This window comes from Cetorhinus maximus, chromosome 34, assembly GCF_964194155.1.
Source record: "Cetorhinus maximus chromosome 34, sCetMax3.hap1.1, whole genome shotgun sequence".
NCBI lineage: Eukaryota > Metazoa > Chordata > Chondrichthyes > Lamniformes > Cetorhinidae > Cetorhinus > Cetorhinus maximus.
The window spans coordinates 4,670,153-4,788,471 of NC_135912.1; the positions used below are offsets into that span (position 1 = coordinate 4,670,153).

General features: G+C 46.3%; 2 protein-coding genes across 2 annotated transcripts; both read left to right on the forward strand.

Moving 5' to 3' along the window:
• The first annotated feature begins 19,753 nt into the window (after positions 1-19,753).
• alox12 (arachidonate 12-lipoxygenase) lies at positions 19,754-54,844 on the forward strand. The gene is made up of 14 exons (XM_078533853.1): positions 19,754-22,438; positions 30,697-30,895; positions 32,423-32,504; positions 32,858-32,980; positions 34,994-35,100; positions 36,338-36,507; positions 37,871-38,014; positions 38,909-39,112; positions 41,862-41,948; positions 44,808-44,977; positions 47,739-47,860; positions 49,482-49,582; positions 51,231-51,401; positions 53,020-54,844. Exons 1-14 carry the CDS (start codon positions 22,289-22,291, stop codon positions 53,197-53,199), a joined length of 2,010 nt encoding a protein of 669 aa, XP_078389979.1. The 5' UTR covers positions 19,754-22,288; the 3' UTR covers positions 53,200-54,844.
• Positions 54,845-60,222: 5,378 nt separating this feature from the next.
• On the forward strand, positions 60,223-102,187 carry LOC144671809 (polyunsaturated fatty acid 5-lipoxygenase-like). The gene is made up of 14 exons (XM_078533855.1): positions 60,223-60,441; positions 62,693-62,888; positions 67,393-67,474; positions 73,174-73,296; positions 75,596-75,702; positions 86,971-87,140; positions 87,868-88,011; positions 89,368-89,571; positions 92,776-92,862; positions 93,765-93,934; positions 97,747-97,877; positions 99,695-99,795; positions 101,020-101,196; positions 102,008-102,187. Exons 1-14 carry the CDS (start codon positions 60,292-60,294, stop codon positions 102,185-102,187), a joined length of 2,022 nt encoding a protein of 673 aa, XP_078389981.1. The 5' UTR covers positions 60,223-60,291.
• Positions 102,188-118,319: the final 16,132 nt, after the last annotated feature.

Genomic DNA, 118,319 nt, shown 5'->3' on the forward strand with positions numbered 1-118,319 from the left:
GCTGTGCACAAATTAGCTGCTGTGTTCCCGACATTGCAACAGTGACTACACTTCAGAAAGTACTTCATTGACAGGAAAGCACTTTGAGACCTGCAATGATTGTGAAAAAAGCAATCTAAACTTTCTTTGATAGCTCCATGAGCTCCAGGATTTTGACCCGGCGACAGTGATGGAACGGCCGATATATTTCCAAGTCAGGATGGTGAGTGGGCATCGGGGTGGGGGTGCGGTGTGGAAGGATGATGCTGGGATCATAAGAAATAGGAGCAATTGAGCCATCTCCTTATCAGATCTCCATCAGTACATGCCTGAGCTCAGAGACGCTCCAGCAGTTCCACAGATTCCTGCGAGTTTGGACAGGAGGGGAGCTTTTCAGTTGAATCTAAAGCACACGTGACTGCAGCCAGCGCTTTCGTTCAATCACACTCCCCATACATTCCCTGGTATTCTTTAAAAAATATACATTGCATGAAAGCGGGAGAGCTGTGGTCTCTGTAATCTGTCACGCACAGTTCTACCTATTCACCCATGCTCTCGCCCCTCCCTATCTCTCTAACCATCGCCAACCTCCCAGATCTCTGCGCTCCTCCAGTTCTGGCCTTTAACACATCCCTGATCTGAATCACTTCACCACTGGCGGCCGTGCCTTCAGCTGCCTGGGCCCTGAGCTCTGGAATTCCCTCCCTAAACCTCTCCGCCTCTCTCTCCTCCATTAAGATGCTCCTTATAGTCTACCTCCTCGACTAAGCCTTGGGCTGCCTGCCATCATGTCTCCTCATGGGGCTCAGCGTCATGTTTTGCCTGTTCCTGTCCCTGTTAAAGGCCTCGGGAGGCTTCACTGGGGTGAATACGAGCGAGTGGTTCCTCTTGAGAAACACAGGCCAAATCCTGTGAGCTCCCCTCGCTGTAGGTGCCTCCTCTTAACCTGACTCTGCTCCCCAGAGACAACATGGCAATCTCTTCATATTCCAGAAGCACATTCACTTGGCCAGTTCCTACCCCATCGCTTCCTGGTGTGTGTCCCGAGGGGGGGCACGGAATGGGGTTTGGAGTTTACTGAGAGCTTCGTTGAAGAGGAAAGGAGGAAGATCTCCAACAATAATTCCTCAAACAACGTCACGAAGAACAGGTTATGTTTCCGAATGAAATCTTTACTTTCACCTTTCCTCTCTCCACTGATGCTGTCTGACCTGCTGAACGTGTCCCTGGCAGTTTCTGCCTTTCACCGGTTACACACTTCGTGGCCGTTTGTGGGAGCTTGCTGTGCACAAATTGGCTGTGGCGCTGGCTGTGAAAAGCCTCGGGACATCCCGAGGATGTGAAAGGCGTCAGATGAATGCAAGGTCCTTCTTTCTTCATTCCTCTTTCGCTCCTTTGGGACTCCTCCAAGCCTCTCACTTTCCAAGCTCAAGGGTCTTCAAGAGAACTTTCTACAACGTGTCCCCCATGAATGAACCTATTTAGACTTGGTATCGTTCTGGTGAACTTGCACTGCACCCCGCTCCAAGGCCAGCATATATTGCCTGAGGCGCAGGGCCCAGAGCTGAACCCAGTTACTCCAGGTGGTTTCCTGACCAAGACTCTGGACAACTGGAGGCATCATGTCCTCCCATTTGCAGTCTGCAAGCACCCCACACACCCCTCACTTTGAGACAAAGGCCATAATGCCAACCAAAGGGGCTTTTCGGAGCTGCAGTCAAGTGCAGGTGGCCTGACAAGATGCCAGTCTCCAGTTATCCTGTGCTGAGTAGGCTTCAGGCTTTCCTCTAGACTCCCTCCAAAGTTGTAGGTGATAAAGTTTGAAACCAGAGTGCACTTTGTGTAAAATGATTAATCGTTATTCCTCACTTAAAGCTCCCTTCAGGGGTTGCATTTGTCATATTTCATTTATAGGGCATAGGTCAGAATTTGATAGAAATGCCTAGAGAAAATTGGTCTCAACAATGGTGACCATGAAACTGTCATCGATCGTTGTCAAAACCCATCTGGTTCACCAATGCCCTTTAGGGAAGGAAATCGGCCACTCTTACCTGGTCTGGGCTACATGTGAATCCAGACCCACAGCAGTGTGGTTGACTCTTAACTGCCCTGTGAAATGGCCGAGGAAGACACTCAGTTCAAGGTGGGCAACTGTTGTTGTGAGAAAATGAGCACTCTCGAGTCTGTAAGCTTCAAGTAAGCAAGGACTTTATTTACAAGCCTATGCTGGGAGCACACAGCCTAATTTTACAGAGTTTCTCTCCAATACAAATGCTGTGGAATGTATTTATATCTGTCAGCTATCACGTTCTGCCCATTGTGTGCGTGTGAGCATGCGTGTGTCTTTGTTTGTGTGCATGTGTGCACGTGTGAGTGTGTCATTGTGTGTGTGTGTGTGTGTGTGTGTGTGTGTGTGTGCGCTCCAGGGCAGGTACAGCACAAGGTTGCAAATCGAGTTAAGCTCCCTCTACACAGTCATTGTCAAACACTCCCAGGGCTGGTACATTCTCACTCACACACACTCACATACTCACTCAATCTCACACTACCCAAATGTCACACATACTCTATCTCTCACACACACACACCCTTACGCACACACTCACACTTACTATCTCTCACACACACACCCACTTCCTCACACACCCATACATTCACACTCAAACACTCACACACATTTGCGCTCTCACAAATTCGTTCACACACTCAAGACAGCCACACACGTACCAACAAATATACACACACACTACCATAGACTCTCAATCTCTCACAATGACACACTTTCTCACACACTCACAGTCTCAGACACTCACACACCATCACACAAATGCTCTGAGACGCTCACACTCCCACATGCTTGTACACTTTCACACACACACAAATTCTCACACTCACTCTCAAACTCTCACAGGCAAGCACTCAAATGCACTAACAGACACACACATTCACATGCTCGCACACTCTCACACATACACTCTGAAACACTCTACCACTCATTTTCACGCACACTCACACACTCACTCTCTCACACACATTCACACATTCTCTCTCACACTCTCACACACATTCAGACACTCATGCTCACAATCTCGCTCATGGACACACTCACACAACCATGTCACCACTCCCAATTTCACACTTATACACACTATCACACTCACTCACACACACTCACTCACACACACAAACACTCATTCACACACACACACACTTACAGACAGTCGCTTGCACAGACACAGTTACGCACATGACACACACTCTCACGCACACACACCCACACCCACTCAATCACAATCACACTCACATATATACACATAGACACTCTCACACTCTCTCACATGCTCGCATACGTCTCTGTCACATTTGAAGCACTAAGATTGCATTAGTGAGCAGTCTGTCTCTGTAATAAGATTCTCAGTGCTGTGGTAACATAAAATGGCCAACCTGAACAAACCTAAAATGGTCGACTGATGCTTGTGTCTTTTTACAAATGTGCAGAAGGAGGGGGAGAAAAGGGCAGAAAGAGAGACAAATAGAGACACTGGTGACAGAGGGTGACAGAGAGAGAAAGGAGGATATTTGTCAGGGAACAAGGAAAAGAAGGAGGCCATTTAGCCCCTCAACCCTGTTGCGCCATTCAATGAGGTCATGGCTGATCTGTAAACTCGCTCCACATCACCACCTTTGCCCCATATCCCTTCATACCTTTGGAGACCAGCTTGAAATGGTGAAATGATGTATGTGGAGGCTTACAGAGGGTCGAAGAGAGCAACAGGGACACACGCACACACACACCCGCGCACACACAGACACACAGAGACAGGCATACACACAGACACACACTTGCATGCACACACACACACAGGCACAAACACTGACACACACAGACACACACTTGCATACACACACACAGGCACAAACACTGACACACACAGACACACACTTGCATGCACACACACACACAGGCACAAACACTGACACACACAGACACACACTTGCATGCACACACACACAGAGGCACAAACACTGACACACACAGACACACACTTGCATGCACACACACACAGGCACAAACACTGACACACACAGACACACACTTGCATGCACACACACAGGCACAAACACTGACACACACAGACACACACTTGCATGCACACACACACAGGCACAAACACTGACACACACACACACACACACAGGCACACACACACACATTCACACACAGGCACAAACACTGACACACACAGACACACACACACTGAGCAAAGGACAGAAGAATATTTGGATCTTCGAAAGGCATCAGATCAGGCCTATCTTAAATTTAAAAACTAAAAATTGACTCAGCATCAATTACAATTTGTGAAGACAGTTCCAAACTTCTACAACCCTTTACGTGTAGAAGTGTTTCCTAACTTCACTTCTGAGATCTCTAAATTTTTAGACTATGTCGCCATAGTCCAAGATTGCTCAACCTGGGGAAATAGTTTCTCCGAATCTACCCCATATATTCCATTTAATATTTTGACAACTTGGATCAAATCACCCTGATCCTATTAAATTCTAACCCTTGGAATCCAGGTATCAATCTGGTAAAGCTACTCTGCACTCAAACCGATGGATCCTCTTTGGATCTGTTTGAGGCTTTGCGACATTTAAGGAAGTGATCTGTTCAATCCTTTCTCAGTTCAAAGTGGGTGACTTCACATTTGCCTACATTGAATTCCATCTTAACACAGTTTTGCCCATTCACTTCAGATATGAATATCCCTTTGCAATTCAATGTTACACTGCTTGCAATGCTGCCTATGTGGCATTCTATCATGTCATTTTAAAGCATTAGTAAATAGAGTGAATCTGAGGCACACACACACACACACAGACACACACACACATACACAGGGACAAAGACATGGGTTATGCAGTAGCAGACGGGAGTGAGTCATTCTATCCAGTGGATTTTTTTAAATTGCAGATTCATTTTTTTATTCTCAGAGAAAACAGTATTTTAATTCACAACAACCCAATGGGGCATTTGTTAAATTCCTGCTTTCGGGATCCGCCCAGGTTTCCAGGTTTAAAAATGTGCGACACTTTCCAAACAAGCCCCACACCTTCAATTAAATGATTAGCTGCCATCTCACCTTTTGTATTTTACAATCTCTTTGCTTCCTTCACGTGTCTGAAGAATTGGTGTTTAGCCAGACAGTGTGGAAGGTTTTCATTGTCTCGGAGCACTTACCGTAATCAGCTTATCCGAAAGGGATACCGATTAACTTACAGTTTAATCAACCAAAGACCGGCATGTCCATTCAAACCCGCCCATCTCCTCTTTCTACAAAGGTAACTCGCTTTTCCACAATGCCAGAATTTCTGAAGGGAAAATGTTTTTGACAAATTCCCCCAATGAAATTGCCAACATTTTTCAGGATGAAACTTTCAAGTCTACAGCCCAAAATTGAATCTTGAAGAGATGGAAAACAACACAGAAATGGTTGCAAAACCACAGAAATAACTCGAAACGTCAACTCTTTTCTTCTCCGCCGATGCTGCCAGACCTGCTGAGTTTTTGCAGGTAATTCTGTTTTTGTTACAGAAATGGAACTGCTGCTTTCTCTGTTCTATGCACCCACTTTAACATTAGACAATTGAATTTATATCGCCCCCTCCTCGGTCTAACATTCAAAATGGATCACTACACATATCACAATATTGAAGTTATCCTGCTATAATTCTGTCCGTTTCCCCTGACTGACTATAATCTCCTGAAGCCTACTACTATTCTCTCCCCTCTTCACTACATTGTCACATTGAGAGACGTTTACAAACTGTGAAGTGATGCCGCGTGAACCCAAGTCCAGTTTATTCTTATATAACAGAAAAAGCAGTGGCCCTGATATGAACCACTGGGGAAAAGGACTCTGTACCTCCCTCCAGTCTGAAACAACCATTATCGATTACACTGTGTTCTGTCTCTTAGCCAATGTTGTACACATTCTGCCACTGCCCCTTTAGTCACATGCGCATCAATTTTGCTCACTATTCAAATATGAGACATTATCTCCTCCGCATGAAGATATTGGTCCCAGACCTCTCAGTTTCCACACACACATCAAAATTCCCAGCACAGGTACAGCAGGTCTAAGATACAGAGGGGAATGGCACCAAGTCATAATGCTCATTTGGAGAGGCGGTTTAGACATGATGGGCTGAATGGCCTCCTTCTGCACCATAATAATTCTGTGATTCTGTCACATGCAGAGCCTAATTGCCTCTACACTGTCCACATCAAACACATCCAGTGCAGGTACAGCATAGGGTCAGGTACAGAGAAAAACACTTGTAAAATCTCACCAACAAACACTCACAAGACAGTTGCAGTACAGGTTTTGATATAGGATAAATCTCCCTGTACAATCTCTCCATCAAACACTCTCAGGAGAGGTACAGCAGAGCACTAGATACCGAGGATAGCTCCCTCAACCACCATCAAACACTTCCAGGGCAGGAACAGCACAGGGTTAGTTGCAGTGTAAATTTCCCTTTACAATCTCCTCTCAAACACTCCCAGCACAGGTACAGTACAGAGTAAAGCTCCCACTACAATCTCCCCATCAAACACAGCCAGGACAGGTACAGTACAGAATAAAGCTCTCTCTACAATCTCTCCGTCAAACATGCCCAGGACAGGTACAGAACAGAGTAAAGCTCTCTCTACAATCTCCCCGTCAAACACGCCCAGGACAGGTACAGTACAGAATAAAGCTCTCTCTACAATCTCCTCATCAAACATGCCCAGGAGGTACAGTACAGAATAAAGCCCTCTCTATCATCTCCTCATCAAACATGCCCAGGACATGTACAGTACAGAATAAAGCTCTCTCTACAATCTCCCCATCAAACATGCCCAGGACAGGTACAAAGCAGGATTATTTTGAGGGTCAAGTTCCCTCTACACTGTCCCATCAACTGGTGTCCAAAATGAAGCAAGTCTTGCTGTGATGAAACAGAACTTTGGTGTCAAAATGGACACCGTGAACCAATTTAAAATGGTGAAATGATGTATGTGGAGGCTTACAGTGGGTCGGAGAGAGCAACCAACACACACAGACACACTCTCGTGGTATTGTTGCTGGACTAGTAATCCAGAGATTCAGGGTAATGCTCTGCATATGCTGGAACCTGCAATTAACAATCTAATGATTGAAGCCATTTGCCGATTGTTGTCAAAACCCATATGCTTCATTAATGCCCTTCGACCTTACCCGGTCTGGCCTACACGTGACTTCAGACCCACAGCAATGTGGTTGACTCTTAAATGCCCTCTGAAATGGCCGAGCCACTCAATTGTATCAAACCGCTACAAAGTCACAAAAAAGGAATGAAACCAGACGGACCACCCGGCATCGACCTAGGCACCAGAAACGACAACAGTAAACTCAGCCCTCTCGATCCTGCAAACTAACAGCTGGGGGCTAGTGCCAGAATTGGGAGAGCTGTCTCACAGCCTGACATAGTCATCCTCACGGAATCATACCTTACAGATCATGTCCCAGGCACCACCATCACCATCCCTGGGTACGTCCTATCCCATCAGCAGGACAGACCCAGCAGAGGTGGTGGCACAGTGGAATACAGTCGGGAGGGAGTTGCCCTGGGAGCGCTCAACATCGACTCCGGACCCCGTGAAGTCTCATGGCATCAGGTCAAGCGCAAGGAAACCTCCTGTTGATGAATCAGTGCTCCACCATGATGAACATCACTTGGAGGAAGCACTGAGGGTGGCAAGGGCACAGAATGTACTCTGGGTGGGGGGCTTCAATGTCCATCACCAAGAGTGTCTCGGTAGCAACACTACTGACCGAGTCCTAAATGACATAGCTGCTAGACTGGGTCTGCGGCAGGTGGTGAGGGAACTAACAAGAGGGAAAAACATGCTTGACCTCATCCTCACCAACCTGCCTGCCGCAGATGCATCTGTCCATGACAGTATCGGTAGGAGTGACTACCACACAAAGTTCCACCTTCACATTGAGGATGCCCTCCATCGTGTTGTGTGGCACTACTACCGTGCTAAATTGGATAGATTTCAAACAGATCTAGCAACTCAAGACTGGGCATCCATGAGGCACTGTGGGCCATCAGCAGCAGCAGAATTGTACTTGAACACAATCTGTAACCTCATGGCCCGGCATAGCCCCCACTCTACCATTACCAACGCACCAGGGGACCAACCCTGGTTCAATGAAGAGTGCAGGAGGGCATGCCAGGAGTAGCACCATACCTAAAAATGAGGTGTCAACGTGCTGAGGCTACAACACAGGGCTACTTGCATGCCAAATAGCATAAGCAGCAAGTGATAGACAGAGCTAAGCGATCCCACGGATCAGATCTAAGCTCTGTAGTCCTGCCACATCCAATCATGAATGGTGGTGGAAAATTAAAGAACTCACTGGAGGAGGAGGCTCCACAAATATCCCCATCCTCAATGATGGAGGAGCCCAGCACATCAGTGCAAAAGATAAGGCTGAAGCATTTGCTACAATCTTCAGCAGAAGTGCCGACTGGGTGACCCATCTCGGCCTCCTCCGGAGGACCCCAGCATCACAGATGCCAGTCTTCAGCCAATTCGATTCACTCCGCGTGATATCAAGAAACAGCTGAAGGCAGTGCACAGTGTAAAGGCTATGGGCCCTGACAATATCCCGGAATTAATACTGAAGGCTTGTACTGTAGAACATGCCGCAACCCTAACCAAAACAAAAACAGAATTACCTGGAAAAACTCAGCAGGTCTGGCAGCATCGGTGGAGAGGAAAAGAGTCGACGTTTCGGGTCCACATGACCCTTCAACAGAACTGAAGTATAGTTAGGAGAGGGGTGAAATATAAGCTGGTTTAAGGTGGGGGGCGGGGGGAGAGAAGTTGAGGGTGGGGTGGTTGTAGGGACAAGCAAGCAGTGATAGGAGCAGATAATCAAAAGATGTCACAGCCAAAAGGATCAAAGAGGTGTTGAAGGTGGTGATATTATCTAAGAAAAGTGCTAATTAAGAATGGATGGCAGGACACTCAGGTACAGCTCTAGTGGGGGTGGGGTGGAAAGACTAACAAGGTATTAGTTGTAGATTTAAAAATAATGGAAATAGGTGGAAAAAGAAAAATCTATATAAATTATTGAAAAAAAAACAAAAGGGAGGGGGAGGAAATGGGGTGGGGATGGGGGGAGGGGGAGTTTAAGATCTAAAGCTGTTGAATTCAATATTCAGCCCGGAAGGCTGTAAAGTGCCTAGTCGGAAGATGAGGTGCTGTTCCTCCAGTTTGCGTTGGGCTTCACTGGAACAATGCAGCAAATCCAGGTACGGCACGGGGTTAGATACAGAGTAAAGCTCCCTCTACACTGTCCCCTTCAAACACTCCCAGGACAGGTACAGCACGGGGTTAGATACAGAGTAAAGCTCCCTCTACACTGTCCCCATCAAACACTCCCAGGACAGGTACAGCACGGAGTTAGATACAGAGTAAAGCTCCCTCTACACTGTCCACAACAAACACTTCCTTACTCCTCTACTCCAATTCTTTGGCAATAAGGATATCCAGTCCATTTACCCTCCTGATGATTGGCTGCATCATCATGTGAGAGTGAGTATGTGTGTGTGTGTGTTTTGTGTCTGTTTTTATCTGTGTGTATGTGAGCTCTCACTGTCTGATATAAGCTTCCCTTTTTTACCTTCTCCTGTCCTGTCTGCTCCTTGACATCCAAGGGTCTCTAGATTTGGGAGGTTCCCCCCCCTCATTACTGCTCCCTCTGCCCTCGCCTCCATTTAGAACCTTTAATTGTTAAATCTGGAAAATCACTGAGAGACTGAACTCTATTCCCCTGCCTGTCAGTGGAAAAATAGCAAAATTTACAGATAATTCACAGCTGGATTCAGACAATACAAACTCCAAGGAGTAGTATATTTTGGAAAGCTGCAAATGTTGTTACACTCAGTATGCAGGGAACCTTAATGTTACAAGAAGATGTTCTAATATATATCCTGATAATAGGGACAAAATTTCACTGGGTCAAGATTCCCAACAAATGCTAAAGCATTCCACAAAGCAAGGCTCACAAATTCAACATGAGTTTCCTTGTTTGATTCTCTCTGCTCTGTTCGGATTCTCTGATAGATTCCTGGTGCTTATCCTCCACGTGAGCAGTTGTGCTAATCCCGTGTGCCTATCCTGCCCCCAAACACGGCATCTGATTACAATAAGGTATGTGATACAGGAGCCCCTGAGTGACTGCGGAAGGTGAGTCTTGATCCTGACCCGGTTGTGTGAGTGACCCGGGCTAATCCAACTCTTCGGGGACAGTTTAGACCGAGCTTCCGTATTTGGAAATCCAAATATTCATCAGTCACTCCCTGTCCCTTGGTCAGTGTGCATGTGTGTGTGTGTCCCTCTACACAGTCACTGTCAAACACTCCCAGCGCTGGTACATTCTCACTCACACTCTCACACAATCACATACTCACTCAATCTCTCACCATCCAAATGTTACACACGCTCTATCTCTCACACACACTCACTCACACTCATACCCTTACGCACACTCACTCACACCCTTACGCACACTCACTCACACACGTGCACTCACTCACACTTACTCTTTCTCAAACACACCCACTTCCTCATGCCCATACGTGCACACACACATTCACACTCAAACACTCACAGGGTGAGGTTTCCTGAAGCTTTTATTAAATAAATAAATAAATTTACACAAATATAAAAACATGTCCGCAGTCATGTGAGACAGCCACATGAGGGGACATGTTTAAATAAATTCTTCAATCATTTCTTTCATTATTTTAATATAAATTCAATCTCCCCGAGGCAGTTCTGTGCCTCAGGGAGATTGAAGCGCTCTTTCATGCGCATGCTGGGCAGGCCTTAATTGGCCCGCCCGCGTAAAATGGCGGCGCACAGCCGATCGTGAGCAGTGATCTGCTCCGCGCCCACCCCACCCGCTCCCGCCCAGCCTGCCCACCATAGGAAAAGCCCTGCCCATGGATACAGAATTGGCTGAGCAATAGGAAACAGAGAGTAATGGTTAATGGATAATTTTCGGGCTGGAGGAAGGTTTGTAGTGGAGTTCCCCAGGTGTGGTACAGCACAGGGTTAGATACGGAGTAAAGGTCCCCCTACACTGTCCCCATCAAACACTCCCAGGACAGGCACACCACACACTGTCCCATCAAACAGTCCCAGCAACGGAACAGCAAGGGATTAGATACAGAATTAATCCCCCTTGACACTGTTCCCATCAAACACTTGCAGGGTAGGTACAGCACATGGTTAGATACAGAGTAATGCACCTTGTAAAATCTCACCTACAAACAATCACAAGATAATTACAGTACAGAGTTAAATATAGAGTAAATCTCCCTCTACAATCTCTCCATCAAACACTCAGGAGAGATGCAGCAGAGCATTAGATAGAGTAAAGCTCCCGCTACACCCATCAAACGCTCCCAGGATAGGTACAGCACAGGGTTATATAGAGGGTCAAGTTCCCTCTACATTGTCCATCAATTGGTGTATAAAATTAAGGAAGACTTGCTCTGATGAAACAGAACTTTGGTGTGAAAATGGCCACCATGAACCAACTTAAAATGAGCAAATGATGTAAGTGGAGGCTTACAGAGGGTCAGAGTGAGCAACAGGGGCACACATACACGTACAGACACACGTACACGCACACACACACCAGACACATGCGCATACACACACATGCGCGTGCACACACACACACAGGCACTGAGCAAGGGACAGACAGGGAGAGAATAATATTTGGATTTCTGAAAGGCATCAGATCAGGTCTATCTTCGATTTAACAATTAAAAATTGACTCGCCATCAATTGCCACTTGGGGAAGGCACTTCCAAGCTTCTACGACTCTTTGGGAGGGATTTTACGCCAGCGGGATTTTACGGTCCAGCCGAAGTCAATGGGGTTTTGAACGGCTCGCCACATTTTACAGCCCTCTGCCCCCTACCCCCCCACACCACCACCACCACCCCTACCCAACAGCCCCCACGATGGAGCTGTAAAATTCCAGTCTTTGTGTGTAGAACTATCCACATCAAACACTCACAGGGCAGTGACAGCACGGGGTTAGATACAGAGTCAAATTCCATTTACACAGCCCCTTCAAACAATCCCTGGACTGATTCAGCACAGGCTGATACAGAGTGAAGCTCCCTTTACACTTTTTCCCCTCAAACACTCCCAGGAAAGCTCTCTTCACAATCTTTTTTTTTTATTTGGGTGCCATATTTATTACCCATCCCTAAGTGCCATGTTCAGATGGCATTTAAGAACCAACCACATTGCTGTGTGTCTGGAGTCACATGTAGACCAGACCAGACCTTCCCTATAGGACATTAGTGAACCAGATGGGTTTTTATGACAATCAACAATGATTTCGTGGTCATCATCAGACTTTTAATTCCAGATTTTTATTGAATTCACATTTCATCATCTGCCGTGGTGGGATTCGAACCCCAGGTCCCCAGAGAATTATGCTGGGTCTTCTGGAATATTAGTCCAGTGACAATATCACTATGCCACCACCTCCCCATGATCTCTGCATCAAAAACTCCCAAGGCAGCTACAGCACAGGGTTAGAAACAGAGTAAAGCTCCCTCTACACTGTCCCCATCAAACACTCCCAGGGCAGCTACAGCACGGGGTTAGATACAGAGTAAAGCTCCCCCTACGCTGTCCCCATCAAACACTCCCAGGACAGGTACAGCGCGGAGTTAGATACAGAGTAAAGCTCCCTCTACACTGTCCCCATCAAACACTCCCAGGACAGGTACAGCGCGGAGTTAGATACAGAGTAAAGCTCCCTCTACACTGTCCCCATCAAACACTCCCAGGACAGGTACAGCACGGGGTTAGATACAGAGTAAAGCTCCCTCTACACTGTCCCCATCAAACTTTCCCAGGACAAGTACAGCACGGGATTAGATACAGATTAAAGCTCCCTCTACACCATCCCCATCAAACACTCCCAGGACAGGTACAGCACGGGGTTAGATACAGAGTAAAGCTTCCTCTACACTGTCCCCACCAAACACTTTCAGAAATCCAATTGCTCGGTTTCCTTATCCGCTCTCCGCTCCCTCCTTTAGGTAGATGCATCTATTGTCCTGAGTGCAGCCATGTGGCTTTATTGATGTTCACAGCGGGCGCCTCCCATGTCGATATTAAGAGGGTGATTACTGCTGCTCTCCTCCAGATGGCTGTTGCTCTGAGGATTTGTCTGAAAGTGAGTTGCTGGTTGCTCTCCTGCTGACAGAAACAGACTGTGAGATACAAGGTTACACCTGGGACCAATGCTCCCAAACATACACATGCGTCACTAGTCAACATTATCCAGTAAGGTCCTTGCCATCATGAGGTAGATCCTGGTCGTTCTGGTGCCCCCTTAACCATTATCTTATCCCTCACCTCTGGCATGTCTTGTGGGGAGCTGCTCCCCCTCACTTCTTTCCTGCTCCGCTACCTCCTGCTGCTGTCTCACCTTGGACCTCAATTCCTTAAGCTGTCTACACAACTCTACAGTGCACCTTCTCATCCTATCTTTCAATGGCTCAATATCTTCACTTCCAGTGTCGGTCCTCTCTGGAAGCTGTATAACTCTGCCTGTCATCTATCCTGTGGTCTTACTTTTTTTTTAAAATATACTTTATTCATAAAATACCTGGAAGAACATTACAAAACATTTCTAAATGGCCATCACAAAAAGTGTAAACAGATTCAACTTTTACACATGGATGACGAGGTGTTCAATACAATCAATGAATATTACAGTCATTTCAATATGGTCATTACAGACAGTCAGACAGTGCAATGGGATTGGAGTTATCAACATACATCATGTTGAACTCTGAGGTGCTTCAATACAATTAGTATTCAATGCATACATTCATTGTGAGCCGTACAGCCCGAGGGGTCTATATAATTCCCAGCCCCTCAGTGCACTATGGCAGGAAGGTCTTAGACAGCGACCTTTCCCCATTGCACCTTTGCAGCAGCTGCCCCAAGCTTTAGTGCGTTCCTCAGCACGTAGTCCTGGACTTTGGAATGTGCCAGTCTGCAACACTCGGTCGGGGACAACTCTTTGCACTGGAAGACCAACAAGTTTCGGGCAGACCAAAGAGCATCTTTCACCGAGTTGATGATCCTCCAGCTGCAGGAGAACAGATTTTTTTTTTGAAAAATATACTTTATTCATAAAATACTTGGAAGAACATTACAAAACATTTCTAAATCGCCATCACAAAAAGTGCAAACAGATTCAACTTTTACACATGGATCACGAGGTGCTTCAATACAACCAATGAATATTACAGTCATTTCAATATGGTCATTACAGACAGTCAGACAGTGCAATGGGATTGGAGTTATCAACATACATCATGGAGTTAGACTGGAGTCTTAGGTTGAAAAACAACTAAGATTGAGCCTGTTTACACCCCACCGCCCATTGATACTGGCCAGGTATCCAGTTTTGGCACATAAAGGGTACGGGTACTGGTCAAACCATCTGTATCATCTGGTTCTTTAATCTGAACCTCTGGCTTACCAGATTCCTACTCCACCTACTAAAACTCCCCCAACGCTACCATTTTTGTGACCTCCGGGTGTGGTATACCAAGTACGTTAGATACATAACCAATGTTAACTGTAGTATGACTGGGACATGGGAGATAATCTGAATCCAGAGATGTATCTGTATGTTCGAGCCCCAATTCCACAGATCCTCCCACCAGGTGGAAGCATCTATTTGTTCAATATCCGTCTTTAAGGCTCTAACTTGTTGCTGCAGTGTACAGTAAGTTCTGTATATCTGCTGAGCCTGTCCCCGAATCGTGGTGAGATGCTCTGGTAATAGGGGAATTTCGTAGGAGAACTGGTTCAAATACTGTATCAGGTTATCCTTAAGGCTTTCCTTGACCTGAATAGTAGTTGTTCCTCTCTTGTATATTTCAACCAGTTCCACCTACCCCACCCTTGCCTTCATCTCCGGGTGTAGGCACACTGAATGATTGTGGATGGGGCATATCTGGTTACCCCAATACTGGATTCTTTTCTGCCATGTGGTGATACAATATCTCCCATTCCCTGTATATGCAACATGGATCGGTTCTTTTGCAGCCCATATAGTTTCCATTGTACAGTTTGCTTTTTTATTTGAAAAATATACTTTATTCATAAAATATCTGGAAGAACATTCCAAACCATTTCAAAATCACCATCACATAAGTCCAATCAGATTCAACTTTTACAACATGTATCACAAGGTGCATCAATACTATCAATGAATATTACAATCATTTCAATCTGGTCAATGCAGACAATCAGACAAAGGTATTGGAGTTATCAACATACATCATGTTGCACTCTGAGGTGCTTCAATACATTTATAATACAATTAGTATTCAATGCATACATTCATTTTGAGCTGTACAGCCCAAGGGGCTCTCAACAGTTCCCAGTCCCTCGGTGCACTGTGGCAGAAAGGTCTTAGACAGTGAGCCTTCCCCATTGCGCCTTCGCGGTGGCTCAACTGGCTGGTCAGAGCCGTTTACGGTGCTTGGGTGTGGGTTGGGCACCACTGGGACAGGGCGACACCGGATACATTCAAGACTACGGGAAACAGCTCATGGTGTACATTATCATATAAAACTTTATTTTGGTTGATCAATACGAGACCATTTGTTGGCCCTGGATACATGACCGGACAAGGTGGGTCAATTGGCGTAGGGGTAACCGTGGAGGGAGCGGCACTAGTATCGGTATCCTCCCTTGGATGGATCTCCCACGTCCATCTTTTGGCACCGTTTCCATGAGCCGGTATAATATTACCGTTTGAAGCTACAGATGTTCCATCTAGAATCTCCGACATGAGAATGAGTAATAGTCTTGTATACGGGTAAACACGCTACATAAACACGGCTTTCTACCACACAGTCGAAGCTGAACTGCGCTTCCCATTCCTTATACTTAAGACATACAGTAGTTAGATTTGGGAATTCAACATAAGCACAGCTTTCGCATACATGAACCACTGACTTCTCATCAAATCGTCCCCGACATGAAGCATACCCTTACTACAATTCAAGAGCACTTGTTCTCCGACTGTTACAGTTATCATTCCCTGTGGTGAATCACATTCGGCCCTGTCCGTGCTGTGCCAAAGTCCCTCCGGTGGTGCAGTTGTTGTCATCATCGCCATGCTCATGAGGGTTGACACTATAATTAACATTCTGTGAACTCAAGCAGATAACCGTCCCAGGCCGGTTGTCGAGGTTAGTTCTGTGGGTAAAAATCAGTTAGTAAAACACTTCAATTGCGACCTTTCTCTCAAGTCCACGCATGCACACATATCATTGGTCATGATTACCTCACATGGTCCCACCCATCTGGGTGCAAACCCAGGCTTCTCAGGGGGAAATCTTGACCATAACTGACAGTGTGAGGGGGTCCTTTAAAATCTATTTGTATCTGTTCCCAGGGACCCCCTCGGTCGGGGTTGGTGTGACATGCGAATTTTGATGGGCCTACCTGAAATATGTTGGGCACATATCCCCCTCGCCAGGCACCTTAGCTTGATCTGATCTGACCTCCCCTTCCAAGTCCCGTATAACCTGCTGATCCCTGGCTTCCTGCCTTAGTCCGGGAAGCAGTCGACACAGCTCCCGGACGAATTGCCTCATTCTCTCCCTTACCGGACCCACTTCCTCGCTGCCAGTTATGACATCTCCCGGCAATCTCATTGCTCTCCCTGTCATCAACTCGTATGGGGTTAACCCCGTTGCTCTGTTCGGTGTCGCCTGAAGCCCCATTAGGATGCTGGGCAATAAGTCTGCCCAGCCTTGCCCTGTATCTTGGATGACCTTTGCCAATGCTCGCTTTAGGGTCCTATTCATTCGTTCAACCATGCCTGAGGTCTGTGGATGGTAAGGGACATGGAACTTCTGCTTAATTCCTAGCCACTTACATATTTCTTTTAGTACACGTCCTGTAAAATGCGTACCTTGGTCTGAATCCATCTGCAAGGGTATTCCCCAGCGCGGAATCACTTCTTCTGACATTACCCGGGCCACAGTTGTGGCTGAGCAATCCCGTGTGGGGAAAGCCTCTACCCATCTTGTGAATTGATCGATAATAACTAAGCAGTAGGTTTTTCCTCGACTCGGTGTGAGGGGGTCCTGTAAAATCTATTTGTATCTGTTCCCAGGGACCCCCAAAATCCCAAGAGTTTCCTAACCCCTTGCACATCTATGGGTCTCGGCATTCTTTCTATAGCTTCCTTCCGACTACGGGGAATTTCCCATTTTCCCCTGTGCTATTACATAACCCAAATACTGCAGCTCCTGTTTTCCAACTGAGCTTTCTTTACACTGACTTTAAACCCGGCCTTTTCCAATAATTCTGGAATGTGCAACAGCGCCCCTATGTGTCCTTTTGCCGTGTCTGAGGCAATCAAAAGGTCATCCACGTATTGGATCACTACGCTGCCCTTATCTAGTTCTGCGCGGCTCAGCGTATTGCACATCGCCCGGTGGAAGATGGCTGGGCCACTGTGGAAGCCCTGAGGCAATCGAGTCCAAGTGTATTGTCGTGAAAGCAAATTTGTCCTGAGACTCCTCGCCCAAAATCCGTTTGCTATATCTAGGGCTGAAAAGATTGTGTGACTGGGTCCTAGGTTGTTGAATATAGAGGCAGGGCTTGCTACGATTGGGTGTTCCCTCGGTATCACCTTATTTAAAGCTGTATAGTCAATTGTTAATCGATAGGACACGTCCGGTATCTGAACGGGTCAAATAGGGGAATTGGTGGTAGACTGAGTCCTCCTCACTATCCCATCCTGCGTTAGGCTCCGTATGATGCCCCTCACTGCATCCTGAGCCTCTGGTTTAATGGGGTATTGTTTGCTCGAGGAGGGGGGTTGTTCTGGCCCAGGAATATGTATGGGGATCATTTTAACCTTACCGCAGTTTGTGGCACGCCCAAACCCTGGCAACTTGCCAACACAGGACACCCCATTCCCCATGTTGTCTCCATTGATCTTGGTTTAACTCTGTCACTGCGGCTACACTGCATAGGAGAATCGGTGTTCGAGTGGACCTCGCATAATAATCTTACCATCCTGTGGGCTAATTACTGCCCCTAATCTTTTTAGAATATCCATCCCCATAATGCTCCCCTCATTGGTTTGTTCTGCCCAAATCCAGATAGGGACTATTTCTAAGGGGGGTGACCTCACTTTGTCTCGACCGCGTGTGTACCCCGCTTATTCCTGTCATTGTGCTGGTAACGCTTGTAGTTGGTAGGTCCAGGTCTGTAATTGAAATGGACGCCCCAGTGTCTATTAACATTCTGCACTACTGGCCCCCTAACAGCGCGTCAACAAACATCCGCGGGTCCCCGGTCCTGGATATCCCGAGGGCCGGCGCTACCTATGCCTGACTTGGCAGGTCCCGGAATAGCCTCCGGGCCTCGTCCACGGTCAACAACTTTTGACCTGGAGTAGCGGCATTTCCTCAGGACTGTCCAGGACCCTGGCCTTCTCGCCCCCCCACCCCTCCCGGAGACAACAATCATTCCGGAGGTGCCCAGCCTTCCTACAATTAGTACATCGCAGCCCCATTTCTACCGGCCCCCTCCGTCCACTCCTACAGTCCCTGGCCATATGCCCCTCCCTTCCACAATTATAACACTCTAGCCTCGGACTAACCGCAGCCACAGGGGCCACCACTTTACGCCCCTGTGTCTCCAATTCCGCGGCCCAGCGCATGATATCCACATAATTCCCTCCTACTGAGAGGCCCATTCTAATAACCTTCTGGTGTTCGATTCCGAACCCTTCCTTCAACATGTTCAAGAAGGTCTGGTCATCCCGCATAGGGTGCAGTGGTCCTGAAAATTGCACACATGTTTCCCACTTCCGCTCTGCCTAGTGCATTACGGACTCACCCTTCCTTTGTACCACGGATAATACACCCGCAATTTGTCTCTCCCTCCCCCAAGGCTTCCCTAACTGCCCTCTCAAACTCCCTGTGCAGGACTGCAGCCTTCTTCCGGTCCGGGACGTCCCCAGGTTTCGCCCAGTCTCCACTCCTAAACTGTAGGGGTAATCGTCCCCAAATATCGCCTGGACACTTCGCCTTCACCAGTACGTGGGTATCAAGGGGGTGCATTGCGTGGAAATCTTGCATTTCCCGCAATTTGGTCCAAAAATCTGGGTTGTGATGCTGAGTTTTAAGTCTCGGCAGTTCTTTAAGTAAAACCTGCTTCTCCCCCGGGCTGAATGGTACGTGCTTAACCTTCTCTCTATAACCCTCTCAAATTCCTCATCCCCTTCCCATCCCTCAGCCCCCTTTCCCCCTTCGGGTTTCAATTCGCCTTTCCGAACTTTACTTTTCCTAACTGTTATTGCCATAGGGGCCGTGGGATCCAATGGGCACAGTGGGGCGGTTGGTTCATATGAGGGCAGAACTGCCTCAGCTCTTTTCATGGGTTTCTCCTTCCAAGCTTTCCCCCTCTTGATCAGTGTCACTGCAGGCTGCTGCTGCTACTGTTCTGATCTGTCCTGGATCTGACTTTGTTTCTCTCTCTCTCTCTAATCGACTGGAATTTAGTGTTAACCTGTCTGCACGACTGTATGTACAGTGTGATAATAACCATCATCCCTTTCCTTTCCTTATCCTTTTTCTGCTCTATCCACCACTGTTTTTGTTCTCCGGGGGTTCCCTGTGGGTTCCACCCCTCCTTCTGCATTTTAGTGATTATCTTTGACTGTTGTTCCGCTATGAACCTCGTAATGGAGTCCACGGTTCCCCAGTCAAGTTCCATAGCGCTATTCTGTTTCCCTGAAGACATTCTGTTCTATCTCCACACAGTACGGTCTGAACAACTTAATTTTCTGAGGTATGTGCGGTTTCACTGGGGTCTGGCCTCCCTGCACGGCTTCGGCTAAGGCTATATCTCAAACCGTAGCCTGCAGCACAGCTCTGCCTCTTATCCCCGGCACCTCCTATCTCCTGTTCTGACTCCTCCTCTTGATTCTTTGATACTTGACCGGACCGTTCTCGGGTAGGCCTGACTGCACTAACTACGGGCTGTAAACGAATATATTCAACCACCTTGCAGTGCCATCCCGAGGATCCGATCCAAGTATCCTGCCGACTATGCCAAATTGTTGTGGTGACTTTGATGAACGGACCACAGGAGTCTCAGGTACAGGTTTCAATCGTTTATTCAAGCAATTGCAAGGAGAGCACCATCTCAATGCAGCTTGAGACAGTACTCTGCTAAACTACAAGTGTTCATCATATTTATACATTATTGGTCACGTACAAGAACAGCTTCCAGATTCCGATCTTGTCAACATATAGGTTTACATTAAACAAACAAGTCTGGTGACAAGTACATGCACCGTATGTCCCTATTTGTTTCTCACCCAGGCAGAGACCTTCCCTCCTACCTAACCTAAGACCATCTGTTCTTTCCCTATCTGCTGTAAACAGGCTCAATCTTGGTAGTTTTTCAACCTAAGGCTCCAGTCTGACTCTCAAAACACCCAATCTATCATATTTACATTCTTCTTCATCTTCTATGGCCTTGCTGATACTCACAAGCCCCGAGAATGTGCAAGGTTCAGGTTTCTCTCTGTCCAGCCTGGCCTCTCACTGTTAACTGCTTACGCAGACAGGTTTTTTTTGCATGCTTGGCTATTTTAAGTATTGATTTCCCTTCAATAAGTTCTTACTGCATCCCTACATTTCCCCCTAACAGTAACCCACTGGATTGGCTCTGACCCTTTTTTTAGCAGTTTTGCTGAGCTGCCTTCCTTAACTACCGCGGGGGGGAGGCGGTGCCCCAGCCAGAAGTCCATTGACTTGAGGTGGGACTGGAAGGTCCCGACGGCGGGTGGGTGCAGAAAATCCCGCCCAAGGACTTTTATTTACAAGCATATCCTCGGGGGAGGCGCACAGCTTGGTTCTACAGGGTGTCTGGTTCAAAGGCTGCAGAACGTATGTCTATCTTTCAGTTATCACATTTCATTATACAGCCTAGTACAACCTCCTGTTACGAATTATTCGGGTTGCAGATGTCTCTGGGAGTCTAGGAGCTGCTTTGGTTCCATCGCCTGCCAGTTTGTACTCTTATTGCTCTCACATTTATTTACCCATCCTGTGAGGGTCATTAAGTTTTATGACTTCTGGTTGTTAGTCGAGTTTCCACAGTACCATGCCCCTCATGTCTATGTGTTGGCTATATTTCCCATCATGCTTAGAAAGAGCCCTCATACCTACATTTGTCTATTCTAAAGCTGTTAATAGACGTCCTAATCAGTCACCCCACTCCAGATACAAATGCCGGTGACACCCACATCCCATCAAAGAGCAAATTTAAGAGAAGTGTTCTCACTACAATTCTGACTTCATCGCATGAACAGCTGTTATCTTTTAAGCGTGTGTAACACAGGCTAGTTTCGATCCGAATTCACCTCGGGGTTGTTACCAGCTTCCCAAACAGATTTTTTCCACGTATCGCCGCGTATTTAAAAGTAAAAGGATTCAACTCCCAAACGAGAAGTCACTTTCTAAATCGCGTTATGAAATCAGAGGCCTGGGGCGATCCAGGGGATCGTGTTTCTGTTAAAACATAACTGCTTCCTAACAGCCCCTGTGAAGTAGCCGAGCAAGACATTCCACTTTGTCGGACGGCTACACTGCAGCCTTTCACTGCACTGCAGCCACCACCTACTCAAGGGATGGGCCAGAAAGGAGGGCCTGGCCACTGATGCCCTTGTGTCAGGAATGAAGTTTTCTATAAAAACAAGCAAACACCAATGCACTTAAGCATTCGTCCCATAGCTTCTGGGGCTGGATCTGACAGTGAGGAATGCAAAGTTGATTATTCATCCCTGACTTACTTCACTGCCGTTCAGAGGGAGACATTCGGTTGAACGGCAGGAGATGGCATTTTAAGCCAGGAAGGTTAATTCAACAATCCCAACAATTCCAGTGATCACCTGACATCACTGAACAAAGCAAACACTTGTACCAACAAGTATTCAGCTGGTGTTTGTTCAATGTTCAGTGGGCCTGCCTTTTTGAAAACCTGTGCTGTCATATTATCCAGTGCTGATTGCGTGTGAACTGGACCTGCCCTCCCATTGATTCACTCAGAAGCTGCCTCTCCTGCAGTCAGCAATACTTCTTTACCGCTCTCCACAGCTTTGTAGGAATGTTCACCTACAGGGTCACGGTGGCTACAGGCACAACGTACTACTCTGGAACAAACAATTACATCTATGTCACGCTGATAGGAGAGAAAGGAGCAAGCCAGAAAACCAAACTGGATAAGTGGCTGCAGAATGACCTGGAGCGTGGAAGTGTAAGTGTTTATCAGGATTTTGTGTGTTTATGTTTGTGAGAAAGTGGGTGTGTGCTGAGTATGATGTGGGAGCATATTGAGTGTGTGTGTGTGTGTGTATGCATATGAGTGTGTGTGATAAGTGTAATGGTGTAATGTGAGAGTGGATCATGTGTGCCTCTGTGGAGTGTGTGAGTGGAAGTTTGTGTGTGTGTGTGAGAGAGAGAGAGAGAAAGTGAGTGTGTGCTATGATGTGTGAGTTTTGAGTGCTATGTGAGTGTATTGAGTGTGTGTGTATGTTGTGAGTGTGTGTATACATGTTGTGAGTGTGTGTAGCATGTTGTGAGTGTGTGTATGTTGAGTGTGTGTATGCATGTTGTGAGTGTGTGTATGTTGTGAGTGTGAGAGAGAGAGCAAGTGGGTGTGTGCTGAGTATGATGTGTGAGTTTTGAGTGCTGTGTGAGTGTATTGAGTGTGTGTTTGTATGTTATGCATCTGTGTGTGTGTCTGTGTTGTGTGTGTGCGTGTTTTGTGTGTGTATGGGTGTGTGTGTGTGTGTGTGTATATGGGTGTGTATGTTGTGTGTCTGTGTCTGTGTCTCTGTGTGTGTGTGTGTGTGTATACAGTATGAGTGTTGTGGTAATGTGGATTAACAATGAACTTTCAGCCACAGGGCTGCATTCTGTGATCTTGCTCGAGCTCAGTTCAGGAGAGGCGGTAACTCCTGTTTGGGACAAGTTTGGTGAATCAAAGTTTTATTTTAACAAAGGCCCTGTAAAGATGGGATGGATTCCCTCGTTAATGAATTATCTTTTGCCCTGTAAACACAGAGCTGAGAAAGCTAGCAGTTTGCTCGTTGATTGTTGGTAAGGAGAAATTCTGCAACCTCTATTTGTTTGGGAAGGGTGATGTGTTTCTCCAGATTTTATTTGCTAAGCTCTTGGTAGCCAGGGCACTGTTGTAAAGTATTTCACAGGTAAAAGTTGTTTCCAAAATCAGACATGTGCCAATTTGGCACAGCACACTGGCACATTTCCTGACTCCAAGCCATGCCCAGGCACCAAAGACTTACTCCCCAGAGCCTGTCCACCATCTATAAGGCACAAGTCAGGAGAAATACTCTCCACTTGCCTGGATGAGTGCAGCTCCCGCAACACTCAAGAAGCTCAACACCATCTAGGACAAAGCAGCCCACTTGATTGACACCCCATCCACAAACATCCACTCCCTCCACCACCAAGGCACAGTGGCAGCAGTGTGTACCATCTACAAGATGAACTGAGAAGACTCATCTAGGGTCCTTAGACAGCACATTCCAAACCCACGACCACAACCATCTAGAAGGGCAAGGGCAGCTGACACATGGGGAACACCACCACCTGGAAGTTCCCCTCCAAGTCACTCACCATCCTGACTTGGAGAGATAGCGGCCGTTCCTTCACTGTCGCTGGGTCAAAACCCTGGGACTCCCTCCCTAACAGCGCTGTGGGTGTACCTACACCGCATGGACTGCAGCAGTTCAAGAAGGCGGCTCACCACCACCTTCTGAAGGGCAACTAGGGATGGACAATAGATGCTGGCCCAGCCAGCGAAGCCAACATCCCATGAACAAATAATTTTTAAAAACTGCTTGTTTTTTTCCCTCACCCATCAAGAACGCAGAGCAGCCATATCCATCCCCTCTCACCCACCTCGATTTGGCAACTTGTTTGACCACCCGCTCTTGACTGGTGCCTTCCACCCCCCCTCGCCCACCACCCTCACCTTGATTGGCATGGGGGAACTTTATCCAAACCAGAGTTGGTCATGGGGCGAGTTGAGATATGGGGGTCGCAGATTACAAAGCAGAGGCAGTGATGCTTCACTTGTACAGAGTCTTGATCAGGGCCCATATGTTTAGCTCACCTCAAGGCAGATCTCATGGACACAGAAGGGGTAACACGCTGCAGGGATATGGGGCAGGAGTGGGGGAGCGGGGCTAACCCGACTGCTCTTCGAGAAAGCTAGCGCAAGCCGGATGGGCTGAATGGCCTTCTCCTGTGCTGTACTATTCTTTCATCCCAATCGCTCGTGGCCTTGGCAAGGGGTGGGAGCAGCACCAGATTGACCAGAATGACACCAGGTTTAAATTATGACAAGATGTTACACTAACTTGGCTTTTATCCCCTTGAGTTTAGAAGATTGAGAGCGCTGATCGCATGAAGGTGTCAAAAATGATTGAATGATGCGATAGGGTTGATAGAGAGAAATTATTTCTTCTGGTGGGGTGTTGGGGGGTGCTGCAGGGAGTTGGGGGAAGTCTAGGACAAAAGGCAAGAACATTAAAATAAGAGCCAGAGCCCGGCCATTCAGGAGTGATGTCAGGGAGCACTTCACACAAAGAGGAGTGGAAATCTGGAACATTCCCACATTCCCATCTACTCCTGATAACCTTTGATTCCCTTGCCTAACAAGAATCTATCTACCTCCACCTTAAAAATATTCAGTGACCCCACCCCCACCGCCTTCTGAGGCAAAGCGTTCCAAAGTCGCATATTCCTCTGAGAGAAAAATATTTCTCCTCATCTCTGTCCTAAGAGGGTGAACCCTCAGTTTAAAACTGTGCCCCCTAGTTTTGGACTCACCCACAAGAGGAAACATCTTTTCCACGTCCACCTTGCCAAGGCCATTCAAGATCTTGTATAATTCAATCAAATCACCCCTCACTCTTCTAAACTCCACTGGGAACAAGCCCAGTCTGTCCAACCTTTCCTCACAAGACATTCCAGGATCCTAAGATCTGGAATTTCGTCCATAAACCTCTCACCTTTTAAGACTCGCCTTAAAATGTCCCTCTTTGACCAAGGTTCTGGACATCTGTCCTCACATACCTTTATATGGCTCGATGTTAAATTTGGTTTGATAATTGCCTATGAATTGCCGTGGGATATTTACTGTGTTAAAGGTCGCATGTAAATGTAATTATTGTTATTGCTGGGGCAAAGAGGAGATTCTGTCTTAAAGAGTTCCAAGACCATAAGACCACAAGACAGTAGGAGCAGAAGTAGGCCATTCGGCCCATCGAGTCTGCTCCGCCATTCAATGAGATCATGGCTGATCTGATAATCCTCAACTCCACTTTCCTGCCTTTTCCCCATAACCCTTGATTCCCTTACTGATTAAAAATCTGTCCATCTCAGCCTTGAATATACTTAATGACCCAGCCTCTACAGCCCTCTGTGGTAAAGAATTCCACAGATTCACTACTCTCTGAGAGAAGAAATTCCTCCTCATCTCTGTTTTAAATGGGCGACCCCTTACTCTGAGATTAGGCCCTCTGGTCCTAGACTCTCCCACAAGGGGAAACAACCTCTCAGCATCTACCCTGTCAAGCCACCTAAGAATCTTATATGTTTCAATAAGGTCGCCTCTCATTCTTCTAAACTCCAATGGGTACGGGCCCAACTGACTCAACCCTGGAGCTCTCCTTGGAATATTTGCTCAATATTTATCCCTCGAGCAACAAGCAATTGGTTGTTATCTCACTGCTGCACAACTTACTTCTTTATCTTGGGGAGCACTTCGGGATATCCTGAGATTGTGAAAGGCGATACAGAATTGACAGTTTATTCTTTTTGCAAAATCCCACAAATCAATGATGCAGTTAACACACTTACAGTGATGTGACAAATGAGCCCTTGAATGACCCTAGCAGCTTTATGAATGGCACAGAACCAGAGCGTCAGACCCTGCAAACACAATGAGGCTCACTTATCACAAGCTGTTTGACTTGGCCTATCAGCCAAGTGCTGAACAGACGGAACAGAGAGATAGCATGCACAGAGAGAGAAAAACCAACCCCCCCCCTCCCCACCTCTCCCTTCCAGTTTCTAGAACGTTCTTCAGAAACCATTGAAAGATAAGAAGCACAGTGCGTGGCACCAGCCAAGAACAAATTCGTGGAATTTTCTACCCTGTGTCTATCACTTTTAGTTTCATGTTTAGTTAAGCAGCTTCCAAGCAAACAAGAAGTGGTTTTGTCCATTTGGAAATCCCCAAGATTATCTGGGCTGCTCATACATTGCAGCCGGAAGCATTTGCAAATGAACTTGCATTTTTAATTGAGGCCTGTGTTTCAAAAGCATCTTTTATTGCCTTGGAAGTATTTTTGATTCAAACTGCTTCACATTTATCCACAATATGTACAAAAGCCCTTCAGCTTGAATGGACCGCACTCCAGTTGACACAGTCCAGGGTTTTTTTTATTCATTCATGGGACGTGGACACCACAGGCTAGGCCAACATTTATTGCCCATCCCTAACTGCCGTTGAGAAGGTGAGCTACCTTCTTGAACTGCTGCAGTCTGTGTAGTGCAGTGTAGTGCTGTTAGAGGGGGGAGTTCCAGGATTTTGACCCAGCGGCAGTGAAGGAACGGTGATATGTTTCCAAGTCAGGATGGTGAATGACTTGGAGAGGAACTTGTAGGTGGTGGCGTTCCCATCTAACTGCTGCCCTTGTCCTTCTAGGTGGCAGAGGTCATGAGTTTGGGAGTTGTTGTCGAAGAAGCCTTAGTGAATTTATAAGCTTGTGAATGGCCAACACCTGCAGCCACTGTGCACTGGTGGTGGAGGGATTGAATGCTTCAGATGGTGGATGAGGTGCTGATCAAGCAGGCTGCTTTGTCCTGGACGGTGTCGAGCTTCTTGAGTGTTGTTGGAGCTGCACTCATCCAGGCAAGTGGAGAGTATTCCATCACACTCCTGACTTGTCTCTTATAGATGGTGGTCTGGCTTTGGGGAGTCAGGAGGTGAGTTACTCTCCACAGAATTCCCAGCCTCTGACCTACTCTTGTAGCCACACCATTTATGTGGCTGGACCAGTTCAGTTACTGGTCAATAACGACTCCCAGGATGGTGATAGTGGGGGATACAGCGATGGTAATGCCATTGAATGTCAAGGGGTGATGATTAGATTGTCTCGTGTTGGAGATGGTCATTGCCTGGCACTTGTGCGGCATGAACGTTACTTGCCACTTAGGGAAGTGTTGTTGCAACTGTACAAGGCATTGGTGAGACCGTACTTGGAGTACTGTGCACAGTTTTGGTCCCCTTACTTGAGGAAGGATGTAGTTGCATTGGAGGTGGTTCAGAGGAGGTTCACTAGATTGATTCCAGAGATTGAGCAGTTTAGGCCTATACTCGCTAGACTTTAGGAGGATGAGAGGAGATCTAATTGAGGTATATAAGATGCTAAAGGGGAGAGACAAAGTAGACGTGGAGCGGATGTTTCCCCTTGTGGGGCATTCTAGAATGAGAGGCCATAGTTTTAGGCTAAGGGGTGGTAGATTTAAATCAGAGATGAGGAGGAATTACTTTTCTCAAAGAGTCGTGAATCTGTGGATTTCACTACCTCAGAGCGCAGTGGATGCCGGGATGCTGGATAAATTTAAGGAGAAGATAGACAGATTTTTAATTAGTAACAGGTTGAAAGGTTATGGGGAGAGGGCGGGAAATTGGGGTTGAGGACGAAATGAGGTCAGCCATGATCGTATTGAATGGCCGGGCAGGCTCGAGGGGCTGAATTGCCTACTCCTGCTCCTAGTTCTTATGTTCTTATGTCCCAAGCATGGATTTTGTTCCAGGTGTTGCTGCATGTGGACACGGCCTGGTGAGGAGAGCTGAACACTCTGCAATCCTCAGTGAACATCCTCATTTCTAATTTCATGTTGGAGGGGCAGTCTCACACTCTGAGGTGTCCTGGTCCTGACAGAAGCTTCCACTATCTTGCTTCAGTTGGTTTGCACCCAAATCTTGCACCTAGTTGCAGGTACAAAATGATCTGCGACAAGAAAAGGCAAAGATGGCTTTTTTTGCTGCTGGGTTCTCCTGAGCACAGCAGCTGATAGACTTCTGACTGGGCCAAGATGTTGAATAAGCCCTTCCAATCTTGCAGGCTTGCCTAGTCGTGCCACCCGCCTCTCCACAAGGAGCGGTTCAGTGGTGGCCTTAACGGGAGATAGGCACGCTCCGGAGACCACGAGCAACACCACGGAAGAGCTGCTCATGAATCGGAAAGAAGATGCGTGTGATGCTGTTACACAAAGAAATGCACTGATCTCTTAAGTAGATATTCTTAGCTGCAGGGCAAGTGTGGTGCATTGGACATTCCTTTATCAAGTGAGTGCCATAACTTAGACTTAGAGGCTTCCCACACCTAGACAGCCACGCGTGGGGAGAAGAAGCATACGAATTATAACTGGTTCCATAGCTTGTTGTTCCTGGAACAGGTCACTAGACAGAGGCTATAGCCAGAAGAGCACCACTCTGCATCAAGTATGGCTGACCAGGTGTCCCTCTCACTCTTACTGCCTGCCACTGGGGTGTTGAAGGAATTTGCAGGTTGATGATCAACCTGTTCAGCCACATTATGAACATGCCATCCTTGGCGATAAGCCCTGGCATAGGACTTGAACCCAGGGCTTCTCGAGGTAGGGATACTACCCACTGCACCTCGTGACCCGCCACTGCCATAACTAGAGGCAAGAAATATCCATCCTGTCTAAACACCTGCCCCCTCGTACATTGGTTGTGTACTGATCTCCTCACCCCGGGGGCCGTGGTACCAGGTATAGCTACTGATTCTCCGAGGTCGGGGCAGCAGTGAGACACTCGCTTTGGACCGGGAAAGCCGGACCTGGCCAGTGAGTGCCCTGAGCCGGCTTCAGTTGGCATTCCCGGGATGCAGCTGTGCCTCAGGTCTGTGCAAATGGCCCGAAGGGACTCACGGTGAGAAAGGCTGTATCCAAATGCCAGATCTTTCTGTAAAGTGCCCGGGCCAACACTCCTCCCTCCATCGAAGCCGCTGCGAACTGATTACCTGCTCATTGATCTCCTTGCTGTGTGGTTGGCCTTGCCATCTGTGCATTGGAGAGAATTCAAGGGGAGGTGATGGTGTAGTGGTATTGTCGCTGGACTAATGATCCAGAGGCTCAGGATAATGCTCTGGGGACCATGGGTTCGAATCCTGCCATGGCAGATGATAAAACTTTGAAATTAAAAAGTCTAATCATGACTGTGAAAGCATTGCCAATTGTTGTAAAAATCACTAATACCCTTTAGGGAAGGAAATCTGCTGTCCTTACCTGGTCCAGACCCACAGCACTGTGGTTAATTCTTAAAATGGGCAATTAGGGAATGGCAATAAATGCTGGCCTAGCCAGTGACATCCACATCCATACCCCATGAACAAATAAAATAAAAAGATTCACAGCACTGAAACAGACCATACAATAGAAACAAAATACTCCAGATGCTGGAGATTGAAAACAAAAAGTGTGGGAAAAAGACAACAGGTTTGCCAGTGTATGTGGAGTGAGAGAGAAACAAGAGTTAACATTTCAAGCCCAACATGACTCTTCTTCGGAACAGAGACAAGCTATTTGGCCCATCTTGTCGATGCTAGAACATAATGGATGCAGAAAATGCTGGAAAATCTCAGCAGGTTTGGCAGCATCTGTGGAGAATACACAGGGGTGGTGACTGAATGGAATTAGGTGTGAGTTCGGACACAGGCTTTGGGTCAAGTGCACGGACACGGAGGGAGGAAAGAGGGGAGTGGCAGCATAACTTTGGTGTTGGCTTCACTCTTCAAAGCTCTGGGCTCGAAACGCTAACTCTGTTCCTCTCTCCACAGATGCTGCCAGATCTGCTGCGTTTTTCTAGAATTTTCTGCTCTTATTGTCGATGCTAGTGCGTATTCTTCTCTCACCTTACCTCACCTCACCCTATCAACATATCCTTCTCTTCCTTTCTCCCTCTTGTACATAACATATCCTTCTCTTCCTTTCTCGCTCTTGTACATAACATATCCTTCTCTTCCTTTCTCCCTCTTGTACATAACATATCCTTCTATTCCTTTCTTGCTCTTTTACATATCTAACTCCTCCTCAAACGCATCCTTTGCCTCAGCCACTCTCTGTGGTTGCATATTCCACTTCCTAACCGTTCTCTGGATAAAGAAGTTTCTCAGGAATTCCCTGCTGGATCTTACATTCATGGCTCTTGGTTTTGGACTCCTCGCATCTTCTCAGCACCGAGGCTAGCAAAGGATTCCTTGATTTTGAAAACTTGTATCAGGTCACCCCCCCTCGGTCTTCACTAAGAGGAACGAGCCCCAGCCTTATGGACTCTTCCCCCCACCCACAACCCAACTCCATTCTGGTCAGTGGTTTTTCATTAAACTTTCCCCGTGCCTCGATATCCTTGCTATGTAACACGCTCCCCTGTTTCGATTTGGCCAGGTGGACGAATACGAGGTCAAAAGTGAGAGGGAGCTGGGCTCCATCTGGTGGCTGCAGTTGCAGAAGGTGAAGTTTCTGGTGGAGGATGATTGGTTCTGCTGTTATGTGATCGTGCAGACCCCCTCAGGCGAAATACTGCACTTCCCCTGCTACAGGTGGCTGAGCGAGGATGATGTCATCCGCATTCGAGAAGGGACAGGTATGGCTGGGACTGGCGCAGGGCTGCGGAATTCGACCAACAACAACAACAACTTGCATTCGCATAGTTGTCTGCCTCACACACATTCTCATTTATGCTGTGCCTCGCACACACTCAGGACTTCACAGTGAAATACCTTTGAAGCTTTATCACTGTTATCCTGCCGGGTTATCCCAATTTGTGCACAGCAAGATCCCACAAACAGCAAATGAGTTGAATAACCAGGCATGAATAACCGCTTTTGACGGGACGTGCTTGAAGGGGATGGCGTTGGCTCAGGGCATTGGGAGAACTCCCCGTAGCGCATTAAAATGAACCAACCATGCTCCCCCAAGTTATCAAACAAAACTTGACACCCGGTCACAGACGTCCGAGAACTTGGTCAAAGAGATAGGCCCGAGGGAGAAGAGAGGGGTTGGGGGAGGGATTTCGGGAAGAGATTCCAGATTTTAGGGCCCAGGCAGCTGAAGGCACGGCCGCCAATGCTGGAGTGATATTAAAATCGGAGGGGGAGGGCGCTCAGGAGGCCAGAATTGGAGAAGTGCAGAGATGTATAGCAGGGTTGTCGGGCTGGAGGGGGTTTTAGAGATGGGGGAGGGGTGCGGACACGGGGGTGGGGGGGTGGGTTTTGAAAACAAGGATGAGAATTTTAAAATTGAGGGGTTGCCGGTTCCATTAGCGAGCACGAGGATGGGGGCTGAATGGAATTAGGTGTGAGTTAGGCCACAGGCTTTGGGTCAAGTGCTTAGAGGGAGGAAAGAAGGGAGGCTACCCAGGGGTATAATTTATAATTCATAAGGTCAGCATAATTTTGGTGTTGAGTTCACTACTTGATGCAGAGGCTGATGAGGAAAATGAGAGGGAGGGAGAAGTGAAGAGCGTTGAATTTTAGGGCTACAGCCAAATGGTCCTATACACACCTCGTGCTCCGACAGTTACATTCCCTTTATTTGGACTAGTGTCAATTTGCACAACTTCCATCTCTGAGGCAGACAATTGTGGATTCAAGCCCGCACTTTGAGCACATGCCCCAGGCCAGCACTGAGGGAGTGCCACACCGTCCGAGATCCTGTCTTTCAGCCGGAACGTTGATGTGCATCTACATAGCACCTTTAAAACAGCGACATGTCCCAAGGCTATCAAACAAGACATGATGCAAAACCAAGGGTCTCACCTTCCTACTCAGAGATCCCATTAGAAGAAGCGATGGGGAGTTCTCCCAATGCCCTGGGCCAACGCCATCCCCTTCAAGCACGCCCCGTCAAAAGCGGTTATTCATACCTGGTTATTCAATTCATTTGCTGTTTGTGGGATCTTGCTGTGCACAAATTGGGATAACCCTGCGGGACAACAGTGACAACGCTTCAGACATATTTCACTGTGAAGTCCTGAGTGTGTGCGAGGCACAGCATAAATGAGAATGTGTGTACATTATTAAGAGGCCCTGTCCCTATGAATAATAGTCCCAGTGTGTTAATAGCAGTTCCTGTTCACAATGTAGCCTGAACAATCATTTCTCTTCCACAGCAAAGCGACCCTATGATGACAAGTTGCCTGCACTGCAGTCTCATCGTCAGATGGAACTGAAGGACAGACAGAAGCAGTACAGGTAATGCCGATCAGTGTGCTACATGGGCCCATGGGGATGTCAGTGCATTAAGAACCAAAGGAAAGATATTCTCCTTCATTGGTCACGGCGAATCGAATCACTTTACAATTGGCCAAGAAGAGCAGTGCATCGCGAGGTTGGACATGTCGGCAACCAATGGTGGGAGCATGTGGGGGCGGGGAGTGGTGAGGGATGGCTGGAGGGTCAAACCTCCAGGCCCAATCAGGATTGGTAACCCAACAGTGGAAGGAAACCATGACGACCTTTCCACACTCCAGTCCTTCAGCCTCGCTGGTAACAGGGGTGTAAATGTGCACGAATTGTGTTGATACGGCTTCCTTCGTGTACCGTAGGTGGAAGTTGTGGAAACCCGGTGTAACCAAATGCATTGATGCTGAAACAGAAAAGGACCTTCACCCAGATGTCAGATTTGATAATGACAAGCGCAGTGACTTCGAACACTCCTTGCGCGTAGCGTGAGTATCACAGGATGTTGCCCATGGTTTGGAAGGTAGCAAACTTAGCCCTGCTAGTCAAGAAAGGAGGAAGAGAGAAAACAGGGAATTCTAGGCCAGTGAGCATGACATCAGTCGTAGAGATGATGCGAGGATCTAGTATTATGGCTGTGGTAACTGGGCACGGAGAATATGATTGGGCCGAGTCAACAGTGATTTATAAAAGGGAAACTTTCCTTGACAATTCTGTTAGTGATTTTTTTTGAGGTTACAACTCGCAGGGTAACCAGGGGACATTAATGGTTGCACTGCATTTGGATTTCCAGAAAGTATTTGGTAAAGTGCCACACAAGAGGCTGTTACACAAAATTAGGGCTCATGGCATTGGGGCTTGGTGAACAGGAAGTAGGAATTAACGGGTCATTTTTGGGTTGGCAGGCTGCAACAAATGGACTCCCGCATAGATCAGTGCTGGGGCCTCAACTATGTACAATCTATATCAATGACTTGGATGAGAGACATGATTGAGTGTAATGTATCCAGGTTTGCTGATGATACAAAGTTAGGGAAGTAAGCTGTGAGGAAGATACTTAGAAGCTACAAAGGGATATGGACCAGGCTAAATGAATGGGGAAGAATGTAGCAGATGGAAAATATAATGTATGGAAGTGTGAAATCATCCATTTTCATGAGAAAAATAGAAAAGCAGGACATTTTGTAAAAGTTGAGACTGGTAAATGTCATTCAGAAGGTCTTGGAGATCATGGTACATGATTCGCAGCAAGTTAACATGCAGATAGAGCAAGCAAGTAGGAAAGCAAAAGATCTGTTAGCCTTCATTACAAAGGGAATGGAATACAAGAGTAAAGAAGTCTTTCTGCAATTATACTGGCCTTGTTGAGACCACATCTAGGGCACTGTGTATAGTTTTGGTCTCCTTACCTGAAGAAGGATATAAATGCCTTTTTTGGAGGGGGGGTGGGGGTCACAGTCTCAGAATAAGGGGTCGGCCATTTAGGACTGAGCTGAGGAGAAATTTCTTCAAGCAAAGGGTGATGATTCTTTGAAATTCCCTGCTGTGAATTCTCAGTCATTGACTATATGAAAAACTGAGATCGATTGATTTTTGTATACTGAGGGAATCAGGGATATGGGTACAGCCCAGGAGTTCAGGTAGAAAATCAGGCATGATCTTTTTGAATGGTGGACAGGCTCGAGGGGCCGAATGGCCCACTCGTGCTCCCATTTATGTCATTCATTAGTCCCCCTGCAGGGGCCAATACAAATAAGGAACAATAAGGAAGTGGGGAATTGCAGGCGGGAAGTGATAAAGAAAGGAAGAGTTGCATTTATATAGTGCTTTCACAACCTCATGACGTCCCAAAACACTTTGCAGCCAATGTTTGAAGTGTAGTCGCTGTTGTAGCATCACGGCAGCCAATTTGTGCACAGCAAGTTCCCACAAACAGTTATGTGATTAAGAGCAAATAATCTGGGGTTTTTTTAGTGATAGTGATTAAGGGATAAATATTGACCAGGAGACTAAGGAGAATTCCCCTGCCCTGGGGATTTGGGGCCATGGGGATCTTTTATAGCCACCAAAGAAGGCATCTGGTTTGACATCTCATCCAAAAGGCAGTACCTCTGAGAGTGCAGCACCCCCTGAGTACCGTGCTGGGAGTATCAGTCTGGATTACACCAAGAGAGTGGGATGTGAACCCCCAATCTTTCTGATTCAGAGGTGAGAGTGCTACCCACTGAGTTCAAGCTGCTCGCTCAAGGTCCTAATTGTCCCACCAGGAACCCCACCAGGGCAAGGTGTCTGGACGCTGATCTCAGCCTGGCTCCCCAATGATCAAAAAACCTGATGACTACACAGCCACACACTTGAAGCACAGTTACTCGCGGTGAGATATTAGAGGGAGGCAGGCAGGGCGATGAGATGGAGGAAGGGCCGAGTGAAGCAATGGTCCTCAGGACAGGCAGAGTGTAAGATGCGGTACTGAAGAAGTTAATCATTGTCTGTTTGCTCAGTTTAGGGGAACTTTTCCTGAAGAAGTTTGTGAACATGTTCGGAAACTCTTGGGATAGCCTGGAAAGCTTTCAGAGGATCTTCTGGAGAGTTAAGAGTCCTATAGGAAGTAAGAGATTGGAAATTGTATGTATTGAGGCAATAGCCTGGAAATTGGGAATTCTATAGACCAACACAACAGCCTCAAATGGGAATAGTGTTGACAACGTTGAGATTGGGAATTCTATAGACCAACACAACAACCCTCAAATGGGAATTTTATTAACAATGTTGAGATCGGGAATTCTATAGACCAACACAACAATCCTCAAATGGGAACTTTATTAACAATGTTGAGATTGGGAATTCTATAGACCAACACAACAATCCTCAAATGGGAATTTTATTAACAATGTTGAGATTGGGCATTCTATAGGCCAACATTTTATGGGGAAGTGATGGAGTAGTATTGTCACTGGACTAATAATCCAGAGACCCAGGGTAATGGTCTGGGAACCCGGGTTCAAATCCCACCACAGCAGATGGTGGAATTCTTATTCAATAAAAACCTGGAATTAAAAGTTTGATGATGACCATGGATCGATTTTTGTAAAAACTCATCTGCTTCACTAACATCCTAACATCCTTTAGGGAAGGAAATCTGCCATCCTTACCTGGTCTGACCTACGTGTGACTCCAGACCCACAGCAATGTGGCTGACTCTTAAAGGCCCAGACCCTACACCAGCACCTTCTCAAGGGCAATTAGGGATGGGCAATAAATGCTGGCCCAGCCAGCGACACCCACATCCCATGAATGAATAAAAAAAACCCCTCAAATGGGAATTGTTGAGATGAGAATTCTATAGACTAACATAATGACCTTACTTTTCCCTGTGGATTCCATGTGTATTCCATCCTAACTGTAACGGGAGATCTGGGAAAACCCTTTTGGAATTTCAGGTGTCTTTTCATGGATCGTTACTCAGTCAAAATCAAGACTTATTCTCAGTATCTCCTCCATATTCTTCCTCAGAGCCTGAAAACTGTGGAATTCCTTCCTTCCCTCAGTTTTGCCTTTCATCATTTAGGATAGGGAAACCTACCCACAATATCTGCAACTTCATGTGGTTACAGGAAGAGAGGCTGTACACCAGAGCTCAAACGTATGCCAAGAAGAGAGAGATATCGCACTCAATGTATAATTTGACCTCATCGTAGGAGTTATGGGACAAGTCAGTAGAGTGTACTTCAACTTTAAGAAATGCTGCTCCTTTAATAATTTCTTTTTATACCCTGTACCACCACCACATCCCCCCACCACCCCCTTCCCCACACCCCACCCACCCCACCTCTCTTCCTGTCCAGACTTTGTGTTGAGTCACTGGAAGGAGGACTGGTTTTTTGGATACCAATTCAAGAACGGCTGTAACCCGTGCTTGATCAGGAAGTGCACGGAGGTCCCAGAGAAGTTTCCTGTAACAAACGATATGGTCTACAAGTCCCTCGGGGGATCCACACTGGAGGAGGAGATTAAGGTGTGTGCTTGTGCGTGACATCACGTTTTTTTACAATGCAGCAGTGAATACACTTCATAAAGCACTTCATTGGCTATTAAGTCAATGAGACATTTTGAGATTGTGGAAGGCGCTTTGGAAATGCAAGTCTTTATTTTCCTTTTCAACTTTAGGGTGAGTAGGGTCTGTTCTGAGGAGGGGAGCGAAATGGACCAGCATATATTTAAAATCTGCAAAGTAGACAGGCCGGAAAAGGCTAGTTTGTCAATCATTCCTGCCCCACACCTTTATTTCGAGCAATTCCCAAACCCCTTCATTGCCAATAAATTGTAGTATTAGGGTTTGTAAGGGTTAATGTGTGGGACTGTGTAAATAGCGCCTCCCATAATGATGATGTAAGAGATCATGTGACGAGGAGGGAGAATGCTAACGGCTTCAGCAGTGTAATGACCTAGTGGCTGTACATAGTTGAGTTATATATAATAAACCAGTTATTGTTTGGACATACCTAACATCCCAGGAATCATTCCTCAGCTAGACTAATCAATGTAAAATATAAATTAGAACATTTTCCTGGTTCCATTACACATTGATAAGTTCTAAGTCAAAGCCTTAGTATTTTGCTCCCTCCACAATATCCCCATAAAACACTCCCAGGACAGGTACAGCACAGGGTTAGATACAGAGTAAGTCTCCCTATACACTGTCCCCATCAAACACTCCCAGGGCAGTTTCAGTACGGGGTTAGATACAAAGTAAAGCTCCGTCTACACTGTCCCCATCAAACACTCCCAGGGCAGGTACAGCACGGAGTTAGATACAGAGTAAAGCTCCTTCTACACTGTCCCCATCAAACTCTCCCAGGGCAGGTACAGCATGGGGTTAGATACAGAGTAAAGCTCCCTCTACACTGTCCCCATCAAACTCTCCCAGGGCAGGTACAGCATGGGGTTAGATACAGAGTAAAGCTCCCTCTACACTGTCCCCATCAAACACTCTCAGGGCAGGTACAGCACGGGGTTAGATACAGAGTAAACCTCCCTCTGCACTGTCCCCATCAAACACTCCCAGGACAGGGACAGCACGGGGTTAGATACAGAGTAAACCTCCCTCTACACTGTCCCCATCAAACACTCCCAGGACAGGTACAGCACGGGGTTAGATACAGAGTAAAGCTCCCTCTACACTGTCCCCATCAAACACTCCCAGGAAAGGTACAGCACAGGGTTAGATACAGAGTAAAGCTCCCTCTACACTGTCCCCATCAAACACTCCCAGGGCAGGTACAGCATGGACTTTGACAAGTTTTCCCTTGAATTCCTGACGTGTGTTGTTGCGATGTTCTAAGCCAGGGTCACTGAGGACTTCCCTTTGTTTGTTTCAGAAAGGAAACATTTACATCATTGATTACAAGCTCTTGGATAGAGTTCCTGCCAACGTAATCAAGGGCAATCAGCAGTACATTGCAGCTCCGATCTGTCTGCTGTACCAGGATCCTGGGAACAGGCTGATGCCCATCGCTATTCAGGTGGGTCGTAGGAAATTCCGTCAGCCTCTGCACCAGGTCCTGCACAGGTGGGCACGGCCACCCCTTACAGTGTAGAACTTAAGGTGAAGGGATAGACAGAAAGAAACAAACATATGAAAAAGAGAGAGAGAAAGTCAGTGAGAGAGCAGAGAGAGAGAGAGAGACAAATGGACAAAATGAGACCGAGAAATAGATAGAAAGACAGGGACAGCAGAACGAGAGAGAAACAGACAGATAGAAAGAGAGAGAGAGACAGAGTCAGAGAAGAGGTGAGGGTGGGTGGGAGGAGGGTGGTGGAAGAGAGGTCGAAAGGCTGAGAGAGTGGGGAGCGGGGAGAGATGGTCAAACAAGGAGAGAGTGAGACCTGAATTAAAAGACGGAAGAGGACAAAGAGAGACATACACAGAGGGGGAAAAATGCAAAAAGAGAGATTGACAGATAGAAAAACACCAAAGGAGAGGATCTGAGAAAGATAGAGCAACACAAGAATAGGGGGCGGGGAGGGTGGCAGAAAGAGGGGCGAAAGAGAGAGAGAGAGATAGAGGTGAGAGAGACAGATACATACAAGGAGACACAGAGTCGCAGTGAAGAATGAGACAAAAAGAGATGGGGAGAGAGAGAAACAATTAAGTGATGGAGAGAACGAAAGCAAACGAGAAGAAAAAGACAGTAATAGAGACAGAAGGAGGTAAAGAGAGACGTGTATGGATGGACAGATAGGGAGATAGAGAGAATGAATCGGCAACATCAGGAGGAGCCAAAAGTGGTTGTGGTGGTCATGAGGGTGGGGGTGGGGGAATGGGGGGGAGGTTTGGTGGGGGGGAGGAGGGGTGGGGAAATCTTTCCAGCGCAGCCTCCCAAATTTGCTTATTTCTTAACCCTTCTATATAACAGCTCAGCCAAGTCCCAGGACCGGATAATCCCATTTTCCTGCCCTCGGACAGGGAAAACGCCTGGCTTCTGGCAAAGACCTGGGTGCGGAGTTCCGATTTCCAGTTGCATCAGATTGTCTACCACCTGTGCGGAACCCACTTGTTGGGGGAGGCGTTCTGCGTCGCGATCCTGAGACAGCTGCCTGCAGTGCACCCTATCTTCAAGGTAAGGGAGATGGGCGAGGCCGATGTAGCGCTCGAGCCCTCAGGACGTTGCAAAGCGTTTCGTAATTGCTGATGTACATGGGGCTCACTGTTGAAATATAGTGAATGCAGCAGGCAATGTATAAACAGCAAACAGAGTGAAATAAGTTGCAAAGTAATCGGGGGAGGCGGTGGCTTAGTCACTGGACTGGGAGTAATCTCTGGGGACCTGGGTTCGAATCCTACCACAGAAGATGGTGAAATTTGGTTTTTTTTCAATGAAAACCCTGGAATTAAAAGTCTGATCACGACCATGAAACTGTTGTTGTAAAAACCCACCTGGTTCGCTACTGCCCCTTTAGGGAAGGAAATCTGCCATCCTTACCTGGTCTGGCCCTACATCTGGCTCCAGACCCCACAGCGACGTGGTTGACTCTTAAATGGATTGGATGATCCCATTTTCCTGCCCTCGGATACGAAAAAACGTCTGGCTTCTGGCAAAGGTCCGGGTGCGGAGTTCCGACCTCCAGTTGCATCAGACTTCTCTACCATCTGTGTGGAACCCACTCGTTGGGCTGGGCAATAAATGCTGGCCTAGCTAGCGACGCCCACATCCCATGAACGAATTTTTGAAAAGTGATAAGGGTTTGATACCGCCCTGCTTTTCTGTGAAGTCGGGCCTTTGGATGTGATACATTAACCTGAGAGGCTTGGTTTTATTTAATAACATTTTTATTCCTTCATGGGACGTGGGTGATTTCTAATAAGGCCAGCATTTATTGCCCAATTGCCTTTGAGAAGGCGGCGGTGAGCTGTCCTCTTGGACTAATAGAAGCAAATATATTTACAGGAAGAAGGCCATTCAGCCCATCGTGCCTGTGCCAGCCAACAATGAGCCATCCAGCCTAACCCCACGTTCCAGCTCTTGCTCTGTAGCCCTGTAGGTTAGAGCCCTCCCAGTGCAGATCCAAATACTTTTTTAAGTGTTATGAGGGTCTCTGCCTTTGCCACTCTCTCAGACAGTGAGTTCCAGATCCCCCCAACCCTCTGGGTGGAAGGATTTCCCTTCAAATCCACTCTCAACCTCCCACCTCTTACCCTAAATCTAGGACTCCTGGTGATGGACCCCTCAACCAAGGGGAAGAGGTCCACCCTATCCACTCTATCTCGGCCCCTAGTGGTTTAATGAACCTCCATTACATTTCCCATCAGCCTCCCCTGTTCCAAAGAAAACAACCCCACGCTATCCGATTGTTCCCCATCGCCAGAATTCCTTGTAAATCACCCCTCTGGTTTAATCACAGCTTTCCGATAGTGTGGTCTCAACCAAAAGACAGCACCTCTGACAATGCAGCGTTCCCTCGGTTCCCCCGGTGGTGTCAGCCTCGATTTTGTGCTCAAGTCTCTGGAGTAGGGCTTGAACCCATGACCATCTGACTCAGAAAACCAAGAGCAGCCCCACCCCCCAGCCCCACCCACCACCCACTCATAAAATGCAGCACTTGGCCTTTCTGGCTCCTTCCCGCCTGTCCCCGACCTGTCTTTCATTTTATGGGGGAGGCGTCAGGCAGTACGCCCTCTCTTGGGCCTGTTGAGGCCTGTAAGAGGCCAATTAAGGGCCAGTTAAAGCGCTTCACTTTACCCACAGCAGGGCGAGGCCCACTCCAGGATGAGAGCCTGGCCGTTTTGTACTATGCAAGCTGGAGTCAGGCAAGAAAGGGAGGGGCCTCCTTTGGGGTTCCCCTGTGACCATCGGAGGCACCCCTCCCGGAGGTCATACCGCACCCCCATAAGCCTCCTCCCCCAGCCTCTCAAACCTTGCCAACTGCGACCCCCCCACGCCTGTCGCTGGTGTCTGCCAACCAGGCCCCGCCGATACCCGGGGCTTACCTTGAAGGCTGGCTTCATAAACCCCCCCTGCCCCTTCTTCAGGCACAGCCTGCAGTCCCAGCAGTAGCCACCACTCAAACCTGGCATTGTTGGGACTACACTATACCAGCCTATCAGATTGGCTCTCGAAGACAGGACTTACTCCCCACAACCGGGCGGAATACTCAACCTTGGGCTGCTTCCAATGTAAAATGGCGGCGGGGCAGGCGGCTTTTTGGTGGGCAGGCTCTCAGCCCGGGGTCGGGGGGGTGCTGTGGTAGAATATGGCACCTTGTACAATCCGGCCCCAAGAACGCTACCTACCGAGCCAAGATTGGTTTGGTTGGGCTGAGAGAGAGAGAGAGAGAGACAGGCAATGGAGGTTTGGAAATGGGTCTTTCTTTCCATTAGGATGCCCTTCAGTTGGAAATTGCCAATTGCCACCCTGGAAGGTACACGAATAGGTGGGGTGGGGGGAGGAGGGGGGTGGAACAGAGATAGCTCCAGGTGGCCTTTCGTGGGTGAGGCCTTCCTGGGCCCCTCTCACCCCCATCTGGGGCCCAGTCCTGGTGCTACCCCAGGCCTAGCTTCATACTTGTGGCAGAGACGGGCGAGAGAGGGCAAACGGTGAGGAGGTAGATGGGAACTACTTGGCCCTTCCTTCTGCGGGCGGGGGAAGCAGCAGGCAATTGGGGTCCCGCCCGGGCCAACAGGGGCAAAATTCAGGTCAGGACAAGTTTCACTCCTCTCTCCGGCAATTTTGGGGAGAAATATTCTATCCCCCCCGCCAATGCCAGAGGGAGACTTGAGTTGGGGGAAACGAGTGCAGTCATGAACATGGTGTGCAAAGCTGGTCTGGATTCCATTCATCCCATAACATTTTCTTCCCCTCACTGTTTCAGCTCCTCACCCCACACACGAGGTATACGCTAGAGATAAACACCAGGGCCAGAAGTGACCTCTTGGGAAAGGATGGCGTCATTGCCAGAGTAAGTGTCTCCTTCTCTCTTCTCATCTTTAGAATGTGTGGGGGTGGCCCTTAAATATCCTTCAACTATTGTCAACAAATTTGAATATGACACCAAAAATGCCCGCAACATAAACCTTTCACTGAGCTCCACCCAGAACATACGATCATAAGAATTAGGAGCAGGAGTAGGCCACTCGGCCCCTCAAGCCTGCTCTGCCATTCGATAAGATCATGGTTGATCTGATTGTAACCTCAAACCCACGTAGCCCCGATAACTTTTCACGCCCTTGCTTATCAAGAATCCATCTAGCTCTGTCTTCAAAATGTTTTGCTTCCATTGCCTTTTAAGGAAGAGAGTTCCAAAGGCTCATGACCATCCAAGAGGAAAAAAATTCTCCTCATCTCTATCTAAATGGGTGACCCCTTATTTTTAAATAGTGACCCCTAGTTCTAGATTCTCCCACGAGGAAACATCCTCTCCACATCCACCCTGTCAAGACCCCTCAGGATCTTATATGCCTCAATCAATTCTCCTCTTATTCTTCTAAACTCCAGCGGATACAAGCCTAGTCTGTCCAACCTTTCCTCATAAGGCAACCTGCCCATTCCAGGTATTAGTTTAGTAAACCTTCCCTGAACTGCTTCTAACGCATCTACATCCTTTCTTAAATAAAGAGACCAGTACTCCAGATGTGGTCTCAAGACTTGACACACTCAGTATAATGATCCCAACTTTAACTCACTTAACCCATTCACTTAAATCAGGCCCAATGTCTCTAGTAGACAGAGAAATAAAACCCAATTTTCCTCCTGGGTAATGGCATAACCTTCCATGAACTTTTCGCTCGTCGTTCTCTCTAAGTTGCGAAGGAGAGCTCAAGGTCTTTATAGACCTCTAGTCAAACACACTGCTTTTATGACGTTGACAATTTATTATGCCTCAGAATTGAGGTAGTTGCTACACAAAACACCAGCTGCTAACTTATTTACCATTATGCATGTAACTAGTCCTCTTAGGCCCATTGTCTCACTTCCTATCATGTTCCCAATGTATTAACAAACACACCCTAACCCTAAAATATTCTTGGAATGAACCTTTTAACCATTACAAAAACAATAAGTGGTGGAAAAACTCAGCAGGTCTTACAGCATCTGTGGAGAGAAAAACAGAGTTAACGTTTCGAGTCCGTATGACTCTTCTTCAGAGGAGTACAAGGACATTACCTAAACATTAGCGTTAGATCTTTCAGGAGCAAAATTAGGAAACATGGGTACTGAAGAAGAGTCATATGGACTCAAAACGTTAACTCTGTTTTTAACTCTGTCCACAGATGCTGTTAGACCTGCTGAATTTTTCCAGCATTTTCTGTTTCTGTTTCAGATTTCCAGCATCCGCAGTATTTTGCTTTTATCTTAGTGTTTAACCATTACGTTGGTCAGGATTTTGTGATCAGCAGCGAAGCAGTGTTCACTGTTCACCATGCCAAGAGCTGCCAACATTCTGAAGGAATGCACCTCCACACTTGTAAAATTAAATTTTCAACACCAGAGAGGTTTCATGGGCTTTTGGGAAGCAACTTAGGGTTATTGGAGAGCCTTTACAGCATGGCGCCTGCTGCAGGGAATCTGTGGTGTGAGTGAGAGGGTAAGCACAGTGTGTCAGTGTCTGTGTAAAGAAGCCTCAATGACCTATAACATGGCCGGCACTTACGAGGTACCTGGGGGTTGGGACCATTTCCTGTCCTGACCCCATTAGTGTCACCGGGTAGATCTTCCTGGAGACGGCCAATGAAAAAGCCGCCTCTGGGAGCCCAGTCCAATCAGGAAGGGCAGCTGGGTTCCGGAGTCGGAAGGTGCATTCACTGCAGCCCAGGGACATGGGCAGTAGTGGCCTTTGCAGTGTGGATGCTGCAGAGGTGCCAGCTACAGGAGTGGCTGTGTCACAATGGAGGTGACTTCCATAGGAAGGGAGTGATGACATTGCATCAGGTACAGCAGTAGCAGAGACACTGGTCTCCCTGACCTGGCTGCAAGTCCATGCCTTCTGTTTCAGCAAACATAAGCATTACCGCTGGCGACTGATTAAAAGGCCTTCATTGTTTTGCAGCCTGCAAACTTCCACTGTGAAGCCCCCTCAAAAACATCACTGGGCTCCTGATACAGTGGAGCAATGCCAGGAAAATTGCCTCTCCCCTTCAAAAGGGCCATCAACCAAGGCCTTTAAGCCTCCTAATTCTTCCCGTTCCCTTCCAATTCCACTCACAGACCGCCCTGGGAAATTCAGGCCGGAGGTGGGAACACGCCAGGGAGCCATCCTGACAGCGTTCCCCTATTTTCCCAGCACTCCCATCTCCAAATTCACCTCCAAGAGATCTGGAAAGTTCTGGCCAGAGAGTCTAAACCAGGAGAGTCTAAACAATTAGAATATTTAATCCAATATAAAATTGTGTCAGTAAAGGAAATGAAGGCAAGGAAAAAAAAAGGTAGGATTTAAGAGAGAGGGAGAGAGGGAAAAGAGACAGGAAGAAATTTTTTTTTAATTTTAAGTTTTTTTCAAAATCTCCAACAACCATTACATTCTGAAGGAATGAATCTCCACATTTGTAAAATTAGATTTTCAGAACTAAAGAGGTTGTTTGACAGCGATTAAAACAATAAAGCCATTAAAAGCTCACTTATACTTAATGCACCAGCCCCGCCTCTCTGTCTGGCATATTTAGTGGGTAGAGGGTATAGTGTAAATTTGTAAACCATCCACAAGTTAAAAGAAAGCTACCACCTCACTCACAGTACATCAAGCCAATAGCTATTTAGTCTATCTGCATACACAAATAGGGTATCTTATACTGTTCCTTTACTCTTCACTTATGTTCTCAAGGTGGTTGCCTCAGGAGGAGCTGGCCAGGATGTGATTGCACAGAAAGCATTTCAATCTTTCACCTACCAAGCCATGTGTCTGCCAGATAACCTGAAGGAGCGTGGGCTTGAGGGATTAAAAGAATATTATTACCAAGAGGATGGCCTCCAGCTCTGGTCCGCAATCAACAAGTAAAGCTCCTGCTAAAACTCGGTCAGCTTATTCATTCATGGAATGCAGCCATCACTGACAAGGCCGGCGTTTATTGCCAATCCCTAGATGCCCTTGAGAAGGTGGTAGTGAGCCGCCTTCTTGAACCACTGCAGTCCCTGTGGTGTAGGTACACCCACAGTGCCGTTAGGGAGGGGGGTTCAGGATTTTGACCCAGCGACAGTGAAGGAATGAACGGTGATATATTTCCGGGTCAGGATGGTGAGCTGCTTGGAGGGGAACTTGCCGGTGGTAATGTTCCCATGCGTCTGCTGTCCCTTGTGGTGGTAGAGGTCGGGGATTAAGGAGGTGCCGTCTAAGGAGCCTTGGTGAGTTGCTGCAGTGCATCTTGTAGATGGTACACACTGCAGCCACTGTGCATCGGTGGTGGGGGGAGTGAATGTTTAAGGCGGTTGATGTCTGCTATGTCCTGGGTTACAAGAACCTTGCATTTATCCAGTGACTTTAACACTGGAACGTGACCCTTGACAAAAAGGCATCATTGAGAGGCAATCTCACCTCCTTGATTTTCTTAACTTTTCAAAATATTAAGGGGAACTGATAGCGAAAATAGAGAGAAACTGTTTCTATTGGTTGGGGAGTGTAGGACTAAAGGACATTAGCTAAACATTAGAGTTAGATTTCTCAGGAGCAAAATTAGGAAACATTTCCACACTCAACAGAGGGTAGATATTCATAATTCTCGCCAGCAAATGACAATTGAAGGTAGGTCCATTGTCAATCTTAAACCTGAGATTGATAGATTTGTGTCAACCAAAGGTGTTCAGGGATTTGGGGTAAAGGTGGGCATGTGGAATAAGTCACATTTCACCCAGGATCTCCGAGGATGGCGGACCAAGCTCGATGGGCTGAATGGCCTTCTCCTGTTCCAATGGCAAACTGGTTGTACCAGGACAGGACAAGGTGCTGAAGGATGGTGAGGTGGAAAGTGGGGGGGTTGTCGTGGCGGCGGTGGGGGGGGGAGCGGGGGAGGGTGGGGTAGCAGGGCCGGAGTCCCTTTGATTCATGCGGTGAGAGTGGAGAAAGGACGGAAAGGCCTGCATTTCCGTGGCGCCTTCCGCGACCCCGCGGGGCCTCCCACGGGCCAACGAGGTACGTCCTGAAGTGTAGACGCCCTGGAAGTAGAGAGAACGCGGCAGGCAACCTGCGCACAGCAAGATCCCACAAACAGCAGTGCGATAATGACAAAATGATCTGTTGTAGCGATGCTGGGCGAGGGAGAGAAGCTGGTCCAAGGTACTGGGGGGTGGGTGGTTGGGGGGGTGGAGGGGAAGAGTGACCCTTCTCTAATGCACAGCAATATAACAATAGGTGTGCTGGAACCGATAAGGCTGACTTTGAAATAGACCGTTAGAATTGTGTCATTTCCCTGTCCACCACCGACTCTCCTGATGGTTCAGTGCCCTTCTGTCAAACGCATTGGAGAGAGTGCAAGGACAGGTTTACAAGAATGGTTCCAGGGATGAGACACTTCAGTTATGAGGAAAGATTGGAGAGGTTGGGACTGTTCTCCTCGGAGAGGAGAAGGCTGAGAGGAGATTTGATAGAAGTTTGCAAAATCATGAGGGGCCTGGATAGAGTAGATAGGGAGAAGATGTTCCTGCGCGTAAACGGATCGAGAACCAGAGGGCAGAGTTTTAAAGTGTTTTGCAAAAGAAGCAAACGCGAGGTGAGAAAAATACTTTTTCACACAGCGAGTGGGTTCGGGTCTGGAATGCGCTGCCTGGGAGTGTGGTGGAGGCAGGTTCAATCGAGGCATTCAAGAGGGCATTGGATGATTATTTAAATAGAAACAATGTGCAGGGGTATGGGGAATGGGCAGAAGATTGGCACTAAGTTAAAATGCTCAGAGAGCTGGCGTAGACATGATGGGCCAAATGGCCTCCCTCTGCACTGTAACAATTCTGTGATTCTGTGAGCTGTGCAGATTAGGGTGAGACCCATGGCCTGTGGTGAGGGAAGATGTTCCTGCCAGGTACTCTGCAGGTCCCTGTAACTGGTCTCCACCACCCATCTCTTCCAACCCACCCCCGCGCCCCACCTGAAGGGGGAACGAAGCAGCTGGCATTGTGCTGCTCGTGCCAGGACAAGTAGAGGGGGTTGGGGACGTGCCATCCTTGACTTCATACAGAGGCACAGGGTACCGGTCCGGACTTTCAATGCGGGATTGGGAATCTGACTCCCAGGCGTTTGGGTAGAGGTGTTCAAAATAACAAAGGGTTTCGATAAAGTAAATAAGGAGAAACTGCTTCCAGTGATGAAGGGTCGCTAACCAGACTGAAGATAATTGACAAAAGAAGCAGTGGGGAGATGAGGAGATTTTTCTTTTTAAACACATTGAACTATTCTAAGTTGGAGTGCGGTGCCTGAAAACATGGGACTGATTGGAGAGTTCTTTCAACCAGACAGCAGAGGCACAATGGGCCAAAGAGCCTCCCTGTGTGCTGTCTCATTCAATGGCTGTGTGATGTCTATTCACTATCCATTGGGACATCCTGTATAGTGCATGGGTAAAGTTGTCAAGTGAAATCCAGATCCACGGGTTAAATGCCTTGGCCAAACTTGGTATCAGGTCCACGGGGGTGAGCTCACCGAGGTCTGTCAGTGCCCATGGAGGACCTGGCCCCCTCGAGCCCCAGAAGAGTGAGCCGCTGGGCAAAGGGGAGAGAACTGGAAGGGGCAAAAACATCCAACAACTGTCTTGTTTCCGCCCCCCTCTAGGTACGTCAAAGGCATTACAGGCCTCTACTACAACAGTGACCAGGAAGTACTCGAGGACACTGAACTACAGGCTTGGCTTAAAGACCTGGTGCAGGAGGGATTTCAGGAACTTCCAGGAGTCGGTAACTGAAAGCAATTGTTTGTGGAGTAATTGGGAAGAGGATGAAGAGCGTGGAGGTAGAAAAGCATCATGAATATAAGTGGATAGCAAGATCAGTGTGATTTGAATGGTTAATGTGTGGGTTCAAATTCCATCCTCGTTGCCAATTTTGTTGTGTATTTGCCGGTTTGTTACATATTTTATATATCTGACTTAACTTGGAGCAGTGCAGAGATGACACTAGTTTAAGTCTACAACAGGTTTATTTATAGTGCTTTAAAATATCTCAGCAATCACACGATTTCTACACACACGTACATAGCTCTGGCACCTCTGGAAGCTTCTGTTTACTTTGGCTCTCAGAGGCTACGCCCAGGCTTAATCAATCAAGTACAGTGAACATGGGTCAGTCAACAGGCTAATACAATCAAACACAGATCCATTAAACCATTGAACACTACATCTTTGCCAGTGCCCCAATAGATAGGGGTGCCCATTTAGAGCAGGAAGATCTCCAATGGAGCTCAACCGGGACAATTGTAGGAACATTTGAACAAAGTTCATTTGGCCAAAGTATCTCAGATGATAGCGCGGGAGAAGCATCAGCCCGGGCTGCTGCTCCTGATGACCCCAGCCCGGTTGTGCCGCCGATTATGCTTGCACGGTTTGTGGGTGCTCAGCCTTCAGGCTCCTGCCTGAAGAATGACCATGTGGATGAGGATGGAGGATGGGCAATGCAGGTGCCAGCACTGGCAAAGGCAAAACATTTCTCTCGCTCTGGAGGCACAGGGGACATGAGTTTGCCAGACCAGACAAAACAACCTCAAAAGATACAAACAGAAGTTTCGCAATTTCGCAATTAAATTTGATAAGGGTTCAACTTCTGTTAATTTAACAATTCAAATAATCAGGCATAACTTACAATTATATAGCGCCTTTAGTATGGTCAACCACCTTAAGATGCTTCACAGGAGTGTTATTAAACAAAATTTGACACCAAGGCAGATAAGGAGATATCAGAATGGATGACCAAAAGCTTGGTCAAAGGTACATCTTAAGGGGCATCTTAAATAAGGAGAGAAAGGCGCAGAGGATTAAGGAGGGAACTCCAGAGCTTAGGGTCCAGGCAGCTGAAGGCACGACCTTAAATGGCGGAGTGATTAAAATCAGGGGCGGACAAGAGGCCGGAATTGGAGGAGCGCAGAGATCTTGGAGGCATTGACGGAAGGGACGATATCGGTGAGGGGTGACCATTGGGTGGGGGGTTTCCTGTTTGAGCTCCTGTGTCCCATCCAGTGCCCCCCCAGTCACCCCCACCCCGTGTCAAAAAAAAAAATTCAGCAGAAACTCCTAACCCCAGAGATTGGGAATTGATACAACAAAGGGTGGCTGAGGAGAATGGCAGAGATGAATTTATGGGGAAGTTGGATGAGGGAGAAAGGAATAGAAGGAGATGTTGATGGGGGTTGGGGGGTGGGAAGGACCTGCATAGACCAGTTAGGCCAAATGGTTTCCGTGCTGTACATTAAACGTGATAGAAAAAGCCAAGCAACAAAGGATTTGCGAAGTTGGGGGGGTGTTTCTTAGGAGGCACCCTCATGTCCCCCCTGATCTGATTGTCGGACTAACCTAATTTCCTTCAGAACTCCCAGCGGCCTTCCAAACCAGAGAGGAGCTGTTCAAATTCCTAACCATGGTGATCTTCACGTGCTCCGTACAGCATGCTGCAGTCAACAACGGTCAGGTAAGGACCTTAGGCCCTCTTGCTTCACTCAGCGCTCAGGGTCAGGTGGGTTAGGGTGAGGGGTGGGTGGGGGAGGAGCGGGTGAGGTAGGAGGGTTTGATAAGGGGCGGCTGGGTGAGGGGCCGGGTCAAAGTGAGGACCAGCGGGGCAGCTTTGGTCGCGCGCTCTCTCACCTCCAAGTTCCGGGTTCGAGCACCACCCCAGGGGCCACAGAAATCAAGGCTGACACTCCAGTGCGGTACTGAGGGAGTGCGGCACTGTCAGGAGTGCAGCCTTTCAGATGAGATGTTAAGCTGAGGCCCCATCTGCCTGCTCAGGTGACAACGTTTCAAAGAGGCTCCCCAAAGCCTGTCCACCACCTCCACGGCACAAGTCAGGAGTGTGATGGAATACTCCCCACTTGCCTGGATGAGTGCAGCTCCCACAACACTCAAGAAGCTCGACACCATCCAGGACAAAGCAGCCCCGCTTGGTTGGCACCCCATCCACAAACATTCACTCCCTCCACCACCGAAGCACAGTAGCAGCAGTGTGTACCATCTACAAGATGCACTGCAGCAACTCACCAAACCTCTTTTGACAGCACCTTCCAAACCCACGACCATACCATCTAGAAGGAAAAGGGCAGCAGATAGATGGGAACACCACCACATGGAAGTTCCCCTCCAAGCCACTCACCCATCCTGACTTGGAAATATATCGGCCGTTCCTTCACTGTCGCTGGGTCAAAATCCTGGCACTCCCTCCCTAACAGCGCTGTGGGTGTACCTACACCACATGGACTGCAACAGTTGATGAAGGCAGCTCACAACCACCTTCTCAGGGGCAATTAGGGATGGGCAATAAATGCTGGGCCCAGCCAGCAACGCCCACACCCTGTAAGTGAATTAAAAATAAGGAGCGGGGGAATTAACCACCGGTGTCCTGGCCGATATTTATCCCTCAATCTACATCACATAAACAGATGATCAGGTCACGATCACATTGCTGTTTGTGGGAGCTTGCTGTGCACATTCTGGCTTTGGTGTTTCCTACATTACAACAGTGACTGCATTTTTAAAAAAAACATATTTCAGGCTGGCCTTAAAGCTGTTTGAAACATCCAGTCCTTGTGAAAAGTGATATATAAATGCAAGTTTGGGGGACGATGGGGGCGCGGGTGAGGTCAGGTGGGATGGGGAAGAAGTGAGTGGAATTTTGTAGTTAAAAGCTGTGGTACTGAACCCCAATTGCCATGCTCGTTGTTGGCGTTGGCTCAGACGATGTTACAGCACAGAAGGAGACCCTTGGGGCCAAACTGCCTGTGCTAGCTTTCTCTAGGTGGTCCACCACTCTCCTCAACTTTCCCCATCCCCATTTAAAAAGAATCCTTTTCAAACATTTCTCAACTCCCCTTTTAAAAGTTACCCAGGAATCCTTTCCCACACCAGCTGGGAACTCCGTATCCTAATATTTCTCCGTGTCCAAGAATTCTTCCCTTTCCTGTTGATCTTAGAGATGTTGATGGGAAACTCTCTTGTTACCATTTCAACTACCGTCTTTCACCCTAATTCCAAAACCCCTCAGAATTTTGGGCACCCAGTCAGATGGCTTTAACGTGCTCGTTCGACCCCGTGACCCCTAACCTTTGACCTCTTTCTCTTGGCAGTATGACTGGTCCTGCTGGGTACCAAACAGCCCCTGTACAATGAGACAGCCTCCACCAACCAGAAAGGATGACATCTCAGTGGAGGATCTCATGGAGACCTTGCCGGACATGAGTCAGTCCTCTGTGCAGATGGCCTTCACGTGGCACCTGGGCCGACCACTTCCCAACAAGGTGAGCCAATCAGAAGTGACATCTCTTAACGTAAACACTTGCAGATGTGTCAAATGAGTGCGTGGACACGGATACACGCACACACACACACACTCACACACACACTCACGTGCACACACACATGCACACGCACACACACGTGCGCACACACACGCACGCACGCACACACGCACGCACACAAGCACGCATGCACACACACACATGTGCACCACACACACATGCATGCACACACACACCACATGCAAGAACACACACATGCACACAGACGCACACGCGAGCGCACACACACATGCAAACACACGTGCACACAGACACTCATGCGCACACACATGCATACCCATGCACACACACCCACACACACACAGACGCGTGCGTACACACCCACACACGCACACACACACACACGCGCACACGCATGCACATTGACTTCTCAACACAGTTGAAAGCTGAACTCCACCCTCTCAGCAGTGATGTATTCTCGCATATAAAGTCCCAGGCTCCTCCCAACTTTAACAGGGTCTCTTCTCCTGGCCCCACCAAGGTGAATGTTCCAGTGTCCTTTTAAAAACAGTCTCTTCACTTAATCGTCTGAACATAATCGAATGGACTTTCAGTATCAAGGCACCCTCTGGCCATTCCTAGGTCTTTAAATCCCCAAAATCCTCATCTCTTCAAACAGGGATTCTGTCCTCACCAGCACTCTGCTTGGTGGTTAACACAAAAACCATCCTCCTCTGCTTGGCACAGTAACACCAGTTTTTGATCTTCCTCCCCCACATCTCTCTGACTGACTCCGAGAATCCATGCAGAGCAGGACTGGCTGCTTCCTCCTTTGTGTCCAAGTGTTAAAACTTGCACCTGACATTCAATAAGTTTTGACCTGGGCCTCTGTTCCATAACAACCAGGTCACATGGGCTTGTCTCCGGGCAGATTTTGCGAGAGGTCACATTCCCCTTTCCAAACCAGCCATTTTTACCATGAATTTAAGGAGGCCGTTTAAAACTTAACCATCTTACAATGTCCAGCGGTCATAACACAATACTTTCCACTTGCCCGGATTAGGGTAGCTCCAACACTCACCATCCAGGACAAATCAGCCCACTTGATTGGCATCTCATCCAGCATCATAAACATACACACCCTCTGCCACTGATGCCCAATGGCAACAGAGTACGCCATCGACAAAGATGCACTGCAGCAATTCGCTAAGGATCCTTTGACAGCACCTCCACACCCTTACCATCTAGAAGGACAGGGGCAGCAGATGCATGGGAACACCACCACCTGGAAGTTCCCCCCCCCCAAGTCACTCACCATCCTGACTTGGAAATATATCGGCCATTCCTTCACTGTCGCTGGGTCAAAATCCTGGAACTCCCTCCCTAACAGCACTGTGGGTGTAGCTACACCACAGGGACTGCAGCAGTTCAAGAAGGCAGCTCACCACCCCCTTCTCAAGGGGAAATTGGGGATGGGCAATAAATGCTGGGCCTAGCCAGTGACACCCACATCCTGTAAATGAATTTTAAAAAACTACCCAGTGAAGCTTCATATTTGGGTGGAGAAGATCTATAATAAGATGTGGTTTTTTTTCTAAATATAATACTATTTGTTCAGATATTGCTGGGCTGTTTTAAGGAGGAATACTTCACAGAGGAAAGAGCCAAGAAAATCATCGCAGAGTTTCAGGAAGAGCTGAAGCAGATTGAGAAGCGGATCAAGGAGCGAAACAATGAGTTGCCTCTGAAATACAAGGACCTGAAACCGTCAAACATTGAGAATAGCATCAGCATCTGAGCCTTGCTCACTGCAGACTTCACTGCAGCCCTATGTAGTCCAATGACAACTGATCAGACCCACAACAATGGCAGAAGGACTATTGTACACCCCCAGGGCCCCAGTACTACAGAGAACATACAAACATATCCATTAGGAGCATGGGTCAGGCACAACAGGAACGGGCGGGTTGTCTTATGAGGAAAGGTTGAACACATTAGGCTTGTATCCACTAGAGTTCCTCAGGGTTAGTGTCCTCGGCCCAACCACCTTCAGCTGCTTCATCAATGACCTTCCTTTCATCATCAGGTCAGAAGTGGGGATGTTCGCTGATGATTGCACAATGTTCAGCACCATTCGCGACTCCTCAGATACTGAAGCAGTCCATGTCCAAATGCAGCAAGACCTGGACAATATCCAGGCTTGGGCTGACAAGTGGCAAGTAACATTCGCGCCACACAAATGCCAGGCAATGACCGCCTCCAACAAGAGCTAATCTTACCATCGCCCCCTGACACTCAATGGCACTACCATCAATATCAACAACCTGGGGGTTACCATTGACCAGAAACTGAACTGGACCAGCCATATAAATACTGTGGCTACAAGAGCAGGTCAGAGGCTGGGAATCCTGCAACGAGTAACTCACCTCCTGACTCCCCAAAGCCTGTCCACCATCTACAAGGCATAAGTCAGGAGTGTGATGGAATACTCCCCACTTGCCTGGATGAGTGCAGCTCCCACAACACTCAAGAAGCTCAACACCATCTAGGACAAAGCAGCCCTGCTTGACTGGCACCCCATCCACAAACATTCACTCCCTCCACCACCGACGCACAGTAGCAGCAGTGTATACCATCTACAAGATTTTTTTTTTGAAAAATATACTTTATTCATAAAATATCTGGAAGAACATTCCAAACCATTTCAAAATCACCATCACAAAAGTACAATCAGGTTCAACTTCTACAACATGTATCACAAGGTGCATCAATACAATCAATCAATATTACAATCATTTGCAGACATTCATTTTGAGCTGTACAGCCCGAGGGGCTCTAAACAGTTCCCAGTCCCTCGGTGCACTGTGGCAGAAAGATCTTAGACAGCGACCCTTCCCCATTGCGCCTTTGCAGCCCCTGCCCCAAGCTTTAGTGCGTCCCTCAGCACGTAGTCCTGGATTTTGGAATGTGCCAGTCTGCAACGCTCTGTCGGGGACAACTCTTTGCGCTGGAAGACCAACGAGTTTCGGGCAGACCAAAGAGTGTCTTTCACTGAGTTGATGATCCTCCAGCTGCAGTTGATGTTTGACTCGGTCTGTGTCTCTGGGAACAGCCCGTAGAGCACAGAGTCCTGTGTCACAGAACTGCTCGGGATGAACCTCGACAGAAACCACCTACAAGAGGCACTGCAGCAACTCACCCAGGCCCTACGTGAATGGGAGTCTCTCACCTGCTCCCTGGGATAGACTCAAAAACCCAACCCAGTCCCTCCAGTTCTGACCTTCCGCGCACATCCCATTTTAATCACTCCCTTGTCAGCCGCACCTTCAGCCACTTGGTGGGAAGAAACTGATTTGATTTGAACCTAATGCCATGTCTGCTTTGAAGGGTCGTGTGAAGTACTTTTATAAATTTTCATGAATAAAATAGATTTTAGAAAAAAAGACTCGTCTACAACTCCCTCAGCTCCTGACAAAGCCTCTCCATCTCCTCTTGTCGGATTGGCTTCCCCTCTGCGGATGCAGTGGCGTCCATTCGCCAGCAGAGGGTGGCGGTGTATCACTTTAATCACAAGAGAGAGAAACAGCTTTGAGGAATAGAGACACTTTCAGCCTTTTTTAATTCATTCAGCCCCAGGCCAAAGATCTCCCATTGCAGTAGCCCCTGCTGCCTCTGAAATGACTTTTAGGCTTTTCCACTCCCAATGCCAAAACAGTTCCTGAAATGATCTTTTCCTTTTTCTCCCTCTAATGATCTTTCCCTTTAGGTATTGATCCAATTTCCAATTGAAAGTTAATATTGACAGCAGCTGATTCACAGAATGAGTGAGGGGGAGAGGGGGCAGGATGATGTACCTGGACAGGTGAGTGAGGGGGAGAGGGGGCAGGATGATGTACCTGTACAGGTGAGTGGGCAGGATGATGTACCTGGACAGGTGAGTGAGTGGGAGAGGGTTTAGGGTCAAGTACCTGGACAAGAGAGTGAAGGGGCGAGGGGGCAGGATGATGTATCTGGACAGGTGAGTGAGTGAGGGGTAATATCACACACACACACACACACTCAGACTCGCATCCGCAGAAATGCATTCTTTATTTCATATTTATTTTGCTCTATATCCTCGTGACAAAATCTGTATTGCCATTAACCATTATCATGGACAATTTACTCAGTCAAGTTGTAGTTTTACAGGAATATTGAAACATATTGAAAATTCCCCAACGCACAATAAACAAACAGAGGCTCAATCATACCTCAGTTATGTTTGGAAGTGTTAACATCCAGAGCACACAAGGTGGTTAAAATGATTCTGTTCCCAAGGTGAAATGCGTTGCTGCTTTATAATCTCAATCTCACTCCAGTCAACCAGGGAGTAACATTAGTTAAATAACACGAGCAAAGTTAAAAGTCTTTGCAGGTTTCATTCTGAAATTAGAAAATGTAAATATATCACCATAGCACAGAGTCGAATTGCAATTGTTGACCCCAAAACAAATATTACATTTGACATATTATTAGGTTTTATTTTAATATATAAGGTGTAAAGTATCTCACACCACAGTTGATGTGACAAAGGTGGAATACAGACTGGGAATGAGATTGAAGCTGCCCTGCAGAGTGAATGGTTCTTGTTGGTGATCCTGCTGCTGTTTCCCCTCCTGTCCGCTAGGGGACGCACCAACTCTCCTTAGACCCTCCTCTCCCTCTGGTCGAAAGTTGGCCACTGGAAGCCGCCATGTTGCCGTGACGTCACCGCCAGCGCCGCCCGTTTACGTTAAATCGAATGGCGAATGGAAGAAGCGACTCTTCAGAATCGAGAGGGAACAGGTTATCTGACCGGCGAGGAGAGAAATAGTAATAGTAAAAATAATAATAAAAAAGCGGCTGCGGGTGAAGCGGGTGGTGAAGCCGCGCATGAAGCCCCATCCCAGAGTGCAGCGGGGCCCGTGTCATTGATAGAGTTTTTTTCCAGCCGCGGGGGATTATGGGAAATTGGGGCCGCCATTACTCCCTCACCAATTGGGTTGCAGCCTGCAGGGGGAGTAATGAATGACACAAATGGGAGTTTGAGTTGGTTATTCGGCCCTTCGAGCCTGTCTGTCATTTAATAAAATCATCGCTGATCTTCTACCTCAACTCCACTTTCCTGAGCTCTGCACCCATATCCCGGGTTCCCTCAGTACCCAAACAGCACTGGGTCTAGCCTATAGTCAATAGCAGAGCATCCACAGCGAGGAACTTCAAAGACTCGCCGGAGAACTTCCTCAGATTCCTTCCCCAGCTCCGCCACAATGTACGCTGTGTCTGAGTGATGTTTTCACGAATAACTTTCAACTGTACACTGAATCCTCCTTCTGCCTCTCCGACGTCATTTTCTCCCTGTCCGTTGCTCTTTCTTTCACCCACCCCCCAGTCTTATAAACACCATGTGGCAAATGTTGGAAGAACTTGCTTAGATCTCTAAACCTCTGCGCTGATAGACGTACGTCTCGTTACTTTGAGGCAGAAATTCAGACCGGCACAACTTTGTCCCATTTTGTTCCGATGTTGCCCGCCTTCGACCAGAGTCCTTTTCCCTCAGTCCAGTTCCACCTTATGGGACATGGCATCATTCGAAGCTGGACAGGTTCAGTTGAGACCTGCCCCCTGGTCTTGTCCAGCTAAGTGAACCCATTTTGTCTAATAGCACAGACTAAAAAAAAGAGTCTAGGAAAGTGAGAGCTGTGTCTTAATTGTGGACATAGAAAGCTAAACATTATGCTGCACTTTATGGTTTCAAAGGATTATTTTAACAAAAAACACCATCGTGCTCCAAATAAACCTAATCGAGTGATATAGCTACACCATGGAGGTCTTGTGGCGCAGTGGGTCGTGTCCCTGCCTCTGAGCCAGAAACTCTGGGTTCGAGTCCCCCTTTGATGGTCAGGGAAAAGTGTGATCATAACTTGGCCAAACAGGCTGTGTATCAACTTATCAATCCTTCCAACAAACACCAGTGGCTGATGGTAAGAGCAGGAGAGATTCCTGGTCAGCCATGTGATGGAAAGAACATTGGAGCCTTGACTGTCACTATCCAAAGCTCTGGACTATGACATGCAAGTAAAGGGTGGGGGAAGTTGGACTTGGGGGTGGGGGAACAGCCAGATGGCTGGACTGCCAGTGTGGATCAGATTGGTGCTAACAGCATGAGGTTCAATTCTCTGTTCTGGCTGGGGGTTATTCAGGACCTGTCTCTTTGCCATGGTGCTGTGGGTCAGATCTACCTTCAGGCAGAGAACTGAAGAAGAAGCCACTTGGTTATGGGTAATACCTTTGGGTCAAGGAACAGATTGAGATTATTATGCTTCCTAATATTGTGAGACAATCAATTATTCAGAATGTGAAACGAGAAACTTTTTTTTAATCATGAGAAGTAATAGCCAAGCAAATTGTCTTATTTCCAAGCATCTTAAGTTACTTAGTTTGAAAGATGACTTTACTGACATAATTATAGTTCAAAAAGGCAAAAAAACACGATAATTCAAAAATAAGTCCATGTTAATTTTGATTATTTTTTTCTACTGATACAGAATTCAATACATATATTTCACTGATTATATATGCAAATGATGCATTCTACCAGAGACAATTGGCAACTTTGTTTTAGAAATATTGAATTTTCATGTTGAGGTTCCCAATAGAATGTTTGTGGATGGGGTGCCAATCAAGTGGGTTGCTTTGTTCTGGATGGTGTCAAACTGTCAAGTGTTGTTGGAGCTGCACTCATCCAGGCAAGTGGAGAGTGTTCCATCACACTCCTGACTTGTGCCTTGTAGATGGTGGACACGTTTTGGGGAGTCAGGAGGTGAGTTACTTGCCACAGGGCTCCTAGCCTCTGACCTGCTCTTGTAGCCACAGTATTTATATGGCTGGTCCAATTCAGTTACTGATCAATGGTAACCCCCATGATGTTGATAGTGGGGGATTCAGCGATGGTAATGCCATTGAACGTCAAGAGGCACTGGTTAGATTCTCTCTTGTTGGAGATGGCCATTTCCTGGTAGTTGTGTGGTGGGAATGTTACTTGCCACTTGTCAGCCCAAGCCTGGATATTGTCCAGGTCTTGCTGCATTTAGACATGGACTGCTTCAGTATCTGAGGAGTCACGAATGGTTCTGAACAATTTGCAATCATCAGCGAACATCCCCACTTCTGACTTTATGATGGAAGGAAGGTCATTGATGAAGCAGCTAGGAGACTATCTTGATGAACCCTGCAGTGATGTCTCGCAACTGAGATGATGTACCTCCAACAACGACAACACCTTTCTTTGTGCTAGATATGACTCCAACTGGTGGAGAGTTTTACCCCTGATTCCCATTGACTCCAGTTTTGCTAGGGCTCCTTAATGCCACACTCAGTCAAATGCTGCAAGGGCAGTGATTCTCACCTCACCCCTGGAGTTCAGCTCTTTTGTCCATGTTTGAACCAAGACTGTAATACGATCGGGGACAGCTGGGACACTAGTTGTGCGCGAAGACAGCTGGTTGACTGAACAAAGTCAATAAACCTTCTCAGTAAAGAAAAGCTCTGTGCCTTGGTCTTTGCTTCACCCACCAGCTTGGATTCTATTAACAATTAGCATTTTCTAAACTTCTTAGCACTTTGTAACCTTCTTTGGAAAACGAATCAAGTAAAGCTTTGCTCTGACAAAATGTTAGCCATGCTGACTGCCTCATTTTCACTGGTCAGAAACTCTTCGATCAACACACATCAACAACAACCGTGATACCAACTAAGATAAGATGCTGCAGATAATGAGCCTCAGTAATCAATCTGCAATGTTTCCCATGGACCATCCTTCAGGTGGGAGGTGTCTCCTGGGATCTGTCGCTTGGCTGGTGATGGAGTCATCGGAGCACGAATGAAACACAAGACTAGGTGATGCTGAACATCTGCCCGCATTGTTAGCCACCAGTAACAAGTATACAGCATCTCCATTACCCGAGAAATGAATGCCAGTCCCACAATTTGATGCATATACAGAATCAGTTCATTTCTGAGACAGAGGGGGTTATCCTAAGAACATTAGAAATAGGAGTAGGAGTGGACCATTTGGCCTCTTGAGCTTGTTCCATCATTCAGTACAATCATGGCCAATCACTAACCTTAACTCCACTTTCTCGGCCCGTTCCCCAAATCCCTTAATTCCCTGAGAGACCAACAATCTGTCTATCCTAGCCTTAAATGTGTTCAACAACTGATCCTCCACAACCCTCTGGGGTAGAGAGTTCCAAAGATTCACAACCCTTTGAGTGAAGAAACTTATCCTCATCTCAGTCCTAAATGATCGTCCCTTTATCTTGAAACCATGGCCCCCATGTTTTAGATTCCCCAGCCAGATTCTCCATTCTCGCGGTACAAAATCCTTTCACGTGGGATGAGCGAGGCCTGACCCAGTGTAGAAAAGACAAAATGGCCTCTTTGGGGGTCACCAGATGGGGTTTGGAACCCTGACATCAACAAACTTTATCCTTGACTAGAGAATCACATAAGTGGCAAGTTTGGACGAGATTATTGGCAGGAGTTCAAGTTTCATTTCTCTATCTCATGCACCTTGTTATGCATGTAACCTTTGTATTTTAATTTAGCTTTTAATAAGCATATATACCTCAGACTGAGGTTACCTCTGGTCTCTAATTGTGAAAAGCTGGATTTACGATGAATTACTCAGACCTGTTTTAAACTCTAGATGTGTATCATAATCAGAATTTCCATCAGATTATGTGTCACTTGATTTCACAAGAACTCCTCCTTTTTTTAAAAAATGTAAATATCCTGCATCTGTGTTCCTGGGCACTCAGTGTGTCAAGTGTTGCTACAGTTGGATATCTACATTTCTCCCACCATCAAAATGATCACCTACAAAGTCACTATCGAGACTGGGGAAGCTCTGTTTGAGGGAACCTGGAGTTACGTGTACTGTACCCTGATCGGAGAGAGGGGAAACAGCCACAAAACCAAAGTGAACGGATGGTTCTTTGGTGCCCTGGGCCAGGGATCTGTAAGTATATATACTGGCAGAGACGTTGATTGAGGGAGGACTCCCTGCTCTTCTTCAAAATAGTGCCCTGGGATCTTTTAAATTCACCTGAGCAGGGAGATGGGGGCTTTGGTTTAACATCTCACCTGAAAGACAGCACTCCCTCAGCACTGCACTGGAGTGTCGTCAGCTTTGACTTTTAAGCTCAAGTCCTGTAGTGAACCCGGAACCTTGATGTCACTCACTCAGCCAGCTGCAACATATGCTACAGTATTGAGAAAGACCAATTAAAAATCCACTTTCTTCTCTTACAATGCCCAACATCATTTATTAATGATCGTGGCAATTCAATCTTAGTAACCTATTCCAATATGTATGCTAATCCTGAACTTTTGCCTTCGATTCTCTCGTCTATTTCTCCTCTCAAATTTTGTTCAGTGTTGGAAAGTCCGACCTCCTTTGAAGAATTTTGTGATCTGCATCAGTGTTTTTCGAACTTTATCTGTCAGACGGAACCTGTAAACATGAACAGTCACCAGGAGCTTTCTTGCCCCAGCTTGAATGGTGTCAGCTACCCGTAAGAAAGCTTGCAGAAATCATGTTGCTTTTCTTTTTAAATATACCAGCATCAAGTAAAACGTGCTTGTAAGTCAATAAATACCGCAGTCTGGTGATCCCAGAGATCTCAGGAGATCCCCTTACAGAGCCAGTAACAGGACCACAATTTCAAGGCCAGTGTTCTGTCAAACACTGTTGTCTGTTTACTAATATCTATCCCTAATAATTACAGCTGAGTTTCTTAGTTAGTAAAGCACTTCCCAAAGAAAGTTTGGAACTGTGGAAAACAGTGAGGAGGTTAGTAACAGACTTCTGGAGGACGTCGTCTGGCGAAATGGCCAGACACATGACAGATTCAATTTAATGCAGAGAATCGTGAAGTGAAGCAATTTGGAAGGATAAGTGGCAAGTTAAGTTCACCTCAGGCAATGACCATTTACAATAAGAAAATCTAACCATGTTCCCTTGATATTCAACAGCATTTCTATCTCTGAACCCCCACCATCAACATCCTGGGGGTTACCATTGACCAGAAACTGGATTAGCCATATAAATACTGTGGCTACAAGAGCAGGTCAGAGGCTGGGAATTCTGCGGAGAGTAACTCACCTCCTGACTCTCCAAAGCCTACCCACCATCTCCAAGGCACGAGTCAGGAATGTTAAGCAATACTCACTACTTGCCTGGATGAGTTCAACTCCAGCAATATTCAAGAAGCTTGACACCATACAGAACAAAGTAGTCTTTTGACTGATATCACAGTCACTACCTAAAATGTTCATTCCCTTCACCACAGAAGCACAGTGGCAGCAGTGTGTATCTCACACAAGATACACTGCAGCAACTGGCCAAGGTTCCTTCAACAGCACCTTCCAATCCTGCAACCTCTACCACCTCAGGAGGTGAGATCCACACTTAAATATTTTAATGAGATCACATGTGTTGTTATAAAAATAAATATTTTGTTGTTTACTTGAGTAGAAATGAAGTCAGTCAATGATTCAATCACTTTTTCTTGAACTTTAGCATAAGGAGCAATTTAAAATTGAAATACTGTGAACCGAACACATACAGGATGCTGTATTCTTCTGATCTAGTCAATGGCCTAATGCAGAGTCCTTCAGTGCATGGCTACTGTTAAGCATCTGCATATTTTTGCAACTGCATACAAAACAGACTTTACACACTGTCAATGGATCCTGTAAGTGGCAGTGTCCTTTTGGAACATTTAATGTTTTAAAATTTTCATCCTGACAGCTTAAATCTCAAACACATTAAGAGTTGCCAGCCTGATCTCTCTATCTCTCTTTTTCTCTCTCTTTCTCTCTGACTGTTGCTAGGCAAGGTCACTTTTTTCTCATGAATCAACAGCTTGCTTCAGACTTTATCTCCATTTAAGGTCCAACCCTGGCTGGTCAGGTTTCTTCCCAAGAAGCCCAGCAGACAAAGGTGGACGAGGGCTGCTGAATGGATGAGGTAAATACCTTTCCAGCACTGCTTGTGGGCCAAGAGAAGCAGCCTCCCAAGCTAACCTACTTCTCTCTCCTGTAATCAGAGCCAAACTCATGATTGGATACCAGCCCCATGATCAGAACCCTCTGCCTTAACATTGTAGCCCCCGCCCCCCACAACAGACCCCCTCACCTCAATTCCCCCAAATTCTCGTTTTCCCATTGCAGTTTAACAAACTTTCATGATCTAACTTAATTTCCAGGTGATTCAGCAGGAAATCACCAGTGACCAGGACCTTGGGACCATTCATTTTGTAGAGCTGACAGTATCTCCATCCCTCATAAAAGATTACTGGTTCTGCTGCTCCGTGACAATGGAGAACCCCGAGGGAAACTCTTTCCAATTCCCCTGCTACAAGTGGCTGGCTGACTGCTCCATACGCCTCCGGGAAGGAACAGGTAAAATGGCAAAGCCAAGAGTCACTGAGGAATAGCATTAACTTGTATTCATGCAGAGCCTTCACCCAAAGCACGTTAGAGTCAAAGAAGCAATCTTGAAGTGTTATGTTGGAATGTAGGAAATAGGGCAGCCATTTTACACAGAATAAGTTCCCACAAACGTCAATGAGAGAACGAGCAGATAAGCTTTCCTTTATCGATTCTGATCAAGGGATAAATAACGGCCAGGTTACCAGGGAGAGCTGCCCTGCTTTCCTTCAGAATAGTGCCAAGGGACCTCTCACACCGTCACGCCACAGCTTTGGTTTAATGGGGGGCCTGGGGGACGGGTGCAGATGGTGCCAAACACCAGAGTCCGGGGGTTGGTGGGGATGGGGGCCCAGGCTCGGTGTTTTAAGCCGAGTTTCTCATTGTCCTTCAGACAAGCTTCAGACCTGAAAGACCAGCTTTAAATCAAACTCAGAAATGTCAGTTCTGATTTTTTTTTTAAAGCCAGTCTGTCAGGTTAATTTCACTGGGTTGCTGTGCTGCTGCCGCTTCTGAACTTCGGGTAGCTTCGTGATTCCAAATTTTTTTTTTTTGAAAAGCCCGCTAGAGAACCATGAAGCTGCCTGAATGTCAACAGCAGCAGTGCAGCAACTGAGAGTGTTCCTGGTTAAAAAAAATGATACGTGAAATCTCAGATTATTTTAGAGCCAATTGGATGCTGGCGGGGGAGGGGGTTGGGGTTGTGGGAGGGTGGGGAGGGGGTGAAGTTGGAGGGGGTTCACGGGTTTGGTTGGGAGGAGGCTGGGAAGGTTGGGGGGAATTGGTAGGGAAGTTGGGGATGTGGGGTGGGGAAGGTTTGGGGGAAGTTGGTAGGAAAGTTGGGGATGCGAGGTGGGGTAGATGGGGGAGAGGTTGGCCAGGTGGAGGTGGGGGGGGGGGAAGTTTGGGGAAATGGGTTAGGGGTGGGGTTGGGGGGAAGTTAGAGGTGGTTGTGGGCCGGGGTGGGTGTGGGTAGGCTGGGGGAGTGGGGTGGAGAGAGGTTGGGGTTGGGTGGGATAGACAATTTTAATGTTTGGAACCACGAAATTAAATACGCTACACTTCTCAAAATTCTCTTTTGAAATGAAACCAGCATATAAATAGCATTCTGACTTGTCATTATGCCTTAAAGTAGACACAATTCTGATGAAATGCCATGTTGACTTGAGAACCTTGGGCCTCTGAAAAATAAATGTATGAAACTAAAAATGAGGAGTGATGCAAAGCAGGGTGTTGACTCACTGGGAACATAGGAACAGAAGTGGGCCAATCAGCCCATCGAGCCTGCTCCACCATTCAATTAGACCATGGCTGATCATCTACCTCAATGCCACCAGCCCGCACTATCTCCATATCCCATGATGTCATTAGTCTCCAGAAATCTACTGATTTCTGTCTTGAACATGCTCAATGATTGAACTTAATTGTGATATTTGTAATATAGAATTGCAAAATTTCCAAATTTGCTGCTAACACCAAACTGGGTGGAAATGTAAGTTGTGTGGTGGTTGCAAGGAGGCTTCAAGAGGACTTGGACAGGCTAAGCGAATGCTCTAGAACATGACCGGTGGAATATAATGTGAATAAGTGTGAAGTTATTCACTTTGGTGGGGAAAACAGAAAAGCAGACTATTTCTTAAATGGTGAGAGGTTGGGATGTGCGAGTGCCCAAAGGGACCTGGGTGTCCTTGTTTATGAGTCACTAAAAACTAGCAGGCAGCTGCAACAAGCAATTAGGGAGGGAAATGATATGTTAGCCTTCCTCATGTGGGGATTTGAATGCAGGAGTAAGGAAATCTTGTTGCAGTTATGTAGAGCTTTGGTGAGACCTCCCCTGCAGTGTTGACTCGCTATTGCCTATTTGCTTAGTTTTGCAAAGTCTGGAAATGAAATCACTATTTGTCACTGAGAGATTACTTAAAGAAAGGTTTTACAAATCTCTACTCCATCCTAGGTTCACCCCACCCTGCACCACCCTGTTTAAAATCTAGCAGAAGGTGGGACGAAAATTTCTCTGAGGGCGGGGATTCCTGATCATCCATTGTAACTTGTCCTTCTGTCTGCTTACCTATTACCCCACTCTCTCTTGGTGCTTTTATGAGTTTTTTGAGGAATGAAATATCGTGATGAAGTTGCACTGCATTGTAGATATTGAAAATATATTGTAGTGAGAAGCTACAATCAGTAGGGTGTTCAGACCTGGTGATCAAAAAAACACAGATACAATTGTGAACCATTCGGTCTTTATCCTCTGGCCTCTTAAAAGTTGTGTTACACAGAGACACCTGAGGGCTCCAACACTTCTCACAACAGTGAAGACCTATTTTGTTCAATCATTCCACTTTGTTGCTCATGAGTCATTTGATTTTTATACCCTATGAGATTACTGATGAAATAGAATCCAATTACACCCCTTCTATGAAACAATTATATTCTTTAATATCTTGCACCCAGGCAGGAGAAAGTCTTCTAATTCTTCTATAGAGTAGAAACGATCTTGTGCACTTTATCTGGGTTGCAAGTATTGAACCTTCCCCAAATATGAAGTTGCTGACACCATGTCCATATGGTGCAATGTGCAAAACATGTTAATGAGGCAGAGGCAGCCACCGAAATCAGTGCTATCGCCTGCACAGTGTTATAAATAACTAATGGGATATTTTCCTGGCAAATTAACAGTATTGCATGATGCTGTTAAGGTCAAATTTGTGCTTTCTGGTTTGTGTTATGATACGGCAGGAGATATTTGCCAGTCTGACCAAAGGGAAACTTGGCCAGGCTATCATAATAATTTTGCAATTTGCATTTATTACAAATAGATATTTACATTGAAGTCAGAAGTAAAGAGCCCACGATTACCTTTAAACATGTTAAAGATTAAATTAAAACATTTATTAATAAAAGGCAAGGTAAAGTTACACACACAAGATTACAGTTACATAGTTAAACTTAGTCTTATAATAATTCCCAAATGATTTCTATTTAATTAGACTCCTAACTACATACCGTTTTAGGCAACAGTCCAAATAGATTCTTAATCTATAAAACATCCAGCAAGATTACCACAAGCACTCACTGTCACTATAAGGGAGGTATTTCACAGCTTCTCTCTCCCTCTCACTCAACAGTGGAACTCCAAGGCTTTTAACAAAACCTCGCACTCTGGGCCAGTTGTAAAATATCTTATCGTGTCCCTTTGAAAATAAAACAACCTCTTTGATGATGCAAACCTTGCAGTCTGACCCTCTTTAGTTTAATTAAATTAGTCACACATACACAAATATACCCACACAAGTCTGTTTCAGTATCCCATAGTAATTTTAGAAAAAAAGTGAAATTTCCTTTACATTTGTTTAATAGTCATGGTGGGATCACCTATCAGGTACACACAAACTAACACTGCATTATATTGTTGCTGCTCTTAATATTAATGACCCATGCTACATATGTATCAGGCAAAATTTGTAACCAGATGCCGACAATGGGCATTATTCTTTTACTAGGACATTTTGGTGATTTTTTTTTTATTTGTTCATGGAATGTGGGCGTTACTGGATAGGCCAGCATCCCATCCCTCGTTGCAGTTGTTCAGAGGGTGCTTAAGAGTCAACCACATTGTTGTGGGTCTGGGAGTCACATGTAGGCCAGACCAGCAGATTTCCTTCCCTAAAAGACATTAGTGAACCACATGGGTTTTTACAACAATTGACAATAGTTTCATAGTCATCATTAGACTTTTCCACCATCTGCTGTGGCGGGATTTGAACCCAGGTCCCCAGAGAATTACCCTGGGTCCCTGGATTACTTGTCCAGCAACAATACCACTACACCATCACCTCCCCACAATTGCTTGGTGATTGATTAGTGAATCATGAAAGGTGAAAAATTATCATGCATGATTGAGGGGGAGGGTTAAAGTGGGGGGGAGGGGTGTGGAAGAAGGGCCCAGAAACAGGAGAAGCACCTGGGCCCATGATTTCTCTCCCTGGCCCTGGTTTAATGTCTTATCTGATAGGTGGCACCTTTCAGGCCAAATCTTCAATTTTGAGCACATTACTGGACGTTTTCTTCACACCAGCCAAGGCTACGGGTTAAGCTCCTGTGCCTGATGTGTAATCAAAAAAATGGATCGGCATTGTCCGTCAAAATTCAGTGCTATCCATCCCCTCAGGCAGCAGTACAGAAGGGCTCGTACATTTAGTTGGTGTTCGATTGTTTGACTGAATCACAAAATCAGCGTTTATAAATACAACCCATTCTGAACCCATGATTAGATTCAGCCTGTGTTCATTCTCAGTATCTAATTATTCTTTCCATAATCAATCAAAACCCCTGGTTTAGAATTCAATTTGTAACTCAATCCCATCTATCTATGATTCTAAATATATAAACCTTCAAAGTCCTCGATCAGATTCCAGCCTGTAATTCAACCTCGGATATCACATTCTGTACTCAACTCCAAAATGTTCTGTTGCAGCTAAGAGAGCCTGTGATGATTGGTTGCCCATATTTCAGTCCGATCGACAGGATGAACTTTTGGAGAGACAGCAGCTCTACAGGTAATCCCAGATATCTCAGCTTTCTGTACGGAGAGGCTCTGGGTCACACAGCTACTGGCAATGAGACTGTTGGCTAATGTTATTACTTGATAAAGCTATGGAATGCGAATGCCCAAATGGGCATTCCTTTAAGCAAAAGATGGTTTATAAATGGGGAGGTGCCACATGGAATCATATCCAGTCACCCAACTGGTTCTTTATTGCCATGATCTCCAAATTTCTTCCCTCCATTTCGACAATTATAAAGTACTACATATTTACAGCATTGAAACAGACTGAACTGGTCTGTGATGGATTCCAGAGATGCAGAGCTTGTCTTATCAGGAGAGATTGAGCAGTTTAGGCCTATACTCGCTAGACTTTAGGAGGATGAGAGGAGATTTAATTGAGGTATATAAGATGCTAAAGGGGAGAGACAAAGTAGACGTGGAGCAGATGTTTCCCCTTGTGGGGCATTCTAGAATGAGAGGCCATAGTTTTAGGCTAGGGGGCAGTAGATTTAAATCAGAGATGAGGAGGAATTACTTTTCTCGAAGGGTCGTGAATCTGTGGAATTCACTACCTCAGAGTGCAGTGGATGCCGGGACGCTGAATAAATTTAAGGAGGAGATAGACAAATTTTTAATTAGTAACGGGTTGAAAGGTTATGGGGAGAGGGCAGGAAATTGGAGTTGAAGCCAAAATGAGGTCAGCCATGATCGTATTGAATGGCCGGGCAGGCTCGAGGGGCTGAATTGCCTACTCTTGCTCCTAGTTCTTATGTTCTCCTGTTCTTATGTACAGGTTTTTCAAACCTCAGGTTAACTCTCTCATCGATTTATCTCACCTGCTCTTTCACGCTTTCCAACCTCGATGGGGTCCTGCGCTCTCAGTCTGAACCTAAAGGTTAAACAAAGCGATGGGTTTAATCCTGTAAATGTGGAGTCATTAAAATTAAATGAATCTCATTCATATATGGGTCACAATTGTATGGCACAAGAAGATGTCCCTCTTATTATATGCCATTTTCTCTGAAGCTCTTTACTGAGAATGCAGTCTCTGGGTCAGTGGCCAGCACCTGATGGCACCTAACAGAAAGACAGAAAGATCCAAAAATGTTAGTTGGATAGTAATTTTGTTTTTTTATTTATTCATGGGATGTAGGCTTCGCTGGCTGGGCCAGCATTTATCGCATGTTTGTAAGTGGCAAGCTCGATTAGAATTGAAGACATGATCCTCTCTCAAAATGCCACAATTCGGGAGAATTGACCCTTTTGAACCAGCCACAGGCAATTGGTCTCAATGCATGGAAAGAACCTCACGTTCTTTCTTCAAGCAAATGAGATTACAGGAGAAGAGAAGAGGCGAGCAATCCTCTTCAGTACTTGTGGGAGCAAAATCGATGGTTTGATTCGAAGTTTGACGGCACCCAGTGCCCCAGATTCAAAGCATTTCAATGAATTTGTGGACCTCATGAAGGACTAAGCCCTCAGTCACGATGCAGAGATCCAGGTTTAATTCACGAAATAGAGCCCCAGGTGAGACAATTGCATGCTATGTGGCAAATCTGAAGCATCTAACAGAATTGTGAGTTTGATACAACTCTGAACGCCATGCTCAGGGATCGTTTAGTGTGTGGTATGAAAAAGGACTCTATTCAGAAAAGATTATTGTCCGAAGTAAATTTGGATTTCAAGAAGGCACTAGAGATAGTGCTGGCCATGGAGAGTGCAGTAAGAGATTCAAAAGCAATACAGGATGCACAAAATAGTGTCATCCTCCACGTCGGGTGGGAAACCTCAAGCAAAAGCGGTGCGAAAAGGTGAGACTCTGCCGAAAAGAGGGAGACAGCCCCTGCTAGCTGAAGAATAAAGAAAAGTAACTTAGCAGTGAGATCGAAGAATAATTTTAATAGAGGTGGAAACAATCAGTCTTTTAGCGATTGGCAGTTTAAAAAAATTGAACTCTATTATTGTCACAGAAATGGACCACATAATGAGGCAGTGCAAGGAAGGATTAAGGCAGGCTTGTAAACAAAAGAAGAAACCCAATGAAATCTACAATGTAGAAGAGAAACGGCAAATTCTGACATTTACTCATTGTTTAATCTGAAAATTGGAAAGACAGAACCAATATTTATCACAGTGAAAGTAAATGGCAAGCCTATTAAAATGGAAGTGGACACAGGAGCTTCCACTACAGTGATTGAGGAACATACCTTCAGACATTTGAATAATGTTGAACATCGAATAAGTTTGGAGCAATCAGTGGCCAAGTTTAAAACATAACTAGGTGAAAACATTCAAGTAAAAGGCATAAGCATAGTAACTGTCTATTATGGAAGCCAATCGGCAAAGCTTCCAGTTTTGGTATTGAGAGGCAGAGGACCAAGTCTTCTGGGGTGAAATTGGCTAAGAGAAATCAACCTTGATTGGCCACTGAGATTCCAAAATGAAGGTGGAAGCATTCCTGTTTTGAAAAAGGAGTGTGTAAGGACTCAACAACCTGAAGAAATGCAGGCTGTCTTAAGCCAAAACCTGGAAGAACAGCAGAAGAAACTTGAAGACACCCTGCTTAATGACAGAGTTCGAGACAAGGTGAGCAGGGAAAAAGAAAACCTGTTGAAAGACCTTCAGACACTACAAGATTCCCTCAGGTCAAAGTTTGTACCTCTGGAAAAGTATGAAGAGAAACAGAAAGAATTCAGCACTTCTCTGAACAAACTGTAGAATCAATTGGCAGAGAAGACAACAATGTTCATTTTTCCAGGGGGCAGCAAACAAATACAAAAAAGAGAGGGAAGAGCTGAAGAATCAGCTAAATGAAGCCAAAGAGGCTTTAAATGCAAAAGTTGCAGAATCTTCCAAGAAGCAGACAGATAATGAAATTTTGGGAGAGTCAGTCACTGAGCTCAGACAAGTCGAGCTTGCATCTGAGAGAAGTCTGGCCAATAATGAAGTCAAAGAGAAGTCTGAGATTAACGTCTGCGCTAGAAAGAAGGCATATAGAAAGAAAATACAGAAATACTAATAAGGCTTTAATTCTGGCAGCATACGAATACACATAGGCCTGGCAATCAAATCGCTCTATTATCAATAGTACAACTCGGTCACCCTTACAACAGTTAGCTTCTGCTTTAATTTAAGGAAAAGCTCCCCAATTTAACCAGGGCAATATCGATCTCTGCTTTTGTCACAAAAACAACAGAGGTGGGCTTCTTGATAGTCATTTCAAAGCCTGTCCACCACCTACAAGGCACAAGTCAGGAGTGTGATGGAATACTCCCCAATTGTCTGGATGAGTGCAGCTCCCACAACACTCAAGAAGCTTGATACCATCCCCCCGTGACCCAGCAGACTCACCTCCCCCCGTGACCCAGCAGACTCACCTCCCCCCGTGACCCAGCAGACTCACCTCCCCCTGTGACCCCAGCAGACTCACCTTCCCCCGTGACCCAGCAGACTCACCTCCCCCCGTGACCCAGCAGACTCACCTCCCCCCCAGCACCCTGACAGACTCCCCTCCCCCCGTGACCCCAGCAGACTCATCTCCCCCCGTCACCCTGACAGACTCACCTCCCCCCGTGATCCCAGCAGACTCCCCTTCCCCCCGTGACCCAGCAGACTCACCTCCTCCAGTCACCCTGACAGACTCCCCTTCCCCCACCATGAGCCTGTCAGACTCACCTCCTACCGTGGCCCCGGTAGACTCTCTTCCTCTCACCCTCCCCCTCCAAAAACCTGGACCAAATTTTCCAGTCCACCAGCCATGGGAATCGTCGCAGGCGGGGTGGAAAATTTAACGGACCAGCAAAAGGTCCATTGACTTGGAGCAACAATCCAGAACCAGAAAATCCCATAACCTGTTTTACCCCAGCATACTCATCACTGCTGGTGTTTGCTGCTCCTCCAATCACAGCCTGTTTCTCACCCACCTTTGCTGCTGATAGGCCAGTGAGCCTATAGCAGAAAACATGAGAGAGAGAAAAACCATGTGATCGGAGGAGCAGCCCCTTGCAGAATCTCCAACTTCACTTACCTACCTTACCGACATTTTGAACATTGGCTCTGGGGGGGCCACATAGACTGACCTCGGAGGCCACAATCTGGCACATGGGCTGCCAGTTGGACAAGCCTGCTCTAAACCTATCAGGGCTCTTTGGAGGGGTGAGGCACCCTTTTGGTTGAGATCAGGTACTGTTTTGAAAGGTCCAGGTAGCCCTTTGGGAGAGCAGACCTGAACTTACATAAAAAGTGGATAAAGTCTGTGGAACTGTGAAGCTGTCAAGTCGTTTAAATCTCCTGCTCTTAAAATTTTGAAAACAAAAAGCCTGTAGTTGAAAAAAAAAATCAGTGCTTGCAATTTTAGTAGATGGTTATTGACATAAACCTGAGGGCTATCAGCATAGTTTTATTTCTGCTTGACTGCTTCCACAGCCTATATTGTCACAGTGGGAGACTTGTAAGTTTACAGTTTGATTGAAAGCTCCAATTGGTTATAAGCTATCTTTCATGTGGGGCTATGAATACAAATGTTTGATTTGAGATGGGATTAAGTACTTGAAGAAAATCTTTGCTTTTATAAGGGATTTTATCAATGAAAGTGTTATTTAGTATAGTGAAGTCTTTAATAAATACTTAGGACTTTATTTAACTCGTCATGACTTCTGAGGTCTGCCCACGGTGGATACTGGTTGAGTTGGCACAGGTAAGGGCAAAGGGTGGTGTGTGGAGGGCATGGGTTGGCATGGGATGGCACTAAATTGGCATAGGGACTATAAATTGTAGAGGGTAGAAGGGCATAGGTTGGCTGAGAGGGTATGAGGAGAAATGGGGGTTGGGTGGAAGGCATGAAGTGGCATGACTTGGCTTGGATGGGGCAAGTGGAGTGTGTGGGGGGATGAGGGGGTGTGAGGGTGGGGGCTAGAGGACTGTTTTTTGGCTTTATTGTAACTTGATGAAGTCCCAGAGCACCGAGATGGGCCTTTTACTCAGCCCGCCTCAGCGCTCAGCAGTCCCTGTGCCTACCTGCTCACTGTTTCCAGGGTCAGCGACCCAACCATCGGTAACACCCACCTCCCCGGGAGCTGAAATCTCGGGAAGTTTCTCCCCAGTTGGGTTTGCAGAGTCGGGAAGTTTCGTAACTCTGCATTAATTGACTCGGGAGCATAAATTAAGCCCGCAGATTCTTCACTGCACCGGCAGGCCATGATGCAATAACTTGTTTCTAGATTTAACCAACTCAGATGGAGGACTAGATCTAATCAAATGGTTGGGCCTCCCACATTGGAATGTAGAATGTGAAACTGCAGGTGAAAGGAACGCAAGAACTGAACGGAATGTGATTTTGATCAGCAAACAGCAAACAGGATGAGGGCCTTGACTAAAATAAAAACAAAAAACTGCGGATGCTGGAAATCCAAAACAAAAACAGAATTACCTGGAAAAACTCAGCAGGTCTGGCAGCATCGGCGGAGAAGAATAAAGTTGACTTATTTTCGAGTCCTTGACTTATCATTGAAGTAACAAGAATTGTTACTTCAGGGGAATTTATCATCTGATTTCAGTTCCTGGAGATTCGCAGCTGCCAGAAAGTTTTCCCATTTAATTTTAAACCTTCGTAGATGCAATGAAATCCTGGTCCAATTCAAAGATTTTAATTTTTACACAGATTTGTCTCTGCCTCGTGATTTAATGGTGCCTCTCTTTCTGTTTTTTTAGGTGGAAGAATGAGCAATCTAAAATACCCAAATGCATTGATGTTCAATCGGTGGACGGTCTCCCCGTGAATTTGAAGTTTAGTTGTGTGAAAGAATTTGACTTTAATTTTTTTGTGGAAAAGAGGTAGGTATCACGTTGCTAGACGTGAGACACCACGGAAACCACGTAATGACTCGTCTGCTGTTGCAAATGAAGCGCTGAAGCCGATGCTCATTGAACACAGGAACACAAGAATTAGGAGCAGGAGTAGGCCATTCGGCCCCTCCAGCCTGCTCTGGTATTCAATAAGATCATGTGGCTTCAACCCCAATTTCCCACCTGACCCCATCACCCTTGACTCCCTTGTCAATCAAAATCTATCTAACTCAGCCTTGAATATATTCAATGACCCAGCCTCCACTGCTCACTGGGGAAGCTAATTCCGCAGACTATACAACCCTTTGGGAGATATTTCTCCTCATTTCAACTTAAATGGGAGATCCCTACTTTTGAAACTGTGTCCCCTAGTTCAAGACTCCCCCTCAAGGGGAAAACATCCTCTCAGTATTCACACTGTCAGATTCCCTGAGGATCTTAAATGTTTCCATAAGATCACCTCTCATTCTTCTGAGCTCCAATGAGTATAGGCCCAACCTGCTCCAACAATTCCCCACAGTTTTTTTTTAATCAAAGCTTTTCATCTTGCACTCATCAGAACAATGCCAATGCCAGGAGAAACTACATATTTATACTGTATGAGAAGATAGTGCTGACTGGTTGGCAAGTAGACTCTGATTGGTAGAGGTGTTACTGTGGGGAGTGCGCCAGGTGATGGTGACTGACAGTTAACTGCCAAACATTGTTTGAAATTTAAACCAGGCAGCTTGACTTTGATTGGTCAAGACATTGCCCGAGGAATGAACCAGCGAGTAGCTGTCACTTATTTTGTTTAGCTGAAACAGGTGCAATGGGTGTACATATTCTTTCTGTCTGCAAAGAATAAGGCCCTGTGTATTCATATATGTAGCTTCCAGTACACACAAATGCACCACACCGCAAGCCCGACTGACGATCTTAAATTGGTTGTCAGCGTAATTCTTAGCACACTGAGCATTATGTAACAAATGTCCAATCGTGGAAATGTAATACTTCTCATTCAGTATATAAATATGTTGTTTCCTCTGACATTGTCCTGATGAGTACAAGACGAAAAGCTTCGACAAAAAGAAAATGTCTCTTTCTACCAAACAACTATTAATTCCCCATAAGCTAACCCCTTCATCCCAGTAATCAGCCTTGTGAATCTTATCTGAACTGCTTCGAATGCAGTTATATCCTTTTATGAGTAAGGGGACCAAAACTGTACACAGTACTCCAGATGCTGTCTCACTGAGGCTCTCTACAGTTGTAGAAACACTTCCCTATTTATATACTCAAGTCCCCTTGAAATAAATGCCGACATTCCATTTGCCTTCCTAATCACTTGCTGTACCTGCATGCTCACTTTTTGTGATCCATGTACCAGATCGCTCTGAACCACTGAGTTCTGCAGTCTCTCTCCATTTAAATAATACGCTGCTTTTCTATTCTACCTGCCAAAGTGGCCAAGTTCACATTTTCCTACATTATACTCCGTCTGCCAAATTTTTATCCACTCACTTAACTGACCTATATCCCTTTGTAGACTCCTTATGTCCTCTTGACAATTTACTTTCCTACCTCTCTATTTGTCTTCAGCAAATTCAGCAACCATACATTCGGTCTCTTCATCCAAGTCATGGTTATAAATTATAAATAGCTGAGGGCCCAGCTTTGATCCCTGTGGCACTCCACTAGTTACAGCTTGCCAACCTGAAAATTATCCCTACTCTCTGTTTTGCATTGATGTATGACCCTGTCCTGACTGCTCTTCTCTGTAGTCACTGAAAATGGTTCTTACTGGTGTCAGTATCCCTACGTTCTCAGTCAGTCAGGGTCCGATGCTGGTACCTTTATACACCCATACTTACTGCATGCAATATTACTGATCAGATCCCAAGGAGGAGGCTCGATCAGAACAGATAGATTATCATAGAATTATAGAAATTTAAGTACAGAAGGAGGCTATTCAGCCCTTTGTCCCTGTACTGGCTCTTTGAAAGAGCAGTCATTCTTAGTCACAAATTCTGACTTTTGGCCCAACTTGTTTTTAAAATTATTTACGGAATTAGCTTCTGCTACATTTTCAGGTAGAACATTCTGGAACCCGACAGGTCTCTGAGGAATTCTCATCTCTCCTCTAGGTCTTTTGCAAATTATTTGAAATCTGTGTCCTTCTGGTTATTGACTCACTCGCCAGAGAGATTAGTTTTCTCTCTCCACCCTTTCAAAACCGCTGATCATTTTGAAAACCTCTAATTCAGCAAACCTCTTAAGCTTGACTGTTATGTGTTTATTTCTATAGTTTTGCAGAACTGCAACTGAAGGAATTTGTGAACAAGTTAGAACACTCCTGGACCACCATCGAGGACTTTGATAACATATTTTGGAAAGTCACGAATCCCATTGCAGGTAATGGAGAGTTGCAACAATTAGGAGAGGGGAAATTGAGTTTGTAATCTAATACAGTACCAATATTTAACACACCAGAGAGACCAACTAGAAAGAAAGAACTTGCATTTCTATAGTGCCCTTAACAACCTCAGGATGCCCCCAAGGCACTTTACAGCCATTGGAGTATTTTTGAAGTAGAAAATGTAGAAAATTGACAGCCAACTTGCACATAGCAAGATCCCGCAAATAGCGATGTGCTATTTCTCTGGTTTCTTGCCATGTATTTGATACGATTCTGAAACTCAGTGTTCTGATTGCAAGCCCAGAGTTGCATTGGTGCAGGTCACGGATGTGGTTGTCCTCAGGTGATCTCTTTGCGTGATGGCCCTTACAGGTAACATCCTGGACACCTGTTAGATGTTGGACATTGCGGGAAGTTGAGGAATAATAGTTGAACTTTTTGGTATCTGGAGCAACAGGTTTTCCAAGATCAACAGGATGGCTTCGAAGTTTTATAGGAAGAGGGACTTAGGATCAGCCAGAGGTCGTGGTCCACGCTGGTGCCAATGACTTAGGTAGGAAAGGGGATGAGGTCCTGAAAGCAGATTTTATGCAGCTAGGAAAGAGATTGAAAAGCAGGACCTCAGGATTACTCCCAGCCCTACATGCAAGTGAGTATAGAAATATGAGAATTGAGTGATTAAACATGTGGCTGGAAAGCTGGTGTGGGAGGGTGGGCATCAGATTTCTGAGGCATTGGGACTGGTTCTGGGGAAGGTGGGATCTATACAAGCTGGATGGTCTACACCTGAACAGGACTAGGATGAATATCCTCACAGGGAGATTTTCTAGTGCTGTTGGTGTGGCGGGGGGTGGTGGTTGTGTGTTTAAACTAGGTTCCCTGGGGGCAAATTCAGAGCAGGGAATGGGTGATAGAAAATTAGTGAGTGACTCAGAAAGACAGAAGAGGCACAGGTTAAAAAATGTACAGCAAAGGAATTTGGCAGTGTTAAAAGGTGTATTTATAAATACAAGGAGTATCGAAAAATAAAGCTGATGAGCTGAGGGTGGCAGATAGACACATGGCAGCATGATAACTTAGCTTAAAAAGGGGAACAAAATGGCAGCTCAAAATCCCTGGATATAGCGTTTTCAGGCAGTATAGAGAGGGGGATAAAGAAGGTGGAGGTGTAGCATTATTGGTTAAAGAATCAATTACAGCTGTGAAGAAGGATGACATACTAAATGAAGCATCAAATGAGGCCATATGGGTTGAGCTCAGAAATAAAAAAGGGGCAGCCACACCACTAGGGGTGTATCATAGACCCCCAAATAGTGGAAGAGAGTTAGAAGAGCAAATATGTAGGCAAATTTCTGAGTGCAAAAGCAAAAGGGCAGTAATCATTGGAGACTAATAGGGGGTATAGTGGTATTGCCACTGGACTCGTAATCCAGAGACCCAGCGTGATACTCCGGGGACCCGGGTTCGAATCCCACTACAGCAGATGGTGGAATTTGAATCCAATAAAAATCTGGAATTAAAAGTCTAATGACGACCATTGTCATAAAAACCCCCATCTGGAAATCTGTCATCCTTACTTGGCTTGGCCTACATGTGACTCCAGATCCACAGTAATGTGGTTGACTCTTAAATGGCCTAGCAAACCACTAAAAAAAAGTCAATTAAAAAGGAATGAAACTGAATGGACCACCTGGCATTGACCTAGGTACCGGAACATCCTTACTATCACCTGAGGGCTTGTGCCAAAATTGGGAGAGCTGTCTCACAGGCTAGTCAAGCAACAGCCTGACATAGTCATACTCAGGGAATCATACCTTACAGAAAATCTCCCAGGCACTACCATCACCACTACCATCCCCGGTTATGCCCTGTCCCACCAGCAGGACAGACCCAGCAGAGGTGGTGGCACAGTGATATACGATCAGGAGGGAGTTGCCCTGGGAATCCTCAAAATTGACTCCGGACCCAATGAAATCTCATGGCGTCAGGTCAAACATGGGCAAACCTCCTGCTGGCTCTCAAATATTGCCCCCCACTGCCCCAAACTGCCCCACCCCTGCCTCAGCTGATGAATCAGTACTCCTTCATGTTGAGCACCAACTGGAAGAAGCAATGAGGCAAAGGTGCAGAATGTACTCTGGGTGGGGAGCTTTTTTAAAATTCATTTTTATGGGGCTTCGCTGGCTAGGCCAACATTTATTTCCCATCCCTAATTGCGCTTGAGAAGTGAACTGCCTGTTTAAACCACTGCAGTCCATGCGGTGTGGGTACACCCACTATGTTGTTACGGAGGGAGTTCCAGGATTTTGACCCAGTGGCAGTGAACTAACGGCGATATATTTCCAAGTCAGGATGGTGAGTGGCCTGGAGGGGAACTTGCAGGCGGTGGTGTTCCCATCTATCTGCTGCCCTTGTCCTTCTAGATGGTAGTGGCTGTAGGTTTGTAAGGTGCCATCTAAGGAGCTTTGGTGAGTTGCTGCAGTGCTTCTTGTAGATGGTACACACTGCTGCCACTGTGCATCGGTGGTGGAGGGAGTGAATGTTTGTGGATGTGGTGCCAATCAAGCGGGGCTGCTTTGTCCTTAGTGCTGTCAAGCTTCTTGAGTGTTGTGGGAGCTGCACTCATCCAGGCAAGTGGAGAATATTCCATCACACTCCTGACTTGTGCCTTGTAGATGGTGGACAGGCTTTGGGGAGTCAGGAGGTGAGTTACCCGCTGAAGGATTCCTAGCCTCTGACCTGCTCTTGTAGTCACAGTATTTATATGGCTAGTCCAATCCAGTTTCTGGTCAATGGTAACCCCCCAGGATGTTGATAGTGGGGAATTCAGTGATGGTAATGCCATTGAATGTCAAGGGGCAATGGTTAGATTCTCTGTTCTTGGTGATGGTCATTGCCTGGCATTTGTGTGGCACAAATGTTACTTGCCACTTGTCAGCCCAAGCCTGGGTATTGTCCAGGTCTTGCTGTATTTGACAATGGGCTACTTCAGTATCTGAGGAGTCGCATATGGTGCTGAACATTGCATAATTGTTGTGGTTAAAAAGATGAGACTGCTCAAGTCTGTGAGTTTCCAGCAAGCAAAGGTTGAAGAAATCATACTGGTTGCTTTCCCAAGGATCTCTCCCCAGTACTAAGTCTGTGTCACAATTTTCTAGTCCTTGGTTCTCACAAAGCAAAACACTGTTTGTTACAACCCCCATGACTGGCATTGTCTTAACACACATATCACCTAATCAAGAGTGGAGGGGTCTTCGCTCTGCAGGTGTTCCCTGTTATCTCAACAGTTTCAGCATTTGGCCTCAGCAGGAGTTTGTTCATGTCAGGGGTTTAATGACTCCCTGTCTGTTTCCTTATCTCCTTAGCACCTTGTTCACCCAAGCTGTGAAGGCCTTTAGGTTTCTGGCTTGTGATTCTTAGCTGGTTCCCACTGTACTGGCTATATTTCCCATCATGCCTAGAAAGAGCTCTCACAACTACACTTGGCTACTTTTAAAGCTGTTAATGTTCAGAACTACATTTGTCTACTCTTAGCTGTTAATGCTCATCTTAATATCAGTATTAATATTGAATTATTTCAATTACCCCACTTCAATCCCTCCTTTTGGACCCCTGGTTAGCCACTACCTGGCCCAGGTGGGACATTCCCAAGATCCTCTGCTCAGCAGAAATCTCTAGCGGTCCTACTAGAATCCGGTGGACTTTGGCTCTGCTACTCTACCGTTCTCTTACAGCTTTGCCTAAGTCCTAATGGCCTAAGCTAAGGCCGGAATCATCACTTCATTAAATTGCAAAACCTTCGTAAATGTTCCTGATTTTCCTATTCCCTGTGAGGGGAGCTTCAGTCGCAATGGATATCAAGGTATATCCTTTATTGGCTAGCATTACCATCTGTACTGCTTGGGATACCATCAGTCTCTGATAACAGCAAATACAGAGACTATTATTACCACAACAGACTCAACGGCTGCTGTGACTGCCATACTTCCCACCGGTTATACTGTATTCTTGCCATCTTGGCCCAATTACTGGCTGAATACTCCAATCTCCCAGCCTTTCCAGTGACCAGATTCACCTGCAGCCTTCCCCTCGTGATTGCTTGACGGCTTTGTTCTCTGAACCTCCTGTAGTGATCAGGGCCCTTTCCACTGCCACCTGAGCCCTTCGACCTGGGGCATCCTCGCTGTTTAACGGAACATGTAGCCAGTGAGGGCCCTGCCCGCAAGGTGAAAGCCCACCACCGTAAAGGAGGTAATGATCTGTAAGCAGAGAGTGTAGTGGTTGTCACATTCTAATCCTCTGTATATGAACTCGTCCTGTTTGTCAGGAAGTACCACTGCATAGGAGGGGGTGTTGAAGGCCACAATGGCAGAATCATCAAGGATGGGTTTCAGGGGAGCAGTTGATGTCGTGCTGCGATCCAGTACAACATTGTTGTGTTGTCATTAAAAGGGTTCTATTCGAGCCCAGAACCAGATACTCCCGGGAACTTGCCTGGTACACCCACCCATTCTTTCCCATTCCCAGGGATCTGAATTCCTATCCCCCACTAAGCCCCGAAATGTTCCGTTAGCTTGTTCCTGTGTTATACTCCTCAGAAATTTGATTGTGTCTCCCATACCTCCTGTCACGGGCTGCGTAACTCCTGATTCTTGTCGTTCTTCCTGTAAATTGATATGGTCTAATTTCTCCACAGCCTATGTGTTGAGGTGTGTGCCAAATCTTATATCTTCAATATCTGACCTACATTACCTATCAAGTCCCAAACGCATGTCACATGCCCTCCACTTAGACGTGAATCAGTTGTATTCATGATTTTTAGTCCCTCTCATATACCTTCACCCTGAACTTATACAGCTGCAAGTTTATCCAGTTCACTGCACTGCGAATCACAGTCCCCCTGCAGTCTCTTTTGCTACCTAGGAGGCATTAGCACTGTAACTTTTGTTTTGCCTAATCTGCTGATAAGGTCAGGATGAGGTTAATCAAATTGTAGGTCACCTCCAGCGTACCCATTGTAACATCACGTAAATTCACTTTGGGTTTCCCACTTCTAATTACCCCATCCAGGGGCAATGACATGGTGGCTGGGCACTTAGTAAGTTTCTGATACCCGCAAGTTGACAAACCTAACACCGTGTATCACAACAACCCAGTCGATTAATAACATCTATAAAACGCTCTTGACATTATTGTCCCTCTAACCCCAGTTCCCAGACAAACTGAGGCAAATTAGTCTATCTCGCCGTGGCATTCACCCCTGCATTGGACACACATACCACGGCCTCTGCTTACTGACACCAAGCACATATACCAGAATTGTCCCATATCCGAACTGGAATCCTACACTCCTGATATGTCCACACTCCCAGCTGTACCTTTAGCGTAGGCTATGTTGGTTTGATCCAGAGGAATAGCACATGAACCCAGTTCACAACAAGGGTCACAATGGTCTGGGAGTCAACACCATCCTACCGGCTTAAACATTGCCCCAGGCAAGGTACGTCACAGCCAGTCACAGCTGGGTTAGGGCAAGCGGAATGTAACACCAGGTCAGGGAAATGTCACCTGTGTCAGTTCGCTCTTGTCACTCTTCCCCAATAGGATCGCTCGATGGCTATCATGAGTAAATTTGCCTGAGATCCACATATCTGGTTTCCTTATCCATTCCCCATTCCCTCCTTGCGGTAATTGCACGTACAGCCCTGAATGCAGACAAAAGTCTTTATCGATGTTCACAGTGGGCGCCTCCCATGCTGCTGTTATTGTTAAAAGGCTGATTACTGCCGCCCTCCGAGTCGCCATTGTTCCTGAAAGAAAATAGCTAAGCCAGCTGCTGGCTGCTTTCCTGCTGACAGAAACAGACTGTGAGATACAAAGATAAAAACAAAAAGCTAAAAGCTACTGCGGATGCTGGAAATCCAAAACAAAAACAGAATTACCTGGAAAAACTCAGCAGGTCTGGCAGCATCGGCGGAGAAGAAATCAGTTAACGTTTCGAGCCTTCATGGCCCTTCGGCAGAACTGAAGCATAGTTAGGAGAAAGGAGAAATATAAACTGGTTTAAGGTGGGGAGGGGGGCGGGGGGGGGAAGAGAGAAGTTGAGGGTGTGGTGATTGTGGAGATAAGCAGTGAGATTCTTCTTTCCCCACCTATTTCCATTATTTTTAAATCTAAAACTAAAACCTTGTTAGTTTTTTCCACCCCACCCCCACTAGAGCTGTACTTTGAATGTCCTGTCTTCCATTCTTAATTAGCACTTTTCTTAGACAAATATCACCACCTTCAACACCTCTTTGATCCTTTTGTCTGTGACATCTTTTGATTATCTGCTCCTATCACTGCTTATCTCCACAATCACCACACCCTCAACTTCTCTCTTCCCCCCCCCCCCCCCCCCCAACCTTAAACCAGTTTATATTTCTCCTTTCTCCTAACTATGCTTCAGTTCTGCCGAAGGGCCATGAAGGCTCGAAACGTTAACTGATTTCTTCTCCGCCGATGCTGCCAGACCTCTGAGTTTTTCCAGGTAATTCTGTTTTTGTTGTGAGATACAAAGTGTCACCTGGGACCAATGCTCCCAAACGTACACGTGTCACTGGTCATCATTATCCAGTAAGGTCCTTGCCACCGTGGGGTAGATCGTGGTCGTTCCAGTGCCCCCTTAACCATTTCCTTATCCCTCACCTCTGGCATGTCCTGGGGGAGCTGCTCCCCTTCACTTCTTTCTAGCTCCGCTACCTCCTGCCGCTGTCTCACCTCGGACCTCAATTCCTTAAGCTGTCTACACAACTCTACAATGCACCTTCTTATCCTATCTTTCAATGGTTCAATATCTTCACTTCCAGTGTCGGTTCTCTCTGGAAGCTGTATAACTCTGCCTGTCATCCCTGCCGTTAATCCTGAGGTCCTCCTTGTTGCAGCTCACAGCACATTAATATGGTCAGTAATACTTCTAAATCTAAAAGATTCTAATCTTTTCCAGCTCTCCCTTTACCTGTATCCATCTTATGGTAAATTATTGTTAAGTAATATTCCTCCTTACCCTTCAATTGTCTCAGCCACAGATTGCTTACACTTTTAACTTTATTTTTTTACTCCTTCTGACCATGATCATTTTAAGATTAAAGTTGGTTTCCCTATTGCCTTGAACATTTGAAAAATGTTTCCTTATTATTATGACACAGTCGATGGTAAAAGCTGAGTTGTCCAAGTTCCAGAGGGAAACTTGAAACAACTGTCAAAACCCATTTTTGCAATTTGTATGTTTCGAGATGCAGGCTTTGAATTCAGTAGTAATAAGACCACTGAGCCTCAAGAGGGTTTTTATAAAACTAAATTAAACATTTATTAATACAAGAAAGATTGTAAGCACATACATATGTCTACAAAATTACTACTATAATAACTACAAAAATCCCCTAATTAATCTGACTCTCAGTTACACCCCTGTTAAGGCAACAGTAAAATTCATAGATTTAAACAGACCCCTGGCAAAGCACACCCTGGATAGTCACATTCAAAGTGAGTTTCTTTCAGCTCTGGGTCCTTGCAGACAGACTTGAGGCTTACAGGCTGGAGGCTTCAGATCTTAGAATCTCTCCTCTTTTTTCCAACAGCCTTCTCTTCCTTTATACATATTTTCCTCTTTGAACGCAAATTCTCTTTGTCACTAGGGGCAGAATGTTTATCTTGGTGGGCGGGCGTGCGCCCATCCTGCTCGAGTGTAAAAATGACGCGCGTTGATGTCGGGCGAGCGTCCCGACGTCAACGCGCAGTCGCATGATATTTCGGTCGGCGAGCACACACAAGAATTGGCAGCGCGCCCGCTGTCACTTAAAAGGCCTATTAGGGCCATTAAAAGATAATTAAGCTAAATTTTTCGCTGCCCGTCCAACCTTATCATGCGCATGCGTAAAGATTTAGGGATCTTCCCCCGTCTGTAAAGGGATCGCACAGCGCTCCTGGCGGACATCACACTAGGCGGGCCTTAATTGGCCCGCCCACATAAAATGGCAGCCCGCCCCCAATCGGGGGCGCCAATCGGAGGCGCGCCTCTTGCAGGGCTGCTCTTCAACTTCCCCCCTGACGGGGGGAAAATCCTGCCCATTGTTTCTGAGCTTCACCTGGTTAGGTGTAATATTTCACCCGCTCTTTTGAATGGTCTATTTAAAAATGCAAATTGCCCTTTTTACACCTCACATTTTATTTCCCTGTGTTTATCTAATTACCATTTCAAACCAACTTCTCTTCTATACATCAAAGCCTCTAGACCAACAGGCTTTAATCACATTAAGACACACACACATACACACACAGTCGATACTGTTTTACCGCAGTGGTTTTCTAAGAGCTCCCTCTAGGAAACGGTCTGTACAACCACTTTACCGGACGGCCATTGGTTTGGTGGCACCACACTATCTTTAGTTGCTACACTCACAGACCCGTATGCTGGTTCAGATACTCAGACCAACCTACTGGCTTCCCGTTTCGAATGCTGAGCGCCCTATCTAATGGGTGGTAAATGAACGTACTTGCCCGTTCTCTGCTGCCAACATTCGATCCGGTGCCAGTGTCCGATATTGTGAGCAACTGCTCACAGCACCAATTGTTGTGGTAAAAAGATGAGACCACTCTCAAGTCTGTGAGTTTCCAGTAAGCAAAGGTTTTATTCAAGCATATGCTGGGGAAGTCATCTTGGCTGCTTTCCCAAGGATCTCTCCTCAGTACAAAGTCTGTGTCACAATTTTCTAGTCCTTGGTTCTCACAAAGCAAAACACTGTTTGTTACAACCCCCATCACCCATCATTGGCATTGGCTTAACACACACATCACCTAATCAAGAGTTGGGGGGGATTCTTGGTTCTGCAGGTGTTCCCTGTTATCCAACAGTTTCAGCATTTGGCCTCAGCAGGAGTCTGTTCGTGTCTGGGGCTTAATAACTCCCTGTCTGTTTCCTTATTTCCTTAACACCTTGTTTACCAAAGCTTTGAAGGCTGTTAGGTTCATGGCTTGTGATTCTTAGCTGGTTCCCACACTACTGGCTGTATTTTCCGTCCTGCCTAGAAAGAACTCTCATAACTACACTTATCTACTTTTAAAGCTACTAATGCAAATCTTAATATTGAATTATTTTGATTACCCCACTTCACAATCATCAGCAAACATCCTCACTTCTGACCTCATGATGGAAGGAAGGTCATTGCTGAAGCAGCTGAAGATGGTTAGGCCTAGGACACTACCATGAGGAACTCCTGCAGTGATGTCCTGGAGCTGAGATGATTGACTTCCAACAACCACAACCATTTTCCTTTGTGCTAGGTATGACTCTGACCAGTGGAGAGTTTTCTCCCTGATTCCCATTGACTCCAGTTTTGCTAGGGCTCCTTGATGCCACACCCGGTCAAATGCTGCCTTGATGTCAAGGGCAGTCACTCTCACCTCGCCTCAGGAGTTCAGCTCTTTCGTCCATGCTTGAACCAAGGCTGTAATGAGGTCAAGAGTTGAGTGACTCTGGCAGAACAAAACTGAGGGTCAGTGAATAGGTTATTGCTAAGCAAATGCTGCTTGATAGCACTGTTGATGACTCCTTCCATCACTTTACATTGAGTAGTCTGATGGATCACTTTATTGACGATTGAGAGTAGACTGATGGGGCAGTAATTGGCCGGGTCGGGTTACATGCTTTTTGTGTACAGGAGGAAATGTGGAGGCAGTTATTCTCTAATCTGCGTTGGGTTTATCCCTCAATCACAATAAAGTCTCTCTCATTTCTTTCATTCACTCATGGAATGTGGGAGTCACTGGCTAAGCCAGCATTTGTTGCCAATCCCTAATTGCTCTTGTCCAGAGGGTATTTAAGAGTCAACCACACTGTTGTGGATCTGAAGTCACATGTAAGGATGCCAGATTTCCTTGCCTGAAGGGTGTTAGTAAACCAGGTGGGGTTTTTATGACAATGGTTTCATGGTCATCATCAGACTTTTAATTCCAGGTTTATTTTTTTAATGTAAATTCTAATTTCACCATCTGCCATGGTGGGATTCAAACCCGGGTCCCCAGAGCAGTACCCTGGGTCTCCGGAATACTATTTGAGTGACAATGCCACTATCCCACCACCTCCCACTGTGTTCACCCAATATAGGGTGTAGCCTTCCTTAGGTCTTTTCCGTTCATTGCTGTTCTTGCCCGTGTGGTTCCTAGGTATGAAGTTATGTCATCTCTCCATCTTCTTTTCTGTCTCCCCTTTTTTTCTCTCCTGTTTTTGGCTGCCGCTCCATTAACCTGTTATCATTTCTTCAAGCTACATGCCCAGCCCACCTCCGTTTGGTGTCTTTTATCTTCTGAATGATGTCCTTAATTCTGGCTTTCTGGCATATTTTCATTGCACCTGATTTTATCCCAGATGTGTCACATCTGTCTTTCCACTGATCCATGACTCTGTCCCAAATGTCATGGTCAGTAGCACACACCGATCATGCACCAACCTCCATAATGTCAGTGATATTTTCTTATCACACAGAATTTCTCTGTACCTCTCAAAGCAACTCCATCCTGTGGCAAATTACCTCATGCTTATTCAAAAAATGCTCTTGCGAAGCAAAGGAGAAAGGAGGTGCTATGAGTGTGAATGCATTGGTAGCAGTTCAGAAAAGGTTTACTAGACCAATACCAGGAATAGGTGGGTTGTCCTGTGATGAAAGGTTGGACTGACTTGGCTTGTATCCGCTGGAGTTTAGAAGAGTAAGAGGCGACTTGATTGAAACATACAAGATCCTGAGGGGTCTTGACAGGGTGGATGTGGAGAGGATGTTTCCTCTTGTGGGAGAATCCAGAATTAGGGGTCACTGTTTAAAAATAAGGGGTCACCCATTTAAGGCAGAGATGAGGAGAAACTTTTTCCCTCAGAGGGTCATGAGTCTTTGGAACTCTGTTCCTCAAATGGCAGTGGAGCAGAGTCTTTGAATGTTTTTAAGGCAGAGCTAGATATATTCTTGATAAGCAAAGGGGGATGAAAGGTTATCGGGGTTAGGCAGGAGGTTACAATCAGATCAACTAGGATCTTATTGAATGGCAGAGCAAGCTCGAGGTGCCGAGTGGCCTACTCCTGCTCCTAATGTATGTATGTTCATATGACTGTTAACACTTAGTCATAGAGTTGGCCATGTTTTGTTATGTTCCTATCAGATTAGCTTTAAGCTATTGTTAATGGGTTCTTGGTAATTCTGGAAAACTAATTTTTCACTTTTTGTCTTTTTTCTCAGTATTTACCAAGAAAAATTGGCACAAGGACTGGGTTTTTGGATACCAGTTCCTGAATGGCTTCAATCCTGTCTTGATAGAGAAATGCAAGAAGATTCCAGAGAATTTTCCTGTGACTGATGCCATGGTGAGGGAATCTCTCGGGAACTCCACACTGGAACAGGAGATTAAGGTACATTTACGATTTAATGTTTCACCTTGAGGGCCGGAGGTTAAACTGGGAAATGGGTCAACCTGGGGTCTTGCCGAGAAGAAAATAGGAATTTGATTCCTTCCCCGCAGTCTCTGGGAGCATTTTGTACCCAATGAGGGATGTTAGTGTTGGAAAAACCGCATCTGAATCCCATGTTAGTCAGCATCTAGCGGTGTCAGGGTAGGAAGAGGAAAAAGACCTGGGGACAATCATTCTTTTATAGTGGTGCCCTCTCATTCAGCCTGTGTAAGCTGGGGTGGCCTTGGCTTCTCCTTGATTTCCCTTATCCATTTTCGATGAGGCAAACAAAAAGGCAGGAGCACTGAATCGAAGCAGAATTGGAGGAACGTGGATTTCCTGGAGGTTTGTAGGGCTGGAGAAGGTTACAGAGATGGGCATGGGTTGGGGATGGCGGGGGGGTGAGGCAAGGCCATGAAGGGATTGGAAAATAAAATTCAGAATTTTAAAAGTGGGGATGTTGCCAATTCAGGAGCCATGTAGGACACAAGATGTGATGATGAATGGGACTTGGTGCAAGCTAGAATAAGGAGCAGCAAGTTTTAGTTGAGTTTGAATGAAAGATGGGAGGCTGGCCAGGAGAGCATCGTAATCCTGATGTTCTAGATGATCTACATAGATACTGTATTCAGACACTGGGTAACTATGAACCATTTCTGTTGTTCCCCTCTCTCTGTGTTTGTTGCAGAATGGGAATCTCTACATGGTGAACTATGAGATATTGGATGGGATTCCTGCCAATATAATTAAGGATATCCAGCAGTACATCGCAGCACCCATCTGCCTGCTGCACCTTAACAAAATGGACCACATAGTACCCATTGCTATCCAGGTAAGAACTGTGGACTAACATTGATTCCTAATCCCTTGCCCCCTCCCTATATCTGCAACTTCTCCAGCCCAGAAGTCTCTGATAACTGTGCTCCTCTAATTCTGACCTGTTGTATATTCCTGATTTTAATTTTTATGTCACATCCTAAGGGTACAATGTTCAAAATCTGGCACCCTTGGGACTGAGACAGTTCCTGTACAGTGCCTGAAACTAATACAATAGTTTTATTGTATACAATAAAGACCATGAAACTAACACATGCCCTGATACTAACACACACCCTGAAACTAATACAGAACTTGAAACTGATACGGACCCTGGAACAAGAGCAGTGAGCCATTTCAAGTATGCCTGGTTTTCAGACAATTCCAGTTTTTGGGACAGTTGGATTTTGGGTACTGTACCTGTATTATATGAATTTGTAGATCAACCAAGCATTGCAGCAATAATGATTCCCATTTGCACCACTCTGAAGGGAACTCTATCTTTGTGAGTTGGGCTTGGGTGATGTACCTCAAATGTACTTTATGGGGCATCCAACGTGGCTTTAGAGGGAAATAACCCCCTTCTATTTGGAAACAAACACCTACCAGGACAAAGCATTTGTTTAATTCCTCAGAGAACAGATGTAGATTTACTGGTGTAAAAATGAGATCAAGTGGTCCACCTATAAAGACTGTCCCATGGGCGATGTCCTGTTCAGAAAGCGCCTGTGACTTAAAATTCACACTTGATATGAACGACTCCTTTTGGGGAAAATTGCCCCTGACAAATCTGTTCATCATTAGTTCACATTATTCATCTGTTTAGTGACATATTGCAGAGCACCTGCTTCCTAACTCCCACCAAGTCCCATTCATCCATTACCCCGCACCCCCCCGCCCCCCACCCAGTGCTCACTAACCAGCCTGGCAAAGCCTCCATTTTAAAATTCTCATCCTTGTTTCCAATCTATCCCTGGTCTCGCGCCTCCCTATCACTCCTCCAGCCCTACAAGCCTTCCCAATCTCTGCACACCTTCAATTCTGGCCTGGAGTGCATCCCCGATTTTAATTGTTCATCGGCGTATCTTCTTTTGCCTAAAACCCTAAGCTCGGGAATTCCCTCCCTAAACCTCTCCACCTTTCTCTCCTGTTTTAAGATGCTCTTTAAAACTGACCTCTTTGACTAAGCTTTATATCACCTGCCTTAATATCTCCTTATGTGACTTGGGGTCAAATGTTTGATTGAGAATCACTCCTGTGAATTGTCTTGGGACGTTTTATTTCATTTGAAGGCGCTATATAAATGCAGGGTGTTGTTGCATGACACATAGGGTTTGTAATGCTCCATATTAATCCTTCCTGTCTTTTACAGCTGAAGCAGACCCCAGGAGAAGACAATCCCATTTTCCTTCCCTCGGACTCTCACTTTGCTTGGCTGCTGGCTAAGGTGTGGGTGCGGAGTTCAGATTTTCAACACTCCGAATTGGTCTCCCACCTTCTGAAGACTCACCTGATTGCAGAGTCATTCAGCATGGCTACTGTGAGGCAGCTCCCATCCGTACATCCCATTTACAAGGTATGAGAAACAAGTAAGAATTTGGGGAAGTGACAGCTCTTAGCGGAGGCCGAGGTTACAAATTGTACTTCAAAAAATTGGCAAAGTGTTTAATTTAAGGTGGGTGGCGTCAACATAGAGAGAACTCAGTGCAGTTTGGCCAACATACCCTGCTTTGGCAAAACACTTTGAGGCAGCCTCACAAGACCGGTCGAGAGTTGCAAGCAAATGTGTTAAATTTCAAGGACTACACTCAAAAGCTGTGTGGTGTAAATTTTTGTCCTTCCTTTAATGCTGGATATGCTGACAGAACTGAAGAACTTGTCTGAGATGCTCCAAGAACGAGAAAGGACCAGTCCATAAGCGGACAACCCAATGTAAATGTACATCAAGAGAATCAAAAGTCTAAAAACAGACCCGGGGGTTCACTCTGAAGAACCCCAGAAGGTTGAACAATCCGTGATGTTCAAAAAGAGCAAACTAAATGGGGCAGGAAAAAACTCGTCTCAATCCATTCAAGCAGTCGTTGACAACATGAGGACGAAGCTATTCACAACTGCCTCAAACGAAGCCAATCAGAGCACACGCGAAGAAAGAGCTTCTGACTATAAGAACTTAATTAACAATTTGCCAGTTTTGAATCCTGAAAAATAGTGAAGGAATCCAGAGAATCCCTACTTTGGAGAAAAGGAAATAAGGACGTTGGCTGATCAACTGTGAGTCAAACAACAGGAGACACCCTTGGGATTTGTGAAAACCTCGGCCTCTGGAGGAAAAAAACGTTCCTGGAAAACTCAAAAAAAACTCCTCCTTGTAGTATACACCCTTGCTGCACACAGTGGAATCTGTACACTCAGTGGAATCCGCTGTCATGTGTGAAATTATGACTTGGAAAGGGCCAACATGCAACACGTTAATCTCAAAGCATGGCACGACGGGAACAGGTAGAGCAGCGAGATCAGCTTTACGGCCAATGTGGGAGTTTTAATAAGTTTAGTTTAAGTTTTTGTTCCAATATTAAAGTTTTATTCCAAAGTATTAGTAGCTGTAAGTGTCAAAGTCATGCAAAGGGGTCCATGAATTTAAGTGTCTAGGAGTGGAGGTAGGAAGGGGCATTGCAATACCGTATCACCGATACGACCATACTGGTAAGAAATTTAAGTTACTTTCACCCCTGTATATATTGTGAACAGCTGGGGCCCAAGTACTAATCCTTGCAGTGGCCCACTAGTCACAGCCTGCCAACTTGAGAATGGCCTGTTTATTCCTACTCTGTTTTCTACCTGTTAACCAATCCTTAATCCATGTATATTACCTCCTATACCATGTGCTTTAATTTTGTTAACCAACCTCCTGACGGGACCTTTATCAAAAGCCTTCTGAAAATCCAAGTATACTACATGCATCAATCCCCCTTTATCAATTCTGTTAGTAACGTTCTCAAAAAACTCCAACAGATTTGTCAAACAGGATTTCCCGTTCATATATCCATGTTGACTATGCCCAATCAGATCATTACTATCTAAGTGCCCACTTATCACATCCTTAATAACAGATTCCAGCATTTTCCCCACTACTGATGTCAGGATAACAGGTCTGGAGTTGCCTGTTTTCTCTCTTCCTCATTTCTTAAATAATGGGGTGACATTTGCTACCTTCCAATCTGCAGGAACCGTTCCAGAATCTATAGAGTTTTGGAAGATGATTGCCGGGTTAATGCCAGTGTTGTAGCTGTACTGGAACAGCTTGGCTAGGGGCGCGACAAGTTCTGAAGCACAAGTCTTCAGTACTATTGCCGGAATATTTTCAGGGCCCATAGCCTTTGCAGTATCCAGTGTCTTCAGCCGTTTCTTGGGGAAGAATTTTCCCCCCGTTGAGGGGGTGAAGTGCAGGAGTGGGTGCAGGCAGGTGCACCTCCGATTGGCGTCCCCAATCAGGGACATGTCGCCATTTTACGTGGGCGGGCCAACTAAGGCCTGCCCAGCGTGACGTCCGCCAGGAAGCGCTATGCACTCCCTGTGTAGGTGGAGGGGGGGATTCCCTCAGCCGAGAGTGTGCTCTGTTTCATATGCGCGCGAAAGAGCGCATTCATCTCCCTGAGGCTAAGTGCTGCCTCAGGGAGATCGGCGCCAAATTTAAAAATGGTAAAGGTGCACAAACAAAATTTCCCTGACATGTCCCCTCATGTGACATTGTCACATGAGTTGGGACATGTCCATCACTTTAAATCAAACATTTATTGAATTTTTAAAAACCCTCATGAAACCTCATCCCGCCCGTGGATGAGGTTTCATGCTTTTTCCAATGCCCGCCAGGGCTCCCGGCCTGCCCGCCAACCTTAAGGTTGGACGGGCAGGTCCATTGATTAGGTCAATTACTTTTTAAATGGCCTCAATAGGCCGTTGACCAGTTGGCAGGCGCACAGCTGATTCGGCTGCGCCCCCGCCAACCTGAAAATTGAAATGAAGCTCGGTGACATTGGGAGTTCCGCCCAACGTCATCCCGCATCATTTTATGCGTTGGCGAACGGGCCTTGCCCCCTGCTTGCTGACCTAAATATCCTGGCCTTGATATCCTGTGGAGTGAATCAAATTAGCTGAAGACTGATATCTGCGATGCTGGAGCAACAGGAGGAGGCCAAGATGGATCATCCACTCGGCACTTCTAGACGAAGGTTGTTGCAAATGCTTCAGCCTTATCTTTTGCACTGAGATACTGGGCTACCCCATTCATTGAGGATGAGTATATTTGTGGAGCCTCCTCCTCCAGTTGGTCATTTAATTGTCCACCATGGATGTGGCAGGACTCCAGAGCTTCGATCTGATCCATTGGTTGTGGCATGGCTTAACTCTGTCTGTCACTTGCTGCTTATGCTGTTTAGCATGCAAGTAGTCCTGTGTTGTAGCTTCACCAGATTGATACCTCATTTTTAGCAATGCCTGGTGCTGCTCCTGGCATACCCTCCTGCACTCTTCATTGAACCAGGGTTAATTCCCCCAACTTGATAGGAATGGTAGAGTGGGGCGGGGGGGGGAATATGCCGGGCCATGAGGTTACAGATTGTGTTCGAGTACAATTCTGCTGCTGCTGATGGCCCACAGTGACTCATGGTTGCCCAGTTTTGAATTGCTAGACCTGTTCGAAATCTATCCCATCTAGCATGGTGGTAGTGCCACACAGCACACTGGAGGGTGTCCTCAATGTGAATAATATGTTTCTGTTTAGCTTCTAGCTCCTCATATGAAATACACGATACATATCAACACCGTTGCAAGATCCTCGCTGATAGGCAAAAATGGATATATCAACCAAGTGAGCCTTGCTTTACCTATTCTCTCTGCTCTCTCATTAATTGTACTTCGAGTATATTCTAATTAATTTTGCATTTATTAAGGTGAAGGATATTAATGCTGGGATGTAGATTTTCTATTCAGTGATGTTTGAGTTTTTAGTAGTGTGACCCAGCTGAATGTTGAGTGAAAATGTCTTGTGCAGAATCTCCACTCGTTTCCTGCTTTATCCAGTTTTGTGATGGGATTTGCAATGGCTCCAGAAACTCATGCCTGTTTGTGCATGGATGCATGTAAATGATACTGACATGATTAAGTTATTAATATTGGCCTAGGGCACAGGGATAACTCGCCTGCTCTTCTTCAGAAGAGTGGTCATGGGATCCTTTACATCCACCCGAGAAGTCAGATGCAACCTCAGTTTAATGTCTCATTAGGACGGGATCGATACCTCAGACAGTGCGGCACTCCCTCAGTAATGGCGCTGGGAGTGCCAGCCTAAATTTTTATACTCAAGTCTCCTGTGATGGTGCTACCCACTGAGACACGGCTGACACACCATCCCCGGTTTCTGCCCTTGTTTTCCCATCTTTGTATTTGGGATGCAAACATGCCTTGTGCACAAAGCAGATGAAAAGTGACCCTGTCTTGCGTGAGTGCCTTTGTGTCTGTTACCCCTCTGCATGGCCCTCGTGACAATGTGTGACATTGGTGTGAGGTAGTTAAATGCTAAATCTCATTCAATATTTCTTTTGCTCTTTTGAACCATGGCACCTCACACTGTGGTCTTCAGTCTTTCATCTAAGTTTCTCAGTAAAATTTGCAAAACAGTCTTTACAGTCCATTGTTCACCCAAGCTCTACGTCAGTCTGATCTGCTGCTGCCAACAAATAGGATTTAATCTGTCTGGTTTGTTTTCCAAAGATGTTTGGTGTCAAAGAGGATGACGATCATTTTCTATCTTCAAAAGCATTCCAAACCCTGAGTTACCGATCTCTGTGCCTGCCAGAAACCATGAAGGACCGAGAAGTGACAGATCTAAAGGGCTACTATTACAAGGATGATGCCCTGTCCATATGGTCTGCAATTCATGAGTAAGTGACACGTTAGGGTTGTTCCAGCGAGGTGACTATGAGTGGAAAATTCTCAGGGCTCGGTGTCTCACCAATACTCACTAGCATGTAAAACTCTTGTAAATACATCAGAGTAAATTCTCTAGGCCTCAACTCTATCATGGAATCTCCTGACTCTTGGTGACCTTGCTGCAGATGCTCAATGTCTCCAGGCTGATGGTGAACAATCTGAGGTGCTTTTCCTCAATCGCTGCAGCTAAGTGTGTCCAAGTGTGAATATATATCTGGTTCCTTGGGAGGTCATGTTGAACTTGTATAAGAAACTAGTTAGGTCTCATCTGGAGTACTGCATCCAGTTCTGGGTGCCATACTCAAGGAAGGATGTGAAGGCATTGGATAGAGTACAGAGGAGATGCACAAGAATGATTCCCGGGATGAAGAACTGTAGCAATGAGGATAGATTGGAGAGGTTGGGACTGTTTTCCTTGGAGGAAAGAAGGCTGAGGGGAGACTTGATGGAGGTATTCAAGATTCTGAGGAGTATGGACAGGATAAATAGCGAGAAACTGTTCCCACTCAAGAGAATATCAAGAACTAGAGGGCACAGATTTAAAATAATTGGCAAAAGGAGTAAATGTGGTGTGAGGAAAAATGTTTTCACCGAGAGGGTGGTTGGACTCTGGAACAAACTTCCTGAAAGGGTGGTGGAGGCAGGTTGGCTTGAGGTATTCATAAGGGAATTGGATTGCTACCTGAAAAGAGAGAATGTGCAAGGTTACGGGGATAAGGCAGGGGAGTGGGACTAGGTGGATTGCTCGTTCAGACAGCCAGCGCAGACTCGATGGGCCGAATGGCCTCCTTCGATACGGTGATCCCACTCACGCAGCTTCATTTATCCTGTATCACTTCAACTATGAGCTTTTGTCTCTTTGGTCACAACTTTAGTTGAAACAGTAATTTCCAAAGCAGGATTATAGATTCTCATGGTTTTTTGCCCATCACTTGTTTCCCCCGGTACCTTTTTAATTTCCAACCATCTGCCTTGCCATGCCCCCTTTTATGACATAAGTAACATGTTGGTCCTCTTGAGTCATACTTATCCTACCTTACTATCCTGAGGAGTACTATCTTTTCCTTCCTGCCATCGTCCTCACTGTAACCAGTGTTCTTTTGATTATCTGATTTCTTATCTCTCCAGTTTCTGTGTGGGTTTGCAAACAATGGCTCGCTGCTGCCACATGCCTGTGAGACAAGTCATAATCATCAGCCATTACAGCTGCTGCTCTTATCTTAGAAGCTTTACGGTTTTCTAGATAGGACCTTGTCCCTGAAGAGGTGCTACTTTTCCATTAGCATTACTTCTCCAAGGTTTTCAAAACCCCGTTAAATCTTCATTGCTCTATACCACCATCTCACCACCACCTTCTCAAGGGCAACTAGGGATGGGCAATAAATGCTGGCCCAGCCAACGCAGCCCACATCCCGTAAATGAATATAAAAAGATATATAATTTATTTTTCTCAAGCGAATTCCACAGAAGTTGGATCTGGTTTCTTGGATTTCTAAACTGCTCCCAGAACTAACTCATAGGCATTGAGATCAACATTCTTCACCGTGTTATAATCGCTAGATCGTCTATCTGAAAGAGATGAGGATACTTCTATTGCTTGCCTCACAAACAAGCTTTTCAATAAAACCATTCAAGTTTCTTATGGCCTTGCCACTTCGTAGCTATCTTCTCAAATGACACAAAATACAGTTCAATTCCTTCCTCACTGAATTTTGGCACTAGCCGAATATTCCTCGCCAAATCAAAACCAGGGGTTGAATTATATGAATTTCAGTGCCAGTGTGATGCTAGGTATGTAAGCCGTACATCCCAAAGACTGGCGGATCGTATCAAACAGCATGTCCCTCCTGCTGTGCGGAACGGGCAAGGTACAAACCGTACCCAAACAGCCTGGACTAGCAAAGCTCAAAACACAGCGTCCAACATTAGATGTGATTCCGCGATCGGAAAACATTTGCTGAGTAATCCTCAGTGTGCTAAGAATTACGCTGACAACTAATTTAAGATTGTCAGTCAGGCTTACAGAATGGCGCATTTGTATGTACTGGAAGCTACATAAATTAATACACAGAGCCATGTTCTTTGCAGACAGAAAGAACATGTACACACATTTCACCTGTTTCAGCTAAACAAAATAAGTAACAGCCATTCATTGCTTCATTCCCCAGGACAATATCTTGACCAATCAGAGCCAAAATGCCTGGCTTAAATTTCAAACAATGCTTGGCGATTAACTGCCAGTCACTATCAACTGGTGCAATCTCCGTGGCAATGCCTCTATCAATCAGAGTCCACTTGCCAACTAATCAGCACTCTCTTCTCATACAGTATCATTTTTTGTTTCCCCTGACATTGGTATTTTCTTGCGAATTGTTCTGATGAGTGCAAGATGAAAAGCTTCAACAAAAAATGCCTCTTTTTTCAGCAATACTCAAGTTCTGTACTACCAGACGACTATTTGGCTATAGATGTTGTTTATATGGACTTCCAGGTGACATTAGATAAGGCTCCACACGAGATTTTTATGAAAGATGGAAGCACATTGATTGGGTGGCAATGGCTTGTACAGGGAATTGGTTATGAGGTAGGAGACAGGGAGTAGAGATAATGGCTATGTGCCTCCCAAAACAGAAACGTTCACTGTCCTGAAGGACCAGGGAAGCAGGTGCATAACAACACCATCACTTCCGAGTTCCCCTCAAGTCATACACACGGATGTAACTTCATAATTATATAGGTAATTCCTTCATCGTCACTGGATTAAAATCCTGGAACTCCCTACTGTCATGAGGCTATTAATGTATATAATATTTTGGAAAATATTTTTCTTTTAAAATAGAGGTTTAGTTTGTGGGTATGTCTTAATTGGTTTAAAGCCAGCTAGTCTGGGAGCTTTGATGGGTACTAGTTTTGATATGTAAGAGAGATAGCATGCATTTGCATTTTTTGAATAGAGCATTCAAGAAGTGGGGTGAAAACTGATGCCTATCTAGCAGATACCAAGCAATATGTTTATATTATTAATAAAGTTGGTACTATGAAAGGGGTTTCATTGTTTTAAGGTGAAGTTCAAAGAGGCTGGTGAGACAATGAGGATTTGAATTCAATCAGTGGTGGTAGGTATAACTTCAGTAGTTTTCGGGTGTGCAGGGCAGAGGCAATGTGAGATCAAAAGGCAGCTGCAAGCCTCCAACTGGTTCCACAGGAACCAAGTGAAAAGAACCTCATTTTGGATTTGTTAAGTGAAAATGCTTTGCCTGGTGTTTGGTTACCTCCATGGGTTGCTGTTGCCTTCATGGAGATTAGTTTGGGAATTTGTTAAAAGTTATGATAGTAGTAATTTGTAGCCATGTGTATATTTATTTTAACCTGTGTAAATTAATAAAATGTTTCCTTTAGTCTAATGTAAAATCTCGAGAACTGGTGGTCTGATTCCTGAGTTTAGAGTCGTATCTCAAACATAACACTTAAAATTACAGGTTATGACAGTTGTTTAAAGTTTCTCTCTGGGATTTTTAAATAACTCCACTTTACCAACTGCATCAATCATAACACTACTTAGAACAGCACCAGGGGAACACGATCATGGTCCATTGTGGCTCAAGAAAACAATCCACCACCTCCTCCTTGGGGAAACTAGGGGTCAAAGTCAAAAAGCTGACCTTTCCATTTGTGCACAAATTTGAATAAATTTTAAAACATGAAAGGTAAAGTGCTTTTGCACTCATTACTGATCCTTAACGCATCTGAATGTAACCTTCAGCTTTGTCACCAAGATTGTGATGTATCACTATAAGAATGACAAAGAAGTAGAAGATGACTTTGAGGTTCAGGCCTGGATTAAGGAGCTCACTCAAGTTGGATTTGAAGGCATTGGAGACATTGAAAAATCTGGTAAGTGAATGTAAACACAGGCATGAGCAAAAAAAAAAAACCATTCTTCTCCCTATGAAATCATTGAATCTGATAGCAGGGAAGGAGGCCATTCAGCCTGTCATGTCTGTGCCAGCTCTTTGGAAGAGCTATCCAATTAGTCCCACACCACAGCCTTTTTCCCATAACCCTGCAAATTAATCCTTTTCAAATGCACATCCACAGGGCAAAATCTTTACCTCGTCGGGTGGGCGTGCTCCCGACCCGCTCGAGCGTAAAATGGAGCACGTTGATGTCGGGCAAGCGACCCAACATCAAAGCGCAGTCACGCGATATTTCAGTCGGTGGGCACGCACCGGAGTTGGCAGCGTGCCCGCTGACAATGAAAAGGCCTATTCAGGTCATTAACAAGGGAATTAAAAGAAATTTTTCGCTGGAAAATGTTCATCTACCTGAGGCAGCTCTGTGCCTCGGAGATTTGCAAGTGCGCACTCCACGCATGCGCGAATTGTGCGCCTGCCCCGCTCGTCCCCCTCCCCTCCCCCCCATCCCACCCACCCACCACCACCCCCCTCCCCCTGCACAGGCAGCGCTGAGCGTTGCCGCTCGCTTTTCATGCTGGGCGGGCCTTAATTGGCCCGCCAGTGTGAAATCACCTTCCGGCCTCGACCGCAGGCAGCAATCAGCTTCCCAACTGCCTCCGCCTGCCCCCACCAAACCCGCCCGCCAAGGGCTAAATTCTGCCGGTAGTGTCTGTGGAATGAGCATTCACCTCACTTTCAGATAGTACACTCTAAATCATAAAAAAAACCCTCGGTGAAGACACTTTCCTTCATTCTCCTGCTAGTTCTTTTGACAATTATTTTTAATCTATCTAACCCCGTGCCGTACCTGTCCTGGGAGTGTTTGATGGAGACAGTGTAGAGGGAGCTTTACTCTGTATCTAACTCCATGTTGTACCTGTCCTGGGAGTGTTTGATGGGGACAGTGTAGAGGGAGCTTTACTCTGTACCTAACCCCATGCTGTCCCTGTCCTGGGAGTGTTTGATGGGGACGGTGTAGAGGGAGCTTTACTCTGTATCTAACCCCGTGCTGTACCTGTCCTGGGAATGTTTGATGGAGACAGTGTAGAGGGAGCTGGACTCTCAATAATATCTGGACTTCAAGATAAAATTATGAGGGGGTTTTACACAAACAAGGGTTGTATTCCCTGGAATTTAGAAGGTTGAGGGGTGGGGTTGGGGAAGGGGAGGACCTGATCAGAGTTTTTAAGATATTATGGGGAACAGATGGGGTAGATAGAGAGAAACTACTTCCGCTGGTTGGGGAGACTTGGAAGAGGTGGCAGAGACAGACTTTTTAGGAGTGAAATGATGAAACACTTCTACACATAAAGGGTGGGGCAAGTTTGAACTCTCTCCCACAAATGGCAATTGGTGCTAAATCAATTATAAATTTTAAGTCTGAGATTTTTAGATTTGCGTTAGCCAACTGTATGAAGAGAAATGGGGCAGGGGTTGATATATGAAGATGCAGATTAACCACGATCTATCTCACTGAATCGTGGAACAGACCTGAGGGTCTCATGGCTTCCTCTTCCTATGTTTCTCTGAAAATGGAGGTGGTGTAGAGTATCAGCCTGAAGAGTGGAACAGACTCGAGGGACCATATCACCTACTACTGCTCCCTTTATTTCTGTTCTTATAAATATTGAGAAGGTTTGACTTAAGTTTGTGCTTATAAACCCTCAGCCCAAGTACCCCTCAAGTGAAGCTCCCACCATTTATTCACTGATACATCCTCTCAGCGTTATTTTCCAAACTGTGCCTATCTTTCAGGATTTCCGACATCGTTCAGTACCAGGATGGAACTCTGCAAATTCCTCACCATGATTATCTTCGTCTGCAGCGCCCAGCACGCAGCCTTGAATAATGGACAGGTAACCATTCACACAGGCAAACTTTCTAACCAAGGGAGACAGAGGCAGAGAACGAGAGATAGAAAAAGAGAGACTAATAGAGAGAGAGAGACCGAGAGACAGAGACAGAGAACACGAGAGAGAGAGACAGGGAACATGAGAGAGAGAGAGACAGAGAACACGAGAGAGAGAGAGAGAGAGACAGAGAGAGACAGAGAACATGAGAGAGAGACACAGATAGAGAGAGAAAGAGTGAGAGAGAGAGACAGACAGAGAGAGAGAGAGAAAGAGCAAAGAGAGAGACAGAGAGGGATAAAGAAAGAGAGAGAGATATTCAGAGATAGAAAGAGACAGAGAGAGACAGAAATATGAGAGAGATACTGAGAGAGACAGAGAGAGAGAGAGACAGAGAGACCAGGCTTACAAATTGTATTACATGTGGGCAGTAATCTGAAGTCTGGCTGATTTTTACCTCACCTGGCCCAGGGTTCTGAGGTCAACAGCTTCCTTGGCTGAGATCAGCTGACAGTACAGAGATTGAACCTGAAACTGTCTGCTCTGTATGAGCTCAGTAGTACACTGGGCAGTGTTACCCATCGAGTGGGCTGGAGTAACGTTTCCCTGTTCCTATCTGATTCATGAGGAGCCGCGGAAAGTCTGAGGCCCAGCATCTCTCGAGCACACTGACAGAACCTGGGCCCGCCTGCTCCCTGTGCCAGTCTGCAGCTGGCTTCAGTGGCAGCTTGGCTTAATAATTGCAATCTCACCACTGAGTCAGAAGGTTATAGGATGAAACCCGACCTCAGGAGCTGACCACACAACCTAGACCAACTGTTTAGTGCAGTACTGAGGGAGTGCTGCTCTGTCAGAGGTGCCGTCTTTCAGATGAAAGGTCAAACAAGGGGCCAAGTTGCCTCCCTGGGTGAACGAAATGATCCAATGGCGTGATTCAAAGAAGAGCAAGGGGGTTCTGTTGATTCATTTCTGCACTTTCACTTTTAAATTCAGCCACAGAACGTAAACTCAAAGCGGCGTCAGAGCATGAGGTGTACTCAGGCTAGCAAGCAAAGTACCTTCCTCTCAGAATGTGAGCAGCAGTGACTGGGAGATTAGTCGCCCATTCCGGAGAGAGTCCTGGACATTCCTGGACGAAACTCTTTGAGATTGGGAGAGGTGCTCTGTCAATGAGAGTTCTTTCTGTCTTTCTACCTGACTGAATATGATTTTCCTTCCTTTGTTTAATAGTATGACTGGGGTGCCTGGGTGCCCAACTCGCCCTGCTCAATGAGAAAGCCTCCTCCCACTACCAAGAGGGCAGCAACTATGGAGTACATCATGAAATCAATGCCGGATGTTGAACAGTCCTGCCTCCAGATGGCAATTCTCTGGGTTCTTAATCACACACCCCGTGTGTGGGAAATGGTAAGGAATTGATGAATCAACTTGATTTCTTCCCCACTTTTGAAACGAGAGAGGGAGTCTGACTAGGGACCCATAGCAGAATCTGAAGGCTCACTACATTGATTCCAGAGATGAGAGTGTTGACTGATGAGGAGAAATTGAGTGGAACGGACTAATACTCTCTGATATTTAGAAGAAAGAGACATAAAAATTCTTCGAGAGCTTGACACGGCAGAAGCTGAGTGACCCTCGACTGGCTTGGCATCACAGTCAAGGACAGGCATTAAAATCAGGGATTCAGAAGAGACAGGATTGGACCTCAGAGGATTGTAGGGCCGAAGGAGGTTCCAGAGGTAGTGAGGCTGCGGAGAGACCAGTGTAATGGGGAGACAATGGTCAGCGAACTTAGGGGTGATGGATGAATGGGACGTGGCGCGAGTTAGAAGCAGAGCTTTGGATGATCCCAAGATTACGTAGGGTTAGAATGTGGGAGGCTGGCCAGGAGAGCTTTGGGATAGCCAAGTCTAGAGATAACAAAAGCATCGATGTGGGTTTCAGTACCAAATGAGCTGAGGCAGGGGTAGATTTGAATGAAATGGAGTTTGAAATAGGTGGTCTCAGCGATGATACAGACACGTGCTCAGAAGCTCACCTCAGGGTCAAGTAAACAATAAGCAATCTGGTTCCCTTGGATGTGAGGACGCTGCACGAAATGAGTTTGTGGGTCTCACCCCAACTCCTAGCGAACGTGGGCCCGACACTGTCCAGCTCCCCAGTTTATGACCAAACATGCCGAATCGGACTAAAAACAAACTGTTTTTATTCTTTGCAGAGTACGCTGGGCGATTACAGAGAGGAGTATTTCACTGAAGATAACGTGAAGAAAATCATCAAGGAATTTCAGGACGAGCTGAAGAAAATCGATTGCCTGATCCAGGAGCGTAACGAGAGCCTGGTCCTTAAATACGAGTACCTGCGTCCTGAGAACATTGAGAACAGCATCACCGTCTAATGGGCAGAGTGGCCTTGTTCATAGATAGGTATACAGATCCCTCCCGGATCCCTGATTGTTACCTGAGGGCTTTTTGGGCTATTATTCACTAAGGAGGGCTGGGGAGTTTTTGGGATCACTTTTTTTGTTAAAAATGCCAAGCTTGGTTTGTTTTAAATCAAACGATGTTAATATTATTGTGTTGTAATAAATGTTACAATACATCCTGAAGCTCCATCATGCCACACATTACATCATAGTTACACCTCCCTCCGTCCCATGACATCACTGCAGGAGCTCCTCAGGGTAGTGTCCTCGGCCCAACCATCTTCAGCTGCTTCATCATTGACCTTCCTTTCACCATAAGGTCAGAAGTGGGGATGTTCGCAGATGATTGCGCAATGTTCAGCACCAGTCACAACTCCTCAGATACTGAAGCTGTGTATGTCCATATACAGCAATTCAGGACCATATTCAGGCTTGGACTAATAAGTGGCAAGTAACATTCGCGCCACACAAGTGCCAGGGCAATGACCATCTCCAACAGGAGAGAATCCAACTATTGCCCCTTGACATTCAAGGCATTACCATCACTGAATCCCCAACTATCAACATCCTAGGAGTTACCATTTGCCAGAAACTGAACTGGACTAAATACTGTGGCTGAAAGAACAGGTCAGAGGCTGAGAATTCTGTAGAGAGTATCTCACCTCCTGACTCCCGAGAACCTCACAGAATCACATAATGTTAATGGCACAGAAGGAGGCCATTCAGCCCATCATGTCTGCACCAGCACTCCGAAATGAGCATTATGACCTAGTACCATTGCCCTGCCTTTTCCCTGTACCCTTGCACATTGTCCATCAACCTGACCACCGTCTACAAGGCACAAGTCAGGAGTGTGATGGAATACTCTTCACTTGTCTCAAACAACATACAGGATTGCTTGACATCATCCAAGATAAAGAAGTTTGCTGGATCGGTACCCATCCAACACCTTAAACATTCACTCCCTCCAGCACCGATGCACAGTGACAGCAGTGTGTACAATATACAAATGCGCTGCAGCAACTCACCAAACCTCCTTCAACAGCACCTTCCAAACCCGAGACCTCTACCATCTAGAAGGACAAGGGCAGCAGACACATGGGAACACCACCACCTGCAGGTTCCTCTCTAAGCCACTCACCACCCTGACTTGGAAATATATTGCCGTTCCTTCACTGTCGCTGGGTCAAAATCCTGGAACTCCCTCCCTAACAGTTAGGGTTGCCAACTGTGATTAAATGTATTCCTGGAGGTTTCCTCACATGATTTGCCCCTATGCTCCAGCCATTAGTCGGCCAACACATCCATCCTTGTGACCTACGGCCTTCCTACACCAATTGGAAAGCAAAAGACTCATTATCCAATTGGATGATGCTTGACTGTCAGCCACACAGCTGTTTTTACCCCCAGTTTCAATATTTTTACATTTGGTAAAGTGAAATGTTCAAAGAAAATGACAAAAGAAAAATGTTTTTTAATGTCCCGCTGATTTTTCTCCAGGATTTGCACATAGCAGTGTCCCTGGAGATTGATCTTCAATTCCTGGAAATGCCAGGCCAATCCTGCACAGTTGGCAATTCTAAGCACTGTGGGTGTATCCACACCACACGGACTGCACCGATTCCAGAAGCGGGGGGGCGGAGGGGTGCTCACTGCCACCTTCTCAGGGGCAATTAGGAAAGCTGGCCAAGATAGACCTGCACCCAGAAGGCAGGCACATTGACTGATTGGGTTGAGCGGGAAAGGCTGTTCCAAAACCACCATTCACTTCACAGTGGCTAATGGAGTCACTGTGTTCTTGTGGAATTTTCCACCTTTGATTCTCCTATGGATATAGATGAGGATCCTGCAAAGGAACACAATGTGTCAGATCTGGGCTCTGTGCTTGTCTCCTGCTGCAGCCTGCAACACTGTGTTCCAGCAACGCATCCTCCCTTTAGTTTTACAGTAGACTTGCCGTGGCGCTGCGGGTTAGAGATCCAATGGGATAGTGACAGTGGAGCTACACTGTCTCGGAGGAACTATTGGAGGCTTTACACACAAGGTGTATTTTTCTGCATGCATCGCACTTGCTTTCCATCACATTTCATTCATGCTTTAGTTTAAGACTCTTTGAAACAAAAAAAGAGGAGGGGTGAGGGAGAAAGATCGCAAGAGGAAAGAGAGAGAGGCAGAGATAAAGAGAGAGGGGAATAGAGGGACCGTGAGCGAAGAGAGGACGAGAAAGAGACAGGGAAAGATAGACCAAGGGAGGGAAGGAAAGGGAGAGAGAGAAAGGGAAAGTGAGAGAGAGGAGGAAGAGAGTGAGGAAGAGAAAGAGGGAGAGAGCAAGAGTGAAAGATGGATCCAAAGAAAAAGATAGAGGGAGCAGAGGAAAGAGAGATGGATAAAAAAGAGAGGGAGGGTAAGTGAGAGAGGGAGGGGAAGAGAAGGAAAAAGGAGAGAGTAAGAGGGAGAGAGAAAGTGAAAGTATTTCACTGCACCGGTGGGTGAGTCTTTTCACAGAAGTTGAAAAGACAGATTTCAAAGTAAGAAAACTGAAGCAGATGGAGATTATTTTTCTCCCCCAGTCTGTATCACTATCAAACTCTTCCTCAGCACGAGTGGAGCCTGTTCCTGGGGGACTGTTTCCTGCCGTCTGTACATAGATTAAAAGATTTCAGTGGAAATGTTCACCAGTGAAGTTAGTACATCAACGGGAATATTTGGGCATGTGGGAATGATTAGTTGTATTTGTTGTACCCTGATAGGGAAATGCGGGGAGAGGCCTAAGGCCTGTTTGCCCAAAGACCTACTCCAAGGCCTGTAAAGGGGAACTGTGAGTATCAAGCTTATGAGAACTGACCATGCATACAGAGTAAAGCTCCCTCTACACTGTCCCCATCAAACACTCTAAGGACACATACAGCACGGGGTTAGATACAGAGTCAAGTTCCCGCTACACTGTCCCTAACAAATACTCCCAGGGCAGGTACAGCATGGGGTTAGATACAGAGTAAAACTTCCTCTAAACTATCCTTATCCACACTCCCAGATGAGGGATCGCACAAAGTTGGAGATAGAGTAAAGCTCTCTCGACACTGTCCCCATCAAACACTCCCAGGGCAGGTACAGTACAGTATTAGATACAGGGAAAAATTGACTATACATTGTCCTATCAAATACCCCCAGACAGAAACAAAACTGAGTTACATGCAGAGTAAATATCCCCCTAGACTGTCCCATCAATGCACCCAGATCAGGTACAGCACTGCATTACAGAGATACAGAGTAAATCTCCATCTACAGTGTCATATTAAACAATCCAATCACAGGTGCAGCACGGCATTAGATACAGAGTAAAGCTTCCTCTACACTGTCCCCATCAAACACTCCCAGGACAGGTACAACATTGGGTTAGACAAAGATTCCTCTAATCTGTTCCTATCAACACAATTGTTTGATGGGACAGTAGAAAGGGAGCTTTACATTATATCTAGCCCCATGCTCTCCCTGCCCTGGGATTGTTTGAAGGGACAGAGCTTTACTCTGTATCTAACCCCTATTGTGTATCTGCCCTGGGAGTGTGTGATGGGGACAATGTAGGGATAATTTGATTCTATATCTATTCTGTATCCTGTGATTTGACAGCCATCACAGATGGGAAAATGTAGAGGAAGAATTACCCTGTACATAACCCTGTGCTGTACCTCTCCTGGGACTGTTTGATGGTGACTGTGCAGAACCAGCTTTACACTGTGTCCAAGCCCATACTGTATCAGCCCTGAGATTGTTTGAAGAAGAAGTGTAGAGAGAGCTTTATTCTATATCTAACCCTGTGTTTTACCCGTCCTGGGCATGTTCAATGAGATGGTTTAGAGAAAGCTTACTCTGTATCTAACCCTGTGCTGTAACCCTCCTGGGAGTTTTTGATGGGGACAGTGTAGAGGGAGCTTACTCTGTATCTAACCCAGTGCTGTAACCCTCCTGGGAGTGTTTGATGGGGACAGTGTAGAGGGAGCTTACTCTGTATCTAACCCAGTGCTGTAACCCTCCTGGGGGTTTTTGATGGGGACAGTGTAGAGGGAGCTTACTCTGTATCTAACCCAGTGCTGTAACCCTCCTGGGAGTGTTTGATGGGGACAGTGTAGAGGGAGGTCTACTCCATATCTAACCCTGTGCCGTACCTGCCCTGAGAGTATTTGATGGGAACAGTGGAGATGGAGCTTTACTCTATATCTAACCCATTGCTGTATCTTTCCTGGGAGTATCTAGGGAGAAAGTGCAGAGGGAACTTTACACTTTATCTAACACCATGTTGTACCAGTCCATGGAATGTTGATGGGGACATTTTAGAGGGATTTCTCAAATACCACAGTGGGCTGTTGTGAATACTGTTTTCTCTAAGAATAAGGAAATGAATCTGCAATTTAAAAAATCTCCCAGATGAAATGATTCACTTCTGTTTGCTATTGCATAACCCGTGTGTGTGTGTGTGTGTGTGCGTGCACGCACATGGCATGTTGCTCTCTCTGAATGTCTGTAAATCTCCACATACATCAGCTGGCTATTTTAGATTGGTTCATGGTGGCCATTTTCACACTAATCACAGCAAGACTTCCTTAATTGTGTACACCAATTGATGGAACAGTGTAGAAGGAACTTGACCCTTATAACCCTGTGTTATAACTGCCCTGCAGGTGTCTGATGGAACAGTGTAAAAGGAGATTTACTCTGTATCTACCCCTGTTATGATCCCAGCTGAGGTTACACCGGGACAAGCCCAGTCCCAGAATGGAACACAGCCTGATAGATCCTAACTTTTATTTTTGTTTGTTTTGATACATGGAGGGTAGCTACTGAACACAGTCACAGGCATCAGCTGATGAACTTTTAACAACAGAATAAAACATTTATTCAACAAGCAAAGATGAACTATATTACAATACTCCTTCGCCCACAACTATACCTTTACAGATATATACCAATTTGTAAGGATAACACAAGTTACAAAAGCTATCTTATACTCTAATGTTCACAGTAAGCACACAGCCCATGTAAACCTATGGCACCCTGTGGTCAGACACACCCCCACACTCTGAAACCAGGTGCAGGTGCCACCTCAAACAGACACCATGGATCTCTCATCAACTCCTCCCAGCCTGAGAATAAGGAGTCAGCCATTTAGGAATGAACTGAGGAGAAATTTCTTCACTCAAAAGGTCAGTGATCTTTAAAATTCCATGCAGTCATTGACTCTATGAAAGACCGAAATCGATCAATTGCTGAGGGAATCGGAGATATGGATACTCTTCAGGAAAGTGGAGTTGAGATGGAAAATCAGCCATGAACTTATTGAATGACAGACAGGCCCGAAGGGACGAATTAGCTACTCAAGCTCCCCATTGATGTCATTCATTACTCCCCCTGCAGGCGGCAATCCAGTTAACCCAGTTGCCGATCGCGCAATGGCGGCTTTGCTCCCCATAATCCCCCGCGGCGGGGAAAGGCCTCCATCAGTGACACGGGCCGCGTTGCACTCTGGGATGGGGAACACATGGCACATGCGCAGCTCCTTCAACCGCAGTTGCTTTTTATTAGTTTTTTTTTTAATTAGTCACCTCCTCGACGGTCGGATTTTCTGTTCCCTCTCGATTCTGAAGAGTCGCTTCTTCCATTCGCCATTCGATTGAAAATAAACGGGAGGAAGTGGCGGTGACGTCACGCCAACATGGCGGCCGCCTATGGCCAGTTTTCGACAAAGAGCAGCGGCCGGGCCGGGGACGGGCAAGAGGTGACTCTGAGTGGGCCAAAGGGGGAGGAGGGTCTAAGGAGAGTTAGAGCGTCGCCCTAGCGGACAGGAGGGGAAACAGCCGCAGGAACAGTCTCTCTTCCCACCCTTTGAGTGAAAAAAATTCTCCTCAGCTCAGTCCTAAATGGCCAACTTATTGAGGGAAACATTCACCCAGCACCAACCCCTCCAAGCTCCTTAAGAATTTCAAACATTTCAATTAGATCACTTCTCATTCCTCTGAATTGTACGAAATATTGGCCCATTCTACTCAATCTCTCATCACAGGATAATTGTCTCATCCAAGAATCTGTCTAGTGAACCCTCGTTACGCTCCCTCTGAGGCATTTATTTCCTTCCTTAGGGAGGGGGACCAAATCCCGTGTGACTCTCCACTTGCCTGGATTAGCACAGCTCCAACAACACTCAAGAAGCTCGGCACTATCCAGGAAAAGCAGTCAACTTCATTAGCACCCCATCTACAAACATTCATTCCTTCCCCTACTGATGCACAGTAGCAGCAGTGTGTTCCGTCAACAAGATGCACTGCAGGAACTCACCAAGGTTCCTTCACAGCACCTTCCAAACTCACGACCACTACCATCTAGAGAGGCAAGGGCAGCAGACATCTGGGAACACCACCATCTGGAAGTTCCCCTCCGAGCCACTCACCATCCTGACTAGGAAATATATCGCCATTCCTTCACTGTCGCTGGGTCAAAACCTGGAATTCCCTCCCTAACAGCACTGTGGATGTACCTACACCATATGGACTGCAGCAGGTCAAGAAAGCAGCTCACCACCACCTTCTCAAGAGTAAGTAGGGATTTGCTACAAATGCTGGCCTGGACAGTGATACCCACATCCCATGAATGAATAAAAAAAACTGTATACATTACCCTAAATACGGGTATAAATAGAGAGTAAATCTCCGTCTACACTGTCCCCATCAAACACTCCCTGGGCAGGAACAGCACAGGTTTGATACAAAGTAAATCTCCCTCTACACTGTCTCCATCAAACATTCCCAACTCCCAGGACAGGTAGAGCACAGGGTTAGATACAAAATAAAGCTCCCTCTACACTGTCCCCAGGACAGACACATCAGCATGTGAGATACAGAATTTAGCGCCCTCTGAACTCTCCCCATCAAACAGTCCCATGACAGGTACAGCACTAGGACTGTTACACGGTAAAGCTCACTTTCCAAAGTCCCCATCAATACAGCACCGGGATAGATTAAGAGTAAAACTCCCTGTGTACCATTACCATTAAATACTCTGAGGACAGACACAGCACGGGGTTATATGCAGAGAAAAGTTCCTCTGTCCCAACCAATGCTCACACATCTGGTACAGCACGGGGTTCAAAGCAGAGAAGAGCTTCCTCTACACTGTCCCCATTAAACACTCCCCAGGGCAGGTACAGCACGGGGTTAGATACACAGTAAAGCTCCCTCTACACTGTCCCCATCAAACACTCCCAGGGCAGGTACAGGACGAGTTAGTAAATCTCAGTCTACAGTGTATGGCCAGCAGGTGCTTGACCCATATTCCTGTTTTAATGACCCTTCATTCCTGCTTCATTCTCTGTGTTCTGTCCTTCCCCTCACTGTTCACCAGTCAGCTGTGCGCTGTGGAAACAACCTCCTTCTATTTATGAGTTTCTTAAACAGTGCAATGAGTGTGTGGAGGCTAATGCCTCTAAGTCAGCTGCGGTTCAGTGGGTAGCACTCTCCTCCCACACCAAAGACTTTAGCTAGACTAATACATCCAAGTACTGAGGGAGAGTTACACTATTCAAATGTGCTGTCTTTCAGACCTTGTCAGAAGCAGTAAGGGCTGCAATGGGTGATCTTTTGTGTCTGGGTGCATAAATGAATTAACAAAGGTTCAAAGCCTCTCTCCTCCCTGAACCTGCTTCACTTCCTTGTCATTAAAGTGATACAACCCCACCCTCTGCTGGTGGAGCCCAGTTACTACAGGCACTGATCTTTGAGTCTCAAGAGAAGTTCAGGAACTGGATGGTTGCATCTGGAGACAGATTGATGAAGTGTGAATATTGAACAATATTGTAATGGATTAAAGTTTGTAGCGGGAGCCCGGGTGGTGCATTCGCCCTTTTATCACCAGACACTTTCCCTGAACTGCGATAAGAAATATCCTTTTGAAAATCTATTTTACAGCATTTTGCCATATATTGACAAAGTTTTTTTGAAATGGCTTCAATATTTATCAAAGCGTTTCTCAGATTTCCGTTAAACACGGAACACCTCACTCTCTCCATGCTGAACTTGTGTCTTTCTTGATGTTCCTGTCATTTTGGATAAATGCTGTGTGATGCTCACTCCCTCTTGTTGAATTCCTGATGGTTTCCCGTCTGTTGGTGCAGTAGCGTCCATTTGCCAGCAGAGGGTGGCAGTGATAAAAACAAAAAGCTAAAAGCTACTGCGGATGCTGGAAATCCAAAACAAAACAAAAACAGAATTACCTGGAAAAACTCAGCAAGTCTGGCAGCATCGGCGGAGAAGAAATCAGTCAACGTTTTGAGCCTTCATGGCCCTTCGGCAGAACTGCAGCATAGTTTCAACAAGGGAGAAATATAAATTGGTTTAAGGTGGGTGGGGGGGAAGAGACACATTGAGGGTGTGGTGTGAGCAGATAATAATCAAAAGATGTCACAGACAAAAGGGTCAAAGAGGTGTTGAAGGTGGTGGTCTTTGAGAAAAGTGCTAATTAAGAATGGAAAACAGGATATTCAAAGTACAGCTCTAGTGGGGGTGGGGTGGAAAGACTAAAGGTTTTAGTTTTAGATTTAAAAATAATGGAAATAGGTGGGGAAAGAAGAATCTATATAAATTATTGAAAAAAAAGGCAGGTGGGGGGGGAAAGAAACGGGGTGGGGATGGGGGGAGGGGGAGTTTAAGATCTAAAGTTGTTGAATTCAATATTCAGCCCAGAGGGCTGTAAAGTGCCTAGTCGGAAGATGAGGTGCTGTTCCTCCAGTTTGCGTTGGGCTTCACTGGAACAATGCAGCAAGCCAAGGACAGACATGTTGGCAAGAGAACAGGGTGGAGTGTTAAAATGGCAAGCGACAGGGAGGTTCCAACAACTCATCGACTCCAACACCCATCTGGGACCCTCCACCCCTGCTTGTCCCTCCGTCCTCACCCCATCTTCCAATCCCAGCCCCAGCCGCGTATTCACTATACCCCCTGACCTTCCCCTCTCCGATGCTGAACGTTCAGTGCTCAGCAAAGGACTTAGTTTCATACCCTTACGCCCTCATCTCAATGAATTTCGGGCTCGGCATGATGCTGAACTCTTCTTCCGCCGTCTTCGTCTCCGTGCTCACTTCTTTGGGCAGGAGTCCTCTCCCCGTTCAACGGATCCTTTTACCCACCTCCAATATTCTCCCTCCACTTGGACCCCTCCCTCTGGATTCTTACCTTCTCTTGATCTTTTCATTGAGAACTGTCGGCGTGACATTAGCCGTCTCAATTTCTCTGCTCCTCTCACCCACTCTAATCTGTCTCTCTCTCAACTCACTGCACTCCGTTCTCTCAGGTCCAACCCCAACATTGTCATCAAACCCGCTGACAAGGGTGGTACTGTTGTTGTCTGGCGCATTGACCTCTACCTCGCGGAGGCTGAGCGTCAACTCGCAGACGTTTCCTCCTACCTCTCCCTGGACCATGACCCCACCACAGAACATCAAGCCATTGTTTCCAGGACTGTCACTGACCTCATCTCCTCTGGAGATCTTCCTCCCACAGCTTCCAACTTGATAGTCGCCCAACCTCGGACGGCCCGCTTCTACCTTCTACCCAAAATCCACAAACAGAACTGTCCTGGCAGACCGATCGTGTCAGCCTGTTCCTGCCCCACGGAACTCATTTCTCGTTATCTTGACTCCCTTCTCTCTCCCCTTGTCCAGTCCCTTCCCACCTACATCCGTGATTCCTCTGACACCTTACGTCACATCAACAATTTCCAGTTCCCTGGCCCCAACCGCTTCCTCTTCACCATGGATGTCCAATCCCTCTACACCTCCATCCCCCACCAGGATGGTCTGAGGGCCCTTAGCTTCTTCCTTGAACAGAGGCCCCAACAATCCCCATCCACCACTACTCTCCTCCGTCTGGCTGAACTTGTTCTCACACTGAACAATTTCTCCTTTAACTCCTCTCACTTCCTCCAAATAAAAGGTGTGGCTATGGGTACCCGCATGGGCCCCAGCTATGCCTGTCTCTTTATGGGGTATGTGGAACATTCCTTGTTCCAGTCCTACTCCGGCCCCCTCCCACAACTCTTTCTCCGGTACATCGATGATTACTTCGGTGCTGCTTCATGCTCTCGTCGGGACCTGGAAAAATTTATTAATTTTGCTTCCAATCTCCACCCCTCCATCATCTTCACATGGTCCATCTCTGACACTTCTCTTCCCTTCCTTGACCTCTCTGTCTCAATTTCTGATGATAGACTGTCCACCAATATCCATTACAAGCCTACCGACTCCCACAGCTACCTCGACTACAGCTCCTCACACCCCGCTTCCTGTAAAGAATCCATCCCATTCTCTCAGTTCCTTCGCCTCCGTCGCATCTGTTCTGATGAGGCTACCTTCAAAAACAGCTCCTCTGACATGTCCTCCTTCTTCCTTAACCAAGGTTTTCCATCCACGGTCGTTGACAGGGCCCTCAACCGTGTCCGGCTCATATCCCGCGCATCCTCCCTCACGCCTTCTCCTCCTTCCCAGAAACATGATAGGGTCCCCCTTGTCCTCACTTATCACCCCATCAGCCTCCGCATTCAAAGGATCATCCTCCGCCATTTCCGCCAACTCCAGCATGATGCCACCACCAAACACATCTTCCCTTCACCCCTCTTGACGGCATTCCGTAGGGATCGTTCCCTCCGGGACACCCTGGTCCACTCCTCCATCACCCCCTACTCCTCAATCCCCACTTATGGCACCTCCCCATGCCCACGCAGAAGATGCAACACCTGCCCCTTCACTTCCTCTCTCCTCACCGTCCAAGGGCCCAAACACTCCTTTCAAGTGAAGCAGCATTTCACTTGCATTTCCCCTAACTTAGTCTACTGCATTCGTTGCTCCCAATGCGGTCTCCTCTACATTGGAGAGACCAAACGCAAACTGGGCGACCGTTTTGCGGAACACCTGCGGTCTGTCCGCAAGAAAGACCCAAACCTCCCTGTCGCTTGCCATTTTAACACTCCACCCTGTTCTCTTGCCAACATGTCTGTTCTGAGGGTGGCAGTGTATCACTTTAATCACAAGAGAGAGAAACAGGTTTGAGGAAGAGACACTTTGACCCTTTTTAAAATTCATTCACCCGCGGTCAAAAAAAATTTCCCATTGCAGCAGCTCCAGCTGCAACTGAAATGAATTTTAGGCTTTTCCACACCCAATGCCAAATCAGTTCCTGAAATGATCTTTTCCCTTTTTCTCCCTCTAATGGTCTTTCCCTTTAGGTATTGATCCAATTTCCAATTGAAAGTTAATATTGACAGCAGCTGATTGACAGAATGAGTGAGGGGGAGAGGGGGCAGGATGATGTACCTGGGCAGGTGAGTGAGGGGGAGAGGGGGCAGGATGATGTACCTGGACAGGTGAGTGAGGGGGAGAGGGGGCAGGATGATGTACCTGGACAGGTGTTTGAGGGGGAGAGGGGGCAGGATGGTGTACCTGGACAGGTGAGTGAGCTTGTGTGTGTGGGTGTATTCCAAGCATTACATGCAAGATCAATTTTTGTCTAAACCATCCCCATCAAACACTCCCAGGACAGGTACAGCACTGAGTTAGATACAGAGTAAAGCTCCCTCTACACTGTCCCCATCAAATACTCCCAGGATAGACACACCACAGGTTTAGATACAGAATAAAAGCTCCCCCTACACTCTGCCCATCAAACAGTCCCATGGTAGATACAGCACAGAGCCAGATGCACAGCAAAGCTCCCTCTACAATGTCTCCATCAAACACTCCAAGGGCAGGTGCACTCTGGGGCTAGATACAGAGTATATCCCATTTCCGTAGGGACCGTTCCCTCCGGGACACCCTGGTCCACTCCTCCATCATCCCCAACACCTCAATCCCCTCCCATGGCACCTTCCCATGCAACCAGAGAAGGTGCAACACCTGCCCCTTTACTTCCCCCCTCCTCACTGTCCAAAGACCCAAACACTCCTTTCAAGTGAAGCAGTGCTTTACTTGCACTTCCATCAATTTAGCCTACTGCGTTCGTTGCTCCCAATGTGGTCTCCTCTACATTGAAAGACCAAACGCAGACTGGGTGACCACTTTGTGGAACACCTTCGGTCTGTCCACAAGCATGACCTAGACCTCCCTGTCGCTTGCCATTTCGACACCCCACCCTGCTCTCATGCCCACATGTCTGTCCTTGGCCTGCTGCAATGTTCCAGTGAAGCTCAACACAAACTGGAGGAACAGCACCTCATCTTCCAATTAGGCACTTTACAGCCTTCCGGACTGAATATTGAGTTCAACAACTTCAGATCATGAACTCTCTGCTCCATCCCCGCCTCTTTTTGATCCCTTTTTTTCAAATGTTTTCTTTTTAATTTATATATATATATTTTTCCACCTGTTTTTATTATTATTATTTTTAAAATTTATTTCCATTCATTGTTTCAACCCTACCTTTTAGCCACTTTGATCTTTTTCCCACACTGTCCCCTCCCCCTGCCCCACTCCCACTAGGGCCATCTGTCACTTGCTCATCCTGCTTTCCACTCTTAATGTCACCATTAGCACCTTCTTCAGCCAGTATCACCATCATCAACACCCCTTCAACCTTTTGCTTATGACATCTTTTGCAATCTCTCCTTTGCCTCCACCTATCACTGGCCTTCTATCCAGCTTCACCTGTCCCACCCCCCTTAAACATTATATATTTCACCGCATTTTTATTTCTCTTTCATTCTGAAGAAGAGTCATACGGACTTGAAACATAAACTCTGTCTTTCTCTCCACAGATGCTGTCAGACCTGCTGAGTTTTTCCAGCAATTTTTGTTTTTATAACCCCTTTACACTGTCCCCTCAAGCACTCGCAGGGCTCAGACACCATGGGATTAGATATAGATTAAATATCCCTTTATACTGTCACAATCAAACAGTCCCAGTAGAGGTACAGCACTGGGTTAGATACAGAGTAAAGCACCTGCTAGTCTCCCCCCATCAAACACTCCCACGGCAGGTCCAGAATGGGGTTAGATACAGAGTAAATCTCCCTCCACCTGCCTAGGGAGCATTTGATGGTGACAGTATAGAGGGAGCTTTACTCTGTATCTAACCCCGTGCTGTACCTGTCCTGGGAGTGTTTGATGGGGACAGTGTAGAGGGAGCTTTACTCTGTATCTAACCCCGTGCTGTACCTGTCCTGGGAGTGTTTGATCGGAAGATTGTAGAGTGAACTTTATTCTCTGTCTAACCCCTTGCTGTATTTGCCTTCCGAGTGTGTGTGCATGCTTGTGTGTGTGCATATGTGCACATGTTATATGTGTGCGTATGTTGTGTGTGTTTTTTTATTCATTCACAGGATGTGGGCTTCATTGGCTGGGCCAGCATTTATTGCCCATCCCTAGTTGCCCTTGAAAATGTGGTGGTGAGCTGCCTTCTTGAACCGTTGCAGTCCATGTGGTGTAGGTACACCCACAATGCTGTTAGGGAGGGAGTTCCAGGATTTTGAACCAGCGACAGTGAAGGAACAGCCGATATATTTCCAAGTCAGGCTGGCAAATGGCTTGGAGGGGAACTCGCAGGTGGTGGTGTTCCCATCTATCTGCTGCCCTTGTCCTTCTAGATGGTAGAGGTCGTGGGTTTGGAAGGTGCTCTTTAAGGAGCCTTGGGGAATTCCTGCAGTGCATCTTGTAGATGGTACACACACTGCTGCTACTGTGCGTCGGTGGTGGAGGGAGTGAATGTTTGTGGATGGGGTGCCAATCAAGCGGGGCTGCTTTGTCCTGGATGGTGTTGTGCTTCGTGAGTGTTGTGGGAGCCGCACTCATCCAAGCAAGTGGGGAGTATCCCATCACACTCCTGACTTGTGCCTTGTAGATGGTGGACAGGCTTTGGGGAGTCAGGAAATGAGTTACTCGTCACAGGATTCCTAACCTCTGACCTGCTCTTGTAGCCACAGTATTTATATGGCTGGTCCAGTTCAGTTTCTGATCAATGGTAACCCCCAGGATGTTGATAGTGGGGGATTCAGTGATGGTAATGTCATTGAAAGTTATGGGGCGATGGTTAGATTCTCTCTTGTTGGAGATGGTTATTGCCTGGCACTTGTGTGGCACGAATGTTACTTTGGCTCCTTTCCCCACAATCCCCCGGGGCTGGGAAAGGCCTCTATCAGTGACACGGACCGCGTTGCACTCTGGGATGGGGAACACACCGCACATGCGCAGCTCCTTCACCCTCTTAACCCGCAGCTGATTTTTATTCGTTTTTTTTATTATTACTCACCTCATCGACGGTCAAATTTTCTGTTCCCTCTCGATTCTGAAGAGTCGCTTCTTCCATTCGCCATTCGATTTAAAATAAACGGGAGGAAGTGGCGGTGACGTCACGCCAACATGGCGGCCGCCTATGGCTAGCGTTAGACAAAGAGCAGCGGCCGGGCCGGGGATGGGCAAGAAGTGACCGAGGAGAACCAGAGGGAGAGGAGGGTCTAAGGAGAGTTAGAACGGCCCCTAGCGGCCAGGAGGGGAAACAGCAGCAGGAACAGTCTCTTACCAAAGTCCAGTTCGGTTGTTAGAGGCTCTGGGAACCTCTTCAAATATAAACTTCAGCTTCTAAATTCACCAACAACAAGAACCATTCACTCCGCAGAGCAGTTTCACTCTCATTCCCAGCCTGTATTTTCACATTAACTGTGGTGTGAGACACTTTACACCATTATATATTAAAATCAAACCTAATTATATGTCACATTTAACATTTGATTTGGGTCAGGGAGAAGTTAAGTCACCAATTGCACTTCGACTCTGTGCTACGGTGACATATTTACAGTATCTAATTTCAGAGTGAAACCCACAAAGATTTTCAATTTTGCTTTTCTCATTCTTCTAATGTTGACTGGAGTGAGATTGAGATTATAAAGCAGCAACACATTTCACCTTTGGAACAGAATCACTTTAACCACCCTGCTCTGGATGTTAACACTTCCAAAAATAATTGATGTATGATTTAAACTCTGTGTTTATTGTGCATTGGGGAAGAGTTACCTGTTTCAATATTCCTGTACAACTGTGCAACTTAACAATTTGTCTATGATAATGGTTAATGGCTCCCCCTCCACACATTACCCTTGAGGTGGCTGTGGTGGGGGAGAGACCGTTGTCCACCTCCTGGAATGTGCCTTTGCAAGGAAGGTCTGGAGAGAGATGCAGTGGTTTTTGTCAAGGTTCATCCTGACCAGCTGATCCATGACACAGGACTCTGTGCTCTACGGGTTGTTCCCAGGGACACACACTAAGACAAACATCAACTGCAGCTGAAGGATCATCAACTCGATGTAAGACATTCTTTGGTCTGCCTGAAACTTGTTGGTCTTCCAGTGCAAAGAGTTGTCCCCAGCCAAGCGTTACAGACTGACATATCACAAGGCCCATAACCTCCTTAATAATACGTTCCAGCAATTTCCCTCTGGTAGATATTAAGCTAACTGGCCTGTGGTTTCCTGTTTGCGGTCTCTCTCCTTTCTTGAGTAGAGGAGTCACATTGGCTATTTTCCAATCGATGGGACCTTTGCAGAATCAAGGGAAGTTTGGAAAATTAAAACCAATGCATCTACTATCTCAGCAGCTGCTTCTTTTAAGACTCTTGGATGAAGTGCATCAGGTCACCATCTTTGAGTGCAATGGTGGTGCAGTAGTAATGTCACTGGACTAGTCACCCAGAGGCCCAGGCTAATGCTCTGGGTCACAGGTTCAAATTCCACCACGGCAGCTGGTGGAGTTTAAATTCAATTAATAAATCTGGAATCGAAAGCTAGCTATCATCGATTGTCGTAAAAACCCACCTGGTTCACTATTGTCCTTTAGGGAAGGAAATCTGCCGTCCATACCAGGTCTGGCTTACATGTGACTCCAGACCCACAGCAACGTGGTTAACTCTTAACTGCCCTCCCTAATGGCCAAACAAGCAATTCAGTTCGAGGGCAAGTTAGGGACGGGCAGAAAATGCTGACTTAGCCAGTGATGCCCACATCTCTTGAAAGAATGAAGAGAAAAAAATGGCCTTGGGACTTGTCAGCTTTCCGTTGTAATAATTTTCTCAGTGCCCATTCC

Bases quoted from the DNA above. Each gene is read 5' to 3' on its own strand.
- alox12 (XM_078533853.1), top strand. From the start codon at position 22,289: ATGTTCACCTACAGGGTCACGGTGGCTACAGGCACAACGTACTACTCT. The intron at 44,978-47,738 runs GTAAAGCTCCTG...GCCCCCCTCTAG, and splicing joins CTCTGGTCCGCAATCAACAA to GTACGTCAAAGGCATTACAG. The intron at 47,861-49,481 runs GTAACTGAAAGC...AATTTCCTTCAG, and splicing joins TCAGGAACTTCCAGGAGTCG to AACTCCCAGCGGCCTTCCAA.
- LOC144671809 (XM_078533855.1), top strand. From the start codon at position 60,292: ATGATCACCTACAAAGTCACTATCGAGACTGGGGAAGCTCTGTTTGAG. The intron at 62,889-67,392 runs GTAAAATGGCAA...GTTCTGTTGCAG, and splicing joins ACGCCTCCGGGAAGGAACAG to CTAAGAGAGCCTGTGATGAT. The intron at 87,141-87,867 runs GTACATTTACGA...TGTTTGTTGCAG, and splicing joins CACTGGAACAGGAGATTAAG to AATGGGAATCTCTACATGGT.